The sequence below is a fragment of the Seriola aureovittata genome, chromosome 19 (assembly GCF_021018895.1).
Source record: "Seriola aureovittata isolate HTS-2021-v1 ecotype China chromosome 19, ASM2101889v1, whole genome shotgun sequence".
Taxonomy (NCBI): domain Eukaryota; kingdom Metazoa; phylum Chordata; class Actinopteri; order Carangiformes; family Carangidae; genus Seriola; species Seriola aureovittata.
The window spans coordinates 1,924,467-2,047,139 of NC_079382.1; the positions used below are offsets into that span (position 1 = coordinate 1,924,467).

Below are 122,673 nucleotides of genomic sequence, written 5' to 3' on the forward strand. Positions count from 1 at the left end.
ACGTGATTGACTGCTGGGCTGAACTGGGGTGTGGTCTCACGCTGATGGAGAGTATGAGGAGTGATTAATGCCACAGGAAAGAAAAAGATGCAGAATTGTTGGCAGTATGTTGAATTATGCAGCAGGATTGCACCTGTTCCTCGGCTGCTGAGGTTTGCTGAGGAAATTCATTTCCTAAAGTTTATTTAGCGTTTGACATATTCTCCTCACTTTACTGATAACAATGATGTTTGATTTATTTATTAACTTTCAATTAAAGCCCACTATTATCCTGTATGTAAAAACTGTCAATAGGAATATATTTATTAATTTATTTGTCAAACTCTCAGATGATGACTTTAACCATTTTGCCATGTTAGATTTCTGTTTTATTATTTATTAATTATTTCTTGTCTGTTTGGTCTCATTTATTTTATATATTGGTTATTTATCTATTTAAATTCTTTTATTTGTAAGGGACCAATAGTAAACATGAATATTACCATCTGATTTGCATGTTGAGTTTTCTTAAAGCTCATTTCCATCTGCAGTAATTTCAGATTTCTGACCAGAAGGTGAATTATTACTTTTCCTACTGATTTTATTTTTGAAAGTCTGCCCCATTATATCCCTTGCTATATTTATTTTGACAGACTGACCGGAAGTGTAGCCTGTTTCACTCACGTAGCTTGACACCGCTGCGCCGCTAAACTAAACCGACTCGTTAAACTCTCTGCTGGTTTTCTCTCAGTTGAAGCATCCTCATCTTCACTCACCGCCCCCGCCCAGTCCGCCGCCGCCACCGCCGGGGAGCCCGGATCAGCAAAGCGAACCCCCTGCCCCCATCAGTAGAGCCGCCCCCTCCTTCTCTCTCTCTCTCTCTCTCTCTCTCTCTCTCTCCTCTCTCTCTCTCTCTCTCTCTCTCTCTCTCTCGTCCTCTGCCTCTCACTCTCTCTCCAAACTTTGGAGACTTTTGCGCGTCAGCGCGGCGCAGCGTGGACGTCTTTGTTAAAAGTGGCTCAACAAAGTTGAGAACAAACAAACTTCCCTCAGACTTTGTGGAGCGGGAGAATGATCCTGCGGGGGGACCAGCCGCCGCTCCAGTGAGAACATGTGAGTCCAAAAAACCTCAACTCTGAACACTTCAGCAGAAACATGACGCTGATGTCTCCAGAGTCAGTTTAGCGTCTTGTTGGATGTTTGTGTTGTTGTTTTTCTGTGGCTTTTGTTTTCTCTCAGTCTGGTGTAACTGTGGCTGAAACATCAGCAGTTTGAACTTGTGTTCCTGAAGTTTCTGCTTCTGAAACATCCTCATGAGCTCAGCGTTTGTCCTGCGTAAGTTTGCTCCAAACTGATGCGCTCCAGCGACTTTCTCTGTGATTTAACCCGCAGAAAGTCCATTTACATTCTGCAGCGCTCACTCAGCTTCTGCGCTTTAACAGAAAAATTAATTATTATTATAAAATTCCCTTCTACAGCTTCTGTTCAGTTAAACCTGCTCCTCTGTGGCCGCGCGTTTTCCTGCGCTCTCGGTGCCAGGACGAGTCAACTCCGCAGAAACTGTTGTTGAGACTTTGAAGTTGAGCTGAAGCTCGAGTTTGATTGACGTGTCGTTCATGAGGAAACTTACAGAAGCAGGTCTCTTCTTCTGTCTTTGCCTCTAACCTGGGAGCTGAACTCTCCGCTGGAAAAATGAAGAAAGAAAAAAGAAAGAAAAAAAAAAATCTGTTTTCCATGATGCTGTTGGCTGCCTATAGCTGCATATGTTTACAATCTGTCTCCGCCATACTGAGCTGCTCCGTGGAGAGGAGAGGAGACAGGGGCTTCTGCAGGAGCACGAGTATAAAAGTCTATTAGTTAACCTCCACAAACCTGTGGGAGTGTTGAAATAATCCTTCTGTATATATAGTAGAGTTAGAATGGTGAACGGGAACTCCCTGCAGCACCAAGCAAAACTCCAAAGAGAAAATTTAGGATTTTTCTGACGTTATAGATGAAGTTAATTTGTTGGTTTCATTTTGAAAATGATTTCCCTGCTTTAAAGTTAAAATCCCGTTTTAAAAGTTTTCCTCAGTGTCAGGAGTAAAAGTCGATTTTATGTTTTCATTTCTTTATTTGATTTGTCAGTTTACAACAGGAAAAAAACTTGCTGAAACAAAGTGTGTGTGTGTGTGTGTGTTGATGTATAGGTGGAGGTGTATATGACAAGTAAATCCACACATCTTTGTTCTTGTTTAAACCATTTGCTTGATAAGATAAGACACTGGCAACATTTTTCTGGCTTGCGGCAGCAAAGTGAACAGAAAAACTGCAAAATGTCAATATAGAATACTTAGAAATGCAGAAGATAAATATAAGATGTAGGCCTACGAGGGACATTGTGAAGTTTTTTTATTCAGATGTTACAGCATTGAAATGTATTTAGTCTAAGACTAAAGGAACGGTCTGTATGAACCAGCATGTGTACGTTTCACGTTTTGCTCTACGATCCACTGAGTCCAGGAAAAGCAGCTGTGTGTGGAGGAGTAGGACGATGTGACAGCGGCACAGAGCTGAAACAATCAGGTGATCAACCAATAAGTCGATCAGTTTGATTTGAAGGGAAGAAAAAGAACAAAATAGAGAAACAAACAAATAAAAAGAAACCGCAAAAACACCAGTGGTGTGAAGTGTGTAAACTGAAACTGAATGGATCATTCAGATAATTGATTAATAGGCTATTAACCGTTCAGCATCTGATGGATCCAGATTCTCTTTGTGAAGTTTCCTCTGTTTTAGACGAAACAAAACACCTGAGGACATTTTTCTCTTTAATGCAAATTAATTATTCATGTAAAAATAATTGTTATTGGCAGCAGTAAATGTTGCAGTTGAAGACGGAAAAATGATGCGAGGTCCATGAGGAGTGTGACAGTGGAACAATAACACAGAGAAGTCAGTGTCGGAATATTACTGAGATAAAAGAAAATGTCCCTGTGCGAGTGATGGAGGTGTTTTTTATGGAAGACGTCAACATAAATATGTTATTACTGATGATGAAGATGGTTTAAGAGTAAAATTTCACAGAGCAGTTATTATTTAAAAGAAAAGTCATGTAGTTTGTGTCCAGTTTATTAGGTACACCTCTCTGTAGTGAAGTGCGACTTCAGTGTCAGAGACGTGTCGACTCAACTGCAGTAATGTGCTGTTAAAGCTGCTTTGTGTTTTACTGAAGGGTTTTTGTTTTTGTAATTTATATCAGTGTGTTGTGAAGTACACAGGTTCAAGTCCCGCTCGAACGCTGAACTGTCCCGTCTAATCCGACTCCCCTCTAGTCAATCTGAAACTCTTTCGGGTAAATGTGGATCAACAGGTTGTTGTTGTATCCACCAAAATCTAAAGTTCTTCAAAAGTCAAAAAAGGTGTTTTCGGCTGTTTTTCTCTCAAATGGTTCAAATTTGACCCAAAAAGTATCCGAGAGTTAGAGACGCTACAGAGGAAGTATCAGTGCTGCTGTGACTGTGGAGAATCATGTGTTTGAGCCTGAGAGTTAAAAGGCTCCGCTGCAGTGATGTGATTCTCGGGGGCTCCACTTTATCGAGGTCTGACTTTATCAAAGAAAGTGTTGTTTGAGGTGGACTCACTCCGTCGCTGCCAGCTCTTACACAACCTGAGGAGGCCGTACGCCCAGAAAACATGTTGTGTGTCCCAGAAGGTGAAGGTCTGAACAAACTGTCTTTAAAAAGAGGGGTGAGGTGACGTCGAATAACATCCTGTTGACAGGAAGCATGTGTGTGTGTTTGGAGAGGGGGGGGTGTTACCTGTTGCCTGGTACCTGAGGATGGATCACAGGTGCAGGTTTGGCTGATAAAAATGAAAGATCTAGAAGTTCAACACATACAGAGGACGAAAAGAAGATGGAGGTCTGAGAGTCAGGTGGTGCCGAGAGGAATGTGGTTTAATTAAGTGAAAGAAGATTTGATCTCCCCACCTGCAGGTTTAGTTTGACCCTGATGACACGACTGTGAGGAGAGGCGGCAGGTATTCCCCCGACTCTACACCTCTGAGCCGGCCGAGATGTTCTGTGCTCGGCTGAAGCACGACGTGCGTCCTAACTAACGCGAACATGTAGATGTTTACACGCCACTAAGCGGTTCTGCTAAGAGGTGATTTGTAGGAAACATCAGGGCTGCTCGGGTTATGTTCGCCGCCAGTGTTTGTTTAATGACCGCACAGAGTTTATAGCAGGGAGGCTGGACGGGTGGTGCTTGCTCAAACAGCGGGACCTTTTAGATCAGAGGCAAGAGTTTGCGTCCGTCTTGTAAAGTGTTGTTGCTTCTTCCAGAGCTGTCAACCACATCTCCCGGTCTTCATCAGAGCTGTGGTTAAGATGGTGGTTTCGGTTGAATGTAATTAAACAGGTTGTGTGTGACGTCGCTGTGAAATTTCTCTGGATCTTTCTCTGACCTGGATCTTTCTCTGACCTGGACCAACAGCTGTGAGAGTCTCAACAGAGCCAGAACACAGTTTAATAGTGATGGAGTCACAACCAGTGGATGTTGTTCTGGTGGAAAACAAACATGTTGTTGTTGTTGTTGTTGACACTTGGTGATAAAGACAGTGAGATGCAGTTCAATGCTCTGGAATAAGGTAGGAAGGCGACCTTAGCTTCAAAATGTTACCAAGGAAAATACAGTAGATTGGTAAATTTAAATTTTAGGAGACAGGTTTGGAGGATTGGGATCAAAACCAGAATTTCCGAGTGAAGTCGATGAATGAACTCTCTCTGTGCTCTTCATCAGTTTGTCTCAGTGCTTGTGTCAAATTTTATCATTTTAAATGTTTAGTTTAGTTGAGTCAGAGCGACCATAGCGTGTTGTCAACATTATTTAAACCTCCATTACATTTACTCGTTCACTGGACGCTTTCATAAGAAGCAACTTATAAGTACGGGACATCAGTAAAGCTTCAGTGCAGTAGGAGACCTTGGTACCAAGTACTATCTCTTTTCAATAAGTGGAAGGAGATCACGTAGAGAAGTGACTGAGAGTTCGTAGTAAGTGCTAGTTGAGGGTGGTAGAGGTGTTGGGAGAAGAGGTGCTCTCAGAAGAGAGGAGTCTACAAGAGGTTCTTGAAGACAGAGAGGGACGCCCTGCTCTGATAGGATTCACCAACTGGTTCCACCGTCAGGGAACCGCAGACCAGAACCGTCTGGACGGAGATATCTGGGAGCCGATGGTGATGACGGACGACGTTCCTTGAAGGAACACAGTGGCTGAGACGTTACGTATTAATGGTGTCCAGGGCAGAAACGAAAGTTTCTTTTTAGTGAGTAAACTGATGATTACTTTTCTGATCAGTCTATAAAATTCTAAGGTGTTGTCTATAGTTGATGACCTTTGACAAGTAAATTCATGCCATGGGCCAGAAGTGTGTCCAAAACAGAAGACGTGATTGGATCTTATTCGCTCCGTTGTTTCAACCTAATTTTATTTACCCATTTATGCCTGAGTACGAGTTTCTCCACAACAGAGGATGGTGTGTGGTCAATCATGAGAGAAAAATGTCGATGGTACAATCACGCCTCTTCGTTAACTTATTGTCCGGTTTGCGACCGAGCTGCGTAGCTTACTGTGGCGCTCCTCTTCTCTCTAGTGGCCAGTCGTCACTCAGTGCAGCTTAAAAGTTCCTCTCCTCCAAACCAGGCGTCTGTATTTATTGCATCAGCACAGATAGAGACGAGCAGTTTTATGTAAATACACTCAGATTTACTACCACATGTATGACAGGAATTGGCTGCAGCAGGACGCCCAGAGTGGAGCTTAGACCTCCGCCAACGCCGGACGGCCGAGGCGCAGGGGCGCTGGGAGAAATTTAAGAGCCAGGTTACTCCTCCCCCAGGTTAGATTAGAACAGAAAACGGCACTTGAAAGTGAGGGTGTTTAGAAGAATAATTGGTCATACCACCACACCAACGCAGGGTAATGAATATGGATGAAAACTCTCAATCATGAAAAAGTCTGATTAAGATCAACGAAATCAGATAAAGAGCTCCACAGAGACGAATAACTCAGCACGGTCTTTCGAGGCGTCTCTGTACGGATCAGACAAATGGTGGGAAAAAGCCTGTGGGCTGAAATAACAGCTGCATCGCTGAGGGAGGCACGTGTTCAGGAGGATGATTGGCGTCTCAATGAGAGCCTGATACTAGTATAAGTATTTGAGAGACTTTCAACAATCTGTTAATTATTTCTATGCATTTATAAATTAATGTTGGGGATTTCATGTTGCTTATGGACATACTGTTCACAGGTCAGCGATTCTGTGGCTCTTGTGATATGAATGTGATGTAGTCCAGTGGTTCAAACCCCCCCACCCCACCACCACCACCACCACCACCACCACTGATTGGGGGTGTTGTGGCATTGACGGAACAAAATCTGTTTGATGTAGGTACAAACGAATCACATAGCTGATTCTGAATAACCCTGGATTACATTCATTGATGACCTCATTGTTTTTGACACATTCAGGGACAACACGTTTCAGCTCTTCGCGCAACGTCTGCGAACAGCCGGTTGAGGTTAGGGAGAGATCATGGTTGTCACAAGTAAAGCATGACTGAGGTATAGAAAAGGTTGTGCGACTGAAACACCTTGTTCTGAGGCTATTCCACCTTCCAAAAAGCAATGTGTTTGAAGGACGCTGCTTTTCAGCGTAGATCTAAAGCTTTGTGTCTTTTGTGTGTAACTACGCAGCAGTTTTGATAATGTTCTATCTTCACACCAGCAACTTGTGAAGGTGAAAGGAAACATGGAGAAAAATGTTCTTCTTGAGAAGAGATGCATGGCGGTAAAGCTCTGTACGTCACAGTTCTTCTTTTTTTCTCTTCTTCATTTAAAGTTGGATCTCTCAGTTGTTGTGGTGTGAAAGCCTGAATGTAATTGTGTGATTCAGGACTTCTGGGCCACAAAATGTCTGACTCGAGGCGGAGGGTTTGCAGGCTGCCGTCCAGCCCTCCAGACACATGAATTGCTCTCTTTATGCGGCCATGTCCGCGGCCTCGTTCGCTGACCTCGCTCCACTTGTCATTCACTCCCATTTCCATACTGAAGATGGAGGCGGGAGCCGGGGGGGTGGGGTGGGGGGGGGGGGGGGTGGGGGGCAAGGAAGCAAGACGCATGACTTGACAAAGAGGCGAGTTTTCTTTAATGTCAGGAGCTGCATGAAATTTGCAGCGGCGGACGACATAAAGCTGGACTGCAAATTTAAATTGAGTTCTGTTCCCTCGGTTTTTAAATATTTATGATGCACAGACTGTTCCCAAGTATCAGAAGGCCTGAGTTTGCTTCAAATGAAGAGAAAGTAAAAAAAAAAAAAAAACCCAAAAACAAATAAACAAAACTTAAATTAAAAGTTCAGTAAGTCTTCATCTCTTTTGTACTTTCTCACTCTCCACCTTGTGCTATTTTAATTCCAGCGTAGCGTTTAATAATGTATGAGTTTGATCAGGTAACGACAGAGTAAATGTGCAGCTGCTGTGCAGACACACCGCTGAGATCCTCCGCTGATGATCTGAGGGTTCAGGAGTTTCACATAAACCAGACACACTGTGAATGAAAGTCACTGTGTTTGAGTCCAGCCTCCGCTCACACCGTCCAGAAGTCTGCTGTAATAAAGCAGCTGGTGGACAGACTGATCAAAGCCTCAGTTTACCTAAAGTTGAGGCCATTTTTCTTACTTATGATAATAATAAACTTTATTTATATCGTGCTGTTACAAAGGGCTTCCCAATTAGCAATAAAGATGCATAAAACTCAACCACAAAAACAACAATGTAGTAAAAAGTCTTATATAAACCAGCCTGTACAAGTGGGTCTTTAAATTAAAAATTGAAGAGCAATGGATCAGATGATGTGAGTGATCTTGGTGAAGATTACAGTGTTATTTAGTCCAGAGATATTAGAGGGTGCCGTCCCATGGAGATACTTAAATGTGATCAGGAGAATCTTAAATTGAATGGGGGTGATGTGCTCTCTTCATTTAGTGTTTGTCAGAAGCTGTTATGTTCTGAAGCAATTGCAGACTCACTAATAGAAAATACTTATCACGGCCCCGCATTAAAGCAACATTAATGAATATCCATCCAGTAGCTGTCGAGATATATATTTGATTTTTTTAGCTATGCTGCTAGCTGGGCTAAAAAATATTAAGTCCTGGTGTCTTGGACGTGGTTCACAAATATATCGCAGTTTAATATAGCAGCTGAATAATATAGCCAATTTTCAGTTAGTGATAAAGTTCAAGAAAACGAGATTATCATTCATATTTGTGAAGCTGTCTCCAACTTAAAATATTTATTTTTATAACTGAAATTTTATTCATTTATTTTACCTTTATTTATTCAAAAGAATCCCATTGACATAGAAATCGGATTTTCAAGAGACCTAAATGTACATTTAAAAAAAAAAATTATAGAAACAATTCATGAGATCATCCAAAAAGAATTCACAATACAATTTAAATAACAAACAATAGAAATTAAAAAATTTTAATAAAAATAACACACAAGGAAATTTGAAAACATATAAAATGACAAAATGAAAACCTATTTATTCAGTGAGAAAACGACCTTTTTGTTGAGCAAATGGATTAATAGACGGAGCGTTTCAGCACGGCAGGGGTTAATAAGAACCGGATAAAGTTTAATCTGTCAGTGAAAAATGCAGACAACCACGAGCTGAACGAAAGTCAGTGCTATACTTAAAATACCTTCATTAATTGCTCTCCCATCCTTCGAGCCCCTTGCGTGTAATTTACAGTGTGGCTCTACTTGATGCTATAACTCTGAATCTAAAGGAGGAGCTGAGTTTATGTTCTCGCTCTCTGATTGCTGCCAGTCTGTTTTTATGGCTTTGACATTACACAGCTGTCAGTTCTCCGTGTTTTACTGTCTGTTGACAGCAGTGACAGCTAAATATGCTAAAGTCAACTAAGCCAAAGTCGCGCCGGGCCAAATAAAATACCAAATACAATGTTTAGATTTGGTTCACTGTGGGTCTGAAACGCCGGCGGTTTTGGGTGGAAATCTGTCAAAGCAGAGATGATGTCATTTTCCCTGCTCAGAAATACCCTTGTTTTCACATTGTCTGGATAATGTGACCTCTGACCCTTGGCTTTGACCCTTCTAACTGCTGGTGCTCCTTTTTCTTTTTAATGTGGCTAAACCATGAAGTTGAAGCCAAATCTAGTGTTGTAGTATTCACTAGAATGTCAAAATGGAGCTGTTTCTGGGATTAAAGTGGTAATGTGCCCTTTTCTCCCATGCTAACATCACTAATAATGCATCATATCAACAACCACTGGACGGACTACCAAACCTTTTGTAATCATTTTATTTAAAAAGCATTTTCCACAGCAGGTAGGCTAATCTCATCAGGACATCTAAGGAGAGTGACGAGGCTGCTCTTGTCGCACTGTGTTGTGGGAATGTACAGTCGTGTGTCATTAGCCAATGCTAGCAGATCCATGAGGCTGTACTTAGACAAAGCGGTGTTTGAGTTAAATGCTAATATAATATGATAACGTGCAATGTTTACCACCTTAATTTAGCATGCTAGCATGCAAACATTTTTTCGTTTGTCCTGTTTGCAGCGTTCTGTTTGCAGCGTTCTGCGTGCAGCGTTCTGCGTGCAGCGTTCTGCGTGCAGCGTTCTCTTTGCAGCGTTCTGTATGCAGCGTTCTGTATGCAGCGTTCTCTTTGCAGCGTTCTGCGTGCAGCGTTCTCTTTGCAGCGTTCTGCGTGCAGCGTTCTGCGTGCAGCGTTGTGTTTGCAGCGTTGTGTTTGCAGCGTTGTGTTTGCAGCGTTCTCTTTGCAGCGTTCTGTTTGACTCTGTAAGACATTTCATTGGAGCAAATGGATCAAATTCACTTCAGGGTCGTTTCAGGGTGTTTGATGATTTCTTTTGTCACGATTATGTAAGGAGAAGCCTGTTTGGTTCAGTAGGTGTCACGTGACTCCTGAGCTGCTTGTGGAGGCGTCGTTTGTTGTGGTCGTCCTCGTAGTGATGTGACATCTCATCTGCTTGACTGATCTGTAGCATCTCTGCTAACCCCTGATAGCAGCTGGAACTTGTATTCGGCATCACCTCCTGAGCAGACCCACAGTTAGTTCCAAGTGAACTGTGGGACAAAAACGAGTACGTTACTTTACGCTACATCAAGTTCCTGCAGTTAAAAGAGCTGCGTCGGGCCAGTCAGGGTTTATACATCAGCCTGTAGTTATCAAACAGGAATCGCTATCATCACAGCCAGCACCAAACTGGGCCACATCATCCCCTGATCTTGGACCAGGCATTTGAAAATATTTGCACCAGATCAGGAAAGTGAGAGAAAGCGAGCTGTGTTATTCTTCACCAAACAAACGAGAGCTGAAATGCCAAGAACAATAAATATGTTGAGGGGATTTTTACACCAACCAAGGCTGATTCAGATACTGGTGTTTACTGAGCCTGTTGAAAGCTGATATTTCAGTTGATATATAAGAGATATGATTAATGACTCACCATAACTTTACAGAATTCAACTATAGAAAGACAAAAACATCCCAAAAACAAATACACAGCCTCCCCGTCTTTCCATGATTTGTATGTTTTTCTAAAGAAACGAGCTGTTATATCACCTCAGCGTTTCCCAACAGGCTCCTCTTTTCTTCCGTTAGACTTTTGAGCTTTCGGATCCTTTTGGCGGTGAACCATCCTGAACTACAGACGGCGGGCTTCCTCCACCTTTTGTTTTAATCTCTGGCGAGCAGATAAGAGCGTCCACACCTCCGTCAAAACAATAAGAGACCAACTGCAGAGTCAGAGAGCTGACAGGCAGCACTGTGCTCAGGTGTCAGTCTTTTTCAAAGTGTGTGTGTGTGTGTGTGTGAGTGATGGATGGGCAGAATCCATACAGAGCTGATGTGTAAATAAAATATGAAGCAGAGGTGAGCAGTGTGTCCCCGCTGTGGTCTGACCTCGTCTGTCCTGCAGTCGAACACGAGATCAGATTTATTGCGGTATAAAAACTGAAAACCTGAGAATGCTTGACGTTGTTCTTTGGTAAAAGACTGTATCGATTAATATCTGGTTTTCCTGCTCACTGACAGATTTGAGTTTGTGCAGAATCTGCACTCAGGCGAGCCAACATGTGCCAGTAGCCACATGTTAAACTCTCAGACTTACTGACAGAGCTGTCCTCATTCTATCACTTTTCCATGTTTCAACTGTTACTGGGGTTGTCACCGTACAGCGGCGTTCACACTAACCCTGATATTTACAAAGTGAAATAATATAACATAAGATAAGCTAAGATAAAATAAGATAAGCTAAACTGAGCTAAGCTAAAATAAGCTAAGCTAAGATAAGATAAGATAAGGTTCCCTATATTGATCCTCCGTAGAGAGTCATTTCAAATTTGACACAGCAGCACAAAAGAATAGCAGCAGAAAGGGAAAAATTTAATCAGAAATAAAATAAGAATAGAAACAGAATCTCAAATAATTAAGATAAATAAGAAATACTATATATAATAACAATGTACAATCCTTTCTGTACAAGTGCAGTATAAAAATAAATAATTGGGAGTTGCAATTTGTGCCAGTTCTATATCTATATGTTGTATTGATATTGTTAATGATACACACATGGTCATATGATGATGGCAGATGTTAGTCCTTGTGGATCTTTTGTTTATCGGTTCACCTTGTTGCCTTTTCACTGTTCCTTTGAGTGTAATTGTTCGTTTTGTTCAGTTATGGTCAGAGATTATCGCTCAACATCCCTACACGTGTATTTGAGTCGAATTCATTCACACAGAAAACAGACAATAAACAAGTTTAAAGATGAATTTGCTGATAGAATTATTATCATTATTAATATTAAAGTTTGCTATGGAAATTGTGATAATATCGTTACTGTGAATTCTTTTGGCCGTTATGATCGTGTCATGAAAATCTGATATCATGACAGCCCTGATGGTTTTAAATAAAGAATTAATTGTGATCATGTTTAGTTGTAACTTGTTGGAAGTCTAAATGTGATGTCTGTCTGTCTCTGAGATTAATCTGTGCAGCTCACTCTCCTAGAATTGACTTTTTTATACAACTAAACCGCAACAGCAGAAACGTTTTGTAGGAAATGAAATCACTGTAATCACATATTTTATAAACTGAAGCATGAAACAGTTAAATAACGCTGGAGTCACAAGTTAACATCAAACATTTTACTGATGCGTTCAGTATCAATGTGTCTGTTACTTGCCAAATTCATAAATTTAGGTTTCCATATAACATTAAGCAAAGAAATGTGCATATAAATGCATGAATGCATTTATAATTAAAGTATAAACTTGAGTTATATTATTCTGATATGAAGATCTGACAGTTTGCTTTTGTTATTAAGTCACACAAAAACAGAAAAACGCAATAAACACACAAACATTTACTGACAGATGACGATTCGTCTCTTCAGCAGGTTGAGTGTCTTGTTCCCGTTTTAACAGCATCATTGTTGCTTGATGGAGTTTTGATTGGCTCTCCTGGGGCGTTTTCCTCTGTGCAGCAGCAGCACACACACACACACACACACACACACACACACACACACACACACACGTCACACATCGTGTGAAGGTGGTACCCAGTGTGATCCCTGGTCACCTGTTTTACCACATTAAGAGACACTGGACAATTCAATATAATCAGATTGTTCTGCGTTGCCTCCTTCTTCTGTTTCCTCAGGGAGTCCAGTACAGGTGGCAGTACAGGTGTAGGAGGAGGAAGGTGGAGGTTCCGTCACGTCGTCCCAGTCGTGCTGCTGTGGATGACCCTGCACAGGCACGGTAGGTCCCCGCCTCTCCTACCATGTTGATTTTCATTTGAACAGGAAGTGTGTCTTGTTTTTGATCAGGAGGAAAGAGGACCGAGTTGCTCTCACAGCTGTTAAACCGACAAAGACGAGTCAATACCGAGTCAGAGCAGAGGTGGAGGATCTGAAGATCACATCTACATCTGTTGAAATGTTTCAAATCCTGAACTTTAACCTGGGAAAGAAATTTGAACGTAGCAAACATTCATCATGTGTCGGCCTTTAATGCTGCTACAAAAACAACTCATTCATTCAAATGTGAATAAGACAGCTTCATGCAGCTGCTTTGACTTGGTCTTCATTACGTTACGTACATTAGATCTTCTAACAGAGGACAGAAACAGATATTTTATGAATGTGAAAGATTTTTTTTCTCAGTGAGGACAGTTTTGGAAAAAGGAGACATTTTTTAAAGGCAAGGAGATTTTTGAAGAGTGAGAACATTTTGTCCAGGTCTCCTGGTCCTCTCCTGGACCAGCGACAGTTCTCAGGACCTTTTTGGAAACAGTGAACAATTTTGTTTAATGGGAGCACTTTTGGAAAGTTTTGGAAAGTTTGGGCATTTTTGAATAGTAAAAAAAAAATTTTTTAGGTTACAATAAGTGGACATTTTTTGGAAGGCCCTTTTTTATGGAAGTACAGATATGTTTATGAAAGTGAAAACATTTTAAACACTTTTAGGAAGTGAGAACTTTTTCAGGAGGTAAGGACGTTTTGGGAAAAGTTAAGACATTTTAGGATAGTGAGGAAATTTTTCAAAGCTGAGGATATGTTTGGACATATTTCTAAGATACTTAAAAACTTACTCAAAATACTTTTAATACTTCTTTTTAAATGAAGTTGTTTTTGGAAAATATGGACACAAATATGGACAAGTGAGGACACCGCTGGAAATACCGGTGTTGTTTTACAAAAGTGGAGACGTTTTTAGGACGTGTGGGGACTTATTGGACATTTGTGGAAATTGAGGACCTAAATTTGAAGTTATTTTCGAAGTAAATGACATTTTCAAAAAGCGTTCATATCTTGGAAAAGTGAAGATATTTAAAGAAAGTTTTAGAAAGTGACGACATTCATTAATATGGCACTGACACCCTATATATGGTCCTCACAAGTGTAGTATACGTGTGTGTGTGTGTGTGTGTGTTAGTGTGTGCATCTCAGCTGCCATTATAGTCACACAGGGCTATAATTGAAAGAACCACAAAAATCAATCTCAGCTTGTGTCAATATTTCCTAGAAAATGAAACAGCTGTGAGAGCAACAAAGTAAATATTCCCTCTGACATAATAATGTAATAATCATCATCTGCAGCCTCAGCTTGTTCTGAATGTAGCTTTGAATGGATTATGAATAATTAAATGTAATGATTTTAGTGTCAACAGTAAAGACGTATTATCTGGAGACATTTAATCCTCTCATTGAAATGAGTGCTTTCCTTCATTTAAAGTGACCATGACGCTTTACAGGCTCATTATAAGAGATTACAATACAATTATTATAATGACATTATTCTATATTTGAATTGCATAAAGTTGAAATCTTTATGAAGCAATTGTGTGAACGACAAAATATTAAATTAAATATAATTTTCCATGATGTGTGATGATTAAATTTGCACTCTATAGCAAACATCTCTTTAATGTCATTTCATTTGCTGTTGCTGTTTTATTCTGTTGATGACCTTCATTCGTATTCCTTCATTCCCATTTTGTTTGTTTAAAATCCATCATGTTTTCCATGTTGTGTGTTTCTGCTGTTGGGTAAAAATGCTGCATTTCTTACTTGAAAAGGAAGCGAAGGTATTTTTGTGCGGTGGTTTGCTCAGTGGCGACATGAAAACGATGCCTGAGTCTCGTTAAAAAGCCCTTTGTGTACTTTTCAAGACACATTTGAAAGCAAAACCCAGTCCCTCGGAGATGCAGCAGTTTTCATCTGACAGCAGTGATTTATATGATTTCCATCTTTCATTTGTGTCTTTTCTTCTTCCCATGTTTCCACCGTCCATTCACTTGTTTCCTCTTCGCTTCATCCCACTTTGTTTTTTGCTCACATTTTCCATCCCTGTGCCCGAGAGCATGCCTCGTTCTCCTCGTGCTTCCATTAACGAAACCACTTGTCATGTTGCAGAAAAAGTCACAACTCTCAACACTTCATGAAATCTGCAGTCAAAAATTGTTTCCATCTGGTTTCTGCTTTAATCACTAAGTGCTTTTATTTTGGATCCATCCTGAAACGTTTGCAGCTCATCACGATTCATTCATTTCTAAACACTGTCAGACATTCATCAGGGGAGTTTCCTCTCATTCAAAAAGCGAGAGCATCTGTGAGGTGATCAGGTCTGGGGGCTCTCAGTCTGTTGGAGCAGGGTGTCCACACACTTTTGGACACATACTGTTTTGTGTTTTCCCTTAATAGCAAATGGAGGTAGAGAAAGTGGAGACAGAGAGAGAGAGAGAGAGAGAGAGAGAGAAGGCAGAGAGAGATCTTGGCTGTTGGTGTTTTCCACATTTAGGCCAAAATCTGAAAAATTAAAACTCAAACAGAAAGTGAGGGGGAGAGAGCGTGTGTGTGTGTGTGTGTGTGTGTGTGTGTGTGTGTGTGTGTGTGTGTGTGTGTGTGTGTGTCTTTAATGTATTTTCCATACCCTACTAGCAGCCTCGGGCCAAACCGAGCGGTTCACACACACTCGTAAAGTTCCCAGCAGTACTAAACCACAACACACACACACACACACACACACACACACACACACACACACACACAGAGGTTGGTGAGTATGCTGTGCTTCTGGTGACAAGAACATGACCCATATGTGTGTGTGTGTTTGTGTGTGTCTGTGCGTGCGTGCGTGTGTGTGTGTGTGTGCGTGTTGCTGACCAGTAGATAAACTGAAGGTTTGAATGCTACAAGACGCGGAAACTATAAATGTTTCAGTGTGATGAAGGACGTGAGACTGAGTGAGAGAGAGAGAGAGAGAGAGAGAGAGAGAGAGAGAGAGACATAGGGTTTGGCTGTGGTTTCAGCTCTTTTCCACTCTGGCATCTGATGGGATTTTGTTCGTCCATGTTGACACGTTGATGCATAATCGGACCGCCAAATATGCACACAAACTACACACTGTAACTCTAGTGATTGTACATCAGCTCCACAGATCTGAGAATAAGCGCTCAACCGCCGACACGTGCAGGTCGAGCCGAGAGAGGACGGTCACTTTGTTCTCACGGTTTCCATATCTTCAATATTTTATAGGAGAATCTTCTCTTCAAGTGTGAGATTTAAGCAGCTCTGCAGTTTATATACACAAGTACCACACCTTTATATGACTTTATATGTACTTGACCTTTTTATTCAGGACCTTTTTGTGATGAATAAAATGTAAGATTGAAGTGGCAACGTGTTTGAACATACATAGACACAACCCTATCTCCAGTGTGTTCACAGTGATGCAGCAGTAATATACTAATGTTGCACAAAACACAACTAGATTTCTTTCTCACTCAGAAAATGATTTATTATTCAAGCTGCGACTGGATTTGCCCTTTTTGCCCTTTTGTTGAAACACTCAATAATTTTTTTTTTCAGTTTTTTAAGATCTGGAACAACTCATAGCTGATGTCACAAGCAGCAGATATATTGGTATCAGCACTAGGCTTTGGGCGATATCCAAAATGTAATATCTCGATACGGATACATATATACAGTATATGATATTATCACAGGTGGGTGGTGGGTTATTATTTAATTATATTAGTACTATGTAGTTAATATTTCTATTGTTTTTTTATTATACTTAATTCTATTATTTTATTTTATGTTTCAGGTATAAGCACAGCAGTTCAAAGATCTGTCACATGTCAACATGTACAGTCAGCAAAGCAGTGAGATTAGGGTCCAATTCAATCAGGACAGATTATACGAAACTAAAAACAAAAACAAACAGGGATTTTTTTTTTGATTGAGTTTGGTAGAGAATGCCGCCATGTTGAGTTTGACCACTTGAGTACATCGTTTTTTCCATGTAGCCCCAATACTGGACGCTGCTGTAATCCATCTTCACACATGTTTGTGCGTATAGTTGTTTTTCTCAGTGTGTTGCAATTATCCGAACAATATTTTCAGGGTTTTTTTCCGCCCGAACAATAATGAAATTCTTGTGGTGAATCGCTGATTAGTTGTAATTTGTTTTTCTTGTTTTCAGCATGACTGTGTCTGAAAACAAATATTATCATAACTCATAAAGGGTTGATATCGCCCTTAATGAGATTAATCTTAATTACAGCTGATTGCAGTTGGACCATGGGGGACTGATTCAGTTTTCCATGTGTGGTTTTAAAGCATTGATGCAATGCAGCCACTGCAGAGTGAGGAAAAAAAAAAAACATGTGTGTCCAAGTGACTGCGCAACATCCTGCTGTGGTGGATGAAAATTGTGTTCAAGCATCAAATTTGTGAGCAGCACACGCGGAATATTAATGATACACAGACATTGTAGTTGTACATAAAAATGAACTAATGAGAATGAATTTGTTTGTGAGAAAATATAATTTGAGAAAGTGGTGAACTGCGCGACACACAGACACCGATTCAAGAGAGGAAAGATGGATTAACTGTGTTTAAGATGATCATTTCATGGTCATTTATCTTGATGTTTGCCAACTTTGGTCTCTTTGTGCTTTTCTTCTTCCATGTCGGCGAAGCAAATTCAATCAAGGGCGAGAGCTCAAAGGCTGAAGGTGATTTACAGAGAGCTGGAGAGAGGCAGACTAGTGAGGATGCAGAGGAAAATACTGAGAGACGGATTCTTCAGGTTGTCGTGCGCACGGAGATTTGAGCTTGAATTTATAGAGATACTGAATCTGAATCAGAGCGACACACAGAAACATTGTGTGAGTCGTCAGCAGCTGATGATGAAGATCCCGTCTGCTGCGCCGCCTTTTCATGATGAAGTGACGCTTAATTCACAGTGTAGGCAACAAAAACTCTCTCTCTCCCGTCCTCCTCCCTACAGTCGTTCCTCCTGAGACGGAGAGAGAGAGAGAGAGAGAGAGAGAGGGGGGAGGGGTGAGAGACCTGCTGTAGGAACAGTGAGCGAGAGGGCAGGGAACGGTCTGTCCATATATATATTTCATAACATTAGGTGGGCGTGTGCTAGTTGAGAGCATGATGCAGATTTTATCATCTCTCACTCGCTCGGCGTCAGCCGCGGCCGGAGACACGATGTTTACAGGTCGTCCTTCCGCACGTCCGTCTGAGCGTCCGCTGACTGTACGTCCGTCTTGTGTGTGTTTTTGCGCATGACATCTCGTCTTGGGGGAATTTCATCAATTTTGGCACAAACGTTCACTTGGACTCAAGGATGAACTGGTTAAATGTTAAAGGTCGTTGTGACCTCACCAAACATGTTTTTTGGATATAACTCAAGCATTCATTCAGTAATTATAACAAAATACACTTAATACTTTTTATTAAACTCCTTCAAAGTCTTCTCTACATGTTATCCAAGTCTTAACGGAGGTGGATGTAAACTGTAACTTGCGGCGGTAATTCTGGTTTTCTTTCATTTTCATGTCCTCTTCTACTCTTTCTTAGTCTTTTGTTCTCTCTCCTCTGTTGTGGTTTGTCTTCTGTCCTTTGGTCATTGTCTCACAACATACCCCTCTTCACTTCTTTCCCCTCTTCTCTTTTCACCACTCATCTATTTCTTTCTCTTCCTCCCTACACCCTGTCTGTTCTCAGGTTTTCTTTTTGATTCAGCTTTAGTTGTTGTGGAAGAGCTGTAAAGAAGTCTTTGCAATATTCAGCCCCTCAGAGGGAAATGATGGATCATGACTTTGGGAAATAAGAAGACGTGTTCATTGTTTCTGCTGAGATTAAGATGAGAAGATCAATACAACAGTCATATCTGTCTATTGGACATGAAGCTCCAGCCGACACCCAGGTAGTTTAGATTAGGTTGACTCTGTCCGCAAGTAAAATAACCCACATACCAACACATCTAAAGATCTCCACATATTTTATTATATATATCTTATATTTGTTTCTCGCTTATTCTCCCTTTATATATTCATTTCTATCCTTCTGTGTCGCTACTTTGTCTTCTCCGCTACTCACCACCTTTCTCTTCTCTTCCCCTTGATCATCGCTCTCCTCTCCTCCTACGCTCATCTCTGCCTTTCACCCCCCCCCCCACCCCCACCCCCCCACCCCCCCACCCGCTCAGATGCCGCTCTCAATTATCTCCTAGTGAAAGACAAGGGGATGAGGACAGGGAGGAGTACAAACACCTGGGAGAGTGAGTCAGCGTTCACCTGGAGAGAGAGAGAGAGAGAGAGAGAGAGAGAGAGAGAGAGAAAGTTCAGTTCCTCCCCGTGGGTCAGATCCTACACGCCACCGTGTTTTAACCCGTAATCACTTTGCTCCGACTGGCTGTTGGAGTGTTGCGCGTTGTGTTCAGCTGCATGATTTCGTGTTCGCTCAGAATCGGATTAAGGTCCTTCCACTTCCTGGCTTTGTGCACGAGGGCAGAGTCATGTTGATACAGGAATGGGACAAACACAAAGTGATGACACAAAGCTGCAAAACATGGCTGTCTAAAATATTATTGTGTTATTGTATGTTAAAACTCCCAAACCAGGAAAATAAGACAAAGACCAAAAGGTGACTTATGATAATACGTAACAATGTCACTCTGTGATGAATAACAAACTGTAATAGACTTTTCTGTGTGGATCAGGCTACACAATATTAGTGTCTTTGGCCTCTGTATCAGATTAGTTCATCACGCAGGCATCATTTTTTACAGAGACATGACAAACATAAGAGAAGATAAGATAAGACTTTATTGTCTAGCATTCACATGCAACAATCAGTCATCATCACCACAGTCCTCATACAACATAAAACTATGACTGCATGTGAGACCTGTGCAGGCAGTGAGACGTTGCATAGTCCATGTGTGAGTGTAAGTGTGTGTGTTGGAGGGGTATGATCAAAGTCTGTTTGTTAGGGAGGACTGAATTCAAGTGTTTAAGGGTTGGGGGGGGGGGGGGGGGGGGGTTTTCTCTGTTGGTCGAGCCGTGTCAGACAGTGAGGAACAAAGGAGTTCTTGTACTTGTTCACCTACGTTGGATCCCAAGTGCTCGTTGCAAACTTCACTGTCCCACCTTACAGTACCGACAATAAGTGTTTCCATGTGTTTAAGTTAAACTGGAACTATTTCTTGTCACTGGGCAGTGAAGTCAGTCTTTGTCCTTCCTGACGAAGAGGGTAAAAACAGAGGGAGTGTGTGCGGATAAGCAGGAGATAGAGAAGGCAACAGGCTTGCTAATATTTTTGCTGGGATGTCGTCCCAGACGCTTTGGTTGTCTACTGCGAGATAAACAAAGGGCTCTGGCGCACAATACTCATTTTGGTTGAACACTTTTTAAACTTTGCGACATCAGAATTGGGAAGTGATGCTTCATTGACCTTCACTGATCCTGCTGCTTTTTGTTCAAATGAACCTTTATAGCTCCATATTTTACAGTTTTCCTGTTTTATTTTGAAAGTGCTGCTCCGTAAGAAGATGCATATATCTGCGGTTTTAAGAACCACAAACCATCTCAGTGTAGTTTTGCATCTCCTTTAAAGTTTCACTAAGCATGATGTAAAAACCTTTGCGTATCGAGTCAGAGTCTCTGGAGAGAATATTCCTTCAAGAAACTTTCACTTCATCAGACGATCTTCTAAGAAGCGTTGAGGGTTTTTCCTTGTTTGTAATTTGAAGTTTCTAACAGCTCCTTAAAGCCGGGTTTAACTCTCACAAAGCCTGGATCTGATGTCTTTGCGTTGTCTTTGTGTCGATCACAAAGACACTTCTTACATTTCATCAACCGCAGGAGGCTGTTGTCACCTCCGTTCGGCAGAAACAAGTGAACGCAGTATGAAAGGAGGGAAAGAAAGCAAAGGAAGGGGTGAAGAAAGAGAGCAAAGAGAGATAACAACAAGGGGCTGAAGGAGAAGGAGGAATGAATGAGGGAGGAGAGAGGAATGCAAGTAAAAGAATGCGAGAGAAACGCTAGAAAGGACGGAGAGGTGAAAACGGAGAAGGGCAGGTTGATGGAAGCCGACTAATCTACAGGATTAGTGTCTGGAAAAGGCTGAGAGACGCAGACGGGCTCATTTTTAGCATCTCTGCGTTGTTGAAGAGTATCGGCTGAAGTGTGTCAAAGATTCTTGACTCATAGTGAAATGCCAGCAGCAGAAAAAAAACAAAGTTTAAGTATTTAAAAAATCCTCTCCACAATTTTCTCCTCGGCTCTTGTTCTCTGGCACCGTTCTCTTCCTGATTTCGACCTTTGACCCCTTTCCTGTTAGCATCTCATATTGACTAATTATAAGCTTCCCCTGATGAGAGGGCTCGTAAATTCATTAAAAGTTAGGGGGTAAATTTAATGACTATTATAAGAGTATAATGGGAAAGAAGAGCTACAAAGCAACTTCATTTCTGCCCATTGTACAGATATGAAAAGTGATGGATCCCAAAGTACAGGAACAGAAACATTGATTGGTTCTTTATGTTGTTCAAATTAAAATGTTCAAACTGGCAGTTAAAGAGCGATTGGGGCGGTTTTACTGGAAGTATACTGTACTCTTATTGTGGAAGTTGTGATTTGTACCTTTCTGCCACCCTGAAATTTCTTTCAGATGTTTGTCTGCTGGTTGGGTGTGTAGCCTGTCTAACTTTCCTGCAGGAGACTAGAGTTGGTATAACATCACAGACCTGCAGTCTTTCCCATTTTAAACCAGAGTTGTAACCCTAACCTTACCATAGTTATGATGAGGCAATATTACAGAAAATTAGAGGTTTGTTTGATGTAAAAATAACTTTTTCACTGACTGTTTTCAGGGTTTTGCAGAATGGTCCTTTATTGATTTGTAACTATTGATGGAAACTCAATGATCCCGGTCGGGTACAAAACCCAGACTCTCTTGCTGTGAAGCCGCAGGTCTAATTAAATTAAAAATTAAACTGTGTCAGCACGCCGCCTCATCTGAGCTTTATTGCTGTAAATCTGCCTCTCAGGATCAAATATCCACTTCTCTGCACCCTCGCTGCTTCTTTTAAAAAAAAAAAAAAAAAAAAAAAGAAGCCACACTGCCAGAACTGTAGCATAGCCAACCTTCTGTCTCCCACGTCAGCCGGAAAACAAAAGCCCTTTATTTCCCGTCGCTGTCAGAGGAGTAAATGAACAGAAGTCTGGGCTGTGGTTCTGCCCTGCCTTCTGAGGGAGATGTGTACCCACACGTCGGGGCTCTTGTCAGGGATGGTTTCAACGCTCTCTGTGGGAACTGTTTCAGGAAACAAACGTATTGGTTTGATCAGCGTTTTCAGCCTCAGCAGCAGCAGCAGCAGCAGCAGCAGCAGCAGCAGCTGGCTCGTCCCAACATTTCATCACTCACTTCGCTCGTTTTACCAGCTGCCCTGTTGAACAGGGCTGGAGAAAGTGGGTGATAGACAAAACACACAAGCAGAAAGTGGCTGTGTTTGGTGGCGATCTCTGAGTGTAACTGTAGAAGTACAGCTAAGTAGATACACGGCGTTCCAGAAACACCAGGCCATTACATCACCGTCAACCTGAGTCAGCCAAACAGTGGATGAGCCAGTCCTTCTTTGTCAGATTCCTTCACCCTGTTTGAATTGATCCATATTTAAAAATGGATGAACCCTTTTCTTTCCCCACCTCAGAAAACAGAGGTTCTTCTTTTTCTTCTTCTTCGTCTTTGTCTTCGTCTTCTTCTTCTTCTTCTAAATAATTGAGTGGAGTAGAAAACAACTCTGTGTCTCTTCATTTTGTAGATGACCCTGATTGGTTGTCTCCTCATCGGTGCGACAGACAGTTTAAGCTTTAATAGCTGTTTACGTGATAATTTGCTGTTTCATATCGTAGTAAATTAATGTATTTTGCATTTTCGACTTTTAAATTGAACAGTTTTGAGGCGTCATTGCCAGTGCTGGTAACAACTTTTGACAATTTTATAAACTAAACAAATCAGCCGGTCAAAAAAAGATTTATTGTTCATGGATTTAATCATTAGTTGCAGCCCTGCTGGTGAGAAACCTTCCCAGTGGCCAGTAGTGGAAGCTTGTGGTTTAACAGCTCCCAAGTAGAAACACAGCGATGCTGGTTATTACAAAACCCGCCCAGTCAGCCGCCAGTGAACAAACGCATTTGTCCGTTTTTTTTTTCTCAGTCGAAAATTTTTTAAAAAAAAGCCCCAAATGTTGATGTGAAACCCTCAGAGTCTCACGTCTGTCACAGCTGCTGCGGATTCAAACAACACAAAGTGCCTCAGAATTAATATATGAAATATTAATTCAGTTACATAAATGTTCCTCGTGACAGCGATAAAAGTGTGTGTCGAGGTGGAGTGAAGGCTGTAATTTAGTAAAGTCTGTAATTATAAAAGATGACGAGACATGGCCTTCTTTTGGGAGCTATGCACTTTCTGTCTCTCTCTCACACACACACACACACATACACACACAAACACACCCTGTCAGCTGAAAGTAAAGCAAGTAATTAGCAGCACAAACACACACACACACACACACACACACACACACACACACTAGGCGCTCGTCATTAGCCTCGGCCTCTGAGCTTGTTGACGTGTTTCACACATTGAATAAACGCTGATAATGAAAGGGACATGTTGTTTGTATGAAGCTGGTTGTGTCACAGGACTTTTTTTTTTTTTTTTTTTTCAGGCGTCAGGAAATGTTGGAGGGTGACTTAGCTCACACACACACGCACACACACACACACACACATGCACACGCACAGAGCTTATAAAACAGCAGGCCATCCCAGTAGCCTGCGCCCAACTTGATCTCACCTTTTCCTTTGTACTCAACAGCCGTGCACACACATACTGAGAAAACACACACACACACACACACACACACACACTGAAGCCTAGAACCTGAAGCAGTGTTGGCGAGTCAGTAGTTCTTCGGTTTTATTGATCAATTACTCACTGATGATGTCGTTTTGCTCAGACACTGGTGACTTCTACAGGCGGGAATTATACACAGTGTCAGTGAGTTAAAACTGTTCATCTTTATTTCTGCAGACTCACTGTGAACCGACACATATTCGAATATGAGTTTTGGTGTTTATGTTTTCATTCTGTACATTCATATTGCAGCTCAACAGGACAGCAGCTTGTATGTCGGTGATAAGTCAGACTCTGCTGAGGTTGATCAGATTTGTGATCTGCATTTGACTGGACTCGTTCACACTGTGGAAGTTTGATATTTACATTGTCAGTTTACTTTGACTTGGAAGTAACAGGTAGGATTTTTGTGTGAGGCAAACAGTATTTTGGGGGAAAAATAGAGCAATTATGAATTCAAAAAATGTCTACAGTTTGAGCAGATAGAGATGAGCACAGCAGCTTGACTTGTAAAAGTGCTTGAAGAATTTTACTTGCTATGTTTAGGATGTTTGGTCTGTCCTGCAGCTGTTGTTTGTGAGGAGTATGTTTTTTGATTGTATGCTAAGCTAATGCGCTATGCAGGTGTGAATGAAGCCAGTGACCAAAATGTCAAGACATGTCAAGACACATGACAGAGGACAAATGTGTTTATATGTTTATGTTTTATATTATGTTTTTTTTATAGACTGGTCCAGATGTGGACATTGTGATGCTGATGCAGAAGCAGACACAGCCTTGTGTGTTTAACCATTTCCCCTTAGATCACATAGATTTTGGATTTCATGGCAAATATTCAGACTTAGTATGATTCATACGCGTTGGCCGTAAGCTCTCTCGTGTTAGCTCGTGTCGGCTGTGTTACCGCTACATTTTCCAGTCCCTGGAGATGAATTCTCGCTTTCTGCTGCGAAACTGAATTGTTTTACATCGGCAAGTAGATGTTTTTCATTAAGTTTGTCGGCCTCAAAGAAACAATTTAAGATGCAACAGGCTTCTGGTGAAGAGTGACAAAGACAAAGCAGCAACATTTAGAGCAGATCTTAAACCTGCTTCTTCTTTGTTGAAGAAATGAAACACCAAAAGTGGCTCATTATGGAGCTTCTGTCACCTGTAACACAGAGAGGGAACACACACACACACACACACACACACACACACACGCACACTAAAACACATGTTCTCGTTCTCAACAGGACTTAATTGCCCACAGTGTCTGTTCTGCATTATCACAGTTAGCAGGACCTCTGGGACTCATCTCTCTGTTCTGTTTGTAGCGCACACACACACACACACACACACACACACACACACACACACACACACACACACACACTCAATGGGGGGTGAAATGGGTCTCAGAGGATGAGGTGCATGTACATACACTGTAGCTTCATTTAGTTTCTGTCTGTGTGTGTGTGTGTGTGTGTGTGTGTGTGTGTGTGTGATTTTCCATCAGGTGTAATAATGATTTGGAGAAACAGTTTATATGATTATATCATTCTGAACTTCTCAGCAATAAGCACAAGGAATGTCCTCTCCTCTCCTCTCCTCTCCTTGTTTCCTCTCCTCTCCTCTCCTCTCCTCTCCTCTCCTTGTTTCCTCTCCTCTTCTCTCCTTATTTATTCTCCTCTCTTCTCCTCTCCTCTCCTCTCCTCTCATTGTTGTCTCTCCTTCCTCTCTTCTCTCCTTATTTCTTCTCCTCTCTTCTCCTCTCCTTGTTTCCTCTCCTCTCTTCTCCTCTCCTCGTTTCCTCTCCTCTCCTCTCCACCTGTTTGTTTTTACTGGTGTAATAAAACAAACATACTTTATGTGTCTCTATTAGAGCGAGGTGTTATTTCTTCAGTGGCACCTTAACGCCTCTCTCTGGCTGTAAGTCACCTTCACTGCCGCCGCTAATCGGAGCGGATATAAAACTTTACGGCTTCCTCTTCACTCGCCGACGAAGATGATGCTCTGCAGCTGAGCTGGTAACTAATGAAGAGAGGCAGGAGAGCGAGTTAACAGCAGCAGTAATGATGTCACTAATGTGTGTGTGTAATGACTGCAGGATTACTGTTGGCACCGCCACACACGTTTACATTTAGGTGGCTGGTCGGTGTTGGTAGCACGGAGGCGGCGGCTTCTTACAGTCTCAATGGTCTCATTTGAGATGTTAATATTTTACGGCCCTGACACTATTGTGTTAAGTGTTTCCTGTCTGTGGACTGGTATGAATTTCAGTGTGTGTGTGTTAATTGGATTGCAGCAAAAATCAAAAGCCAAGTCAAATTGAATGAAATTGAATTTATGAACAGAACGTGTGATAAAAGCTCAAATGATCAGCAGACTCTGCTGAAGGTCGACTGTGTCTGACAACCAGAGTCACACACTCCAGCTCCATATGTATTTTTCTTTTAGCAGAGCTGGTCTTAACGAGCACTGGACCAGCAGACCAGCATGAGACCAGCAGAATGTTTTATTGGTCTGTTTATCTCACCTTACGGCTCACAGGTGCTCTGGTGATCCTCAGACTCTCCCAGTAGCACTAGAATTAGATTCACTTTTTTGATTAGATTAACATGGTAAACATTATACCTGGTGAACGTCAGCATGTTAGCATTGTTAGCATCTAAGGACTGAGGAGTAAGTAACAAGAGGAATTAGCTCATCAGTAACCACTTAAGGTGCTAAAAAAAAAAAAAAAAGCAGCTGCAGTAACACTTCCATCAGCTGTGACGTTGTGACCTCATTGTGTCACTTCCACCATGAGGTCAGCAGGTTGTTCCGACTCTGATCTCAGGTTATTGTGAAGTCAATCTCTCCTGTTATTTCCCACATGTGGTTATCTGTACCGTCATATTTGCATTGGTGGACTTCCTCTCTGCTGTTATTCCTTCCTCTGATTGGGCAGTGTGTCACTTGTGTTTGTCTATCAGATGTTTTTATCAGCCGCTCCGAGCTGCCAGAGAAATGTCATCACAGTTTTAAAGCAGAGCAGAGAGAGAGAGAGAGAGAGAGGAGGACAACCCTGAGAGATTTTACTGAAAGACTGATTTAAAGTTGTCATGTGCTTATGTGTGTGTGTGTGTGTGTGTGAGTATACCACTTGCAGCACCTAATATTGTGTTACATTGTCTAGCTTTGGGCAACAAGAATGTTTCAAATAATTTTTCCTCATATTTTGGGAGGCCATGTTCAGTATGTGTGTTCATGTGTGTAAAGACTGGCAGTAAAAAGAGTGAGAGTTATGTTCAGGCTAGAATCATATTATAAACTTCCTGATGGAGTTTGAGCTCACAGCATATTTGATTTAAAAATTTTTTTTTTTTAAAGGTTGTATATTTTACACTTTAACTGTTGATCCATAAGAAGATATATTTGTGGTTTGTAGTTTCACATCTTCTCTCTCAGGCTTCTCTCTGGAGCTCTAGTAACAACAGGTCACTGAGCCGATCAGTTTTCTGCGTGATCCTGCTGCAGGTTGTGATTCTTCTGGAGAGGAAAAAACCTTCTGATTGAAAAATCAGATTCTGATTTCAGATCAGATTTATATTCAGAACAGAGAAGTAACTGTTTGAACCAATGAAATCATTTGCATGGCAAAGCAGCTTTCACTGTATGTCATAGAAACAGTATTCTTTAGTGGCTAATGTAGGACAGATGAAGGATAACGCACATGGAGATCGGGGAGCTTGGGCAGTGCTGCCATTGTGTACAGTTGTAACGCAGGGCAGATGCAGGGTAAGTGTGTGTGTGTGTGTGTGTGTGTGTGGGGGGGGGGGGTCTCTACTATGGTTCTCAGTGTATCATGGACAGCGGTCAGTGCTGTGCCACCTCTCTTCTGCTATTCAGCTAAATAAGTAGCTTAAAAAATCTTCTTCGGTGGTTACACAACAGCATGTGTTTCCAGGGGTTTCAAGGGGCTTCCAGGTGTTTCCAGGTGTTGGGGATCATGTGAAAACAGTAGAATAAAGTATTCAGTGTCTCCAGAGGGAGCTGTGAGAAGTCTGCTGCAGGCTACAGACTCCAGGATACATTAGCTACTTCTAGCTTAACACATGCCAACCTCTGACCAAACTGTTGACAGCTGAGTTGCATTATGGGTAATGTAGGCAGCATGTTTGACGGATGCATGGAATAAAAGAAAAGAAGAAGATGAAATGTCTGGTTCTGCTGCATCGATTTGGTTCCTCCATCATCTGTCCCACAATGTGAGGTGCAAGACTATATCAGTGGGATGCTCCTTTAAGTGACAGTTTTTATGGAGGCACAAGCTATTTACAGAGTTCAGATTGAACCCCCTCTGTATTTCCTCCTAAGAAGCAGACTGTCCCTTCTAGTCAGAGGTTAAAGGTCACAGCTTCCACAGCCAGACTGGAGATTGTGGGATAAAGAGAAACGTGAGGATGTGCTGCCAGAAACTTGAGAGGCAGCTTTTAGGCTTTGCACCAACACACACAGACACACACAGACACACACACAGAAACAAAGCTACCTACTCTGCAAGCTGAATGAAATCAGTGGATCCGGAGATATGGAGGGGTGCACCAATAGACCAAGTTAAGGCAACACTCCCCAAGAAAGAAGTGGAACACCCCTGTGTCTCATTGTGTGTGTCTGTATGTGTGTGGGTGTGTGTGTTAAACAGTGGTGGGAAAGTGAGAGAGAGAGAGAGCGAGCTCGGTATGTGAATCGTGTGGCCGCCTCTAGTTTTTCCATTAGTGGGAAAAAGGAGTCTGGTGCTGTTTGATGTCGCGTCCAAATGTTCCTGAAATTTCATGCTGAGCAACTTTAATGGCAGCAGAAGGTTTAGCTGAGTCTCTCACACACACACACACACACACACACACACACACTGTATTGTACACTCTCAGAGGGAGTGGAAGTGGGTTTGTGTGTGTGTGTGTGTGTTTAGTTCTCAGCTCAGGAAGCCTGTTTGTGTAGCTGAGCTCAGTGATTTGTGTGTTTGTCTATGCTGATCAGAGCAGTATCACTTTTCATTCAAACTCACCAGCTTCAAGTAACGTGGGATTCAGAATTCCACTGAAAATCTGCACGAGTTCTGCGCTACAGGTTCGAAAAAGAGGCTTTGAAACGGAGGCGACAGCATACTGAAGGGTAAATCCAAGTGGTCATAAAATGATTCACAATTTAAAAAAGCAGAGACACCAGAGTCTCGTCTTTTCAAGGCTCAAGAAACTATCAAAATTAAATAATCTGAGAAGGGGACATACGTTTCATAGAGCTCATAGGTCATATACAGCCTGTGGGTCATGCTCGGCTGTTAAAATATGTGCAAATAAAGTGCTAGATCATCAGTTAGATCATCAAACAGCATCTGAAACCGCAACAGTAATCTGACAATCGCACCCAACTCACAGATCGACTTGTCAGGTGTGTGCAGGCGTGACAGTTGGCAGGGTTTGAACTTTCTCTCTCAGCTAGTTCCATCATGTTCTGGGAGAACAGCTGAGTTTGCATGATTCATAGTTGTTGGGGAGACGTGCGGCTCTGTGGAGGCTATGACAGCAGGACAGTGTGGACAGAGGCCTTAAAGGTCACACAGCGTGCTAAATGAATACGGATTGATGGCAGAGAATAGTTTGACTGGCTGCTTCACTAAATGAATTGAAAGACGCATTTTAGCCATTATTTCTCAGTTTCTGTTATTCCCCCTCATGTATTGATTTAATTACAAATTAGAAAATGTTCCTGAACATGGGGAGGATTAAAGTGATAAACGTGACTGCGGAGTTTCAGAGTGTAATTGTTCGACTTGTTGGTGAAATGTGGGGCAACATGCACAAGTCGCAGCCATTTCAGTAGCACCTGCCTTACATGCCCATGAGCAAGGCAGCGAGCCTTTGGTCGCTGCAGCAAAGCTCCAGAGTCTGAATGAGGGGAAAGTGGATGGTGATGTTGCTGACAAATGTGACACCAGTCAGCTTTTCTTGGAATAAGTAAGGGTTAACACACACACACACACACACACACACACACATATATACACGCTGGTGTTGCTAACGTTTCCAGTGCGTTGGCTGTGGTTTTGGCTGCGGCGAGGGCCGAGCCTGAGATCAACGGAGGGCATTGTTACCCCGAGCGAGAGAGACGAACCATTCTTTCCACTTTCCATTTCAGCTCTTGTCTGTTATTATTTTTTGTGAGGGCCAGCTCGTCTTTCCAGCTGTTGTTGAAAGTGATGAAGGCTAATGTGTTTCATGTTTCAAGTCATAAATGAATCCCATTCGATCAGCGGCATTGGGTTAGCGTCTCTGACAAACCAATCTATTATGTGTTTATGATGGTTTGTAGAGAAAGATTTGCTACATTATTTACAGTTCTTGGAGTGACAAGGCTCCAGCTTACTCATGATTTGTCACAGTGAGAAAATCCTAAACACAAAACCATATTAACTTGACTTTTCAGGCATCTCAGCATCAGTGCATGAAAAGTATGAACTTAAAGCTCCATATAGTGTAAAGGTCTCTGTCCATGTGTAGTTTGATTATAGATCAGGTCTAGCTTCTATATTAATACTGTGAAAGTATCAAAGCCTCAGTCCACAGAGAAATGCACACAGCCTGTATTCAGAAACTGAGCCTTTAAACCAGCCGTCAGGACTTCCTGTAATTTGATGTCACAACGGAACAATCACCACCGTCAGCCACGCCCCAAGCCCCGCCCACTTGGACTCAGCGTCCAACCTTGCAGGAGTGTTTTACCTGAAATCTGCTATATTTTTTATTTGACCACTCAGAAACCAGTCTGCCAATCAGAAGAGAGGCTCAGAGCCTCCTCTCTTCTGATTGGCTCCCCGACCTGTTGTTACTAGAGCTCCAGAGAGAAGCCTGAGAGAGGAGATGTAAAAGTTCATTGAATTTTTTTGTGCTGAAAACCACAAATATATCTTCTTATGGATCAACACTTCAAGTAAAACACAGGGAAAGTGTAAAATATGGAGCTTTAAAGGGACAATACTATACAATACTGTACATGCAAACTGAGGTACAGAGTTTCTGATGGCCTGTGCACTCTGAACTCCCTGTCTAGGTTTTCAAATACATTTAAAATATATTGAAATACTTGGCTGCTTTTTCCTTAAAAAAACAAAATGTGACTTTTTCCAAATCTGACTTGCAAGATTATTCTGCATGTGTGTGGTTTCTAGTACTAGTTGGTTCTTTGTAAAAAAACTTTGTCAACCTTAATGAATGTGGGAATGGGTGTCAGCTGTAGAATTTGGTGCAATGCTGGCTCGGCGGAAGTGAGAATTTTCAGGCCACTTCTGTAAAATCCAATCAATTGGCACTCTTTTGAATCACACGATTGATTGATTGATTGATTGATTGATTGATTCCTCTTTGGGCTGCTGAACCTTTAGCTACCTGCACGACTTGTCTTGTCCCGTCTCATCTTTGTTTTCTCCTGATTCCTGGAGTGCAATCTTTTGAATATGATTCCTAAACTATTCTTCTTGTCCTCTTGTCGCCCTAAAAAAAAAGTCTTGGTTTTGTCTCCTTAAAGTCCTTGTAACCTTCTTGAAAACTTGGTCTTCGTCCTCTTCGTCGTCTTATCTCCTCGACTCCTCAGCCGGGAGTAACTGTCAAGAATGCCCTTCACTGTCATCTCGACTGTTTGTCCTTGAATCCTACTTACTAGCCTCCTGATTCCTAACGGTAGTAGGTGATTGCCTCCTTTATCTATTGACCCTTGTCTTGTCTATTACCCTTTTTTTATGGCCCCCTTCCTCTCATCGTCTTTTGTCCTGTTCCCTTGTGTCCACGTGTCTATTAGCCTCAGCCTCTGAGTGATATTACCTTACCTTAGCAGCTTCAGTGGAGGTTATACCTTTCTCAAAGTTCATGAATGTATCATCCCCCCATCACCTCCAGTCCTGGGCTGCAGCTCTACAAACTGTAACCTGGTGCTGACGGATGTCCAGGGGAGTATCACGTCGCCCTGCTATCCCCAGAAATACCCCAATTCACAGGCCTGCAAGTGGACCATGCAGGCCCCCACTGGCTTCATCATCCAGCTCTCCTTCCTGGAATTTGACCTGGAGGAAGCGCCTGGCTGCATCTATGACCGGGTTGTGGTGAACACAGGAAACACCGATGTTAAGTTCTGTGGTCTGACAGCCAACGGACTGACTCTGAACTCGACAGGGAACGTGATGGAGCTGTCCTTTACCTCCGACTTCAGCGTGCAGAAGAAGGGGTTCAGTGTTAGCTTCCGACACGGTAGGTTCCAGGCTGAGACCCGCTATCCAGGTCTGAAGCTGTTCAGACGCATATCAACAATATTATGAGCTATAACCTGCTCTCAACAGGAATCTGATGTATGTATCACCTGCTGGGGTGTGCAGACGGTGAATGTTGGTCTTATTGTAGAGCAGCATGAATAATAAAGCTGTTAAAAACAGTCAGCTGCAATCTGAGTCCTCAGATCTCAGCTTTTCAGAAAACAATTTTTTTTTCTGGCAGCATGTTTTCTTTTTTTTCAATGTATCTCATGGGGTTTCAAAATGTTTTAGAAGATCAAGGGGATTTGGTCAACACATAGAGGAGAATATAAATCATTTAAGCGCCACTGATCAATATTTTTCAAAACAATAACAGATCAAATCCAAAATCCCCCGTCCACTACCTGCTCAGCAGCAACCAGCAGACAGACAGAGCTACAGAGCAGCTGGTGAACACAGTGGAGCATTTAGCAGCTGAAGAGCCAGACATTTCCCTCAGGAGGCGGTGGAGACCAAAATCAGAGCTAAAAGAGAAGGAACACTGCGCCAGTTTTATGCCAACACATTAGGTATAACAACGTTAATTGTTTTAGAGCTGGCATGTGTTTGATTTTGGGATGGACAAATTATCCCAACATGGATTTTTACATCAACCAGAGGCAACTGGTGTAGGATACGAGCCAAACACACAACTAAAAGTTTTCATTTTCATTCTACAGGTGTTGTTGTGTCGCCAAATTTAGTTTGGTCAGTCCTTCCAAAAATGGAACTTCAGACTTTGTTAGCCAAAGAGAATCATTTCCTGCAGCTTTAATTTGAGTTTGAAACCACAGAGATCGGTGGATCAGCATCAACCAGCATCAGCCAGTCCGAGTATCGACCCACCAAAGATCGCTTTAACACCGGTATCTGCTTTGGTGTTTCGGTGCGTCTTGTGTGTACGTGCCCTGATGCGCGTTTCGCTGTGTGTTTGTATGTGTGAATGTGTGTGTGAGCGGTGTTTTTTCCATTGCACACTGGCTGTTAGTTTTTTGTGCTCGTCCAGCAGCTCAGTCAGACTCGTTCTGCCGGGAAAAGCTTTGTGACGAAAACCTCTGATTCATCAATACTTGTGGATGGTTTGTGTGGTATGAAGTGCGAGTTAAAAACCAAACCTGGACAGTGCCTTGCTATTTAAAATGAAAACCATTTAGCAAAAATGTTTATTTATAGTGTGAAGCAAACATAATGTAAAACTGAGGCTGATGCATTGAAATGAAAAGTCACTACAGTCATAATCAGCTGTATCAGTTAAAACTAAGTTTAGATTTAGACAGTTAGCTGATGAATGAAAAGATTTCTGTTGATTTTTCCACTTGTGATTTTTCTATTTTCACTTCTCCTTTCGGTCTTTTGATCTTTTCCCGATGACTTTCTTTCATCCTGGCTTCTTTTCTCACTTGTTTCTCCTCTTGTTCATTTTCTATCTCTGCCTTCATTGCATCCCTCCCCCTCTTTGTATAATTAATTTCCTTTCTTTCTTTTTCTTTTGTTCTTTTTCTTTAATTTCTTTCCATGCTTTCCCACTTTCCTTTTTATTTGTTCTGCCTTGCAATTCTTTTCATCTTTCCTGTTTTTATTTTATTCTCATTCCTTTGTTACTACTTTTCTGCTTGTCTTTCTTTTATTCTTTCACTTTCCTCATTCTTGCTTTTCTTTCTCAACTGCTTCTGTCTTTCCTTCCATCCTAACTTTTCCCTTTCCTTTTTTTTTTTGTCTTTCTGTCCTTCCCACTCCTTGCTCTCTCCCCTGTCCTCTCTCCTACCTTCTTCCTTCTCTTTTTCCATCCCTCCCTTCTAGTTGCTGTGGCTCTGAGGAACCAGAAGGTCAAAATATCCGGTGGCAACGGCCATGTCACCAAGGTCGCCAACTCAATTTCCATACCGGCGCTCACCCAGCTGACCCTGTGCTTCGAGTTGGAACGCAATAGCCAGAAACAGGTATCACACAATCTGCTGATGAAAGATGTGTATGGCTATGTAGCTATAGCAAAACTTACAAATTGCTGCTTCAAAGTCCCTTGAGGAAAATTTGCAATTTGTAATATTGGTCCTATCTTTAAAGTTTTACCAGCAGATGTCTGAAGGTGTTAAATAAATTGAAAACCTTTAGGTTTCGATTACTTCCCAAAAGTCAAGAAGGAACGTTCGTACTCTAACAGATTTCTCTTGGTCCCTGAACAGAAAGAGTGGATCTTCACCTACTTTGACACAAATAACAATGAGAGGCTGGGTTTGGGCTGCAATCGGGCTGGCATTATGTCGTTGATCGTTGGTGTAGTTATCTGTCCGATCAACGATATCTTCTCAGCCTCTGACATCACTTCTACCATGAAACGTTTCTGTGTGATGTGGACATCGTCAAATGGCCAGGTGGGGGTTAATTTCAATGGAAACCACAGGTTCAAGTCCTGCCCCTCCTCCGTGGGGCGCACTATCCCGGGGGGTGGACAGTTCCGGTTAGGAGGTGAGTCCAGGTTTTAAGTTTTACTACTATTAACTTTTATTTGAATTTACGATGTCTGACATGACTTATTAGCTATTAAAGTCAAATGATATTTTGTCATGAAGATGCTGCATCCAAGAGGTTTTATCACCTACAAAGCTTTGATTTGGGGATCTCTCGACTTATGTGGTTCAGTTATGCTGAAACAAAGCTGTCTGCAAAACCTCTAATTCATCAAGCAAAATGAAGACCTAACCTGTAATGAGGGGTCACAAGAATCCTGGCTGCAGACATCTGAATCCCTGTCCACATCTCTTTTGGTGTTAGGGTCTTGGTGTTTCACCCAAATGGAGAGACAACGAATCTAATTTGAGAGCTCTGTAGGAAGGTAGAACGTTTTGCCAGAGCCGTAAAAATAGTGACAGAAACATGGCAACAAGCCTGGATGAGATATTTGCAGCTCCTGTAAGTCCACTTACAGAAATAAAAACTCTTAAATCAACGTATTTCTTCGATTGACATGACAAATATTAGTCAATAAGTACAATAAGTCTTCTGCTACGACTGAAAGTAGCACCCGGTGGACAGAAAATGTCAGTCACTACCAATCGGTTTGGACAAATAGCTCCGCTATAAGACAGACAGCAGGTTACATGAACACGAGGTCACACGGGATAATAACTGTGAGGCTTAGGACACCTATTGATGTTTTAAGGGTTCACAAGTCAAAATGTTACGGAACAGCTGCCAGCAGGAAATATCAGCAGGAAATGTGATGCTATGCTAGTTGTGCACTTGTAGCTCTGCCGCCCGTTTCTGAGCAGCCGAATGAGACTGGAAACGTTGAATAGGCGGCTACAGAAAATGAATCTGGTAACAGCTTCTTAAATGTGAGGATCTGCTGCTTCACTACGTGATTGTGATTGAATATCTCCGTGTTTTTATTTGGTTTAACAAAACAAGTCATTTGATAGTGTCACCGCAGGCTTCAGTAAATTGTGATGGGCCTTTTAACTATTTCTTGACATTTTACAAACCAAACAGTTCAAGAAAATGATCTGCAGATTAAGTGGTAATGACAATAATGGTCGGCTGCACCTGTAGCAGGGAGCTTTTGTCACAAAACAAAGCTAAAAGACACAAGTTTTAACATGTGCCGAAATGAAACCACAAATGATCGAGCTCATTTTGGACAAAGAGACGAGAAAAAAAGTGATAAAACAAGTGGATTATGATGATTATCAAGGACTAATCAAAGATAAATGGTGCACTTAGACTTTGTGGGAGTGTATGTATTTTTATTGTATTAAATACTGGATGAATGTTGACGATGATGGCACTAGAGGAAAAGTCGAAGGAGGAAAAGTAGGCGGACATGAATGTCTGAACCAAATATGACAGTCCATCCAGTAAATATTAGATATTTCAATCTGGACCCAAGTGGTGGATCAACCAACCAGTCAACCACCTGACAGCCCACAGAATCCAGTGTTGCCATAAATCAATCTGCTGACTGATTAACATTACTGCATTACGGTCTTCAGAGAACCAGAGATGTTAACATGACGGATCTTTGTGTTCAGGGCAGAACAACTTCGACGGGAACATCTACAACCTGCGGCTGTGGAATTCTGCCATGACAAAGCAGCAGCTCAAAGTGTTGAACTGCGACGAGGTGGGGAACGTCATCGACTGGGACAACAGATACTGGACCATCCCCTCCTCTCTGGCCCAGACCGACACCTCACTCAGCTGCAGTGAGTACAGCGAACAATCAGTCTGCTGCTTCCCTTAAATCGCCGGAGGAACCAATGTGGATTAATCCGCTGCTGAAAATAGTCCCCAGCATATACAATGTGTAACGTTTGATAAAAAAAACTACAGTGAGCAGCTGTTTTAGGAAATTACTGATACTTTTTAAAAAATGAGAATATATATTTATGTGATGTTTTTAAAGAGTTACGTCTTAAGTGGGAACCAATGGGTCTTGGAGCAAACAGATTGTTGCTTTTGGACTTTTCATAGGATTTGTTGACAATAAGGAAAAAAATCTGTGCACAGTCAAACTAAAGCAACAATAGACCCATCAATATTGAACTAATCTTTACAAAATAATACAAGGGGAGCTATTCTCTATTGCCATGTAGCTGCAGGTTCACCAAGTCATTTTTATGATTGAGAAACATTTGTCACTTCTTAAAGTAAATGTTCAAAGTCCTTAGTTATCTGTCTGATATTATTAACTAATAATAATAGAATAATAGAATTTTCTAGTCTTACACCAAATGTAATAAACAGTCCAGAGCAAAAATTCTTATAATGTGTAGCAGTAAATAAAGTCAGTGAATAAGCTCATAGTAATTAAAAGCATTAAATTAAAATATGCAAAAACATGTACAAAACTGTTTTCTCAAAATTGCTTCTCACACACACACACACACACACACACACACACACACACACCCACACACACATCCACCCACACCCAGTCTGTTTGCTATCATGGTGGAAAATTACAACCAGACTTCAGCCAAATTCTGGTAAATTTTGACTGTGGCTGGCGAGTTAATTGACTCCAGCGCTGAGTTTGGCTGCTGACCCGACATCATTCTGATTCCTGCTCCGCTCTAAAGACCCAATTGGCTGGTAAAATACACTGAGAGTTCATGGTGAAATTCCTGCACACACGCATAGACACACACACACACACACATACATACATACTGTATTGAAATTGATTTCATTTACTTATTTATTGCAAAATTTTTCACAGTATTTATTAGTGCATTAGCATCAAAAATGCATTATGCACAAAATATGAGCACATATACATACACACACATACACAGACACACACATGCTTGCACAAGTTACCACAGACACTCTAGACACACTTAAAACCTGAAACCAAGTTTACATAATCAACCATTTTCTCACCTTATTTAAGCATTATCCATGAAAGAGAGTGTAAGAGTACACCCTGTGTGTGTGTATGTGTGTATGTGTGTGTGTGTGTGTGTGTGTGTGTGTGTGTGTGTGTGTCTGTCTGTCCACAGAGTAGTACTTCTTATTTAAAAGCGCTGTAAATGAGTGTGTAGCCACAGGAGGTTAGCCACAGTGGTTTCAGTGCAATTCGTGCCAGCACTGTACCCAGTGCAGAGCGGGCCTGTGAGTGTGTGTGTGTGAGTGTGTGTGTGTGTGTGTGTGTGTGTGTGTGTGTGTGTGTGTGTGTGTGTGTGTGTGTGTGTGTACGCATGCTTGTATGCCTCAGAGACCTGCAGTGGTTTTCAAGAAATGCATGATTCTGCACTTAGTTTCCTGATTCTCTTGTACGCACATACACATCACACACACGCGCACACACACACACACACACACGTACACACACATAGTAAATAGCCCACAGCTGGAGAATTCACATGAGCTTTCCTTACTTTACATGAAATGTGATCTGCTGTGATCCACGCTGAGAGAGACACATTATAAACCAGAGTATGAATGAATTCTTTGATGTCGGGCTTGTGTTTTTTACAACAGTGAAACACAGTGTGGTCTGATTGAATGGAACAACACAACGTAAATAACAAAAAGCAAAAGAAAAACTGAAAACAAGACATTTGAACAAGATGTGACACAAAATTAAAAAAAAAAAAAAAGATAAAACAAAAAATAACATGATGTGAATGTTAAATTTGAGAAGTTCTGATGCTGTGAACCCATGCACACGTTAATGTATTTTTACACAGTATCTTTAAATGTTAGTAAAGATATATGTGTTTTTAGTTTATGAGTTGTGGCCATGAATGTTCCTTCTTTCTTTCTTTCTTTCTTTCTTTCTTTCTTCAGTGTACACTTCTAACACAAACTTTCATACAAAATCTGAACTATAATATTTAACAACATATGACAAAAAAGAGGAGCAGGGAGAAGAAAAATCTTATGTGACCGGCCTCCATCTTAAAGAAGGACGATGTTATTGCAGTAACAGCACTTTGTGGTGCAGCAGCATGAGCTTTAAGACACTCTGTTTAAACAAAAACTAAGTTTAGTATATAAATATGATTATAAACCTCTTCTCGAGAAATAAAAACAGTCAAAACATCAAGTATAACCGTCCAGTTTAGTGTAAACCTGCATGTGAACACAGCTGTGACGTGTGTGTTATCAGAGGTTTAGAGAGAGCAGGAAGTGGCGCTGCAGAGCTAATAGACCTTTCAGTAAAAAACATAACTTCTACCTTTGTTTTCACTTTCAACTGTGTTGTTTTATTAATCAGATAAGTAAATGTTGCTTGTTAAAATAGTTACTGTCTCTTCACTCAGCCTCGAAGGTAATGGTGTCATCTACAGTAATAAAATATCATCATAACCCGTGCAAATGAAAGTCCAAAAACAAAAGGTCGATCCACACCATTATGACTTGTCTCAAAGACAAACACACTTTCACTTCATTACATTTAAGAGTGGTGCGTCCACGATGATGCTGCGCTGCCACCAGAGTTTTCTGATGGTAAAAACATTGATGTTGGACTCAGTGTGGATTCAGTATTTCTGATGTGCCGCTGATGTGTGATGTAGGAGCCAGGTTTTTAAAACAAATGTGTTTTTCTCTTCAGTTAAACTGAATTGATCAGAAGGAAGGAATCACACACACACACACACACACATAATTTTCTTAGTTTGTATTTTGATGTTTCCTACGTCTCTCTCTTTCTGAGGGATCTGTTTAAATCCTGGATGTCCGAACCACCTTCATCTTGCGCTTGTCTGTCTGATGACCTCTGACCCTCCATGATTGCTTGAATCCCTGATTGCTGCTGATTATTGATCATTAATGAATGGTGTAACTGACACTGTGACTTTGTCTCGTTGTAATGTGTTCTCAGGCCACCGTTTTCTACTCATTTTGTGGCCTTTTTAACCGATCGCTTCATCCACTAATTGAACCTCTGATCAATGTGATAAAAACTGTGTTTGATGCTGATGTTTTTGACCATCGACTGCTTTGTTTTGACTGATGTCCACTAATCTGTCCTTCTCTTTACAGTTTGCTACCCTCATTGCATTCACTTAACTACTGCTGCGCCAACTAGTGGTGAGTGCTGCTAACAGGCTGCTCATGTATGTTGTATGTCTGTGTGTGTGTGTGTGTGTGTGTGTATGTCCTGGAGGTAGGTATGATCCGGCTTGCGCTAACTGAGCTATGATGCATGCAGAGAATGTGCAATAATCTCTTTAAAAAAAGTGCTAAATGCTGAAGTTTATAAAATAACTTAATAAAATATTAAATATGTAATAACCTAGGTATCCATTGTAGTGTGTACGCTGAGAGTAAACAAGGCTCTCAGGTGGTTTGACACTCTGACAGCCATGTTGGAGCCTCAGCTCTTCACCGGCATTGGACATCCAGTTGTGGCTCTAGTCGTATTCTTAGGTTCTCCGCTTGTTGCCGCTCATTGTCTGACGTGTCAATCACTGTGTCGTCCCGGTGCACAGGCTCCGTCCATGTGGATGCAGATGACAGTTTTTACAACGCCACCAACAAACTGTCAGTCAGAAGAAGCTCCTTCCTGTCAAAGCGCTGCAGGCCGGTTTTGAACTTTTCATGCAACGACGAGTTACTGCTGACAGGCTGAAAGTCTGGATTGTGGCGTTAAATAAAGAGCACAACTTGACTGTGTCAGCAGAGGTGAACAGAACCTGCTATTCACTGTCAGTGTAGAGACGCCAGCTATATTTGCTGTTTGATAGCAATTTGTCAAATCTGAATCTGAAACTTAACAAATCTAAATGACAATCAGAGTGTTTCCTGCTTCCTATTTGCTAATGGAAGACTTGATTCTAGATTTGCAAGACTCCAACTTTTATAAATATATAAAAGAGTCAGAACCAAATGGACTCAGTTATCAAGTTATCAATGACCAACCAACCAGTACTGGAATTTGCATATGTGAAGAGATTTGTGACTGGAGATTGTATCATTTAGTCAGTTACTCTGTGATTTGGTATCACTCCTTGAAAATGTAACTATATAAAGATGGACGTAGCTTCCATGATGTCACCCACAGGTTTCTAAAGAGCAGTTTTGAAGGTCAGAGCGGGCTGCTCCGCCGTCGCCATCTTGGCAGTGTCTAACTCCTGGCTAATCCAAAAATAACCAAAGAAGTGTGGAGCCAAGACTTTGGTGCATGCCGGTTTGTTCGGTCCAGCGTCAGTATGACATGACTTTGTGATGAAGGTCACCTGGAGATGAGAGACAGGACTGCAGACATTTCATATATCTCCTTTCTTTGATCTTGTTTGTGAGGTTGGATTTCATCGCCTCTGTGATAATAGTCAGTGGTTAAAGTAGACAGAGGAGTAAACACTAAATTCAAACATCAGTGAGTTCAGTCAGCAGGTCTGAGTTTCCGCAGGCAGCAGCAGTAGTAGGTTGGTGGCTGTAGTGTTCAGGGTCGATGGCGGGTTAGAGATTCACAGCTGTGTTTGACTGCTTCATCGAAGAGGCGCTTTAAGCTGAACAGCACAGACACACGGCCTGAATACATGCAAACACACACATGCACCGTCTCAGACATGGACACACACCTCTGGTACAAGCTCCAACCGGGCAGCCAAGGGCCGACTGTGGGTTTCTGTAGCCTTCATCTGATCTCTGTTAACTGGACGCAGAAGTCATGAGGTATCTAGTGCTGAAGTGATTAGATTGTTAATATATTTGAGAATGAATTTTGATAATCAATAAAGGGTTTGGTACTTTTTGAGCAGAAACTAGAACTCTGCATTGGCTGCACTGATAACAGAATCAGTACTAAATAGAAATGAGATGAGCCTTAATTGATCCCTGCAGGGACGCTGGGTAATTCCAACAGCAGGAAACAGAAGCGGAGGATTACTTTGGGAAAACAAAAGGTGATGTATTGACTCCATAGTCACAGCTGTCTGCTCCTCAGAGATTAAAAATGATCCAGGTTACAGGTTTTTTTATTTGCAGGGAGCGTAGGAGCAGAAGGTCACAGGATATACTAACAGACAGGACTCCGAGACAAATGTGAATGAATAAACATAAAGGAGTCGTACAGAGCAGTGGAACAGGGCAACACTGAGAGGAAACAAACACTTTAGGGATGGTCTTTTACTCTTTGAACCTCTTTAGACGGGAGTTTATAGAGCTCCAGGAAGGATTAAACCAGATAGGTAAGGTCCTGTTTGAAGCCAGATGTGTTTTGACAGATGGTTTTACAGAGCTCACAAACTTTGACATTTTCCATTCTTCAATAATGGAAGTTATATAGCTGTTCCCGCTTCTGCTGGCTGACTGTTGTTTTTCTCTGTAATGGCTTTGAGGTTTACTTTCTTTACTGCGTTTAATAACATACAGTTATGATCGTATATCCTGTTTGGCCAACGTCCTGGAGTCGTGCTTTTTTTTCTAATAAAGGTTTTAATTTGAAATGTGCTGAGCTGTGAGCAAGAGAGAGTAGATATTACAAGTGGATGGTAATGGCTAAACTGGGAAGTAAATGAGGAGATTGCAACAAAAAAAAAAAAGAAAAAACAAATTTGGCAGCCATAGATAAAAGAACATGGCTGCACTGACTGTAATCTCTTTATAGACACAGGTCTGCTACATTAAAGATGCACAGTATATCCAATATAGATGTTCTTCTGTGGAACTATGTGTCATATTTTTAATTTCTTCTACTGCACAGAAGAAGAAAGTTGAAAAATTGATAATCTTGCTTTAGTTGCTACAAGTAAATATTGCAGGAAAACAAACCTTTTAGGGGCCCAGGGCAAAACAAAAATTTGTTAGGACCCTTATTTACCCCCAAGGCTTTTTCCAAGTTCCAGTGAAATCCACTGAACAGACCTCACTTGACACTGACATTTGCCCAGAGACCCAGAAACCTCTGACTGATGCAGAGTTTCTGTGTCACATCTTTATTTAGACATAACCGCCATGAGAGTTAAGTAGAAACGAAAGTAATGAAACTTTTAAGATGATATTTTAACAATGTAATTAACACATTACAGATGTAATTTTCTGCTGCTAGGCGTCTCTCAATCCAAACAACAGCAAAAGATGGAGTTTGGTAACGTCATGAAGTAACATGGGATCATGGGAGTTGCCATAATTGCTGTCTTTTTACCCGCAGCCGAATTATCCACAGAGGTCTCCTCCTCTCTGAAACAAACGGAATCAGTAATTAAAACCAGTACAACACCGAATAAAGCAGTTTCACTTTAAGAATCGCTGTTTCTCCGATGCTGTTGGGTGGACGCTGGACGTCTTGGTGGGGTTGTGAACCCAGCTGCCGCTAACGTTTGCAGCTTGTTTCTCTGATAACTTCAGAATCCTTCATCCATGTGTCTCAATGTGGCTTAAAAATTACGTAAACCTATTTTGATGCTTCCGGCAGACAACCACAATGCTGACGCAAAAGAGGATATGACATCATTGACCAAATAAAACAGACCGTTACGATGATTAAAATCACGTTTTTCTCTTGGTTTGCAAATTGCTGAGAATATCTGGGATAATGTAAGTACAGAACACAACTAAAGAAAAATCACATATAGCACCTTTAACTTGTGTGGATGTTATTGGTGTCATCTGATCGGTAGATTCTGCTGACAACTTTTATCTGTTTGACACCTGAATCTTACCTGATAAAGGTCCAACAAGTTCTTCAAACTTCACTACAACATCTTGTTGCCCTCCGACATGACATAAGAGCCTTTGGTTTGGTTTAGACATAAAACTGACTCAGTTAAAGAAACAGTCGCAGTCACGGCTGAAGGAAAACAAGTTTATCATTGATAGAATCAAACAAACAGTCATGTGTCTTGTTTGGTCTCTGAAGGTCTACGGACTGAATTATATTATTAAATACAAATGTGCTATTGAGCACCGCAACAAAATCTTGGAGATTGTCTATAAACTTTAAAGGTATGCTATAATATTCAGTCTCATACATGTGTATGAATCAGCCCTAATCACAACTTAATGAATGCATTAAAGATTAAACCCATGTTCCGTCTTTATTAATGGATTTCCAGTCCCTAACAGCTCCTCCGCCCAACTCCACAGCTTTGAAGCACAACACATGTCTTCCAAGTACATTTCACACTCATTTTCCTTTCCAGAAAGGTGCGCTTCATTTTGTTTACCTTGAAAATGCTGTCTTCTTTTTACGAGGCTACCAAAGCGCTCTGGGCCATTTGAAGCCATTTTTATGTTCCTCTTTGGTCTGGTAATGAGGCCAGTGCTGATGGAGGCAGAGAAAGAGCTGTTGCCAGGCGCCTGCCGCGTCTGTGGAATGAGGTCGTCTGTGCTCATGCATGTATGCATGTGTGTCCGTGTTTCCTCGGGAGAAATTGTGTGTCGCACTTTTGTAAGAACTCTGCGTAACCGGGCGTTGCTAAGTGTGTATTACGTTGTCTTTCATCTGTTATTGATGCTAGAAGGTGAACACGGACACCTAAACACACACACACACACACACACACACACACTTTATGATGGCGCCTGTCAGTCTCTGCCCCTAATCCTTCCTTAAAGGACAATTGTGGTTTATTACAAGTTGAGTTTTATTTAGTTTTCATCATTTCTCACTTTACTCACCCAGTTAATAGGAACGTGGTGACTTTTCGAAAAAAGCAGCAACACAACGATCGGAAACAAACCTCCAGGTCAGACAAACTCATTTACAGAGTAAAATTATGACCCAGACTCTCAGACCCACGTCCTGCTTCGACTTTGACCTGCCGTACTTACTGTGGTAGTGCACACTCTGTGGGTTAGCCCTCCTTTCTTTGTCTTCTCATATCTACTTCTTCTAGTTTGCTTAAGCTAGTGTTACTTAACGTACGTTTTGTTGCTAGGCGACATCTAGTGGCTGTAGAAATTATGACAGGCGCAAAAGGGAAAAGTATAGTGACATAGACAAAGTCTACTAGGAGGAGGTGGTGGATGGATGAATATGACACAGGAGAGCGGTGTTTGATTCCCATGTGAAAGTAGCAGTTTATATTGTTTCTATTATCCATGACCATTTGACAAAGTTAACCAGGTTGTTATTATTGTAACCATGACAACTAAAATCGTCTAATGTTTAGGAAGTACTAATTTTAACCCAAATCATGATCTTTTCCTAAACCTAACCAAGCCATGACCGTTTATTGTTGTAACTATGCCGACAAAGCTCCGGCTCCGCTGTCGGTACAGTCTTCATGTTTGTTATTGCAACCATGGCAACCGAGGCCTGCCTCCGTAGGGGCAGTATTTCAGGGGACAGTCCTCTGGGTCGTATCAGAGGGTTGAAAAAAGTGACCTGTATGGTTGTTGTGGTTGGAGGAGTTGGGCAGTTACTGCACATGCACGCCTCCGAGCCGACTAGAAAGAAGTTTAATAATAACAACAACTGCGTTCGCGTGTATAACGGCCTTACTCTTTATGTGAGTTCAGCCTCTCAAAGCTTTATTTCAAAAGCTCAGTTTTAGCTGTAAGATTTATGACTTAAAACACTGGCTCCAAATTGAATTCAAAATCAATCGCACAACTTTAAGAAGTGTTTAGATAATATTGTGTTTTATTGCCCGTCAAGACTCACAAAACTTAAAACTAGAAGATGTGGACAGAAATTGAAAAATGATCCTGTAAATGTGGTCTTGCATCTGAATTTCATCCAAGAAGTAACTGGATAGTTAAAAGAGTAATTCAACATTTCCAGAGCAGCCACCGTGTTTTTTTGGTCTTCCAACAAACAAAGTTGTGTTTAGATTCAACAGGGACTCACTCTTAGAAACATTGTTCCCGTAGCCCCGCTAGTGGTCAAGAACTCCACAGGGCACCTTTAAGTCTACCAGGACCTCGCCAGACCACAAAGAGACAATCTAAATCCCGGTCTGCCTTTGCCAGCAGAGAACAAGATATTTTCCCCGTAAAATCCAACCAGACACTGAGTGTTGGGAACGGCAAATGGAAAAGCTTTAATGAACTGAACATTGGTTAAAATGCCACAGTGTTATTACACATGTCAACCATTAGTTCATACCAAAATGCTGCAGAATATTACTTTAACCGTGAAACACATTCACAAGCCCTGAATATGGGCCAACTGTAACAGCTTCCCTCCCTGCAAATAATAAACATGTTGTTCCAGTAATGACGGTGAATTATAGCGCGCTGCCCGGTGTTGAGTCATTACATTAATTATAGCTCATCAGCTACTGTCACCACAGTGACACCCTGATAAAGACATACAGGGGAAATGTGCTAGCTATGGGGAAAAACGGGTTGTGTATTTATATTATTGTTCATTCATTTGCATTTTGAACACTTGAGCTGACACAGAATTACTTCTTTTACTGATTGCTGTTACTAAAAACATGGAAATGTGTGCTTGTCTCCTTGCAGATGAGAAACATATTTTGACAGTAATGACATGGAAATTTAGTCTGCTACCTGGTGCTGGGTGATTAGATTAATTATAGCTGATTATTAGTGATAGATCTGCTTCTGTCCTGGCTGGCACTTCTGCTGTTGAAGGACTCAGTAGGCCACAAGAGTTGCACAAAGCTGTATTCATTTCCCCCCGATCACAATATGTTGTTCAACAGATTTAGAACCGTCAGAATCGGGAGAAGAGGGAGAGAAAGAGAGAGAGAGAGAGAGAGAGAGACAGACGATGTACGTGAACATTCCATTCTTCTGGTTTCAGTATTTCCAATAGATGTTGAACCTGCTGCACGGATTTGCTCCAATTCAGGCACAAGAGCATTGATACTGGGTGATAAGGTCGGGCTCACAGTCCAGTTCATCCCAGAGGTGTTGGACTGGGTTGAGACCAGGACTGTGTTCAGCAGGCCAGTCCAGTTCTTCCACAACAAACTGGGAGAACCATTTTTTTTTTTTTGGAGCTGGCTTTGAGCACGAGGGTGTTGTCATGTTGAAATAGGAAACACAAATTGTTGAGAGGCACGCTGTCATCTGAAGTATTATTGTATGCTTTAGCATTAAGATATCACTGTATTGAAAGTAAGGAGCCCAGGAAGAAAATGACTCACACCAATCGCACACTAGTTTATGTAAACAGAGGTGTCCATACACATTTGGCCTTATGTTGTATATCGCAATCTGCAAACACTTGTTAGTTGATTCAATATATTTTCTTAAAATAAACAATTTTAATGTGCACCGAGGTATCTGTCCACATACTTTTGGCCACATTGTGTACCGTAGCAGAGAAACAGAATGGGGAAAAACATGAATAAGAAGAGAGATATATGCAAGGACAGAGAAAGAAAGGAGAGGAAAGAAAGAAACAAGGGAAAATTAGACTTAAGGAAGGATTAATAAAGCGAGGAGAAAGAGAGGTTGAGAAAATGGGGAGAACAGAAGGAGGGATGTACAGAAGAGGGAGGTAAAGAGACAGGTGAAAAGGTGGGAAGTAGGAGTGAGGGAGAAATGTTTGAAGAAGAGGATAAAAGAGAGAAAGAGGCTAAAAGAGAGATAGGGAGGTATGAAGGGAAAAAAGTGAAAGACGAAAGTAGAGAAGGACAAAGGAAAAGAGGCAAAGGGAGAGAGAAGGGAAGGGGGGGGTAAGTTTTGACTGGGCATAATCCTCAACCCTCCACACCTCTTTTGAACCACATGCCATCCGCGATTACTGAATTCCTGCTTTTTCACTCAGCTGATCACCGCGATGATTTGCTGACATTCTGTTGAACACATTCCCTCTGTCTGTGTGTGTGTGTGTGTGTGTGTGTGTGTGTGTGTGTGTGTGTGTGTGTGTGTGCGGTTCTCCCCCTCCCTTCTGAAGGCCTGTGAATCTACAGTACATGTGGGCCCGAGCTCAGGATTACATTTCAAATGGCCAAAATACTTTAGGAGCGTTTGAGTTTTGGCTGCTGTGCACAGTTGGTCAGACAGACTGTCCCTGAAATAAAACAGCAGTTTGTTTGATTCCTGCGAGCCGCCGATCTGCGTCCCGCCGCAACCCACAACATCTGATTGATTTGAAATCTGCAGGATATCAAGAACTAGTGTGGGAAACTTTCTTGAAGGCAAAGTGCCAGGGATTGAAATAGATTATCATGTTTCTAGATTGCCTGCCTGTCATCTAGTGCATGCTGGGACACGCTCCAATTCACTGCAAACCTGTTACTAGAACAACTAGAACCAGAATTTTGTTGTGTGACATTAGCAGGTTGCAGAAACAAACATTTAATATAAAAAAAAATGCACCCATAGTTAATTTAATATAAACTTTTTGGTGCCAGCATAAAAACTTGTTGACATTTTAAGTCATCTAAGTATTTAAAAAAAAATGTTACAAACTAAATTGGAATGTATCATTATTAATCAGGATTTCTAGTGTTGAGTATTTGAGGGGTAAAACTTTCCTTGGTTTTCTCTAGCTTTTTGTTCTAAAATAAAAAAAAAGAAGATCACATCTCCAACTTTTGGAAATCTAGTCTGATAATTGGCCTAGAAATGATCAGTAAGGGCAGAACGTCAACTTCAGAGAGGCAAACATTTCAGTCAGTTTCAGATTTTTGTCAGGTAAATGGTCAAACAGAAGTATCTTGCTATTTATAAAAACAATGTAAAATAAACCAACTAACCTCAAATTGGCCTTTGATTTTATAAACACAGTTCACTGCTGCATCACCCTCCAAACCTGTGTCTGAGTGCATCAAAAGTGAATGTCTGTGCGTTAAATTTACTGTGTGAATAAACTGCTTCTCCCGCTAAACTGTCTCAAATTTAAAACCATGCTCCCTGATCATTTTAATTAACTAACCTTTTGTTTTTAATCTTCCTTCCCCTCCATAAAGGTGTTTCCCCACCCAGCAACACACCACTCACTACCAGCTGTGACTCCCCTGGACTGGGCTGCCCAGGTAGGGATAACAAACACACTTCCACTGTGGATACTGACATTGGAACTGGTGGCAAAAAAAGGCTGATAATAACTGCACCTTTTCTGATTCATCACCTAACATAATTTCGGGCGTTATTTTCTTCCTCTTTCCCTTTGTGACTAACTAAGAAGTATAATCATGTTCCTCCTCTAACCAATAATCACAGGTCAAGAGACATGTAGACGTCTAGGTTAAATCTGTGTGTAAAAATGTGTAACCTAGATATCTGTGGTCACTGTTGTTGGTTTAGTTGGCCCTTTTTACAAAATCCTATGGAACTCATTGTATGAACGATGAGTTATTCATCCTTGATGGACCAACATGGGGACAGTAGGTCATGCTGCAGTTTACTTAACCTGATGTCTTTATTGATTAACAGCTTTCTCACCGGCCTAATCAAATCAAACCAGGCAGGCAAATGCACCAGTTACATCGAACCAAGTCAAACGCATTTGGTGTGAAAAGCACCTTAAAGTACTTTTATCTTTTCAAACTGATCTAGCTGACTAACCAAGTTGTCTGGATGTTTTTTAATCTCCTTTCTTCTATTTGTTCTTCATCCATCTGTCATCAGTATTGCAGACTGTCAAATATTTATTGAACTACTACTACTAATCATTGCACCTTCTGGCAGGTTGGGGATTGATTCTTCCTATTTATTCTTTGGGAATTCCATGTCTAAGTCGAACAGAATCTTTAAGGTAATTTTGGTGAAAAGGGTTACCCAAAGCACCTTCATTGTTGAAATGGCGTGACCCTAAAGCCTGGCAGTGTTCATACCTTGAATTATCCACTGCAGTACACAGGGTGTGAAACCCCTAACCCACTGCCAGGAATGCTAGGTAAGTTTTTCCTTGATGACCACATACAACAGAAGCCCCAAACATATTGAAGCCTCTGAAATACTGTCAAAGGATGTTGGAGGGAGGAAAAGGCAAAATGAAAGACGGGATTGAGAAGAGGAAGAAGGTATTAGAAATACGAGCAGTGACGATATCAGAAGATTGGTTGAACAAAAGTTGCAGTTGGTGCTCTGGTCAAATCTCAAATGATGGAAACCATGTAGAAAACCTGATGAAAGTCAGACATTTCTCTTTGTTTTATGTATTAATGCGAGGAAGGTTCCAGTCTCCTCTTCATTGCTCCACATGTATCTGCTGTGTTCCTCTCTTCATATTTCATGTACATCAGCGTTTCTTCATTAAGTCTGTTCCCATTACAGTTTTTTGTCTATTGTTATAACAACTTTTCCACTTCAGCAATTCTTAAAACCTTTTATGGATACTGTATTTCAATATTTTTGAATATTTAAACGCATGGCTTTATGCACAATTTAAAAATGTGCAGGGTAACGTGGAACCACACTTAAAAATGATAACATTTTGTTAAGCCATTTGATTTACAATTTTGGGCTTTACAAATAAAATTGACGTGGCTTGAGAACAGGAAAAAAGAGTAGAGAGGGAGGACAGGAATCTCCATCAAGTTAGTTCAAATGAAGAAATTCTTGAGAAAGACACAGATGCTGCACTCTGCTTGCTCTGAGCTACCCCTTCTTCAACAGTTTAAGTGTTTACAAATGGTAGAAAATGTGAAAAAGGTTGTAAGAAGTTACCCTCTGCTCACTCTGACCAAACAATCTGGAAAAGAATCTCTTCAGGTATGTTCTGTTAATGACATTTTCCTTAAATGACCCGTTGACATTCCTGAGAGGAACTTACATGGAGGAACTAAAGTCTTTAAAAAAAGAACACTCAAGGGTGCTGTTCAGCTGCAGCAACGAGTCCCTTAGCACCAAGCCAGAACCATTAAAACCAGAGTACTGTCCATGCACAGACCATGGCCTAAAGAAAACTCGACTGCAGCCAATCGCCGTTGTTCCAGGAGGTCATATGATGACGAGTTGAGCAGGACTCTGTGAGAAAAATAGCTGAGGGCCAGCTGACGACGTGACCCAACCCCAGTCCCTAAATGTCACTTCTCACACTATCCATAGTCATCCCTCTGGATGCCATAGAGGGACATTTTTCTAAAGGTTAGTTTTTGTGGGGTTGTGTTCATGAGAGGAATGAAGTTTGGCCAATTAAGCTACAGCTTCCAGAATATAATGACTACAGCAGACCTGGGAGTTCATCAGGCCATGGGAGAGCAAGAACAAGGGTTCAACGTTAAATCCTTCAACTAGGTTGGTCTCTAGAGCACAGGGTCGGGCAAAGAGCAGCACTCCCGGAGCAGGTAGGAAGTCAGGTGTCATGGTCCTTTGAATAAATGCCAGGCTGTGTAGCCATTAGCCACCAGGACACCTCAAACCCTAGTGAGAACAGGTGTGCTTCAGAAAACACAGCCTTCACCAAGGTGGAACCACCTAGGAAAGGTAATTCTTTTTATTACAACAGACAATGGGTTGAAGTGCACAAAGTCAAACACAACCACCAATCACAAGGTGACTGAAGTTTGAAGTATTTCCCTATTGTTCAGACAAATTTGTATGACTTGACTGTCTACAAACATATCTTCTACTACAACTGTGGTTCATTAACATAAAAGTATCATTGCTGACTTTCCATATTTTGGCCTAAAAACATTGTCCAGCCTGATTTAGATCTGGAAATACAAGTTTGATTCTGGACACCATTGTGTTTTTGTAGTTGTAGAAGCTCACTGATGGGCACTTCTTGGTCAAATGATGCAACTTAATTAAATTTTGTGAATCACAGAGGAGTAACAACATCTTTGTTCACCAACACCTAATTAATAAGTCTAACTGCAACATTTACCTCAAGTCTACACAATTCTTAGTCACCGGCAGCTCACATGGGTCAGGAAGAAAACGTCTCACACTCTATGTTTCTATTCATTTCTGCATAAATGGAACTAATCTTAATACAGCAGGACAAAATGTACCAGGTGATCATCTTCCCATCCCGTTACTCTAACTCAAGAATCACTTTGCTGGTTGTCTTCATGACCTTATTTAAGTGCAAAAGGTCTTGGCCCAAAGTTTTGTCTTTCCTCAAACCCTGTAGTGCCCAGAATTTTAGAGGCAGAGAACTCTCACACAAAATGTGTGTGAATATTGTCAGTCATCCAGGTCATGAGATTTCCAGAAGTGCTAAGTCACAGCCAAGTAGACTTGCTGTTGAATTCTTGAAGATCTCTCTCACCCAAATTGCTTGGAATCAGTTTTACATGAAGTCACACATGTGGCCGAAGAGGCCATGTGTGACCTCAATGATGCTGAAGGTGTGAACATCTGCCGCCTTCACGACAACTCAAGGTGGTTGTATGATTAAAGAGTTGGTCGAATGAGGGTTAAATACTATGCACTGACAATATAATACTATGTGTTTTAAGTCTGAGTTTAATCACCTTTAACAATCAAATTTGCTTCCATGTGCAATGCCAAGTCAAATATATATCTGCGCTTGTGACATGAACGCAGCATTAGATGCCTACAGCAAGTCCACTTGCCAACCTGCAGTAATGATTTTACTGTATACCCCGACCTCATACTGTTCAAGGTTCTGCACTGAAGATGCTCTTTTGTGATGCAGCTTCACAACCATTCATCATCCTCTGCATCTTTTTCTCTCCCTCATCCCAACCCCTTGTCACTACCACCAGCCGCTTCCTCTCCCGCCACCTCATCCACTGACTCCACTAACACCATCCATGCTACTAATGCCAACACCCACGGTAAGCAACCCACATCTTTGCCCTCCACCTTCTCATGCAGCCTCCTCCTAAAAGCCTTCCTCCTTTTTTCATCTTTAGCTTCTTACACTTCTCTCTGATATCACCACCTTCTCCACTCTGTCATGCCTTGTTTTTTCACTCTAGATGACCTTTCTGTTCTCTTATTTCTCTTATTTCTCCTCTCCTCCATCCTCCCTGTACTTTTTTGTCAATAGCAAACCAAATTTGAGAACTCATCTAAGATCAAAAAGGAAGACTTATTTTAACGGAAGTCATTTAGGATTCATCACCAAGAAACAATTCCTTAATGTTTTTTTGAAAAGACTTTTTTACAACCCTCTTATAGGATGCCATGTTTAACCTTTCAAGAACCCATGAAAAGTTGCTTGGAGCTATTGCACTTTAAAGTAAAACTCTCTATTATTGATTTTTACTCTATTATACATTATCTACCTGGGAAAAGGCTAAGCTAATTCTGAATTGATGAATTGAGCCAGATGAACGTGTTCGAGGACTGATACTACATAAATATTATCCACCACTGCATTAAAGAAAATGGGTTCATCAAATCTTTTTATTAGTTAATTCACCTTCATGTCACTCTTTCTCAGAAAAAGTGATGGTGAACGAATGTTCCCAGGAATTTATGGAAATCAGCTCCTGTTCTTTCATTTGGGTAAATAGGATTTTTCTCTCAAACAAAGGACAGCAGCATTTTCAGTGGAACTTCCATTTACTTGGCACAGAGTATGATTTTTTTTTTTTAACACAAGCATGTCACAGGTGTTATCCATGAGCATATAAAAAGTTGTCAAAGTTTATACAAAGTTTATGCTGGAAAATATCATGATTTGCACCTGAATAGGGCATTGGGTGTTTCATGTCTGCAGCTGGCAGCATTAACACCATTTTTGTTTTCCATCTGTGGCCCCTCTTGTTTGTCTGTGTCCTTTGATTTGCCATCTCCAGTCCTCCCTCCCACCACCACATCTCCATCCACCATCCCTACCACTAGCATGCTTCTAACCCCAACCACCAGCACCACCACTACCAGTACAACCAGCTCCTCCTCCTCTGGTAAGGCTTCCTCTGCTTCCCTGCGTTGTTGTTTGCTGCCACTAGCATCACTAGACTTTTCAGAAGGCCCTAATGGTTCCCCGCTGGGGCTAATCAGTGATACCTATCACTACCATCACTACCATCCTTGCTACCCCTGCATCTCCTGTCACTAACGCTGCATGTGGGAGGTGTTATCCATGACCGCATAAAACATTTTCAGAGTTAATGGAAGTTAATCAAGATTTACACCCAAATGGAGTGTTCTGATCTGCACCTGGCAGCATTAACACCATTTTGTTTTCTGTCTGTGGGCCCTTTTGTTCTGATTTGACATCTCCAGTCCTCCCTTCCACCACTCCATCTCAATCAACCATCCCTACCGCTAGCATGCTTCTAACAACAACCACCAGCACAACCAGCTCCTCCTCCTCTGGTAAGACTTCTTCTGCTTCACTGCTTTTCCCCTGCATCAACTGTCCCTACCACTGCATGTTGGAGGTCTTATCCATGACCATATAACATTTTTTCAGAGTTAATCAAAAATATCAGATCTTGCACCCAAATGGAGCGTTGGTTGTATCTGATCTGCACATGGCAGCATTAACACCATTTTGTTTTCCATCTGTTGGTCCCTTTCATTCTTCTGTATCCACTGATTTGCCATATCCAGTCCTCCTTCCCACCACCACATCTCCATCCACCATCCCTACCACTAGCATGCTTCTAACCCCAACCACCAGCACCACCACTACCAGCGCAACCAGCTCCTCCTCCTCTGGTAAGGCTTCATCTGCTTCCCTGCTTTGTTGTTTGCCATGATCATCACTAGAATTCTCATGCATTAAATCACAAAAGAAGTAAATACCAAGTCTTTCCCCTCCCCCTAAACTGCAGTGAATTCAGGGTAGAACAGTGCTGCCAACTTAGCGACTATGTTGGTAGATTAAGTGACTTCTGAGACCCCCTTAGCAGCTATTTTTCAAAATGCACCTAGCCACTAATCTAGTGACTTTTTGGACAAACCTTTCCATAGAAGAGTCTTTCTAAACAAACAGACACAGCTGTGGGGGTTATGGAGTCCTAACCAATGAGTGAGCCAGCTAACCTTTTCTCTGCCCAGAGACAACAGAAAAGAAGAAAACTTTAATTGGATTCAGAGTTTATGGAAAATATCAAGATTTGCACCCAAATGGAGCGTTGGTTGTATCTGATCTACACCTGGCAGCATTAACACCTTTTTCTTTCCCATCTGTTGGTCCCTCTTGTTCTGATTTGACATCTCCAGTCCTCCCTTCCACCACTCCATCTCTATCAACCATCCCTACCACTAGCATGCTTCTAACACCAACTACCAGCACCACCACTTCCAGCACAACCAGCTCCTCCTCCTCTGGTAAGATTTCTTCTGCTTCACTGCTTTTCCCCCTGCATCAACTGTCCCTACCACTGCATGTTGGAGGTCTTATCCATGAACATATAAAAATTTTTCAGAGTTAATCGAAAATATCAGATCTTGCACCCAAATGGAGCGTTGGTTGTATCTGATCTACACCTGGCAGCATTAACACCATTTTGTTTTCCATCTGTTGGTCCCTTTCATTCTTCTGTATCCACTGATTTGCCATATCCAGTCCTCCTTCCCACCACCACATCTCCATCCACCATCCCTACCACTAGCATGCTTCTAACCCCAACCACCAGCACCACCACTACCAGCGCAACCAGCTCCTCCTCCTCTGGTAAGGCTTCATCTGCTTCCCTGCTTTGTTGTTTGCCATGATCATCACTAGAATTCTCATGCATTAAATCACAAAAGAAGTAAATACCAAGTCTTTCCCCTCCCCCTAAACTGCAGTGAATTCAGGGTAGAACAGTGCTGCCAACTTAGCGACTATGTTGGTAGATTAAGTGACTTCTGAGACCCCCTTAGCAGCTATTTTTCAAAATGCACCTAGCCACTAATCTAGTGACTTTTTGGACAAACCTTTCCATAGAAGAGTCTTTCTAAACAAACAGACACAGCTGTGGGGGTTATGGAGTCCTAACCAATGAGTGAGCCAGCTAACCTTTTCTCTGCCCAGAGACAACAGAAAAGAAGAAAACTTTAATTGGATTCAGAGTTTATGGAAAATATCAAGATTTGCACCCAAATGGAGCGTTGGTTGTATCTGATCTACACCTGGCAGCATTAACACCTTTTTCTTTCCCATCTGTTGGTCCCTCTTGTTCTGATTTGACATCTCCAGTCCTCCCTTCCACCACTCCATCTCTATCAACCATCCCTACCACTAACATGCTTCTAACACCAACTACCAGCACCACCACTTCCAGCACAACCAGCTCCTCCTCCTCTGGTAAGATTTCTTCTGCTTCACTGCTTTTCCCCTGCATCAACTGTCCCTACCACTGCATGTGGGAGGTCTTATCCATGAACATATAAAAATTTTTCAGAGTTAATCGAAAATATCAGATCTTGCACCCAAATGGAGCGTTGGTTGTATCTGATCTACACCTGGAGGCATTAACACCATTTTTGTTTCCAATCTGTTGGTCCCTCTTGTTCTGCTGCACCCTTTGATTTGCCAAATCCAGTCCTCCCTCCCACCACCACATCTTCATCCACCATCCCTACCACTAGCATGCTTCTAACCCCAACCACCAGCACCACCACTACCAGCACACCTAGCTCCTCCTCCTCTGGTAAGGCTTCATCTGCTTCCCTGCTTTGTTGTTTGCCATGATCATCACTAGACTTTTCATGCAAAAAACACAAAAGAAGTAAATACCAAGTCTTTCCCCTCCCCCTAAACTGCAGTGAATTCAGCTGTGGAGGCATCAGGCCTTCTGTCCCAGTTATGAAGGACTAACTAATGAGTGATGCAACTAACCTTTTCTCTGCCTAGAGACAACAACGAAAAAAAAAAAATCTGATTGGATAACAATATTTTCATGGTTTTAGGACAGTAACACTCTCATTTCTGAAAAAATTTAAGCATGCTGGAAAATATCAAGCTTTGCAACCAAATAGAGCATTGGTTGTATCTAATATGCAACTGGCAGGATTAACACCATTATGTTTTCCATCTGTGGTGCCTCTCCTTCTGCTGTATCCTTCGATTTGTCATCTCCAGTCCTCCCTCCCACCACCATATCTCCATCCACCACCCCTACCACTAGCATGCCTCTAACCCCAACCACCAGCACCACTACTACCAGCACTACCAGCACAACCAGCTCCTCCTCCTCTGGTAAGGCTTCATCTGCTTCCCTGCTTTGTTGTTTGCCATGAGCATCACAAGACTTTTCATGTGAAAAAAAAAAAAAAAACTGACACATTGACTCCAATGTGCTATTGGGGATGCACCAAGTGTCAAAAGGCTTTCCTTTATCAAAAAGCTATTTTTTTTCTCTGAATAAAGAAAGGCTTTTGATATTGGTCCTGCAACTAAACAAAGCTAGGAACTTGTTTCATTAACGCAGTATGGTTGTGTGTTATGTGTAATTGACATGCTGACTTATTGTGCTAATCAGTTATGCCTACCACTACCATCACCACCACCACCAGCAGCAGCTCTGCTACCCCTGCATCTCCTGCCACTAACGCTCCTTCAGCCAGCAGTACAACGCATGGTAAGGGAGCTAACAATATTGAAATATTATTACTAGCCAGCGTCGTAAGTCAGGGTTCTGATTTTGTCCTATCCTGTTACCAGTAACTTTACAGTCATTCTGTTCACCGAATAGGTTACACAAAGCTGAAATACAGCTTCTTATCAAGCCAGTTTCAAGCAAGCTTTTCACAGTTAGCTTGATGCTAGTGGAAGAGAAGCTAGTTCTTTGCTTTGTCATTAGTTGTTTCTTTAATTTTTCTTCCTAACAACATGATATGAAATTTTTTGTTAAATATGTATTTGCTGCTATAAAGGAAACTTTTCATTTAACAATCTAACAATTTATTTAACAAATATAAAACATGATTCACAGCGATATAAGACACAAGTAAGTAAGACGACATTCATATCACGTGAAGTTACTATTATAAACAGTTGCTGACATGTTAAGTTGTGATCACAACTAAGAAACTCTAACTTTCCAAACTATCCAGTTTGGATAATGTGAATGCCTGAGTTGTCCCAGGTTATCAACGCAAATTTAATTAACATAATGTTATATGCTTAATACGCAGTATTGTTTATCCCTCACACATCCATTAACCTGGGAATCACTGCCTTCAGTCCCCCATGATAAAAGTGCAAGGCTGTTGAACTTAATAATTTTTTTTATCTTAATTAAAATAATTATTTATTCAAATCTCTCACACATATGGAAATAAAAACTGAACATCATGTTTTAGACAAAAAAAAAACAAAAAGCCAAAACAATAAGGGAAAATTACATGAAATAATAGCTAACCTGGAAATGGCAGAACTTAAGCGCTCAACTAGTAATTGTCCTAATTACCATCCACCTCATCATTAACTATCACTATCTTGTTTCATTTCATAATCATAATCATTAGTGTGAGTGTATTTAAACCGTGCAGATGATGCAAATTGGTTTATATACAGTCGCAAGAATCAGTGTGAACCCTTTGGATTGACCTGTTTTTCTGAACAGATTTTTTCATAAAATGTGTTCTGATCTTCATCTGAGTCACAAATGTAGACAAACACAGTGTCCCTAAACTGATATAACACAAACAATTGTAATCTTTTGTGGCTTTATTGAACACAGCCATTAAATATTCACAGTAGTGGTGGAAAAAATAAGTGAACCCTTGCATTTAATAACTAGTTGAAGCTCATTTGGCAGCAATAACCTCAAACAGGAACTTCCAGTCAGATCAGACCTGCATAATGTTCAGTAGGAAGTTTGGACCATTTTTATTTGAAGAACTACTTCAGCTTGGACAGATTCTCAGGATGTCTGGTTTGCAAGTTTCTCTTTGGGTCATTCCACAGTATCTCTACTGGGTTAAGGTCTGGGCTCTGACTGAGCCACTCCAGAAGGTGGATTTTCTTTGTCTGAAGTAATTCTGTAGTAGATTTACATTAATGTTTCCAGTTGTTGTCCAGTAGCATCACCCAGCTTATTCTGAGCTTCAGCAGGCGAGCATTCACTCTGCCATTATCCCGTAGGATCCCTTTATAAACGTATTCATGAATTTTCCCCTCAATGATGTGGAACTGTCCAGGTCCAGAGACATCAAATCAGCCCAAAATCATGATGCTCCCTCCACCCTGCTTCACCTTTGGGATGATGATGTTGGAATGTTAGTATGCAGTGGCTTTTACAACACACATAGTGCTGCATATTTTTCCCAAACAAGTCAACCTTAGTTTCATCAGTCCATAAAACATTTTCCCAGTAGCACAGTTGAGTGTAAAGATATCCTTTATAAACTTTATAAACTTTATAAACTACTTTGTCCTGTGTTTATAACCGCAACCATTTATATATATTAATTCATACTAATCAGCATTAATCTAAATTATGTTTAGTTCTACTAAACTTACTGACATAAATTTATGACTGATAGTTGAGGAAGTGTACGACAGGCAGTGTGGTGTGTTTGTGTGTGTCACAATAAAAGATGATGCACCTTTATTTCTGACTGTAAAGTGAATGCATGTCCTCGTGTGTGTGCAAACGTTTTAAAGAGCATCACCTTGAAGTGAATGGAAGTTTCCACGGACAGATAGCACTTGTCGTCTCTCTCACAGTCTCTCATCTTTCGGACCAATGACAACATGACTATTCATACATTTTCTTATCTTCTTGCTTCACTGACGCTCTCAGCAGTGGTACACTCTGCAGCGTGTGCTACAATATAATGAGCATACATTTTCAAGGTTATTGTCATTAAAGCAATAATAACCATATTATATTTTTTCAATAACTGAGGGAGAAGGGAGTGGAAAAAAGTATCTTTAATTTCTGACCAAAATGTGAAGCTGTGTGATTTGATTCCTTTAAATTCAGCTTTAAAAATGATGTGCACAGCATTTTAACATCAATAAAAAAAATTGAAATAAATGTGAATTTTGAGACATAAAAGTCTCAGTCAATACTTAGCATTTTCCATTTTTGGGCTTTTTTTGTAGAAAATTGCTGGTAGATTGCTTTTAGCAAAAAACGAGATAAAAATTATAACAAACTGGTTTATTCCAATTCTCCTGTTGTAAATGTTGTGCGCAAACAGGAATATATGTATTCATTTATTTTGAAAAGGCACCCCAGAAAAAGGGCACTTTCTCTCGAGGAAGAAAAAGTGTGTATAGGAGTGTATAGGAAGGAATATGAAATGAGGGGGTTACTGTATCAGGGTTTATAGGAATTAACTGTTTATATTGCCAACTCACTACATACAGAATAACAAGAGGTTAACCTAAATTCAGTCCATCCTGATCGATTTTTTTTCTTAAGTTATATTTTTGGGCATTTTTGCCTTTATTCAGATAGTGAAGTGAGAGAGAGACAGGAAAGTCAGAGAGAGGTGATGACATGCAGCAAAGGGCCACGGGTCGGATTCGTACCCATGGCCACTGCGGTTTGGATTAAGCCCATGTGTTACGTGCTCTACCAGGTTAGCTACCAAGGCGCCCTTGATCAATTTTTTAAGAGAGACCTGTAAACACACCATTACAGTACTCGAGTCCACTGAATATAAACGCAGAGACAAGTTTTTCCAGATCCTAATATATAAGACATATGTCCTTAGTGCATCCATATGTTTTTAAAGGTGATAATAGGCTGACTATGGAACCGTCTTAATGTGTTAAAATTCAGGCTTGAGTCTATGACTACACCGACATCTCTAGCTTGGTTTGTGGTTTTTTAACTTTACTGATTGAAGCTGAGGGCTGACTTTTATGGGATTATAGTTCCTCTGGTGATATGGTTATGTAAATTTGTGTATCGTCTGCATGATTATGGTAACATATTTTGTTGTTTCCATAATATGAGTTAGTGGGAGCATATAGAGGTTGAACAGAGGAGGCCCCAGAATGGAGCATTGGGGAACTCCGCTTGTCATTTTTGTCCACTCAGGGATGTATTTACCTATAGACCCAAAGTAATACCCAAAGTAATCCCTGTCCAAACCAGTTTAGCACTGTACCAGAACACTTACAGGTCCAACAAATGTGTATCAAACACAGAACAAAGAATTTCCCTTTTTATTTCAGGTGTTGGATATGACAATTACCTACTCACAGACTGCTGACATGATACTCTGTGATTGTTTACTTCCCCTGTAGCCCAACAGACAACCAGCAGCACAACAACTGTTTCATCTGCTACCACTAACAACCCAGCTACTAACCCCACAACGCATGGTAAGAGCAACACTACTGGAGTGAAGCCACTGCTGTGACAGACTAGCTTTACATACAGAATGCTTAACGCTACTGTGAATGCATGCAGTTTTAGTCTGGGTGGCATATGTGCTGGACATTGTACAAGTTAATGTTTAGAAGGTGAAGGGGATTAAGTCCTACAGCTGTGCCTCACCCATAGTTGTGGGAAAATCTGGTCTTTTTGAAGTCAAAAAGCAATAACTGAGTAGAAGAACTCAGTTAGTCAATTATTGCTTATTCACATAGAATATTAAAGGAGCCATTAGTGTTGAAACAACATATATGCATGATAAAAATTTAGTTTAAATTTAGTCTGATCATGCTTAACTAGATTTTGGGTCAAAACTGTGTCTTTAGGCTGTAACTAGTGATATTTTTCATTATACATAATTTTTTTTATTCAAAAAATGTCAGAGAATGACACATTAGGGAAACTTGAATTTATGAATGTTTGGTATTTTCCTTTATTAAACAACTTACAGTGAATAATTTATCAAAATTGTTGATTCATTTTCTGTTGATCAGCTAATCAGTTCATCTGTTTACTTATACAGCATTAAGAATAACTTAATTAAGCATGTATTTTAACAATGAAAAAACTGGTGTAGCTCTCTGGCTAAACTAGTTTACTTATAAAATATCATAATGCTTACACTCTGGCATTCTAACAGCTGTGCAAACCTATTTAGTATATTTTTATGTCAGCAAAATATGGTAGCATGCAGCACTTCTTGTAACTTTTACTGTTTCTGACATGATTATTTCTTTCACCTGTTTCACAAATTATATTAGTGTGTTTTTCAATGGCAGCAGGGAGACTCTGTCCTTGTGTATCAATGATTGAAAACATATATATTATAAAATACGTAATATATTTAGTGATTTAATTTTAATAACATCTTTCTATCTTTTTGCACTGTAGTGATATATTTCTTTTCTAAAACACTCAAATTACCACCACCAAAATGCTTCGCACTCTTAACAGTGTGATCATCCCGTCTTACTCCTCTTCATCTTGTCTTATTTTCTTTTTTGGCCTCCTCCCTTCTCGTTGGTTCTCCTGTTTGTTTCTTCTACAAACGGTCCCAGGAACGACTCCTCTGCTGCTGCTAGTAACTACTAACATACCAACCACTAGCATAGCTGTTACTACTGCTTCCTCTGCGGGTAAGACACTCTTGCATGCCTAGTTCGCCAACTAAGGTCTGTATGATAAATTCTCTTCAGGTCATTCCTGTCTCGTTCTCTTTTTTTCTTCCCTCCTTGTTTCCTCAAAGAAAAACATCTGCTATCATAGGAAATATATGTTTGTTGTTTGTTATACAATATTTCACATTCGTACTCTTCTGACCTAGAAGTTTCCCTGCTGCTGTTTGAACTAGTTGTCGATTATATTAACAGACATTAAATCATATTTTACAGTACCTTGATGTGTTATCTGTCCAATTTAGTTCATTTGTGTTCGGGTTCTTTGGTTCATGATTTTTAGCTGCTTCAGCTACTTCCCCTGTTGTGGTACTACCGTTTTAATCCATAAAACAACCTAATCTAGTCAAACAAATACTCTTCTGGTTTGGTTTCCTCTCAGATGATACATACTTTTACACAATCATTTATTGTTTTAGCATGTATTCTATTACTCATCCTTTCTTGCTGTTTTTATTCCTGCAGACGATGAACATTACATAATCAAGTCTAAGCTTTCTTATACTAACATTAGTCATGATTAAAGAAAATTAAAATAAAGGTGTCAGGTGCTTTTTAATCTCCATTGTGTATACTGTTTTTTGCTTGAAAAAGCTTTTATAACTTCTATTTATTACATGTAACCTGCTTTTTCACTATAATGGCATCTGGTTTGATGTCCTGGCAACAGCGAAGGAGACTACTGTGAAATCTCCAACCAAAGCTTCTTCTCCTGATGCTGCAGTAGTTACTCTTCGGCAGCTCGAACGCCTTGCTTCCCAGTCCAAGCCATTGGCTGTTGGTCCATCTACTCACCACAGAAGACAGAGGCATGTTTTTGGATTAACGGCTGCTGAATCTCTTCATCCTCAAGATCCTGCACCTCATCCCCCTTCAGCCACCTTAAGCAGACAAACCAGGCCTGCTCTCATTCCCAGCCCCCATTGGGCAGCCTCTCATCATCGCCAGTTGAGTTCCACAGCCCAAGCCCCTAACCCCTCACATCCAGCATATCAACCTAGGCTCTCACCTCCAGCTCTCAGTCACCCACCTCCACCTGAATCGTCTCACCACAAACCTTCAGCCTCCTTTTCTAGGTCCCCAGGCCATCGTAGCTCCAAGACCTCCCTGGGGTTCATCTCTACTCCTTTGATCTGGCAAGGAAGGAAGAGACCAACTGGAGGAAGACGTCCGGCTGCCACCAGAGCACCACCCAAACTGGCAGTTCAAGTCACAAAACCTTTTGTACCACCAGCTGAAGTCAAAACCACAACCAGGCTTGCAGACACTACACAAACTAACAGACTCAAGTACACAACTGGGTACACACATGCACCTGGGTTGAGAAATGCAACACAAAGTTTTGGATATGCGATGTATGCAACTGGTCGCTTCCATGCATCAGCTCAACCTACATCAAGACCAAAATTTTCACACCAACCAATCTCCAACAATGAGTTTCCTACAACCACTCTAGACTCAAAAATCCCTCCAGAATTCGGTGTTTCATCGTCATCAACCTCTCGTCAGGAGCGTACAGAGGAAGCCTTCAGCACAAAGGAATCCTACTCAGAGGTAGGAGCAGGACTCCTGGCATCATCATCATCGTTGTTGTTGTCATCATCGTCGGCACTTAACAACAGAAAGAACAATCCTGTAGTGCCCCAGTGGTCACTGCTGAGCATAAGTGGTGGAAAAAACCAAACGGTTGCAAAAGACAACCGGACGGAGCCTCTGGAACTGCTAGGTGATGAATATGTATCAGGAACTGAGCAGTTTGTAGATCAATCAACTGATCTCCCAGAGGAGGGTCGTGCCTTTAGTTTGTATGAGTTTGATGCTGCCTTTACCCTGGATGGACCAGCCATCAACCCTCCGCCCTTTATCAACTCAGATGCCAAAAGCGAACAGTCATTCAACAGATCACACCCTCATGGTGCTTTGCTTCCTTTCACACACCCCTTAACTGCTTCTGAAGAAGGAAGTGAACATTTGCGTACCCAAACACATTCTGATGATGACCCAGAAAGCCTGCTGAGTGGCATTGCAGTGGGCAGCGAATGTTCTCTAAACCATTCAAAAGACAGATTGATGCCAGAAACTGCTATATTCATGAGCAGGTCTCAGATACCTACAGTGACTCTTTCTCACACTTTGACCATCCATAGGGTTTCAAACGACACTAGTTTAAGTACACAGAGCCTAGAGGAAAGACTACACTCACAAGCTGCCCTAACACCATTTCTACGTATTCCCTCCCTTTCATCCCTTCTCGTCATACAGTCAACACCTTCTTTGCCCGGGGTACACTTAAGCTCCTCTGCTTTTTTTGCAGAGGTGCTTTTCCCCGAACAGATCCTTTCTTCTTCAGTGCCACAGAAGGAGGACATAACACAGATATCATATTTCTCCCTTTCTTTAAACCCACAGGACAGTGTGTATGAAACAAACATTGCCGGAAGTAATGTCGAACTTGTGGCAGCCAAAACTGGGCTGATTAACAATTTATATACAAGTACAGACGTATTTAGACAGATAGATTCCTCACTGCACTTCATTCTACATAGACCTTTACTTTTCTTCCCTCCTCCTACTCCTGTCTTTCCAAAAACTTCTCTTTCTAACACTTTTGCATCCCCCCTAGACATCCCTCGCTACTACTCATCTACCCTCCTACCTCTCACCCCTGCCTCTCCTTCTCTTCCTTTTTTGCCAGCCTCTACTTCCTTCACTTCCTCCCACGCCATCACTCGATCTGCTTCATCGTCTTTCTCCCCGATCGCTGTTACTTTACAAATTCCTACTTCCCCTCCCCTTCGCTCATCTAACCCCTTCACTCTTCTCTCATCCTCTCCTCCCCTCTGGTTTACCGCCATTCCTCCTCCACCCTCCACTGCATCTCAGCACCCCCCCCCCTTCCTACCTTCTTCTCCTCAGCAGGCTGAGGGAAGGCTTTCAGAAACAGGCAGTGTTGTTGAATCTGCTCACGTTCCACAGTCAGATGGAGTTAGTGAGAACTTTCAGCATTCTTTGTTGTCATTTCTGTCTCTGTCCTCGAACCTTCAAAGGGACTTTGAAGTGACTACAGTTGACACAGCATCCTTCTTGTCACTTCCTCTGTTTTCTAAAGCCGCAACTGAATCTCAGATGTCAGTTGTTGATGGTGCACTGCTACCTGAATACCACTTAAACTCTGTTGAGAGTTCCTTTAATAGTAAATCAGAACTTTCGGAGACTGTTTGCCCTCCCAAGAGGGTAATCAGCTCCTTGATGCCCAATCAGGTCCATTAGTTCATTCAGTTAATCCAACTCCCTCTGGATTATCTGTGGGGAATTGGGCATCCAGTTCTGTGATACTCACACCAGATTTACCCCCGCAATTTCAGGCAGCTCTGTCACAGTTGGAGTTTTTAGACCCTCAGTTCAATTCGTCAGTGGTTTTATCGCCTTCCTCTGATGCAGCCAGTCTGTCAGTCAGGCAGTTCTCAGTTCATTCTGATCAGAGAGATTTGAGCGACATATATACTCTGCCAGGCAAGTCACGTCCACTTAATCAATCTAACATTGGCTTCACATCCTTGCCAACAGCTAGCGTTTGGGCCTCTGAACGCACCCCGGCTCTGCTCCTGACAAATCTTGATAGAAGGCTAGGTTTGCACTCTGCTTCTTTTTCTGCCACTTCTTCCTCATCTTCACATCCCTCCCTCTCAACCTGTAGTCCCCTTTTCCATCACCATGACAACCTGTTGCTGACTGTATCTCCAGAGACTCGTCCTGCTACCACAGTGAAGCAAGTTGCTAGGGTGACAGAACAGATGGTGGGAGAAGACACTGCAGTGTCTTTTTCCGCATTCTCCCCTAATCTGGTAGTTGAGGACCCTCTTCTCATGGCTCAGTTATCTTCATCTGGGTCACAAGACAGATTTACTACAATCCTGAACTCTAACAGAGATTCATGGAGGCTGCAGCATACAATCTCCCATTTACACATCGATAATCAGGTGAACACTAACTCCAGGGGCTCACAAGCACTCACTGGCTATGACAATGCATTTAATCACCCAATTTCCCCATTGTCGAATCCATCTGTCATGGCACCGACCCAGACGCTGGCACTCCACAGCACCCTGAGTACACAGCCTGGCACTGCAACCCCCCAGCACGCTTCAGGCCTGGATTATACATACCACTCATGCTTGACACAAACTAATACTGAACACCCTGGCCATCTGATCCACACACATAGCTTAGCACACACACAGATGCTCACACATTTAGGCACTCAGGCACAATCAAACATGTTTTTAGATGCAAGTGAGACACAAGACATGATTCAAAGGCCAGGGCAGGATAAACAAAATGTAGAGACACATGTTGATGTTGGGGGGCTGCAGCAGAAATCATCCCACTTTGTTTCTTTTGCCGTTACTCCCTGTCTACTTTTACCCTCTACTGTGCCTTCTCTCTCTCTTGCAGCAACCCTCACACCTCCTTTACCCTCTCTTCACCTTTCTCCTATCTTTTCTGCAATCCCTCACTCTATATCTGTCCCATCCCTTCCCCTCACGTCTTCTCTCTCTCCTCTCCTCCCCAGCTGGGTGCCATTGGCAGCAGTGTCTGCCCACATGGCAGAGGTTGAAACTGGCTCCTTATCTCCCACTCCGGCGACTGCTGGCTTCCACCAGCCCACAACGGCAACCCAATCCCCACTGGATAACCATTTACAGTCGTTCCAAAAATCCACCACATATCCTGTTAGCCAGTCAACACAGATAACCCAGCAGTTCATCGCAGTCAGCCAATCATCTCTCTCATCATCTCATCCTCTTGACCAAACTTACGCCCCCCCAGAGCTTGCAAACGACTCACAAACAGCGAGTGTCAATGATGCAGTATCCTCACTTGAGGCCTCAAATACTCAAACCACAGCTGGGGTACAGTTACATCTCTCTGCAGTATTTGACCCTGCAGATGTTGTTCCAAAAATCCATATTGTGGATGAACATGCCTCTGGTTCAGCAGTGAACACCAATTACAATGTTACTCTGGATGTAATGCTGAATGCTGCAGCAGGACTTCAACCTAATGAAAGTCTAAATCCAGAAGTTTCCCTGAACACGCAATCGTTTCCTGTTGAAATGCAAAATACAATTACCCATCCCACCTCTGAACCAAGTTATGAGCCTAGCTATGAACTATTAAGACAACCCACTGGTGCTCAAATTATTCAACCGCACACTTCTGACCTTAACGTCCCGTCTTCCACCCCAGACACAGGATCCCCGACTGGTTCCTCTATCGATGCCCCAGATCAAGGCTTCATTTCTGGGCTTGCAGAGCTCCCACCTCCTGTGAGTGACAAACTCACAGCAGGCTTAGAATACATCTTCAAGTCAAATCCAACCACTGTAATAACACTCAAGGACTCTGCCTCAGTGCCTATTGAAATGACAAACCCCACAAAGGACAAAAATGCTGCAAGTTTGATGGAAAATGGAAATATGGAAGCATCTCAGGGGAATTTCACAGGCCATAAACCAACGCCAGGACTCAGTGTGAATGCAGGCACATCAGCAAAGTCAAATTTTAACCTTTCAAAGCCTGGTTTGAACTCAAATCCAAGTGTGTCAAATCACAGCGGGAATCATAGCTCAGGAGTATTTGTGAATGGGGCCACAAACAATGTCAAAGATGTCCACCTTTCCCCTACTCTACCTGTGGTCATCAGTGCTTACCATTTCATAACCACAAAGAACTCGTCTCCGACAACGCCAATGAAAGCAGTCTTTGCATCAGCTAGCAGTGTCGGCAGCGGCGGACTTAAAAAGGTCACGGTTCGCCCAACCCGTGGATCCCCAACTGCTAAACCCACGTTGCCATGCCAATGTAAACAGCGCTTTCATTTTACATGTCTGTGTGGACTGTCACCGGGGACCAGTATGTCATGCAGTAACAAAAAACTGTAGATGTAGAGAATTAAAAAAAAACAAAAAACAATCATCTGTAATGACAGAAGCATGCACTGTAATTTTTTTATTAATTATAGTAACTTGTATTAAGTCTTAAGGCCTTCATTTATTTAAAACAGGTAAAAGTGTTTAACAAAATGTATTGAATCATGTGCAATTTTATTTCCAAAAGTAAATGGACACCCCTGTCCACAAAATATCCTCTAGAAAGCCCTTCCCAAAAGAGTTGAGGCTGTTGCAACAGCAGAATAATGCTCATAGTTTTTATTTTAACATCACATATGGCTTTAATATTCAAGTGTCCATAGACTCCGGGCCATATAGTCGGTTATAGCTTGATTCAAAATAAAAATCTTGAAGCCTGTTGAGAAGGTAAGGGTAATAGAAACCCTTCTGGCAGATAAAAAAACTAAAGCAAGATTTTAAGACTGAATACATGATTAAATGACTTGTTAAGGTGGTCGGGTTTTGCATTGTAGTAGTTGAATAGCTGTTTTTAATTATTTATTAGAGTGAGTACTTTTTCTTTTGGCCAGTACTGTAGTGGTCCATATATACATAGCTGTCAATCAGGTGAATGGGTTGAATACCTCAGGTATTGGAGGCTGGTGATTGGTTTGTGGTGATTCTGGTCCATGTGTCGGGTATTAAAATGAAGTCTAGGTGTTCTGTCAGACTGTAGTATTTACCCTGTAGTTCAAACACAGGGGTTGTAGTCCACTATTCTTGGTCTGCCTCGCCATTTCTCTTCAGTTTTCTTTCTTCAATACCTCTTTACTTCTTTTTCTCTCATCTGTCTATCACTGTAAAGAGACTCCACTCTACCTCTGCCTCATTTTCTTTTTATCTACAAATCTACATCCACTCTTGACTTCTTTCTTTTCCTGTTCCTAATTGAGTTTTTCAATCCATCCATCTTCCTGGTTGAGACATCCTGCTCTGCTGCCTTTGCTCTCCCACAGTAAACAACAGACAACTCATCTGTGATATACAGACTGCTGTAAAGTCCAGTTGATGTTTGAAACAACCAGCTGCTCCCTAAACATCATGAAAAACATATCACTGAAGGTTTGCAGCGTGCAGGGTCTCCCACCAGAACTGATGGAGTAGAGTTCTTCCAAACTGTTCAGTAGCATTTACTAACAATTTTAGGTACTGGACAGACACCTAGTGGCCAAAGTGAAGCATAGCAGGAGAGCTGAGAGCCCTAAATATGCCTTATTCTGAAGGAAATGCCAAAAAGAGCTTCTGTTTTGGACATTTAAATGACTCTTAACACACTATGTGTCTGCTGTGAGAGACCCCACACTTTATTTGAGACATTTAAATGAAGAATTAAGGGAAAATATGTCTTATTAAAACTTAAATCAAATAATTAGACTCAACACAAAATAAGTGTCTTAGGCCTTGTTTCTATTTTCTAATGGCATGTGCTTATTAATAATGATATTTTAGAGAATAGAATCATTTGTTTTCTCTAAATGTTTTTAAAACATTTTTTTGTTTCCTAATATGTGTGATAAGTAAATGTGTGAGGTGTCAGACTGCAGACATACAGATGTGTTGAAAGTGTAAAATCTTCTTACAGATTAAAAAAAAAAAAGAGTTAAAGACACAGTGGAAAGATGGCTGCAGCCTGCGGGAACATATTCTCCGGCAGCTTTTTCTGATTCCCCGACACATTCGAAATGATCCCATTCACCAAGAAGAGAAGTCGTAATGACTGCCCTCCCTTCCTCTGTGCTGTTGTTATCTGTCAGGCAGCACATTCCTCCTCCTCATTTGACACTGTAAGATTGGATTTTTACATAACTTGATTAGCTTCAACCGCTCGATTCATCTCCTGCTATGTGGCGCAGGCACAAAAAAAGCTCCATTATATGTGTGAAATAGCCTGTGGTGAATTGAGACTGAAGTACTATTTTCTATTTTTCTCTTCCTTTCCTCTCACCTTCATTTGCAGAGAAGTTGTTCTACCGGATTTCTTTTGTGGTGAATGCCACGGGCACACTGCCAGCCCTGAGTGATGTAAAGCGAGATGTGGCCCGCTGGGTAAGAAGAGTCCAGCTTTATGTTGCCAAAGCTGCACTTTACAATAGTTGTACTGATAATGCAAATGCAAATTCAACCTTCGGTGGCCCCCGGAGCAGCAATGATAGGTCTGGTGCAGTAGGAGGAAGTAGAGCCACCTGCTGCTGATAAAAAGAGGCATGGACCCCTATTGTCCCCTTGTTTAAGGTATAATTAACATATTTAGGAATATGCATAAATCAATTACAACAGACAAGAGAAGTAACAATACAGGAACTGATTATCTGAATATCTGTTTTAGTGCAAATTCACTAATTGAAAATAATCAGACATGATAAATCTCTGCCTTTGGGCCCCTGAGGGATCCGCAGCCCCCAGCTCTGTGTCGCTGATAACGAAGCTTTGCTCAAGCAACAAATGTTCAACTCCTTCCACTCCAGCAATTTACAGAGTCATTGATTATGGGACTTGAGAAGGAACAACTGTGATCAATAAACCAGCTGATTCTGTTCATCATGAAGAGGAAGTCGTTAGTCGTTAAGTCGTTACTCATCACAAAAGCAGTTTCGTTCGGGTGAAGATGCATGCAGCTCTGAAAAAGACACAAGCAGAATCTTGTTTCACTGGTTTGAGTGATCGATTCGATTTTTTTTCTTCTTACAGATGAATAACACATTTCAGAACTGGACGCACACAGTCTTCGTTCAGAACATCAGGTAATTCAGAAAAACGTTTATTGGCAAGAGATGAAAAAGTGCATGAAGGAGCTTTTTGTGCGACAACCTTTCTTTAGAGTTTCTGACAACGTATAACCCGGGTTGAAATCTGTTTTTGCTAATAATTTTACTCCTTGTTGCTGGTTAATTTGACCTTCGAGGAGGTGTGTAAAATCAATTTGAATACTCATGGCTTCATCGCTTTAAAGCACTCTGTCTGACACGTTGTTAAATCCTCCACAGCTTCTATAAGGACCAGTTGAAATTTCACATAACATCAGTAGAACTTATTTTATTCAAAAACAGATAACACAGTATGTGTCCAAGTTCTGGTATATGTTAATGTCATTTTGTACTAAGGGGCAATAGAAGTCTGAACTTAATGCTTCTTTATCCCCAGTATACATACAGCACTTTGTATGTGCAGTACATCTCTTCCAAACCCATTTCTTTGAAATGAATCCTCACAGCTGTTCTCTCACCTCTTTAACCTTTCCTCTCTTCAGTGTCAAGCTCGAATTATACATCGAAAATCACCTGATAAGGTAACCTGTGGGGTTTTATGTCATTTTGTATCAGTTGTATTGAAGTTGTTATGTTGAGTCTTTTTGGTTGGTTTCTATCTCAAAGTGTTTCTGAATGTGATTTGCTTTAACTCCAGTTATTCAGGTCTGGCCCTGCTGGTTTATAATTACGTCGCCAGTGAGAGTCTGAGTGAAGAAGATGTGTATGCCAAGCTGCACAGCAAAGCAGGACCGATGAATGCTGGACGGCAAATCGCCATCATCACTGTCAAATTAGTTGGTAAGGAAGTATGCTATTCACTTCAGAGGAAAAGGAAGTCAAGAGAAAATTGTTGGCGGCAAAATTTACATTATATTTATGGCTTCATGCACAAGTCAAAACTGATCTTAAGTTTTAGCCAACTGAAATATTCCAACAACTATTGGACCGATTGCCATGAATCTGAATGCAGATGACGCATCTTAGTGACTTTACTGATCTGCCGACTTTTCCACGATGAGGTTGACAATTTTCATTGTGAGTGAAATGTGTCGAAAACTATTAGATGGATCACCATGAAAATGGATTCACACGTTCATGTTCCCTTCAGGATGAACTCTTATCACATTGGTGATCCTTTAACTTTTCATCTAGCAACACCATCAGGTCAAAGTTTTATTTCATGCAATACATTTTATATTTATGACAAACCACCTAACATGACAGGTGCTTTTATTCATCTTAGCTTTTTGTTACTTACTGCTAAGTAGCAAATGTCGGCATGCTAACATGCTAAACTAAGATGGTTGATATACATGCTAAATAGCAGCACGTTTAGTTAATCTACTCATGTGAAAGGAAGACTGTGTAAGACAGTGTTTCTGTTGTGTGCTAACATTATCACAATTCATTTTTCTGTATCTTTCAGGACTTTTCTTGTTTGATTACCTTTGTTGATTTTGTGCCGTTTCTCCTCAGGCTTTAGTTTTCTCATCCATGGATTTCTTCCGTCCAATCTTGCGCTGTTTGTCATCTTGTCTGTCTTTCTTTGTCTTTTGTATGTGTACATCTGTAACAGCTCCCTGAAGTTTGTTTGGCCCTGTTGTCCAGTTTCAGAATTTCACTTATTTTTTTTTCTTTATGTTAATCATAAAATACCGAACGGAACTCCTGTTTCCTCTCCCAACAGAAAACTGTCCAAAGGAGGATGTTCTTCCTTACTCCTGGCCTGAGACCAGACCCACCGTCACCCGGTACCTGCCCTGCTTCCCCTACAAGGAGAAGAGCGTGTCAAGGACCTGGTAATACACACACACACACACACACACACACACAAACACATACAATGTAAAACATGCTCACATATATGCATTGGTATAGTACTAAATTAAGGTTCCTGTATAACAGCATAACAAGTTTTTGTTACTAAATGGAACCTTTTCAGGAGACACTCATATAAACCAGTTTTAAGTTTCATGCAGGATGGAGTTTATTTGAACATTTTAGCAGCATAGCTCCATGGAAGGCAATATTGGTCAACAACTGGATAGTCATAAATATTGTACATACATTCATGCTCCCCAGAGGATGAATCCTACTGACTTTGGTGATCCTCTGACTTTTCTTCTAGTGTTACCAGCAGGTCAAAACTTCCACTTAAACATTGCAATCTATCAGATGGATTCACACCAAATTTTGTACATTCATTCATGATTCCCAGAGGATGGGCCCTAATGACTTTGGCGATCCTCTGACTTTTCATCTAGTGATGATCAAGTGGTCAAGTCTCTGAAAGTTAATGTTTAATGTCTTTGTAATTTAATTTTTAAAGTTACTGATTTGATGGAAATCGCCTTGAAGGAAGAATTAAAAATTAAAAATAAATTGAAATTTTTTAACTCACTGTTTCTTTCAATTTCTTTCCTTGGACAATACTTTGACTTGTCATGTTTAAACCTTTGTGGTTAAAAAAAGAGGTCTTTAAAAGATTCAGATTATACTAAATTTACTGAGTTTTCTTTGAGACACTGTGTTTCGATGAAGAGCCGTTACTCAAGAATGCACAAAATATCCCTGAGCATCAATCTAAGAAAAGTCATTTGAAGAAACTCAACAGTAAGAACTTCAGAAAAAATCTCCTCCCCTCTTTGTTAGACTCAAAGGTGAAACACAATTTCAGTCAGGATCATTTCCAGGACAAAAACCCTTGAAATCTAATTTGCTGAGCTTTTGCCTCTGAACTCCCAGGAGCAGCGTGACACAGTGAGGTAACTGCATCAATCACTGTTAGTCAAGCAGTGGCTCAGTTTGCTCCCACCGTGAACCAACAGGAAGCCAATTTTCGCCACTGAGAGAAAACATTGCAGTGTTTTGGGTTATGGTTAGAGGGAAGAGTCCTTTTGAAAGTGGGCTGTTTTGGCTGGCAGGGACTGTAGCGGGGTGGGTGCTGCATTTTTTTGCATGTGTGACTCTCCAGGCTACCATACCAGACAGTTATGGATGAGGTGGGTGTACTCTCTCTCTGATGGCCGAGCAGAACTGGAGGAGGAGGCTTGTTTGACTTTGAATTTTTGATGGTTATGGCTTCTCCTGAGTTAGGGAGGGGGCTGTGTCTGAAATCTATAATGCGTTTTTGGCAATATGCTTCTCTCTCAATGCACTATTCAGGTAAAAAAAAAAAAAAAAAAAAGGACTGAAATGACACATGTTGATTGAGAAACAGACACACCTCTGACACTGTGTTTGAACGCTGCTTCAGCAGTGGGGTGAGGGCCTGAAGGAGTTGGTGATTGTTGGTTTGAGTCCCACCTGTCTCGCTTCAGGTATTTAACGTTAACACTCCTGCTGGGTCTGCAGTTTGTGCAGGTTGGTTACTGTAGATATCTATCACAGTCAACAGCATAACTGCTGTATTGGCCAGATCTTTCTTGTCACAGACTTCCTAAAAAATACATTGTCACATGCAGGACCAACTTTACACACAATAATATCAGAAAATATAATAATATCTAAAAGCATGTCTCCCTCTCTCTTCCATAGTCTGATCAGTCCACAGAACTACTCATCCTACTGGTCACGTTTAAACAACGAAAGCTGCCCGAACATCGACAACATCGAGGTCACAGCAGGTACGTTCAGCCACCAGCCAATCAGCTACTGAGACAGAACCAGGTGGATACAAAATGGTGGCAGATACTAAACATGAACAAATGGATATAAAGGTTTAAAGGGTCAAAGGTCATGTAGAAGATAAGCTAATTCATAAATACACACTAAACAAACAGTACAGACAGATAAATGTAAATATGTAAATGGATTGGTTTTGTGTGTTCGTTGTGCAGAAAATGCCGCTGCGGTGGCGGGGACGCTCATCAGCTTCACCGACGGCAAGCTCAACGAGGCCATGGTGGGAGTCCCAACTTCTCTGTTTTGACTGAACACACTGTGGACAAACTCTGCTCTGTGCTGGGAGCATGTAAAGGAGAATAAACAGCCTCCTCTTCCTCTTCCTCTTCCTCTTCCTCTCGTCTCCCCGCAGGTGTCCCAAGTGGTGACGAAGGTGCAGGAGCTGGTGAACGTGGCCAAGATCAACAGCTCGTTAGCCAAAGTTGTCGTCACCATCATCTCCAACGTCATGAACAGTTCGGAGACGGTGCTGGCAAACTCATCAGAGAAGTACGATCACCAACTATCGTCTTTACTGCACCTTACTCTGCTTACTCTGTCTACTCTGCTCTGCTCTGCTCTGCTTTACTTTACTTTACTCTGCTCTTCTCTGCTCTGCTCTACTCTACTCTAATCTGCTTTGCTCTGCTCTACTCTACTCTGCTCTACTCTGCTCTACTCTACTCTGCTCTAGTGGATTAATGAGGATGTTGTATTTTCTAATTCTTCACTGTTAATATAGTTTTTCCCTCTCTAAGATGATTTAGGACATACGTCTGCTGAGCTTTTTTTTTTCAATCCGGTCCTGACTTTTCTGTCTCCCTCCCTCAGAGCTCTGAAGACGGTGGATGAGCTGGTTCAGAAGATTGAATTTGATGGTCCATCCATCAAAATCACCTCCAAAAACCTGGCTTTGGGGATACTGGCCAACAATGCCACCATGTTCAACGGGACGACCTTCAGCGCCTTCATTCCAAACAACGACACTCCACAGGTGACGCCCAGAGCCGTCAAAATTTCCTCTTCTGAAGGGATTTACTGACTTGTCATGAAGGTTTATTTTGAAGACAATCTGAACAAACTAAAAAAGGTTTCTAAAAAGTTCTGAAATCTCTTTGAATTTAGTTTGAGTGTTGATTGTCTCCTCTCCTCTCCTCTCCTCTCCTCTTCTCTCCTCTCCCAGATTGATTTTGAATCAGAGACACCTCACCCTTTAGCTCAGGTCACCCTCCCGTCCTCTCTGCTGTCCAACGTCTCTCTGAGCGAGACTGACAGATCGTCTCTGTCCAGGATCAACTTCATGTTCTTCAGCAACACCAACCTCTTCCAGGTCAGTCCGCTCTGCCTCTGATCACCTGTGCTAACATTGAGAAACTCCCTCAAGAAGTTGTTCACAGATTTTGTCGGGATGTTATTTTCCAGAAACAGCAGAACAATCGAAGTTTGAACAGCTACGTAGTGGCCAGCAGTGTGGGGAACTTCACCATCAGTGACCTGGCAGATCCAGTGAAGATTGAGATTGCTCACCTCACTCCACAGGTACAGAGTTTTGAGGTCTGCTTTGCCCTGATCTTCATTTGTCAGATATAGTGTCATAGAAGCAGTATGAGTGAGAGTCAGATATTAAACATGGGATCATTTAGACTTGGGTTGTGTCTGTTGTGCTGGTCCTGTTTGTTGTGAGAACTTTAATTGAAACAAAACTCAATCAGTTACTATGTGACTGTGTCTGCTGAACCTGATGCTATATCACTGCTCTTCTTTTCCTGGCAGCCCTCCAAGACTCCATTCTGCATGTTCTGGGACTTCAGCTTGAAAAGTAAGTCTGTCGTCACATCACCCTACACATTTCAGGTTCAGTACAGGTTCTCGGGTCCGCAGGGAGCCGTTCACCTCTTTGCACGAAACTATATATCTCAAGTGTCCGGAGAAAAAAAAACATCCCATCTGTTAAAGCTTCATCCAAGTTGCTCTTTATCAACTCTGCCTCACCTACTGGGATTCTCCAGGTCATAATAACCTTCTCTGTGTATTTGTCTGTGGTTGGGTCATGTGTACATGCAGATAAATCTCTCTGCTCACCACTGAACCAAAAGGTTCCCAGGATATATATTTACAGTAAAATAACAATTCCGAGGTAGAAAGTCAGGATGAATTCCCACGTCCAAAGTGTTTATGAAATGAATAAAAGCATTCTCAATCAAGACAAAACAAATGAGGTTATGATGCTGAATAATAAAAGTAGATCCTGACTTATTTGTGCTGTTACTCACTTAAAAAAAAATCTTCAATAACCCAGGCACCATTTTCATGTAAGCTCTAAATGTTAGCGGCATATACTGTATGTGATGTAATACCTCTGTATTGCCACTAGATGGGTCTGGAGACTGGAACGGAAAAGGCTGCAGAGTGTCCAATGAATCCACCAGCAACCATACCATCTGTCTGTGCAACCACCTGACACACTTTGGCATCCTCATGGTGAGACTCGGCTGTGAGACAGTTTCTGTTTGTGTGTGAAATTAAAAATATAAAAGCTACCTCACAGGTTTTCTCACTTGTTCTCCTGACACTTCTGCCTGTTCTAAATTAAGAACTTATGATGCATTTACTGAACTAATTGACTTCCGGTTCTTTTCATGCACCTGTCACTTAGAAATCTGTATGTTCTGCAGAACATTTATGGAGAATATTACAGTAAGTGTGATGTGGCCTGGTACACATATGGATGAGTGAACAGACTGCCTGAAATATTAGTTACAATAATGATAGAAAAGTAGAAGAGCACCTTTCAAAACCTGGGTGCTGTGGAGTGGAAACATTTAAGAAAATACATAGTTAAAAAAGGGGGAAAGTCAGCATTTTTATGACTATAGGAAGATGGTTCCAGAGGGTGGGGGCAACGGTCCCCTTTGGTTTTAAAAGTGATTTTTTTGTTTATTTGTTGGTTTGGTTCTTGTTCTCTTTTTTCCTTTTAACCTCTGTTCTGCTTGGTTTCCCTGCACGTCTGACTCCAGGACATATCTGGAGTTTCGCATCACATAGATTCAAAGAACAACAGGATTCTGACCTTCATTACTTACATCGGCTGCGGCATCTCCGCCATCTTCTCTGCTGCCACGCTGCTCACCTACATCGCCTTTGAGTGAGTCCGGTGCTGTTCAGTCTGGGCATATTAGTTTACCATTACATCTTATAGGATGGGGCTATAATCAATATTGTTTTTATAATAACAAGCCAGATATTTCCCTCAGTAGGTGGTGGAGACTGACTGGCTTTAAACAAGTCACAGTGGTGTATCCTGGCAACTTTATATCTTTCTTCATGATGGGATTTATTACAGGACTGACACAGTTGGTAGTGAGACCGAACAAAAGCGATCTTTTGCTAAATAGGATAATAAGCATTTAATTAATATATAGATGCATGTATGTCTATATTTTACTTTTCTCATAAAGCTCCACAGGAAGCCTTTAGCTCTGAACCCTCAGATCTCTGGGAACAGCCTGGGTGGTGCGAGTGGGTGGCTGCGACCGCAGTGAATGAAAGTTGTCAACAAAATCAGATTTCAACCACATGCCACATCTTTTTTTTTTTTCTTTCTCTTTCGTTTTCTAACCACAGAAAACTTCGACGTGACTACCCGTCTAAGATCCTGATGAACCTCAGCGCGTCCTTACTCTTCCTGAACATGGTCTTCCTACTGGACGGCTGGCTGGCCAGTCTGAAAACCGATTGGCTGTGCATGTCTGTGGCCATCTTCCTGCACTACTTCCTGCTGACCTCCTTCACCTGGATGGGGTTGGAGTCCATCCACATGTACATCGCCCTGGTCAAGGTCTTCAACACCTATATACGCCGATACATCCTCAAGTTCTGCATCGTCGGATGGGGTGAGGGGCTGATTGTTTTAGCTTAAACACTAATGCCAACACTGTATCTGTTTATTATAAAACAGTTAATATTGTTTATTTAATCCAGAAGGTTGAAGTTATTGGTCAGAGCAAGGCACAGTTTAGTATGGAGCATCCTGCTAAGGCAATGGTTCTCAAACGTTTTCACATCAAAGACTTGAACCGACACAAATTAGACCACAGACCTCCATCTTATAAGATTTTTGCTTTTAGATGTTTTATTGCAGAAAGTGTTTGAAACCCATGACCAAGTCATACATTCTGTCACTGTGTCCCCGGACCCCACTTTGAGGACCACTGTGCTAAAGAACTGACCTCACAGTCAGTGTTCTAGGTCAAAGTTTTCATATTAAAACTTATGTGTATAGACTGATTTATATGAAAAATCAATCAGATTGTAACGAAGCAGCACATGAGACAACATGAACCATTTCAATGAAATGAAAAATATATAACATCAATAAAAAAAGGAAAGGAAAAAATCAATCAAAAGAGAAACAGATAAACAGATAATAACTGAGACATTGTTTCTAAATCATCTGAACTTTTCTTTCCATACTGCAAGTTCTTATCACTTATCAGCCAATGTATCTGTGATGAGCTGATTTATAGGTTTTAATCTACATTGAGTATTAGCAACACATTAGCATCAGAAATCCATAAACTCATTAAATCAGCTGCAAAAAAAAAATATTTGAATCCCTCAAATTTAAGTTATACGAGACGGATTAAACTCAGATACAAAATGCAGTTTTTGTGTCTTCTTTGATTCGAGCACTGGCTGTGCCAAGAAACAGGACTTCTTCCAATCTGGTAACATTGCACTCTGGTGCCCTCTTGTGGCAGCGGGAGACACCTGTAAAACTGCACTCTCCTGGGAGAACATGTATTCTCAGGTTAGGTTGAGTGATTTATTATTTTTGACCAGTAGAAGTGGGCTTGTTAGTAACAGTTAGGTTTTTGTTTTTATCTGTTTCTGTCTGTGATGTTGAGCTTTATTCGTAGGCCAGCCTGGACCAAGGTTTCTGTGCCACTGCCAACTTGGAAGTAGAAATGATTTTATTCTGATGATTCACATAAATGCGATAGTTAGCAGTGTCCATAAATGGCTTGGCAGCAACAAATAATCAAGAGAGGAAGACATGGGAACTGTGATGCTGATCTGTCGACTGTGTGATTTGTTCCAGGTCTCCCTGCGGTGTTGTTGGGGATTGTTGTTGCAGTGGATAAAAACTCTTATGGGTCGATAGAGTACGGCAGAGGAGGGTCAGAAGAGGAATCCTCAGTGCTGTGAGTCTCCACAGTAATACAATAATAAGTCAAACTCAATACAGTCAAGTCAGAATTATTTGTAGCGTGTTCTTTTTTCTTAAGGAAAGCATACTTGTCTTAACAATAAATGGTAATAATACACCACAGGACCCAACACAGATGTTGTGGATACAGGATGTATTTAATGTGCAGTCAACATCATCACAGGATGAGATTTCATCATAATGTGAAAAGCTGATATTTCTGGCTTCAACCAATGTACACACATCGCGTTCCAGCAACACACTCTATTCAAATGCATTATTAAAGTAGAATGGCACTCAGTGGAGCGCATACCTCCACCAAGGTCGAGGAATTTTCTCCCACCAGATCCAGATCATTATCTGCATGTGCGTTGAATTGTACAACGTCTTAGATCTCAACACCATAAATATGTCTGACTTTTCAGACTTGGCTGGCTGCAGCTGGGTAAAACTTAAAGTTATGCTTACATACGTAATACTTTGTTGCACTGCTTTGCACAACTTGTTAAATCCATAGTTTTTGGTCCTTATAACTTATGCGTTTTGTGCATATTTGTATTAGAGAAAAGGAAGTAAATGATACAACCTTTTTATGAATTTTATATAGATATCTTGGTCCAAAAGCTGTTTTGGTGACCGTAAAGATAATAGTGGGTTTTTTTGACATTTATATAATAAATGAGCCTCAGGCTTTTCTTCTCCAACCAACTTAACCCATTTATACCGCGTGCTGCGTAGCGCAGCATTGTTGATTCCTTGTCATTTTCATGACGCATGCAGCATATAAATATGTAAAATATGTATAAATATATCATGAAAATGACGAGGAATCAACAATGCTGCGCTATGCAGCATCCGGTATAAATGGGTTAAGATTTAAATAGTTTGTAAATTATTTTAATTACATTTAACAAACTATAGTGACACACTAAGGTTATTACAAAAACTTTTTCCTGCACCCATTCTATTAGGTTGTTAATTAGCAATATTTTACCTTTGGATAAAGCAAATAATTGAATAATTGGAAATTGAAAAATTTGAAAATTTAAGTTGATTTGCATTAATGGAAACTGTTGCAAAGCAAACCTATTATTAAGTACATCTGACCTAAAGCAACTGTGTTAATCTACATAGTTAAAACTTAATTGAATTGTGTGTCACCAACTGAGGCAATATTTTTAAGTTGGTCCAACAATTTTCTTTTGGTTTGGTTTCAAATTTTGTTTCAGATCTTTCACTAAGTAGAATATAGTGGGAAGATACTAAACCCCTTTGTTGTATTTTTTGGCTTTGAAACAACTCAAGAGTGTTGTTTCTAAAAAACATCAGCCTGCAAAAAAAAATCTTCAGCGACGTAATTTGTTTGAAATTGTAAAATATAAACTCCTCCCAGAAGCATTAGCACGGACATAAGCTTAGTATCCCTGGAGTTGACCTATAACCTTTAAAAATGTTAGTATACTGAAGTCGAAGTGCTTCTGAAAATGTCTCTCATGGAGAGGCTGCAGGGAGTTTGCGAGAACAACTAGCAGTTGTCAGCTATTTAGATACATGAGTTATCATTTAGTTCTTTGCAAGCAAAAGACCCAAATATTCTCAGCTTGCAGCTCCAGATATGTGATGGTTTGGGTTTGATTTGCTCTGGTTTATCTCCCAGTGAGCTGAATATCATGTGATTCAATCAAGGAAATACTTGGCAGGTTAATCAGTGATGAAAATAATTGTTAGTCGCAGCCCTATGTCTTCCTCAGCCATTTTGATTGTGTGTGCGTGTGTGTGTGTGTGTGTGTGTGTGTGTGCGCGCGTGCATGTGTGTGTGTGTCCTCTCTTTTCCCTCAGCTGTTGGATCAAGAATAAGGCCGTCTTCTACACCACCTGTGTCGGTTACTTCTGTGTGGTGTTTCTGCTCAACGTGGCCATGTTCATCGTGGTGATGATGCAGATCTGCGGCCGCAACGGCAAACGCAGCAACCGCACGCTGCGAGAGGAGGTGTGCACCCGAGCTCAGCGGATCACGTGAAAGTAGTCGTGTAGTTTCGACATTTCTGAATGTTTAATGTTTAATGTTCTGTTGTGGATCCAGGTTCTGCGGAACCTGCGGAGCGTCATCAGCCTCACCTTCCTGCTGGGTATGACGTGGGGCTTCGCTCTGTTCGCCTCGGGACCCGTCGCCCTGGCCTTCATGTACCTCTTTACCATCTTCAACTCACTGCAAGGTACGGTACCATCCCGGGGAGTAAATGACACACTGGATCTCAAAGATCTTTGATCTTAAGTGACGTATTCAAGTGATTTAGGAGAATGCAAAAGTTCCTGCGGCCTGAACAAGTGGTCCAGCTCCGTCTGAACCATGTTCACATGCCTCTCTCTGCAGGGGGAAAACAGTTGTTTGAGGTTCTACAACTGCTTTTTATTTTATTGGCGCAAGTATTTTGCCTTGACAGCTTTTCCACCTCAGTATTTCTTGAGGAAATTCTTTCGCTCCAACAGCCTGAGGGTTTTTGTCCAGGTGACACATGGGATTAATCACCTCAAACTGTGAACCTGGCTAACATGTTCCATGTTCCTTTGGTTTTTAGGAACTTTTGTTTCATTTAGCACCAAGATCAGTACGGTGAATCATTTATAATGTGATGTGTATGTAAAAATGGTAATTGTGATACCTATGATAAGACATGAACAACAACAAAAAACCTCTCACCCTTCTTTGGACTTTCTCCAGGTCTCTTCATCTTCATCTTCCACTGCGCCTTGAAAGAAAATGTCCAGAAGCAGTGGAGGAGATACCTCTGCTGCGGCCGATTCAGGCTTTCAGACAACTCAGGTATACGTCTGTCTACCTGTCTGTCCCTCTGTTGTCTCTCTCTCTCTGTTTGTCTCAGGTTGATCCCCTAGGGTTCACAACAGGACAATAAAGCTAATTCACATCTCTCCACAGGAGTCCTGTCAAATCCTTCTGCTGGACTCCTGTCAGATCCCAGCAGCAGAAAAAAACTGGAAGGATGTTTTATTAAAATATTAAACCTAAGTCTTCGGCTTTGCAGCTAATAAAAAAAAGATAAAACAGAGGTTTCAGGAAGACCAGGAGGTTCTCCAGGTGTACTTAGTCTGTGGATGTCCTGTACTGCTGCCATTTCATTTGTAAGACGGTAGATGAGTCCGTGTAGTTCCTCCATGTATACGACTGTTTTCATACCAAAGATTCCAAGTTAATTGTTGTGTAAAACCCAGTGAAATGGTATTTAGCAGCAGAATTCCTCCTTTAAACCAGGATCATAAAAAGAGGAAAACAGAAAGTTCATGTACCCATTCATTCATGCGCGTTTTATGCAGGTAGATTTTTACTGAAGCTCATATATGAAGCATTAAGTAACCAGTGGTCAGTATGTGACGTGAGCTAAAAACACACATTTTAGTTTTGTTTTCATCAGTGAAATGCCTCATATGTGCATTTTTATTTTCATCCGTGGACAGCAATGTTGGTCATTCAGTCGACTTTCCGGACTGAATTGTCTGTTATTATTACCGATCCTCTGACTTTTCCTCTAGCGCCACCATGAGGTCGACTCTTGTGCTTCCTCATCTATTGTTTGAATCGCCATAAAAAATTTGGTCCAGATATTCGTGTTCCCATCGGGATGAACTGAAACAGCTTTTTGACCAAATACCTGCAGAAACTAATGACAATTCCCATCAGCCTCAGCTGCTCTCAAGTTTTTCCTGCTAATTGGCAAATGTTAGCATGCTAACATTCTAAAGTAAGATGATGAACATTGCATCTGCGTTACAGCTCCTATGCTAATGTTAGCATATTAAAGCTAAATGATGAAAACATTGCATCTGCTTTAGCATTGTCATTGGGAGATTGTTAGCGCTCTGTTGATAGCATTTAGCTCAAAGCACCACCATCGCTGTGTCTAAGTACAGCCTCACAGAGCTGCTAGCATTGCTGCAGACTCATAGTCTTGTTTACATGCTCATTTCAAGCTGTATATTAAGTTAGTGAACTCTCTCTGAAGGAGACATTGCACTGCACTGGAACAGCAGCAACACGAGAGGTGATGCCTGACTTATTTAACCTGCGAAATAACGCGATACATGCCAACAGTGCATTTCTAAAAGAACATAATGAGCTGACTCTTGATGTTAATGTTCACTTTTTAACTGTAATGTTTGTGTTTGAAACCCAAAAATGTCCTGAATCTGCAGTAAATGCACATGAAACCGAGTCCTGATTTCTCAGGACCATCAGGTTGCAGACAGCGGCAGCGAATTAAATGCATGCACATCTGTTCCGTATTACTGATGTCTGTTGTGTAATTATCCATGACAACATCCCATGGTGAAAAAGGAAGGAAGGAAGAAAGGGAAGGGAAGAGAAGGGAGATTCCTGGACAAGATGGAGGAAGGTCAAAGACGTAGGGACAAAGGTGGAAAGAATGAAACCGAGGGTGGGAGTCAGCATCGCGATCAGGTGGTGTAGGTGATCAGTCAGGAGGTACCGACTGATCGTTATGTTTGTTTATCTTCTTGCAGACTGGAGTAAGACGGCCACCAACAACACCAAGAAGGTGAGCTCAGACAACCTGGGCAAGTCTTTGTCCTCCAGCTCCTTTGGCTCCAGCACCGCAAACTGGACCTCCAAGGCTAAAGCTACACTCAACCCCTTCACCAAACGACACAGTAACACAGGTGAGACACACACGCACACACACACACACACACACACACACACACACACACAAAATGACATGAATTTTTTTTTAAATGATCATCTCACAAGACAGAGGAAATAATTCTTTAAAAAAGACGAATGTGAGTGAGATGGAGAAAAACACAAAGATTAAAAAAAAACAAAAAAACATCCTGTGTGGAAAATATGATAAGTCTGAAAAGAAAAACATGAAACTTTTGTTTGATTTACAGCTGAGGGTTTTCTCACAGCAGCAGCTTTGACCTTGTTCAGGCAGCTTGTATCACGTTCATTTCTCTTTGAGAAAACACCGCAGCGCTTCGGCTTTTTGTTTTATCATCACTGTAATAATACATGTTCCTCAAAGTAAGCCTCTTTCTGTTTCGTCCATGAGTAGATAAATCAACCTGTTTCTGTGGTCTGCGTCCAGCAAGATTATACTCTTTAAATGTAGATTGTAATGTAGATTAAATCTGGTGTGTAATAGTCACGATTACATGCAGACTCAAACTATTCTGTCCTGAAACTAACAGCTGATTTCATGGTAAAAGTTTGTAGGTAAATTTGAAAAAAAAGGAGAATTATATTTTGTTTTTGTTGAGTAATGGTAACATTGTCCTCCCAAAGCACCCGTGAGAGGATCTGACAAGACATTAAAAGGGTTTTACTCCGGGTAGTTTATCCAGGTAATTTGAGCCACGGTACTTGGAGGTCAAACTGAAAATGAACTAACCTGAACTGTTGCTATTAATCACAATACATTAATGCATAAATAAGATAAAGCAGACTGGTCCTTCACATTAAATATACTCTCTTATGGTAAAGGTACACCTTGCAATAAATTAACTTCAGTACTTCTATAAAACGTCATTGACTGGGTGTAGTGTTTTACATACTGTAGATCCACATGTAGTCTTCGCAGCTCCACGTGAGCAGCTGCGAGTGAAATGCAAACTTTAACTGCACATGTGTTTTTCATAGACTAGACAAGTTCAAGAAATATCTTGTTTTTTATTGCCTTCCAAAATGAAATGATCAAAAGGAAGTATAGGGCTAAAACTAAGGATCCGTTAATCTGCCTATATTTCCCTCAATCAATCAATTAATAGTTTGGCCCATAAATCACCAGAGAGCCGTGAAAAATGTCCAAGAGCCAAAGGTGAAATCGTCGAAGGTCAATGTTTAAGACTGAGTTTACTGTAATGTAAGACCAGGGAAAAGGACTTGGTTAGAAAAATATCACAGTGTGGGTTAAGATATGTCATGGTTAGAAAATGATTGGGATCATGGTGGTTAACAGACAGCTCCTCCCTAAGACGGTCTGCAGCTCTATAACAACGTCATAAAGCACCTGAACAAAATGACTGATCTCATCATGTTTCTTGGGAGGACGGTGTGTGAACCTGCAACTCTCCAGCTTCCGACCAGCTCCTTTTCTCCTCTTGTTGTTTTCTGCATTGAACTAAAGAATGATGTCTGCATGTAAACATGATTCCTGTACAAGTTTCTTACCATTTAACTGAATGTGATTATTTCAGGTTTGTCTCTGTCGCTGGGGAAAGGCTGAGTAATGTCCTCTCGCGTGATGTTTATTGATGTATCTACCTCTGTGTTTGGTGTGTAGAAAGCTCTTCCCAGCAATAGCAGGAGTGGAGGAATCGACGGAGGTAAAGCTAAAGCTGATTGGCTGATAGACTCCCCGCTTCCAGCATCATGTGATCCGCTCGGTGTTTCCCAAAATGCTTGTGGGTCAAAGTGGATCTGGAAGTTAAAGTTCCAACATTTTAATGTTCAATTTTGATTGAGCAAGAAAAACAAAACAAAATGAAATCTCAAATCTTTCGGGCTTTGCGTAGCAGACATTTTGGGAACGCAGCCACTGTGTGTTGTGATTGGCCGGTCACCGTGATGTCATACACATTCATGCCATCTTGTTCCCAGCCTGAGACACACCGAGTGGGAGGAGGTCCATTTCACCCCCAGTTTCACAACTGCACCCACCCAGAGTGCCCCAGGGTGCAGAAACAAGCACGCCCCACCAGGCTGCATCCAAGCTAACATCTGCCTCATTTAACCGTGATTTGTCTGGAGTTTTAATAAGAGCCGAGTAACAACAGGCTAACGCTGTGGTTCTCATTAAAGTCAGCGACTGATGTAATAATTTGGGTTCGCTCATTACAATGAACACCAAATGTTGAGGACGCTATTGGCATGACGTCAGACATTGTGTTCAGAGTCCAAATATTACATGATTTAACAAACTCCCAATGAGACTAACTGAACCTCTCTCTCTCTGGTTGTATAGATGAAATATCTGTTTTCTTAACTACAGAAGAAACATCCAGCTCTTTTTAAACCCTTATTCCAGAAAAGAACTGTGGGTACATTTGTTTTATGAATCCCAAAACCATTACTGAAGGTAAGAGGAATTGATCCATGCAGGAAAATAATGATCTTTTGGCAGGTAGAACAAATCGATTTTAGGGCGTTATCTTTGAAGAGGAAGAAGAGGAAGAATCCTTTATTCTTCCTATCGTCCACATTTTTTTTCTTGCCAGTCCAGGTAACCAAACCGACGACCTCAATCAGTCCCAAGCCGCTTCTTACTTTTAGTGTCTAATACGGTTTTATTTATTTATAGTTATAGAGTTAATAATAGGACAGAAACAGAACCAGTCAAAAGTCAAAAGAACACCCCCCTTTTTCCAGTTTTTATTGGAATTTCAGCAGCTCATGTCCAGTAAAAAACCTTAAAAAGTACAAAGGTGAGCAGTAAACTGACCAAGGTACAAAAATACAAAAAAAGTTTAGGTCACAAAAACTGAATAATCATGTAAATGTCATAAAAAACTTCCAGCTTTCCTGCCTTGAAAGTTAAAGCTCCATATTTTACACTTCTTCTGTGTTTTATTTGAAGTGTTGATCCATAAGAAGATATATTTGTGGTTTTTAAGAACCAAAAAACCATCTCAATGTAGTTTCACATCTCCTCTCTCAGGCTTCTCTCTGGAGCTCTAGTAACAACAGGTCGGTGAGCCAATCGGAAGAGAGCAGGCTCTGAGTCTCTCCTCTGATTGGCTGACTGTTTTCTGAGTGATCAAATAAAAATACAGCAGATTTCAGGCAAACACCTGAAAACCAAATCGTGCAAGGTTGGATGGTGGGTCCAGGTGGGCGGGGCTTGGGGCGTTGCTGAGAGCAGTGACTGCTTTGTTGTGACATCACAAAGTTCCAGAAGTCCTGACAGCTGGTTTTAAGGCTCAGTTTCTGAATACAGGCTGTGTGCATTTCTCTGTGGACTGAGGCTTTGATACTTTCACAGTGTTAATATAGAATCTAGACCTGATCTATAATCAAACAACACATGGACAGAGACCTTTACACTGTATGGACCTTTAATGCAAAAAAGTCCTTCAGGTTGGAGACTTAAAAACCCTCTGTCTGTACAAACTACACTCTCAGATGTATTTGTAGGACAATACTGTAGTACAGGAGGTAGGACGGTATGTTGCTGTCAGAATGGTGAGAAAATGATGGAAGAGCAGCATGTCTGATTACCACTGTGCAAGGAACGTCACGAGTGACTTCAGCTGCTCCTTGTTTTTGAAATATCCAATTGTTTATTTACATGTTCAAGACATTGAATTATGTCAATTTGTCAGCTGAAAAATTTCTGTGTTCTGTGTTCTTTTGACTGGTTGTGTGTCTAAAGTCGAAAAGCCAAGAATTTATATTCTCTTTATTTCCATGCCAGGGAGAACAGTTTCAAACAGACAGACCTGCTCTGTAAATCACGACTTCTCCTCCTCTGAGAAAAAATCAAAAGGAGACATTTATAGTTTAGAACTTCTCACTCCATTAGCTTATAATTATCATCTTCTCTCTGACACATATCTCTCTATGTATGTAAATGTAGGCATGTCTGTTTTATTTATGTGTGTAAAGGTTTTCCTTTAATACATCTTTTGGCCCCTCACACTGGAAGTTGTGTGATGCTTTTGATTTAACACTCCAGGTGTTAAATCCGAATGAACCGTAATGAAACAGGCTGTAAACATGTTTATTTCTGCTGTAAAGTTGGACATTTTAACATGGGAGTCTATGGGGATTGACTCACTGTTGGAGCCGGACTCTAGTGGCCATTAGAGGAACTGCAGGTGTTGGCACCCTGGTGTTGGCTTCATTTTCCAGCCTCAGAGGTTTCCGCTTGGTCTTTAAAGGACATTTCTAAAGTTTTATTGAATGTTTAATGGTAGTTACTAGGAATTCTAGGAAGGACATTCACACTAAAATCGTTGTGGATTCACAAATAGTTGGTACTTTTTGCACCTCTTGCACTGAAAAGTGTAACATGAGTTTGGCTAGTTTCAGCTGCTGCACATTCAAAGGTCATTTCACTCACATTAGATGCTTTAAATGGTCGTTTCTGTCTCTCCTTGGCTTGTATGGGCCCCTCCCCTGGCTCACATTGTCAATCAAACACATGCACCAGTCACTCACTAGAGAATTTGAGCATGAAAGAGTATTTCAGATACCCAATACCTTCTTTTTTTTCCCCTTCTCCCGCTTATAAAACAATATTTACAATTCCTTAAAAGTCCCCTTGACATGATTTTGAGAGAAAGGAATGACTAATTGTAATTTCAGCTGGCCTTCAACTGTGCATAAATGATGCAGGCCTATTATCTGTCTTTAGTGTTAGGGGAAAATCCATCTTGATCTAATTTTCTGTGAGGGTTTCCGCATAAGAAAGGAAGAACTGAAATAACAGTTAATCTACCACAGCGGTGATTTGTCAATGACATATTTAACTGCAACATTTTTTTTTGTTCCTTGTGCCAAATAGGCCATTTCAAAAACTTGTTATGTGTGAAAGAGGTGTGATAAGTGTGAAAGAGGTTATATGAATTTTGCTTTTCTGCCAGAGCTGAATAATTATCCGGACTCCACAGCTGCAAATGATTTTGTTCATCTTCTGGGTTCTCTGTTTGTGAGTGCTGCTCACTCGCTGACTTGGCAGTCCTCGATGTTGGACTTCCCCGTCTCACACACACGCACACACACACACACACACACACAACATTTACAGTATTACGGTAAATTAGTAATGATTTCAAAATGTCCTGACGGTCAGGCCAATTTGTTAACCAGAGTTCTAAACAAATCTGTCTGATGTTCTTCAGATTCTTGCTAACGAGTAGACAGACAGACAGGTGGAAGTGTTTCTGTCGGGGGGGGGGGGGGGCATGTCACCAGGTGAGGAGAGAGTCTTTATCGTCTTATTGGGAGCTCAGTGGTTTTTCCCCCATAGCTGTGATGAAATATCCTGTTCCACTTTCTCGACTGGAGCTTTCAGTCAGACACTCTACATTCCTGCCTCATCTTTAACTGATGAGACAGAAGCTTTGTGCACAGTAGTATCCACATGCGACAGGTCAGGGCTCTCTCCTTACGTGCCATTCCTGTCTGTTTACTTCCAGCCGCAGAGCCTTCCAGTGCACAAACTAATTGTTACCTTGGAATCCTTTTTGTGTGTTGTTTCGTGTCACCTGCTCAGCTGTGATAACCTACTGAAAGTCTTATGCAGATAATTATCTAATAAATTTTGAAGAGTATAAACCAGTTGTTCCCAATTTGTGGGCTATGAAGATATTCCAAGTGGGCTGACAAATCATTCATTATAAATATAAAAATATTCTAAATTGTAAACATAAATTTAATTATTAAAAAAAAATCTAAAATTATTATAATCTAAAATTATTTTTATATATATATTTTTAATTAGAAATGATATTAGGAAAAAATAAATATATTAATGTTTTAACAATTTTTCAAATGAAATGATATTTGAAAATGTTGAAAAACTCACTTTAATTGTTTATTTTTTTCTTGTATTAAGGCCAGTCACTGTAATAAACCCATGATAGGAACTGTCATTATGTTATGTTGTTATGTTATGTTATCACTGCTGGAACACATCATTTACTTATTCGCTATCTCAGTCTGACTGTGCACTAAAAATTTACATCCAAGGCAAAAAACTGGAGGATCAAAATGGATGGCAGGTTAGCAACAGGAGAGTTATCGTTGAAATAAAAAATGAGAGAGCATCATGAAGGCATCATCTGGCCTCTGTATTGCAATGTTGGAAAAGCTTGGGAACCACTGGGAACAACTTACTACTGAAATGAACAGAACAGTTCAAATCAACAACCAACTCAACTTAATGCTGCACAGTTAGAATCAGTGGCAAATGTCATTATGTTAAGAAAGAGTGTTTGAATGAATGAAATGCTAGTGTCATTCCTCTCCACCATTAACGATCAGGTATATTGTTTCCCCACAATGAAATTCTTTACTAAGGCTGCTTCAAATTTACCATTGATGATTATTACTTTTATTTTGCTAGAATTCTTAATGACATGTACTTTTGTACTTTTTCATCTGCCCTATATATATATTTTGCAATGACAGATTTTTTTGCCACTTGGCAACAACAGAAACAAGCTGTAAATAAGCCAGATTACGTGAAGTCATTTGATCCACTGAGGATATAAATATATATTATATTATTGCAGCTGTAAGTAAAGGATCTTATTACACCTTTTGTTCAGTTTTTGGGAAAACAAAAAGGAACTAGATTATTTTGTTAATAAATAAAATGTAAAAAAGTTGACTATAAACATAATTTATTGTCCCTTTGTCACAAAACAGGTGGAAGAAAGTGAAGAAAAAAGGACACATACCATTTAAACACTGTCCTGCCAGGCAACCAGTTCAGTTTTAGTCTGCGTCAGAGAAATGAACTTATTCCGCCTGCCTGAAATTATAAAGTTGTCACTTTGTTTGTTGAGTGCGGTTTAAGAAATCTTATGATTTAATACTCAGTAGTCATGAGCTGCATGTCTGCAGTTAATGTCGCTCATTCCTTCTTGAGGGAAAATGTGTTTCTAGCGTGTCAGTGAGACAGTCAACAAATTCCTTTCATCACAGAGGCTTTTGGTGGAATCTGCTCATCAGTTAACGCTGAGTGTCGCTGTAAATCTTGGCGTGCGGTTGCTGTGGCACAGTCGTGTGCTTCAGACTTGGGACCACACACGTACTCGAGGGCTTGCCTTGCACCGTATCAGTGTAGTGATCTGTATGTATGAATGCTTTTGGGTGTGTGTGTGTGTCCCGGACCCACAGGAATGGATGCACTTGTCACTTTTTGTTTACGCACACATTCTGCACTGCAGATAAACACATTTGTGTTACGACATTGGTCACATATACACACAAGTATTAGCAGAAACTAGCAGAAGTTTTACACTTTGTTTGGAAAAAGCCAAAACACAAATGCAAAAGCTTTTGTATTTGTGTTGTGACTTTTTGACTCAAAGCTTTATAATGAATAAAGACATGGAATTCTCACTATACAATATAAGAGTTTTAAAGGACATTGTTGTTTCATCATTTCACATTTTTAGAGTCTAAAACCTAAAATGAATTAATTCTTCTGACATGAATTTGTCTGTGTCGCAAATGCCTGATACATCCCCCCCGAAAAAGATCTTTAAAAGCTCTTTTTCCTGCTTCTTTGGTCTCTGCATAAAAACAGTGCAAGCTTCTGGTTGGCCTCCATGCTTGGCTACACAGAAAATGTATTGGATTCTAATAAAATAAACACATCACACAAACCTTATTTTGCGTAGATGCCCTTCTCCTCCAATTTCCTGATTCGAGTTACTTGTGCAGCAGTCGCCCCACTGAAGTCAACATTTTAAGTAGTTAACACTGACCTGTGACAGAGAACTTTAGTAACTTTAGCTCTTTTGGCCACAGCTTTTTGTCTCCTCACCTCACATCAACCTGTATCTGAAATCTACCGTCAAGTTGGACGAAGGATCAGAGCTCCAACACTTTATCCTTTGCGTGCTGGAAACACCATTGCCCAGTGAAGCTTAGTCTTTAAACTATTTGGTCTGAAGGCTGCAGCATTTTGTTCAGTAACCTTGGAATCCCTCGCTCTATCTCCTTTTCGCCAAGCAAACAGACCGACAGTTTATCAAGACTTAGCCAAAGCACCAAAAAATAGACGCTGGCTGATCCTTCCCAGTCATTCCTTGCATTGTTACTCAGTTATCAGCCAGCCACAAAAATAGCTCAGCCAAATACTGAACATGTAGTTCTGCTGAATGATACATGCATCCCGCATGAACTGAGGTAGCCTGTGAAGCGAAGGTTATCGTTTCCAGACAGATTTGACCTATAGGAAACCTCTACTGTATTCAGACTCTCACAGTGCGAGTTTCTGACAACGTTCAATCAGCTCATAGCGGTTATGACTCATATTGGGAAATCACCTGATTTGTGTCCAAGCATGACACAAGGACCTTTTCAAGAACTGTCTTTGTCATTTTGTTGGCAGTGCGCTCGCTAATTTCTGCACAATACTAGAATGTCTTCAGTGACTAAAACCTCTGATTCTGATGCAGCATCTTTTAATACATTCCCCTGAGTAGAAAAGTAAAATATGTGCTTTTTCTTGGCTAGCTATTGTGTAAAACGTAAAGCATGTAAATTCACATTTTTAGCACTGCTGCCAGACAAGCTCAAGACATTGTTATTGTACAGACTTAATGTTAAGATATGGCTGTATGAACAAAAACAAATCATGACCTAACAGGAGAAAAATGATCTTTTAGCATCCAACTTTTCTTACTTTGTACAGTTAGTCATGATTAATGGGCTACGCCTGAGAATACAGTCAGTAGTCAGGACAGAAGAGGGACAGTAGGAGTTATTTTACAGTGTAAACCACTGGGACAAACAAATTCAGGTTAGTGGTTCAGTTTAGCATCACTGTGTCTCACCACAGTTTTAATCTCATTCACCAGAGGGAGGAAACTGCAGTGTGTTCTATGGTCAACCTTAAACTGGAGATACTTGCTCTTCAACCACGCCTTTGTGATATCATCATCATCATCATCATAATCATAATCATAATCATACTATTTTGTAAATTTTGAAAAACCAACAGCGTAGATGGTGACAGTGGTGACTATGTTTCACTCATTTTGCCAATGTGAGAAATCATTGATGAGGAACACCTCCAATATTTTTGAATGTCCGCCAAGATGTTTGATGATTTGCTCTGTCGTTACTCACAACACAGAGCGGAGCGGCTTGCCATCACTCTCCAGCTTCCAAGGCCACATCCCCATATGGTCCTTGGACCGCGCCCATAGCGTTCATGTGCATATAGCATTTTATGTATGCGTAGCATTAATCTCTCCAAATGGACGCAGGATATACAATGCTGCCATCATGTACACACAAAGGCGTAGTTAAAAGGTTGTATTTGGGGTGATCTAATGGCCAAATGGTTTGGGCGCGTACCACATGTGCTCAAATACCCTGAGCGGTGAGACCCGATTAGACTCTGAGCTGGCCCGACCATTTGTTGCATATCTCTGGTTTTATTTGCTGTCCAGGGTTTGAGCCCACTTTAATGAGGTGCAACTGCTCCCTCATGTTGCTGTCTTTTTCAATTGGCCCATTAGAAAAAGGCAAAAATAGAAACCAAACCTTCAGTCTTGGTCAGAAGCCATTGTTATTTGCTAAAATATTGTCATCTGGCCTCCAGGGCTAGCTAGTTTTAATCATCAAACAATTTCAAATAATATTTTTGTAAATGGCTTCTTTGGCTGTAATCTTTGTTAGGAATAACACAGAAGAGGAAGAAAGTATTTTGATTTCTTGGGCTGAATGAAAGAAAGACAACCTCAGTATATCTTTGCTTCAGCACATATTGTCATGGAAATGGTGCCATTTATGTCTTTGGGTGTCTTCTTCCCATAATGTTGTGCCATTCCTAGTAGAAGAAATGTACATGCATAGTGTCATGATACAGAAAGTACTACATTATTCATAGAGTTAAAAAACTGGAATTAACCTAATATATGTAGATTTGCATGTTTAAAAAACTCTTTAAATTATACCTCAGAGTTTCCAAAGTAACCACATCATAGTTTCCAATGGAAAAAGATAAGTATTATCCCAGATCAGCATCTCTAATCTTATGTGCTGTACGCAAAATTCTCTTTCTCGTCTTTCCCTCCTCTGTCTGAGGTCGGACAGCAGCATCTCAGAGTGTCTGTACCAGCATTAGTCTGTCATTGTATAGATTCCAGATGTTTGAGGAAAGAGGATTCATCCATCATGACCGGAGTCCATGACCAGAGGTTTTCCAGAGGTCTTTACTGCGACCCTGGTCCAACCACCTCTCAGTTTCCATATCCGTCCTAAAGCGCACTCAAGAGTGTATTTCAGGCAAACATGGGGAAATATGCAGGATGCAGGAACAAAAACAAACATCCCTGTGGGATATAATAGTGCATTTCAAAAATCAAAATTAGTGGACAGGACCAGTTTCAACATTACAGCGTGGAGCCAGGGGTATAATCAGTGCTGACATAATGCGCAGTGAATGTCAGGATGCGTGAATTAAGGAAGTCGTGACTGTAGCCGACGCCAGCAGGCAACTATCTCTTGACCCCGTAGCTTCGTGTTGCATAGGGACAGCAGTTGGAAGAGATGTTGGGAATCACGTCTTTATGTTGAGCAAGACAACATGACAACTTCATCCCTGTTTTGTTTAATTAGGCAACGGATGGAGCAGTGATTCAGTCATGCCTTTGTCATGCCAAGGAAGACTTTTGCTGTAGAGAATGATTCAGACACAGGCTAAATTATTGCCTTCTTTACAGCGTCTCACTTCACGTTTTGATGGGTACCAGAGGGCCAGAGCACAGACAGTATGTGCTTGATTTGGCCCAAATTGTATACATTGCTCCATTTGTTGGCTTCGAATGTATAAAACTCTAGAGGCTGCTAGTGCTGGTCCAAATAGCCTGAAACGCTTGATTAAAATGACATGACTATAAATTTAGGATGACATTCACAACAACTACACAAAGTTATTGCTGTAAACCTGATTCCTTCAATTTGCAGCTGCAGCATCTGTAAAGAGCCTGAACTTGATGTACTTTCGTTAATTGCTTCAGAAGTACAATGGCATTGGGTTGCAAATGTCAAAGCACCTGTCTCCTGTATTTACATTGGTCAGACCTGGTCTGTTCTCAGAAAAACTCAATAGGTAGTGCAAGCCATAACCATGAACAACTTAGGGCAACTACTTATTGGTCCCTTTAAGGGATTGAGAAAATGGTGTAAAGACTTGAAAATTTAAGTGAAATTTTTAAAAAAAAAAGGACAGACTCTGTAGTTCACATAGTTGGAACAACTTGTTGGAACACAAGTGATGCCGTTTATCTTTATACAATGCACAAGTTACCATAATGTGTTTTCGCCACTCTTTCACCACTTTGAACGGGAGGCAGATTACTCTGCAGATAAACTGAGCCAATTATAGTTTTCACAGCAGTTAAAGAATCTATGTCAAAACAGAGCTGTTCATCTTAATGTTTTCATTGGCGGCCTAGACAGAACAATGGAGCTGACTATGAAGCTTTGTACCTCAGACACTGCATGTTAATTGTGTACCACCCGTCTTTCCATAATGCTTCCCATCCTGTTCTTTGAAGTTGAACCAAAACATATTTAAACCCATGACAATAGCGGAGAGCATTCAAGGTCCAAATAACACAACAGCATAATGATTTCCAAACATAACACTCTTTGTAGGTGTCTTTCTACATCAGGTATGCACACATTTTGAAAAGTGATCTTGGGATCAAGTGGAAAATTAAATCCAAATATACGTTTATAGACAAGGCTGCTGCTATGAAGCCTCAACAGACTTAGTGTGGCTTCACTCAGCCTGGTTGTATGAACCGTTAGCTCATAAACCCTTTGAAATAGCAAGGATCTGCGAAGGAAGAACGCCAAACCAACCAACCGCCTTTGGAAAAGAAAAAAGAAAAACTAACAAAAACACCAGACAACAACCAGATTGCCTGGCACCGTTACTAGATATAAATAAGGAAATAGAGACTAAAAGGCCTGGTACAGATGGTCAGCCTAACCGCTTTGCAAACATTTAGCCCACTTTTCCTTTGGAGCATACATGGCAGCCTCCAATGGAAAAATAACAAAAGGGAACTATCAAGTGTTAGAGGTGTTAGTGAGGTGTTTTTACCGCACAGATATTTATTGAAAACTGGTCAAAAATGTTGGTGACAACTGTAGTGAGAATAATAAGTATCGTGGCAGAGCCCTAGCCAAAAAGCATCTTAGGACTAGGAAACAGAACCTTCATCTGTTCTCAAGTATTAATTTTAAGATCTACTTTCTCGATCTCATCAAAACCCAGAGACTTAAGTAATCTTCATCCACAGATAGAGCTGGCTCACTCATCGTCATGAGACCCAAGTATGGAATATTGGTCACATAATAACACTGAGAGAGAGTGGGAGATGATAAACATGAAAAACTGTCTTTGACATCAGATCATTGATCTTTGATCTTTGATCTTTTTCAAGGCGTCGACTGACTCCTGCTAAATACCTTTGACCTCTTCCCTGCTGTGACAGGTTTTGGCGTGGTGTTCACAGACAGCTGATGGTTTTTGTTTATGGGGTGTTCATTCAAGCTCTTGTTCAGGTTCCCTGTCATTTCACCAATGTAGTACACTAGTGCAAGCTTTGTATTCCGGCAGGGGTCCTCTCTTTAGGATGTACCAGCAAAGGTTAGCGCTTAGCATCAACCGTTCAACAGCACCCTGACTCCTTGTGACTTGAAGACTCTGGCTTTTATAGTGTTTCATAAAAGTATCTCAAATCTTAGTCGACTTATTGTATAAGATCTCTATGTTTAAGACCAACATCTCATTCAAATCTAATGAACCGTTTCTTATATTTTTTATATTTTAATAATACATTTTTTTTTGAAGGTGGTTACTTTTGCTTCCAGTCTATACTTTGGATTGTTTGAGTTTAAACCGATGGTGCCAGATATTATTGCACTTCTCTCCTCATATACACATGCAGTGAATGTAAAATAATACATTTTGTTTCTCACTCACGTTTTGCCCTCACCCACATCCCTGTTCTTGCTTTACTCTCTTGTCAAGTTCATTTAAACTATACTGTGCATATGTATGTAATTTAAACCATGTCGTGTTTTTTTTGTTTTTTTTTTTGTGGTGGAATAATAATGAATACCTCTCCTATAAGTTAACGCTATGTGAAAGAGAAATTTCAACATACCACCTTAATTAAAGCTGTAATACTATCCCTGAAATAATAGTTTTAAACTTGTAATAATACTAATACTTGAGTGGTAAATAATGAGTGTTGACATGCTTTATTTGACTGAACCTTTATACCATCAAGGTCAAACTAAATGCATTCAGATGGCTCATTCTCACACTTACTTATAACAATTCAATGATTATTGCATAATCATGTCATAATCCTTTTGTGTCCCTATGTTTCTTTGCTCCCTGGATGCAGACAAATGTTACTCCAACCAGGCCAGCCCAAAGTGCATCTCCTCATCCTCATCCTCCTCAGAGGTGGAGCCCAACTCCTCTTCTTCCTCGTCCTCCATCCTTCCTGTCAGCCAGATGATTGATAAGGTGAAGGATTACTGCTCCACACGCTCCGACAACTTCTACAAAAACATCATCATGTCCGACAGCTTCGCCCACAGCACCAGGTTCTAGAAGTGTCCTCAGTGTTTCGGGGCGGACTTTCTGGAACCTTTACTCCCTATGTTTTGGAACTGTTCTAATTGTTCTAGAAAAGTCACATCATCTTTCTGACAGCTTCAGTGATAAAGGATGCTTCTATCAAAGGTTCCAATGTAAAGGGCGATAATGTCTTACCATGATGGACCTTCCCACAATATTATTTAAGGCTTCACTTTTGCTCTGAAACCACCACCCAATGCTCTAGAACCTTTTTGTGTTCCGGAACAACTCTTAAGAACTCTCCAGAAGCCTCAACCACAGTAACTCTCTCTGAGAGTCTCAGCCATTGAGAACCTTCTTTGTTCTGGAACCTCTTCAAGCATTCTAGAGCCTCAGCCAGAAAGGGTTTCACCATGACAGTCGCCCCTCCAACAATCTAGAACCCTCCAGTCTGAAAGACCCTGACCAACGTTCTAGAACCATTTTGGCCCTGTCGCTGCCATGGAACATGTTCTAGAACATTTGTTTCTTGAATCTCTGCATGCTTCCTGCCATCCTCTCTTGCCCCTGCTTTTAATTTTGAATTGTAATTATGTTTCATTGTTGGAAGACACAGCTGTTGTTAGAAGCCCCAATTTTAATTCAAAATTTATTTGGATTGATTAGCGAAAATTTAAAATTGGTTTCTGTATCTAGTCATCAAAATTCATGAGGCGCTGGTTTGGTTGGGTGACATAGTGCTTATTGGTTAGCAATGTTTTCCTCAGTACCAATGCAGCATTTACAGTATGTAGTATAAATGCATGAACAGTAGCTACATGAATCAACCCAGAGCCACCATTTTAATGCACTGTATTAGCACTGTATTAGCTTTCATGAAAATGCCTGCTAGTTAAGAAAAAAATTTCAAGAGACAGTCTGAGAACCAGGTCAAGATAATCACAGACTGAGTCATACATTATGCTTTGAAATCCCAGGGTCTCCTGGATGATAAAGGGCGTTTAAGGGCTTCAGGGTGGTCAGAGAACCTTGCTGCGATTCAACTCTATAATATCAAATTACAGAATCGGCTGACCTGGCTGCCAGACTGTGTAACTAAGAGGAAATGAAAAGGAGCAGCGGGTAGGAAAGGATAAACACAAGGTGGGAAGGCAGAGAAGAGAAAAAAAAAGTTCTGGTAGGCTGTTATGTTTTGGTGTTTTTTTAATACTGTGATGTTTGTTAAAACTGGCCGTTTGTGCATGTGTGTGTGGAGCCATATCCTATGTAAATATTGATATTCTATCTATTCTATGTGCCTTATTCTTTAGTGTTATAATGTGTCCGAGCGGTTGCTTTTGTTCATGCCTCCACGGGGTCCTGCAAGGGTCACCTTGACTGTACATACAAACCCATACATTCTCCAGCTCCCCATGGTGTGTAGGCACACACTCTGCTGTCGTTTTCACCTGTGTGAGAAAATAAGTCATGGAGACAGAAAGGGCAGAAATCACAGGATGGATGAAACAGAACAGAATATAATCAATCGGTTTGTCAATCGAGGTGCTTTTTGGAATAACTCCCAAACAAAATTGGAGATTATTTGAATTATTCCTTCACAGTTGGTATCTCTAACAATGTAAAAGCAACATATTGACGCACATTTTTAAAATTGTATTGGAAATATTCCAACTTGGAAAATGCCCTGAAGCTTTCAAATATCTCTTTCTCAGACCAATGTTCCGGACCAACCGGTGTTGTCAGATTGTAAGACATTTTTTAATGATTATAATATTTATCTCCTTCAGTTTGCACTTTTTCCTTAAAAGATTGAAAGTTTCTCTATGTGGCAAATTAGACAATCATGCTGTGATTCACTGATGATTGATGTCTTGTGGTTTGAGGATAAATGATAAAAACCAAGATAATGCAGTGAAGCTCAGCTCCTTGGGCACGTCAGCCAAAGTTTAGCAATGATAGAAGGTATCATTTGTGGCAACTGCTTGACTGTTCAAGGGAGGAAACTTATCACTTAAAAAAAAAAAAAAAAAATCATAATAGCTTTGTTTTTATGATAGCAAAGAGAATTCCCAGCAGGCCACTGTGCAGACGCCAGGATGATATTACCCCCACCTAAAGGGTTAGTTCACGCAATGTTTTCCCATTGGGTGTTTGGCTACACACATAGTTTTGGTTTTATCCTGCTGTGTCCTGCCACAACTCAAATACAATAGAGGTAAATAGAATTTCACTTGTGCTGCTTGAATGATCAAAAAAGGACATTTGAAAAACTCCAAATCAACATTTGATTGTGGATATTCTGCAGACTCTCAGCAGACATTTCACAAGCCCAGCTTTTTGGCTAGAAAATAGTCCCCAGTGGAGTCTGTTGACAGTGAGGTCTGTGGATTATCAAGAGTAATCAGGGTGTTGTTTCTGGAAAGACAGATTGCTGTTGAGTTTGTCAAGTGTCCTTATGCCTCTGCGCCTGCGACAGCCGTGAGCAGAGGCATCGTGTTTGGGTTGTCCATCAGTTCCATTCTCACGATGGCGATATCTCAGCAACGCCTTAAGGGAACCCCTTCAAATTTGGCACAAACATTCACTTGGAATCAGAGATGAACTGATTAGATTTTGGTGGTTAGAAGTCAAAGGTCACAGTGACCTCACAAAACACAGTTTTGGCCTTGTGTATGTGATATCTCAGGAACTCCTCAAGGGGATCCCTTCAAATTTGACCCAAACTTGGACTCAAGGATGAACTGATTAGAATTTGGTGTTCAGAGGTCAAGGTCACTGTGAGACACAAAACAATTTTTTTGCCATAACTCACAAATTCATATGCTAAATACACTATTTAACTCAAATGTCTAATAAATAAATAAAATAATAAAGTGATGACATTTTATATCCAAAAGAGCAAAGGTGAACTTCACTGTGACATCATAATGTTCTGTAAAAACACTTCTGGCCATTATTCAACGCTGTGACTCATGAAGGGGAGATTGTGAACATATTTCCTGCATCTTGACTGGTTGGCGGAGTCGTACAACCACCAGCTGGTATTTTTAGTTTATTTTTAATTATTTTAACAGAACAAGAGAAATTCCATTCAGGCCACCTGCACTGGGGATGTAGCAAGTATTTAAAGAAGAAAAACTGATTCGGGTGAACTGACCCTTTATTGAAACTGTATGTACAGTGTGGTCCAAAGTTATGAGCCCACTAGAAAGTGCCATTTCAATTCATTATTTATCAAAAATCATCTAATTTTCTCTGTCAAATGTTACAAAAGACTCAAAATGGGATACATATGGTATAGTTTACAACATTGATGCTACAGCAGTTTTACATTTAGCGTCTAGCTTAGCTTTTATCACCTCCGGCTCCTGTCAGCAAGCCTTAAAAACATAATTCAACTCAATATTTTGCTGATAAAAGAATCCTTCTCCATACATTTGAAGCTGCAGAGAATGGTGTGCCTCCTCTAGCTCTGCATGTAGCCCTCTCCTCACATATGCTCTCCAACTGCAGAACTGGAATCGATGTTTGAACAGTAATTTCCTCCCATTAGCTGTGACTGTTTGGCTGGAGCAGAACATTTAGTCAACAGTGAAGAAGCTTGGAAACAGACACTGTCTGTGCCTATTAAGGCTGCAGTTTGGCAGTTATCTCTTTCTAACTGAAGCAGGACAGTCTGTTCAGTCACACTCGTATCGTGGATACCATGAAATGTTTGGTTGTTATATCACTGAAACTGGCTCGGTGCACTGCTGTGGTCATTTTAGGGCTCTGCTTGGACTTTCATTTGAATGAAAAAGTTATGGTTTGTAAAAATCGCCTGACCAGTTTTAAACAGCCTCGTTAAAAAGTTTTACTTTAGCCTCAGTTTGATATATGGAATATTTTTCCAGCAATAATGAGAAGAGCTGTGGCTAACACTTTACTTTATGGGACTTGCTAACCATTTCTTTTAAGTTTCTTTTAAGTTTCTTGGAAAAAACATTTTAATTCGGTACCAACTACATTGAAAGTAGAGATAAAGTTCTTAGGCTATGTCTTTCATTTGGTTAGTTGAGATGAGTTGAGTTTGTAAGCAAGTGGTTGATTTCCAGAGAAACAACCTTGAAAAAAAACTTCAACTAAACCCAACAGTAATTCATAATTAATGTATTTATTTCTTTAAACTTTATTCTTCATTACCTGCTATACACTGTTTAAAGGACTAAATAAGTTTATTCTCATCCAGCGTATATTTGACATTAATTAATGGGCAGCGTACTAACTGAACACTGTCTGTATTTTACTCATAATTAGTACAATTATCCTTAATTCATTCATTTCCAAACAAAATCCAAACATTTTAGAACAGGAAAGTAATCATCATAATTCTTTTGAAGGGAAAGCACAATGTCTGGTTTTAGGTTTAACTTACTTCTGTGTTTTTGGCTGTGTTAATATTTGTAATTGAACCATGTGATTTTGCATCAGTTAAAAAAAAAAAACAAGATACTGGGAGTGCTTCTGTTTTATTCCATAAAGTGTACATTTCAGAGTTATTTTTGATAAATGATCAATTCAAATAGATCTTACTTGTGGACTGTTTGGATCCCGTGGCACTTTAACTCTCCTCTGCAAGATTATTGATGGAAATTCTGTGGCTCAACACTTGGTTGGTTTTATCATGCTGGGGCCATAAAAGAGAGCTGACTAATCACTTGTGTCAATCCGGGTTATTATCCGCTGGTGATTTGTCACCACCATAAAAAACGTTTAATGAATCCTTTTCGAAGTTGAAAAAAAAAAAAACACAGCATCCCTGCAATTCAATATAGTTTTTGTGTGTTTCGCTGAAAAGATTTCTGTTTAAAGGGAAGACTTGTTTTGTGAAACACTTGTAAAAATAATCTTTTCCTATTGTTCCTTTTTGTATTTTTTCACCCACTGTTGTCAAAAACAGTCGAACATGTTTTGCTCATTCTGAATTCTGCGTGTTTTTGTTGCTTTGTGATCTTCAGCGAAGCTTTAGAGCAAAGCTGACATGTTTACTGTGTGGTATATTTTTATTTATTTTCTGGATGTACAGTTTCTCTGCACCTGTAGCTGATTCCAGCCTCGCTTTCATTTACTTTCTTCTCTCCGGTTAAGCTGACAGTCATCTGTAGTGAGAGGTGAAACTTGGCAGACGAACACAGAGACCTGTCTGACATTTTTTTAAGCATTCAGGCGTGAGGATTAGACTCTGGATCTTTGGACTTCGTCTCGTCAACTGTTGGCTCACCAGACTTCCACTGTCCACGCGGAGCCAACAGTGTTCAACACCAAAGCATGACTGTGTAGTGAGGCACGCACTGTACCGACCGTCAGGCACCCTGGCCCACGTTTCTCTTTTCTTTTGCCCAGAGTGGTGGAAGAATGCATTATTCAGCCCTCTGAAACAAACCCCCAGAGACAGTAAAAGAAGAGATGAAGCCCCCTTGGCAGCCCCAGTGGCATAGCTCAGTTCTTCTTTGAGTCACTGGCCTGGGTTCAGCCTGAGGGTAGAAAAGATAGTTCCCTCTTTTTTTGTCCCTGGCTTGAAAACGTAGCCAATGGCTGCCATAAATACAGTACTGAATGAAGGAAAAGGGAGGATTAAGTCACTTAAATCAAAAGGACCGTTGTCATTGTGGTGATTTTATGTCCAGTGTCAAACATCCCGACCCTGGGGCTGCCATCACTGAAGGGACAAGCTCTATGAAACACAGCCTGAACAGGAAACAGTTTTTCGTGATGAGATGATCACCACACAGAGGGAAATGAGACTTTAGGGAACTGATGAGAACTGAACTTTTAGGATCTATAGAATAGTTGTATAACTCCTCTCTTGTTATTTGTGCCTGAATCCCACAGGTCTCTGGCAGCTCAACAGACACTAACATCACAGTCACCGCTCACTCGGATCTGCAAACAGATATCAGCTTAAATTAAACTACTTTGTCTGTTTCTGGTTAAAAAAGCTGAGTGCATGTGGCCCTTGAGGTCAGACCTCTGTAATAAACCTGTACAATGTCACAGTGACAACGCTGCACTTCCACGAACCCCACGGTTACAGAGCGTGTCCTAAAATCACAAATCATAACAAGAGTGTATTTATGACAGCATGGTTTTCAAACCCTGATTACATTGAATGAATTGTCCTCTAACCCTAAAAATATCTGTCTGTCTCTCTTTTGTTTTCCTCTTACATGTCATATGTACAGTTCCAATTAATTTAAATATTTCTCTAGTAACTCTGAACTATGTCTAGTTGATGAATATTGTACCAAATGCAGATGTTTCCGATGACGATTGTAATTGATCTTGGCTTTCATTGTTGTTTGGTATTTGTATTATTATAATAATGATTATTATTATTGTTATTATTATTATTGTTATGTAAACACTTTTCTGCACCAAGCAATGTTGTTGTTGTGGTATGGTTTGTCAGTGATGTTCTTATCTGGAAGGTTACGTCAGCATCTCAACATTAAAGGGAACTAAATGTTGTGAAATGTGCACACAGAGGTTGATTTAAGCTTCAATGAAGGCGGTGATCGCTGGCTTGTTGTCCGACAATATTTGCTCAGATTAGAAGTGTGTTTCAGAGTCCTAGACACTTTTTTCCAGACAGGCCAGTCAACCAGAAATGAAGACACTGTGGTCTACTGCATCAAACACAGAGTTTAAAGGTCCCATATTTGTGTTTTATATGTATGTACTGTTGATCCATAAGAAGATATATTTGTGGAACCAAAAACCATCTCCATCACCATATTACATCTCTTTTCTCAAGCTTCTCTCTGGTGCTCTAGTAACAACAGGTCGGTGAGCCAATCAGAAGAGAGGAGGCTCTGAGCCTCTCTTCTGATTGGCTGACTGTTTTCTGAGTGATCCAATAAAATATAGCAGATTTCAGGTAAACACTCAGCGAAACCAAATCCTGCAAGGTTGGATGGTGGGTCCAGGTGGGTGGGGCTTGGGCCATGGCTGAGGGGGGGTGACTGCTTTGTTGTGACATCACAAAGTTACAAAAGTCCTGAAGACTTGTTTTAAGGCTCAGTTTCTGAATACAGGCTGTGTGCATTTCATTATTTAAGTATTAATATAAACCCTAGACCTGCTTTATGATAATAAAAAAAAATCTCAATTAAAAATACCACCATTAAAAGTGTTTTTTTTTTAAGTTTTGCAATTGCTGTATAGTCAGCGTTAGCATTAACAGCTGTTTACTTACCAGTCTAGAAGAAATATTGAGAGTCCAGCATCAAACTTCATCCCTTAACTCATCAACAGCTGTCTCCAAAAGTGGAAAGCAACACCAACGTTCTTTTCATCTTTTCTTCTACTGGAGTTGGAACGCTAACCAGTCCCGGCCTATCTCGTCACTTTCCGATAGCCACTCCTCCTACCTGCCCTGATGACGTAGCATTGCTAAAGGACATATCATAATTTCTTGTATAATAAAGATAACGATCACCGCAGCTCTTGTCAAGCAACACTCACCACCACCCGCTCCTTGGCGGCACAAAAAAACGTAGAAATAGCCCCTTTAAGTCAAGTAAAATTAGGGCAGATGCTTCGACAGTATCAGCAGCAAGGTGATAGCTATACTTACTATAATCAGTAGGAGGCTGACATGGAAATGGTTTCACACTCAGCTTCTTCTTTTCACTGTTTTTATAACATAATGTGAATAGCACACTAACCTCTGGTCCTAAAGGCCATCACACATCACTTTGTATCAACGCCTCACCCTGGACGTGACCTGCCTCACAGACAGAAGAAATACTCCGTGTGCTGCACAGTAGCTGTGATGTTTTCATGAATGTGACAGAACTGCTGATTTCCTGCAGAGCTGATCCACACTGACAATGGGAAACAGAACAGCAATACTACTGTACTGCCAACACAACAACCCCCCATATATGGCACCAGTGCGTGTTGCCCTGAATGCTTTTTTACTAGTTTTCCACCTGTGAAATCATCCAGTGTTGCACGCTCCCGACCAGAGCATAAAAATTTAATAAGATTATTAGAATGTGTTGTTTACAGTCGATGCACGAAATGTACATAGATGTTAGCAACATACCCACGGAGTGAGTGTGTGTGCAGACTGTGTTTACATTATTATAGCAACAGCCCAGACTCAGAAAATCCAACTTTTTGTTGTTTTTCTTTTTCCTGAAACTTGTTTTCTCCCTGAAGTGGATTCATATTTCTACAAGAACAGCCTCTTGCCCAGTTGTGCTGGCTGTGCAGCATAAATGGGAACTGCTCCCCTACAGTAGGTGAATATAGTACTATGTGTAGTGTTGGTGACGCAGCCCCAGGCCTGACTCCTCCTCCTCCATCCAGCTCCCTCATCGGGGCCAGGTTATATAAGGCACCTGTTGGCCTGTGGTCACCCTCTTTGGTTCCTATCCTTGTTGGGGCTGGTGGTGTTTGGTGATAGGAGCTCATTGAGTTTGCCTTTGATACCGCTTTACTCAGTCAATGGCTCCGTTTTAGCTTTGATCTGAACACTGCTGCTTAATGCTCTGTACCAGAGATGGTGAGTAGGGTCACAATGTATTTTTATGCAGCACAGTGAGCCTGGCTAATTCTCCCTTGTAGGTTAACCTGCTGCTGTGTCGTCACTATAGCTTTTGCTTTACTTGGCCTCATGATTTATTTTGCTAGCGTTGTTATTGTCGTTCTTTTGCTTTTATGTTTTTATTTTGTTTGTAATTTTGCGATTGTTTTATTTATTTATTTATTTTTTTGCATTATCCCTTTTCTTTCAGTGCCATAGTGCTGGGAGGCCAGGGACACAAATGTGCTGTAGGTGAGTGAGCGGCAGCACCCATAGGCGCTCGTCATTATAGTCCCACAAGTGGCCTCAGCTCAGGTTCCCAAGTTTTGTTGAGTTTATGTTGGGCTGCCATTTTAACATTCATATACAGTTTTAAGACTTTGTACTACGACCTTTTCTTACGGTATAAATGTTATTGTTTTTTATTTTCTTACCTGCTTAGGGACCACGGATGTAAATTAGCATTTTTGCTACAATCCAGCATGTTTACATTGTGTAACATGCATTGTCCCACCAAATTAACAAACAAACAGTATTTTATTTACTCATTTTCATTTGACTGCTAATTTTCCTTCCCTCAGCAGCCTGATCCTGCTATTTAATTACTTTGGATTATCAAAATAAAACATTGGGTGATTGCAAAACCACATTTGTCCTGTGTCAGTACGAGTCTGTGTGCCTTGAATCAATTTTCCAAATGATATTCAAGGTTGTTGAGAGCATTTCCTGGGGTGCAATTCCCCAGGTGGGAATAAATATGCCTTCGGGAGAGTTTAGGCTGAATATAGGGTTCAGGCTTCTGTTTCTGCAAAGCAGTTCATCTTTTTTTTTTCCCAGCCTGGTTGTGACACTGGAGCCAATCCTCAGTTTGACCTCCAGGATAGAGCCCCACCTTTCTGTCTACCTCAACACCATCTGCGGTTAAATAAATGTTGTGATTGGCTATCTATCCCTTTAGCATGTGGTAAAGTAGTTAATCCAGAGTGCAATCTGTGAGGACTCTGTCACTGCATCTGCCAGAGGTCAGAGGAGAGAAACCAGAGCAGCTCCCAGATCGTTTATCACACAGCGTATGGAGATGAGTGGTTTTTACAGACACATACATTAAGTCTGTGCACACATACACACACAGGGTATACGCAAACATTCCTCTGGTTCCATTGGTTCCACTCTCTTGACTCCTGAAATTGATTTTAATGCCACAGTATCTGGATAAAATCTGTGGTTTGGAAGTGGAGGAGTTGATTGGAGCAGTTGTGTTTGAGGTCAGAGAGGCTGCTGCTGGGGGATTTTCAGGGGGGTCCGGAGCTGAAACAAAACCCTTTAAGGAAAAGAGGTGAGACTCAACTACAACACTTCAGTGTGGGGTCGCAGAGTCAGATTTTGTTACACTTTGGGGACATTTCAACCCAGTCATATTACAACTCACATTCCTTGAGGCACCGGCCGAGGATGTTCAACTAACTGCAAACATCATTTTTATGTCACTGTTTCACATGAAGCATTTTGAGCTCTGCTGACAGTAGAATCAATAAAACTGTTACAGTCAATCAGCGCACTGTTTTACTGTGTGTTTAGAAATTTGATATGACTAAGCTGTGGAAAAAAGAGAAGCTTACCATTGCCAAACCTGCGGCCCATCGATCATGATTATTATTCATTTGGTTCAAGCTGACAGACCTGACAACCGAGCTGTTACGGCCGTTATATCAGATTACTGTGGTTTGGCAACAACAAAACTCTGAAATTCCCTCATTTATCTTCCCATGAAACCAATAAAAATAAATGAGTGCAATTAACGTGACTGACTGACGAGACGATTTGTACTGTCACCCTCAACCTGGACCGTGGTTCTTACTTTCTGGATCTGAGTTCTCTGAAGATCTGACAGAGGAACAAACCTGCCGTACTCCTTTTGACGCTCATCGTTTTTCACTTTCATGAGTTCCTCTATTTAGACTACAGGTATATGACATATTCCTCCGACAATGACGACACAGAGCAGTTAAAGACAAATGCCAGCTGATTGAGTTATGTTGCTTTCATCAGAAACTGACTTTGCCTGAGAGGAGATTGTTGGGGGTATAAATACACTGACAACCTTCGGGACACACTCAATTTTCTCAAACGGAAACAGGAAATTCGAGTATTGTAATAAAATAGCCAAATACAAATCATCGACAAAGATGTAGGTAGTGACACAGCACTCATTACTTTCATGAAATAACAAGCTTGTGGAATGTAAATTATTAATTGAATAAAGAAAAACATCACTCCCAGGGTTCTTTGGCTGCATTTCTTTCTTTTTTCCTTTGCCATCTTAATCTCATTAGATCCTTGTTTTTTTTTCCATAGTTCCTGAATGGAACACATGCAATCAAGCCAAATAAAAAAAATATGCCATTTTCTCAGGTACACAACAGCACGTTCGTTTCAAAATACAGTGTCACCTCTAATTTCATCATGTGTGCATAAAAATAGAATCTGTCAAATGTCTGTTTGAAGTGAGTCAACTAATGATTTATCCTGCGGAAATAAACGCACAGAACTCCCCGGTACGTGGCATTTCATCCATCTTGGGCTCAAAGCGGTGCTGCACTACTCCGGGAGTGTCAGACTCAGTGTTGAAGGGATTTATAACCCATTCCCACTTGAGGCAAATTGGTTTGGAGTGATGAACCCTCCACGCAAATGTGCCAACGGAGTGAGGGTGGGTAGGAGGAGGGTGTAGGGGTGGGATGGAATCGGGCCTGTGTTTTCTTAATTCTCCTTTCCTCACTTCTTTTCCTTGCGCCTCTCCTTTAGGTTTTACATGACCACCCCCCACCACACCTCCCATTCCCCAATCAACCCCTCAGTGTAGACTTAGTTCAATATACATCTGAGCTCTGAACACAGTCTGAAATGCCTGAATCGGGGCTGCCAGAAGAACTAAAATCAGACTGTAGGCCTATACACTTCCAATTACTGAAATTATGGTTTACTGAACAGGTTTTGGCTGTTTGTGCGACACAGACCTCCACCACCATCAGTGGGTTTCAGCCATTTCCGACAACAGTGTCTCTGGTTTGAAAAAGTTGGGGAACCACTGGTTTCTACTGTCAGAAACTCAGAGTGATTGCTGACAAGGAAAAATGGTCTCATGGTAACAAACACACACAGCGTATCTGCTCCTCAGTCATCCTGGGACACGACTATAATTGTGGTTAACTGCTTCGTGATCAACAGTATTTTGGAACCGAAGCCCCCCCAATCAATCACTTCCTGTCTCTCTCCATCTCTGTTGACCTGTCGCCCTCTGTATCTCTCGAGTCTCCCTTTCTCCCACTGTTCCTACCTACCTACTAAATCTCCGCTCTACCTCTTCTCTTTCCGGCTCAGGGAATGATCGGCACTCAAGATACATTTTTTGGTGTATGAATCTTGTTTTCTAATCAAACCCCTGTGAATTATGGGAAGGAGAATAGTTTGTAATACACTCTCACTCCGTCAAGGGAATTCTCCTTTTCCTTTGAGAAGAGAAACTTCAAAAATGAAAAATAAAACCAAAAAGTCTAAGTGAGCTGCAGGGCTGTGGCCTGGTTGGATATAGTCTACATTTGTCAAGACTTGATGTCACTTGTATGATTAGAGGATTATTTCTTCAGGAAACTAGAATGTTTCAGTTGATTTTTTATTGATGCGTCATGTGTTTTTGTCGGTTTGAAGCTGTGTTACATTAGAAGAATCTGCATCATGAAAATACCAGGCTGAAAATGAGACTAACTTCATCCCTGCATGAGATTTAATTTAATATTTTTCAGACGGTTCTTAATCATTCAGTTGTCTTAGTTTTTTTTTTTAAACGGGTGAAACAGCGCCCCCCTAGATTGTAACGGCTGGTTAAATGTCAGTCCGTGTGGTCAAAGGTGGTAATACAGCCACAAAGAAGTGTAGTGAAGGGGAGGCCAGGTGAAGGTGCCGTGCCTTGATTAATAATAAAACAATATGTGTCGCAGTCATGGCGCGGTGAAACCGACTGCTCGCAGAAGTGAAGTGAAGTGAAGTGAAGCGAAGTGAAGCGAAGCGAAGTTCAGTCTTCTCTAACCTCAAATAATCAAGTAGCAACAACGTTTTAAACCAACAACCAGGTAGTATTAACGGCCATGTTAATGCTAATTAGCTAGCTGTGTTGGGGAAGCCATCGGAAGCCATGTTTCCTGGCAGTAATGAAGCGAGGACATGAGGAGCTGGTCCACAACCTTCACAGCAACAAGTGCAGTGGGATTCACAAGGATATGTACACTTCACCTCCATGAAGACGTCAGTTGATGTGAGTTGGACATACTTTTGTCTCTCTGTCTGTCTGCCTGTGTCTTATCATGCTGGTTTGTGTGTATTTAACTACTTGGTGTGTAGTTGTGGAGGTTATATTATGTGTTGTAAGTCGTAGCTTGGACACTGATGCTGTTGTCCAATGAGAGCTCTGAATGATCATACATTTCTCCTCTATTGCTTTTACTGTTGGTTCAATCAACTGCAGACTGAGTCATAAGTCTGCACAGGCCCATCCTTTGTATATGCTGCGTTGTAATGAGTTATGACTAATTAATTTCATGGCACAGAGACTGATTTAGTGGAGCATATTAGTCAGTGTGTAAGTCACATGCACTAATTCTGTCTGATATAAACGTAAACCTTGATATATGTGAAGTGAATGCTTGTTTTTACTTGTCAACCCTTTTGATATCTTTGTTATGATTTGTATTTGATTATGAAGTTACTGTATATAGTTTGTTTGCTAAGAAGATACAGAAATGTGTAAGCATGTATCTATATGATCAGGGCTTAAATACTGAGTTCATAAGTTCAAATCCTTAAAGTTTAAAGAAAAAGATAATGGAGGAAAAAATTGTTGCAATATTAGGGTCAGTCCCAGAAAAAGAATTAAATGAAACACTTTTTTCTGCTCATTATACATCCAATATTTGTTTTTAAAAAAAAAAAAAATCTTCCATAAAACATGTTTATTGGTTGATAAAATACCCAGATTATCTAAATGCTGATGCTAATGAATTTTTACTATCTGCCTTTGCTCTAATGTATGGAGTCATTAAAAATGTAAAGATGTTGGTTTGGTAGTTTGCCCAATAAGCGGGGGTGGAAATAACGAGTTACATTTACAAAAAAAGTTGTTTTATGTACTGGTATTCAAATCTTATTTACAGAGTGAAAATGAAATTCTGGTTATATTTTACGATGACAATGAACGAACAGTTGTATGAGTAGTTGTATGACTTTTCTTTTTTGCTGGTTAATTCTGCCGTTCATTTTATAGGAAGTGAAAGCTGTTTGATTTATGTAGCTTCATATTGCTGCATAAAGTCAATGGATACATGTTTTAATTATCACTTGTATGCACAGGCTGCAAAATGTGGAATTTATTGGTTGCTTTTAATGCAGCTCTATCTTGTCCTTCCTGCCGTTCCCAGCGTGTGATTAGCTTGGTAGTTTGGTTTTTATATCTTTTATACAGCAATAAGGTTCTCGGCAACTAATCAAAGAAATAAGTAATAAGATAAACGCAACGTCTGGCATTGTGTTTTGGTTGTTTGAATCTGTTTGTAAGCAGTCTAAGGTTGGGGACGGCAGTGCTCTCGCTCCCCGTTCCCAAAACGAGGTAGGGTGTACCTTGTTTCTGCTCAGACCGCAGTCAGACAGCGTTTCAGCTGGGTCTGACTTGGTGGCATCGGTTATTAATGGTAACTTTTACTGGCTTAGGTGGTGCTTTCATCTATGCTCCCAGTGTACATACAGTATCCTCTACTCGTGTATCCACGAGTTACCACCATGTTGACACCCCATTATTATTAGTGTATGTCTTGCATGGCCCCTCTTCAGCCAGATGATGGCCCCGATCGTTGCCCCTCTTGTCTCGGCCTCTCAGAGCCCCTTTGCATGAATTTCAGCTTCATGCCCCAGGCGTTACGGACCACCAGGCTGGCTGGGGGGAGCAGTCGCCCGGTGAGGAGAGTCTCCCCTCCGCAGAACAGTTGCTTCCAGCTCAGCCTACTGGTCGAAGCTGCCCCCTCCGGGAAGAGGGCTAAGACTGAGAAGGGTAGGCTCTCTTCTCAGGTGGAGCAGCTATAATTGGAGCTGGCTCAGATGAAGTCTCTTCTCCTGACCCTCCGTCCTAAGTGTTCACACAGAGGATGCGGAGACACCTACTCCTGAATTGTTCCCTGAGGAAGATGTTGTCTCAGTAGCGGCATCGGCCACCCTCTTCCATGATAATGATGTGGAGGGTGCATCCCGAGTTGATCCGCCATCAGGTGAAGGGGAGAAGCCGGGGTTGCTATGCCCAGTGAGGGCCCTTAGAGCTTATGTTGGTGCTACTGCAAGCGTACGGCAGTCCGAGCAGCTATTTGTTTGTTATGATGGCCCCAGACAGTTTCACTCTACCAGGAGTGTCTCAACGTCATGGCCAGCCCAGAGGGGAGTGCCCCTAGAGGACATATGTGCTGCTGCCTCGTGGGCTTCACTGAGCACATTCTCGTTCTACCAGGTGAATGTCGCCACCCCACAGCTGCTTTTTGATTTATATAGATAGTTTCTGTAACTAAAAAAGAAGGAATTCAGGACGTAGTGTAAAAAAAATGTGAACAGTACCCAGGTCTATTGATAGCTCTGTCATCACTCAGCATGACGCTGACTTGAGTGAAGACTTGGTTTGAGGTTTTGGTCACATTTTTCCTCCACTGCAGTCAGAGTTGGTTGTTCGTGAGCGACATACTTGCGACGTGTTTTGCGGTTGTACTTTAAAACCAAAATGTTCCAATATTAATTCAAATTGTAATGAAGAACATTCAGTAAAAGTCTGATGGTGATTGGTGGTAAGAACTGTGGTGAGGTTTACACTGCCTGCTTTAAATTCATGTTTCATCTTTATTGCCCAGTTGAAAACATTTTTCTGTTATCATTTATTTTTACCTTTAGCTTCTTATCCACTCTCGTAGCAGATGAGAGGAAGGCAGGTAAAGACGGTTTAGTATTAGGAAGCATGCTGAACTCCTTCCAGCATGTGGACCATGTAGGCGATATATACATAGGCCTATATGTGTGTATGTATTGGCTATCAGACTACAATACATACTGTACATAATAAGTTCCAGGACTCCTGTTAATCCAGAACAGCAACATAAATCACACTCTCACTTCCCGTCTGCTGCTTTCCCCTCAAATCACCTCGTCTTCTCTCTTTTCCTATCAACACGTAACTTTCACTCTCATCTCCTTCTCCTCTCATGTTTGGTTTGCTAGAAACAAAGATCCGAGCTGCAGATGAAAAACAGGCACAGACAGCTGCCGAGCGGCTGAGAACAATACACTAAATTTTCTGTTTTCAATTCAGAGTTCAAAACAGCAAACCAAGCTGCCTTCTCTCTCCTAATTATACAGGGATAAAGGGACGTGGGTGGAGGGGGGATGAGGTTGACCAAACATCAGACCTCATAAACCGTATATATACTGTTGATGTAAAGTGCGGTCGGAAGGAAGGGGAGACAGAGGGAGGGTGGGCAAGGGCATGATTACATATAGAGTCCATTTGAGTACAGTGAGTCCATTCCTGAGCTTGAATGAAACTGAATGCATGAGAGTGTCTTTTTTTCTGCATTGCAACGTAGGACAGGAGAGGAAGAGAAGAGGGACAAGTGGAAGGGAAAGAGGTGAAAAGTTAGGAAATGGATACAGAGACTTGAGATGAATAAACAGTTAAATAGACTGATTAATAAATTAAAGTTTTTAGCAGATTTAATGGTTAATTTAAAGCTGCTTTAGTTGATATTTTCATTAGAAATTAAGATATTTGTCAAGTCAAACGCGAATGTGGGCTTGAAGTAGTGCTGCAATCATTTTCATTCTTGATCAACCTGCAGATTATGCAGAGAGTCCATGGGACTGCTCGGAATCACTTCAGACCAGCATTGGTAGCTTTCTGGAGCAAACCAAGGGTGACAACGAGGAGTCACGACTCTCGTCTCGTAAAGCAGTTTGTGTAGCTGCTGCAGCTCCGGGCGGCCGGCTGCCTCTTGTTGTCTTGCTATAAATTTAACTGAACGGAACATGAGAAATGGGAGGCACCTGAATGTCATAGCAAAGGGCCTGAATACTTATTTCAACTTTTTCTTTTTAAAGCATTTGCAAAAATTCTCTTTTAGTGAATATAAATAGTATAAATATACATATAAAAATATAAATTCAAATTACCATGCAAGGCTCTGTATCTGAATTTTTCTGAAGAGCAGGGTGAGAGGGGTCAAACATTACCCACTGTCCTTCTGACAGGAGGTGTAACTGCCTGTGAGGCAGGGGAGTTGAGGTCATTTTTCTTTATAGACTTGGTTATGTGTTTTCTCCAACCATACATACATTGCGTTAGAGCGAAACGCTAGATAAGCAAGTAAAATGCTTTACTGGGATCGTGGTTGCCATATGAGTTCACTTAACAACCAATCAAACACTCTTTATGAGCTTATCGGGTTACTAGTTTGAAACTAGCTGTTTTATACTTGATACTTTTTATGGAAGCGACTGTTGTTGGTATCCAGATCAGCTGTTGGCAGGGTACAATATTCCCAGAGGCCTCTACGGTTTATTTTCTACATATCTTTATAGGAAGACATTAGGTTTGATGTTTGACTAAACAAGGCCTGCAGCCACTTTCTTTTCCTCTGTCATAAAAGAAACAAATTGGCAGCAAATTACATATACATATTTCCTCCTCCTCACTGCTGATGCTTGTTATTGTTTTAATAAGTCCCCGGTGTGCACCTGGTGAGCCTCATGTTTGCAGCTTTTCCCAATTACCAAACCCCGAAACCCCGAAACTTGACCATCAAGCGTAACAAATGAAAGTTTTACATCTTTATGTAAGTTTATGGTCTGCTTTTCTATTTAGTCACTTTGTTGTGTTTGGTGTGTTTTGTTGTATTTGGATTCCCAGCACTGTTAAGATTCCTGGTCCGTCTTGTATCCCTCACTGATCTGATCGTTCATCCTTTGCCGCTGAGTATTAAACAATTTCCTTCCTAATGGGTCTTAAGTGCTGCATCAAACAAAACCAAACATAGAAACAAACTAAATAAGAAATGGATCTTGGTCATTTCTTGGATCCGGCACTAATACGAGCTCAGAAATCATTGGATGCCTGTCTGTTTTTGTTGGAGCTGCCTCCTTTGCTACAATTGGCAGACCCTAATCCTGAATAGCCTGAACTCCACTGTCATAAAATTAAAAAAAAAAAAGAAGCTAAAACAAGGGGTGAACTGACTGGCAACAACAGCAGCCAAAGAAAAGAAAACCCCTGTCAGATTAAATTAAAATATCCCAATTCAAATAAAGTGAAATTTTCTCAAACTTTTATTTTACATTTCCTAAAATTTTTATAAAATATATACTGTGCTTTCAGAAACTGGCAGATTGTGTACTGTCAGCTTCTAGAGTGCCTAATTAATATGATGTTTACCATTTAAACATGCACCTGATGCATGTCTTAGCACTCCTGCCAGAAGAACAGCAATGGACACTTTTCACAGATGTATCTTAGCAAATTGAACACAGTTGGAAATTGATGCACCAAAATCAAACCAGCCATCTCGCAATTTTATAAACTGCAGTTGTGTTCACACTGTTATGACGTCTGAACGTCATGAGGGTCTTTCCCTAAGTATTCTCCTGAGAATTGCGTAAAAGATTGATGATGATGATGATGATGATGACATGTCTTTGAAAATGATCTATTCCCCTCATTTTTTCTATCATCTGTGTTACAAATGTACTTTGGTTAGATAATTAAAGTACTTAAGAAATCATACTTCATACTACATATATTCATCACAATGTAATTGAATTGAACAATTTCTCGTCTTATAAACTGCCGTTGATACTGATTAGTGATGCTGTCTTTGTTGGATGCCTGTTCTCCCCTGTAAACCTAATTCCAATGCCTCATCTAAAAGAACATAAGCAAGTTTTTTTTTTAAAATTATTAGCAGTTATCACTGTTGGACTCTGTTGGAAAAGTTAGTCAGAAACAAAACAGGGCAGTCAAATATTACATATTTCTCTACAAATAAAGTCATCTTTTATAAGCTGGGTCTCAAGTTGACGGACATGACAATGACTTGTCCGGATCATATTTTACTCTCACGACTGCCAGCCTGAAAGTTCAATCGTCCACTGGTGCCACGTTAACCGAGTCCATTTTAATTCAGCTACAGAAGTTTAAAACTGTCTTTAAAAAAAAAGTGTTTATCCAGAATGCATTTTATAGTGGCCATCGGACTGCAGAGCTACTTCCTGTAAAATTCTGTAGGAATCATGAGCCGACTTACATTAATGTGATACAAATCCTGCCAGCCAGCATGATGGACCGGTCATAGAAAGTAGAGATTCAAATTAATGGTGTGTTTGAGGCACTGCGTACATTGAGAGGAGAGGTTTTGGATTCATTGTAACACTGTGTCAGGATGGGTGACTGTGTCCTTAAACTGTAGAACAGCACAGATGAGTAAAATATTGTCTGAAGGCTTTGAGCCACACTCTTGCTTTTGTGTTCACGTGTTTCCTCCCTCAAAAAATGTGATCGTCAGTTCTTAAATAAAATGAATGTGCAGACGAACTGACTGAATAATATGGCCACTAGTGTGCATGGTGTCCTTTCACTGTTTTTATGTCAGGATGACGTGAATAGTCACTGCCTTTGAGGATCTTGTGGCAGGAGACTTTTCAGTCCCAAAACATCTCAGTCATGAGGGGGAAAAGAAACACACAGACAAAAACCAATATTAACTTTTGGCTTACTGACAGAGACATGAGCATGCACGCTACCAAATAAAAAGAGCATGTGCATTCGTTGGTTGGTCGTTACTCACAAATCCCTGGGTTGTCATCTGAAACATGGGCGAAGAATGAGGAGCTGGGTGATGCATGATGAGGGGAACGATGAGTAGAATAACAGGCTAGCTGGCGGCAACACTCCAGACGTATTGATAGCTGAGCTGGAGACTTAGTGTTTCCTGGTCCTCTCTGTCTAACAAGTGTACACAACTCCTTCACGTCTTACAGCAAAAAAAAAAAAACACACACCGGAGGCACTTACCCTCTGTTGGTTGCAATATGTCGATTACCTGTTCATAAAACCCATAATGGACATACAGCTTCTCTGTAGCAGTGGGAATGAGCAGCAGCAGTACACCCACTCAAACAGGGGTATTTTCAAAGTTTACCGGTGAGAGGTGTGCATAGTTGTCAATGGCCAGTTTCCTGGATGACAAGTCAGATTAATCAATCATGCTCAAAGCAACACAGTGAGACAGCCAATAGCAGTTGTCTCAGTGTGGTAACATAGCAACTACAGGAAAAAATGACTAATTTAAAAGAAAGACATGTATTATGTATTTACGAATGAATAAAAATGTAATAATGTATGATTTAGTAAAGTTGTATTAATACCAATAGGTGTACGCGTGCACACACACAAACACACACACACAGTAAAATATATTCCTGCGCTTAATACATTTTAAATGTCCACTGGGATGGGCGACAGTTGGTCATTTCATTCCTTTGTAGGTGGAATGTTCTGTTTTTATTATTGGGTGTTTTGTTGGGCCTATAACACCCTAGTTACTACATTGTTCATCCACAATAAAATTGTTAACAACCACCTGGAAACAGCAATCACCAAATACTTGACACCTTGGCAATTACTCAATAAACACACTCTCACCTACTTATGAAAACCCAAGTGATCGCCTGTATTCTGAAGTGATCACCTAATACACGCTAGATGCTGCTCTAAAGGACCATTCTCACCTCTACCACTTCCTGCCTGGACTATTGTAATGCACTGTTGTCCTGACTTTGCCTTTTACTCATCTTGTTTTTGTCAGACTCATTGGCCTGTATGAGCTTTTACTCAGTGTGACATCACTGACTGGGCGTGGCCAGAGGCACCAGATGCGTGAAAGTTTCAACCTGCAGAACAGTGAAGCTTTGTGCTCTCAAGCAAGACGATGCATTATGTTGGATGTAATGAAAAAAGTTTGCTAAATTTGCATCCTCAATTACTGACCTTAATTACAGACAGACTGAATGTAAAAGTACTCATACATATAACACTAATAATAAGTAAATAATCAAATTTACCCTTAAAATTACAGAGAAAAAATAATGAACTACATATTTAATTACAGATAATTGTCATTTTATGTAAATCTGTATGCAATTTAAGAAAGCAGAAAAAAATGTTTAACTAATTGAGTACTTTTTGTGTAAAAAATTTGAAAACAAATGTAAATTGTTGGGTTGTTCATTTACAGATAATATTTGCAATTTTACAGGGTTTTGTATATAATTTTTTTTTTTTTTTTAAGCAGAAAACTACTGTAAAAATGTTGTATTTTACTGGTAGAGTTAGAGTTGCACTGCATCATAGTATTATTACACCTAAAAACCTAGAAAAGCAAATGAATACACTGAATATTCAATAAAAAAAAAAAAAAAATTTAAAAGTCACCTGACACCCCATTTTAAACCTGTACTCTAGTAAAACAGATGTTGGCTGTTTGGATAAGTGGACTGTGTTCTTTGGCGCCCTCTGTCTCCTTCCGTCCTGCTCCGTGAAGCAGCGCAAACACTCAACAGCAACACACAACAGCAATTCAGGCATGTGGAGAACGCTGTTAGAATTGATTCAGGTGATTGACAAAAAGACGCATCGCCACAATGTCTATTTAGTATCTGTCTGGAGCTTTTGGTTGTATAATTTTATCATCATCATCAGCAGGTGGACTCTGTCTAGTTGTTTAATTAAGGTATAGGTGATTTATAGGTGATTTTATAAGTACTGAAGTTTTTATGACGGGACTGATCCACATGAAATAAGTACGTTTCTTTGTTAATATCTTCATAAAACGTAGTGTTTATTATTCTCTCTCTCTAGTAACATTAATCACTCATGGTCAGCAGTTTGGCGATCTACAAGCTCATGTTGACTCGCCTGAAGATCTTTCCAATGCGTTTCATGCATTTAAGTGTACAGATTTTAAATTGGGGAAAAGGGAGCACTAACATCAGATCGGAGAATTGGGTATCTGAATTGGTATTGGGAAATACAGATCACCAAAATACCAAAGGTCTTGGTCGAAAACTATTAAACTGATTAGCTTAAATTCTTGATATGATAAGAATGAAAGTTTCACAGGAGAATGTGAGGCAGATGAGAACAGATGTCTCACTCTGTTGGAGATCTTTGGCAGAGTACAGACACTGGGATGCAGACAGAACGTTAACCAGAGAACAGACAGGTTTTATTTTGGTATGCCATCAAGTTAATCATGCAATTAACATTAATTACAGCTGATGCTGATGATCTGACAATTACAATCAGCACTGGATAAACATGAGAAGCTGCAGCTTAATGGATCCTGTGATACTGATGGAGGCCTGACTGTTGCTGGTGAAGGCAAGGTCGAAGGAAGACCCGAGCTAACACAAGCTGTGATGATGTTAGCGCCTTGATGTACTTGAAGGGGAGTCAGAGGAGAAGTCCGGGGCTGGGGTTGTGGGTTGAGGGTTTAGGTGGGTGTTTGGTGTTCAGAGGGCAGGGGATGCGTAGGTGGCGTGGCTTCAGACCAGAAGCGTCTGCTCCCAGGCTCAGACTGTATGATGTGGTGTGTCCTCCAGCAGGATCCCACCGGCTCACCCATGAAACGCAGCAACAACAAAGCTAGAAAACAGGCAGGAGCACTTCCTGGATCGAAGCAACCTCACTTAAACACTGAGAGGTAATTATACAAGTCCAGATGGAGCCGTCAGCCCGGCCAGACGACCACAGCTCTGTTTTGAACACAGTGGCATGTGTTTTGTGTGCATGCCTGTGTAAATCTGTGCTTCCAATTATTCAAATGAAAAGATGAGATTTTTATTCTGTTCAGTAGCTGAACATCAGATATTTTTTTCCAGTGCAGGCCATCACTTTGAGCCTCTCAAGGGAGCTCCATCATGCTTAGTCAGTGAGGAAGAATGGCCAATATTAATACACAGTAATACATCTCTCTGTCCTGAACCATATGGGGAGAGATTGTGAGAAAAGAGATATCTCACGTTGAAAATGGAGCATGAGCAGACGACGGTGGAAGGCAGTCGAAAAGTTGGAAAGCTTGTACAGATCATCAGATCAAAAATATGAGATTTCAGATTGAAAAGACAAACACAGGCCCCAGTCAGTGTTTTGAATTTCAATGTTCAGAGTGAATCACTAAGGAGATTTTTCTTAATCTCCCACAGGACTCACATCCCTGTGATTGCTGTTTTTAAAACTCCTTCTCCATCGCTTTATGGAAAGTTTATGGAGGCTCAGAGGCGTCGGAGAGAAAAAGAAAACACACATTTCTGCGCACAAATGAACAGAAACTAAAGCTGGAATTTTAGCATGCTACTTAAAGGAGGTGACGCATAACACAGCATTCTTTAACAGGAATACAGACAAAATCTGAAACAGTTCCGTGTATCATAACAATCATAACAAAGAGGCATAAAATCCATCTAACACTTGGATTTATTGAAGTTTCCTTTTGATTTTGGACAGCAATGCCTGTCTATACTTTGATGTCCCTTATACATATGTTACAGTATTGTTTAACATTATATTTAGTCAATTCATTATTCATAATTCACTAATTCGATTAATCATCACAGAGTCCTTTTTCTCATTAATTTACAGTTTACTGATTGGAGAAAATGTTACATATATCAATATGTTTTTTTTGTACAAATTCCCACATTATTTTATTTTTCTCGCAAATATTGACCCCTGGGGGACTCTGTACGGTATCCTTCAGGCCAGTTATATTTCATCTCAACCGCAACGTTTGTACACAACCCAGTGAAAGATCATCATTATTCTTTTGCATGACAAAGACTTAGACCGCAGACGCCCACATGGAATGCAGCACCCATCACTGCTGTTAGTCACACCTGCGTGTAACAGTGTTCACTGTGGGGAAAACTTTGTGCAGCAGGTTTCCAGTGAAATCAGCTCGTTCAGAGGAATTACATGGATCCCAGGTCCTCAACCCGGACATTTCTCAACCGAGAACGTCCCTGTAGCACTTCAGGTCATGTTTGTGTTTTTTAACCTTTTCTTCCCCACTCAATCAAGAAACAGATCAACGACACTACTAGTAGTGGGGAGATCAAAGGTCGCAGCTGTAAGATGAACTACCAGTGTGTTTACATGAGCAGATGTGAAATATTGTGTGTTTATTGTCATTTCTCCCACTCTCTTCTCATATGGCTTGTTTTTCTGAAGATCAAACCAATCCCACCTCCTCCTCCCACCCCCTCCCACCTTTCTCAGGAATGTTGAGCCGGCATTTGCCTGGTGGACAGTAAATATGAGGTGGATTTGCAGATGGAATTAGATGCTTTTCATACTCAGACCAGCCAGACATCATCTGTCTCCCGTCTCCTTTTTTGTCTTGTCCACTTTAACCAATCGGCATGCAGGTGCTGCACCTGTCTGTCTGTGAGTCTCCTCAGGCAAAAGATGACGTACGTTTTTCTCCCAGAGCTGCCAGCAGGTTGGGCTGCGTGGGTTTATGCTTGTGGGAATTTAACTCCCCACCATCCATCCGTATATCATTTTACTACAAACCAAAGAGATTTGATGTACCTAATAAAACGATCTGACTGTTAACAAAACAAAATTCCCATAATTCCATCCCTGTTTATATATACACTGCTCATGTGGTGCACTGGTACGGCTCGTCTTTGCAACCCTTTGTTGTTATGCTGCTAAATCGGCTTGTGCTGTGCATCCAATATGAAGGATGTCCAACTGTTCAGTGTGGCATAGTTTAATTAACAGTTAAGAGAACTGGTCTGGACTCAAAAAGCAGAGAGAGGTGTGTGAGTATGACAATAATGAAGTGAAAGTTTAATTTACATAGCAATAGTGCAGGTTACATGCTTCCTGTAAAAACCTAAATGTGTATTTCTACTTCTGCTGCTGCTGCCAGAGAAAACCATCGTTACCCAACATGCTGGACGGGTGCAGGACTCTTTAAATGAAACAGACTGTGGATCGAGTTATTTTCTTTGCCCCTTGGAGTTGGTTGAGATTTTGTAAAGTGCTTCAGTGTGTGTCGGTCAGTCTCATTTGTTAGTGCTGAGTTCAGTGCTCCGCTCCCTTAATGCTTTTTCTATGATGGGGTGACGGGGTACCTTTGTTTAGCCAACCTAATTATGAAGTCATTAAATCCAAACGCTTGCCACCTAACCTGTTTCATTAACATAACATTATTGCCTAACATTAACACAAAATCCTGTGAATCGGTTCGGAGT

General features: G+C 40.9%; 2 protein-coding genes across 7 annotated transcripts; both read left to right on the forward strand.

Annotated features, from left to right (window-relative positions):
- Positions 1-950: 950 nt before the first annotated feature.
- Positions 951-104,868, forward strand: adgrg6 (adhesion G protein-coupled receptor G6). 5 transcript variants are annotated; one of them, XM_056405134.1, is made up of 30 exons: positions 951-1,092; positions 12,743-12,843; positions 31,727-32,074; positions 33,916-34,055; positions 34,299-34,581; positions 36,144-36,317; positions 39,607-39,654; positions 48,405-48,470; positions 69,722-69,810; positions 70,453-70,505; positions 71,012-71,050; positions 71,167-71,309; positions 72,199-72,310; positions 74,049-74,137; positions 74,351-74,415; positions 74,548-74,684; positions 75,006-75,168; positions 75,358-75,504; positions 75,597-75,713; positions 75,948-75,993; positions 76,549-76,655; positions 77,192-77,319; positions 77,799-78,067; positions 79,276-79,378; positions 81,223-81,373; positions 81,467-81,599; positions 82,106-82,207; positions 83,920-84,075; positions 85,701-85,743; positions 97,534-97,670. In XM_056405134.1, coding segments are annotated over exons 1-29 (3,531 nt in total). In that variant the 5' UTR covers positions 951-1,090; the 3' UTR covers positions 85,721-85,743; positions 97,534-97,670. The 5 variants fall into 5 exon arrangements, with proteins under 5 accessions (XP_056261109.1, XP_056261107.1, XP_056261108.1 ...); XM_056405132.1 differs by lacking the exon at positions 85,701-85,743 and having other exon boundaries at positions 97,534-104,868; XM_056405133.1 differs by lacking the exons at positions 39,607-39,654; positions 85,701-85,743 and having other exon boundaries at positions 97,534-104,868.
- LOC130187498 (uncharacterized) lies at positions 53,465-55,148 on the forward strand. 2 transcript variants are annotated; one of them, XM_056405170.1, is made up of 4 exons: positions 53,465-53,679; positions 53,917-54,024; positions 54,532-54,639; positions 54,878-55,148. In XM_056405170.1, exons 1-4 carry the CDS (start codon positions 53,634-53,636, stop codon positions 55,024-55,026), a joined length of 411 nt encoding a protein of 136 aa, XP_056261145.1. In that variant the 5' UTR covers positions 53,465-53,633; the 3' UTR covers positions 55,027-55,148. The 2 variants fall into 2 exon arrangements, with proteins under 2 accessions (XP_056261145.1, XP_056261144.1); XM_056405169.1 differs by lacking the exon at positions 53,465-53,679 and having other exon boundaries at positions 53,720-54,024.
- Positions 104,869-122,673: the final 17,805 nt, after the last annotated feature.

What these genes read in the sequence shown, in the direction of transcription:
- adgrg6 (XM_056405132.1), top strand. An exon ending in GATGACCCTGCACAGGCACG is followed by an intron (nt 12,844 to 31,726) that starts GTAGGTCCCCGC and finishes CATCACCTCCAG; the next exon opens with TCCTGGGCTGCAGCTCTACA. An exon ending in CAGTGTTAGCTTCCGACACG is followed by an intron (nt 32,075 to 33,915) that starts GTAGGTTCCAGG and finishes CCTCCCTTCTAG; the next exon opens with TTGCTGTGGCTCTGAGGAAC.
- LOC130187498 (XM_056405169.1), top strand. Translation starts at nt 53,838, where the DNA reads ATGGCAGCATTAACACCATTTTGTTTTCCATCTGTTGGTCCCTTTCAT. An exon ending in AACCAGCTCCTCCTCCTCTG is followed by an intron (nt 54,025 to 54,531) that starts GTAAGGCTTCAT and finishes TGACATCTCCAG; the next exon opens with TCCTCCCTTCCACCACTCCA. An exon ending in AACCAGCTCCTCCTCCTCTG is followed by an intron (nt 54,640 to 54,877) that starts GTAAGATTTCTT and finishes TGCCATATCCAG; the next exon opens with TCCTCCTTCCCACCACCACA.